This window comes from Squalius cephalus (assembly GCF_949319135.1).
Source record: "Squalius cephalus genome assembly, chromosome: 23".
Classification (NCBI taxonomy): Eukaryota; Metazoa; Chordata; class Actinopteri; order Cypriniformes; family Leuciscidae; genus Squalius; species Squalius cephalus.
Window position 1 is genome coordinate 16,830,968 of NC_137144.1, and position 112,211 is coordinate 16,943,178.

At 37.1% G+C, this 112,211-nt stretch overlaps 4 protein-coding genes across 11 annotated transcripts; 3 read left to right on the forward strand and 1 right to left on the reverse strand.

Annotated features, from left to right (window-relative positions):
- The first annotated feature begins 6,772 nt into the window (after window positions 1–6,772).
- cart2 (cocaine- and amphetamine-regulated transcript 2) lies at window positions 6,773–7,763 on the forward strand. Its single transcript, XM_079859830.1, has 3 exons — window positions 6,773–7,045; window positions 7,220–7,303; window positions 7,604–7,763. Exons 1-3 carry the CDS (start codon window positions 6,875–6,877, stop codon window positions 7,709–7,711), a joined length of 363 nt encoding a protein of 120 aa, XP_079715956.1. The 5' UTR covers window positions 6,773–6,874; the 3' UTR covers window positions 7,712–7,763.
- Window positions 7,764–13,398: 5,635 nt separating this feature from the next.
- map1ab (microtubule-associated protein 1Ab) lies at window positions 13,399–49,219 on the forward strand. 2 transcript variants are annotated; one of them, XM_079859080.1, is made up of 7 exons: window positions 13,399–13,689; window positions 16,728–16,829; window positions 35,146–35,228; window positions 35,408–35,545; window positions 35,634–46,362; window positions 46,727–46,956; window positions 47,541–49,219. In XM_079859080.1, the coding sequence occupies exons 1-7, from the start codon at window positions 13,458–13,460 to the stop codon at window positions 47,694–47,696; spliced, it is 11,670 nt and encodes a 3,889-aa protein (XP_079715206.1). In that variant the 5' UTR covers window positions 13,399–13,457; the 3' UTR covers window positions 47,697–49,219. The 2 variants fall into 2 exon arrangements, with proteins under 2 accessions (XP_079715206.1, XP_079715207.1); XM_079859081.1 differs by lacking the exons at window positions 13,399–13,689; window positions 16,728–16,829 and adding an exon at window positions 23,915–24,001.
- Window positions 49,220–59,705: 10,486 nt separating this feature from the next.
- Window positions 59,706–94,260, reverse strand: ppip5k1b (diphosphoinositol pentakisphosphate kinase 1b). Of its 7 annotated transcripts, XM_079859447.1 has the most exons (31): window positions 94,124–94,260; window positions 88,618–88,997; window positions 88,321–88,513; window positions 87,318–87,408; window positions 87,143–87,228; window positions 86,878–87,032; window positions 86,709–86,810; window positions 86,474–86,635; window positions 86,253–86,374; window positions 85,128–85,229; window positions 84,899–84,985; window positions 83,981–84,056; window positions 83,391–83,500; window positions 82,670–82,693; window positions 81,483–81,568; window positions 80,949–81,074; window positions 77,560–77,681; window positions 77,030–77,212; window positions 76,809–76,950; window positions 76,193–76,416; window positions 75,987–76,114; window positions 75,015–75,129; window positions 74,817–74,924; window positions 74,624–74,740; window positions 74,332–74,469; window positions 73,505–73,601; window positions 71,407–71,514; window positions 70,107–70,169; window positions 63,133–63,270; window positions 62,527–62,640; window positions 59,712–60,937 (listed from the first exon to the last, which is right to left on the reverse strand). In XM_079859447.1, exons 2-31 carry the CDS (start codon window positions 88,762–88,764, stop codon window positions 60,843–60,845), a joined length of 3,561 nt encoding a protein of 1,186 aa, XP_079715573.1. In that variant the 5' UTR covers window positions 88,765–88,997; window positions 94,124–94,260; the 3' UTR covers window positions 59,712–60,842. The 7 variants fall into 7 exon arrangements, with proteins under 7 accessions (XP_079715575.1, XP_079715573.1, XP_079715574.1 ...); XM_079859448.1 differs by lacking the exon at window positions 82,670–82,693; XM_079859450.1 differs by lacking the exon at window positions 71,407–71,514.
- Window positions 94,261–100,515: 6,255 nt separating this feature from the next.
- On the forward strand, window positions 100,516–110,447 carry acanb (aggrecan b). The gene is made up of 18 exons (XM_079859446.1): window positions 100,516–100,592; window positions 103,021–103,103; window positions 103,188–103,571; window positions 103,671–103,845; window positions 103,953–104,080; window positions 104,167–104,460; window positions 104,766–105,062; window positions 105,334–105,517; window positions 105,648–105,775; window positions 105,865–106,158; window positions 106,247–106,342; window positions 106,440–107,549; window positions 107,653–107,766; window positions 108,150–108,308; window positions 108,385–108,467; window positions 108,574–108,718; window positions 109,196–109,378; window positions 109,502–110,447. Exons 2-18 carry the CDS (start codon window positions 103,028–103,030, stop codon window positions 109,573–109,575), a joined length of 3,924 nt encoding a protein of 1,307 aa, XP_079715572.1. The 5' UTR covers window positions 100,516–100,592; window positions 103,021–103,027; the 3' UTR covers window positions 109,576–110,447.
- The last annotated feature ends 1,764 nt before the right edge of the window (window positions 110,448–112,211 follow it).

The window sequence follows — 112,211 nt, forward strand, 5'->3', positions numbered from 1 at the left end:
AATATGAAATGAATCCAAAAGGTTTCTGGAGTAAAAGCTATGATCTGCAAATCATTTTATTTAATGTACTTTGAATACAGAATGAACATTTTGATCTTTATGAATGGCACATGATCATTAATTTCATATGTTTTCAGTTTTTAAGAAAGATATCAAGCAGAGACTTATTATTTCCATCCATCCATCTTCCAAAACATTTGTCCTATAGGGTTGTGGGTTTATTTTATTTTATTTTTACCAAATCACTTGCCCTACTGTGGATTTATTTTTATTATTTTTAATTTTCTGATATCACACACATTTGAAAGGTTGGACTCCAAGATTTCTCCTTGTAACACCAAATATTTGAATGCTGTATAAGCATATTTAAAGCAAATATTTAAATATATGTCAAAATACTTAACTTAAAATAATTGATCGAGATCTAGTATAAACACATGCATATATGTGGCAAAATAAATATGCTTATTTCATATATCAAACTTAATGAATGGTGTGATTCAGGTAAATGAGGTGTAAGTACACAAAATGGTTTGAAGTTGGTTAAAAAACATATAGGGTTAATGCCCTTAAAGAAATATTAATACAAACCAATTGAACATGAAACTTTTGGGAATTCCTTGTCTTTTTGAGCAAAGTACAGGAAAATCAAGCAGTTTTCGTTGCCACTGTTGTTCTGTATTAGAGCGGATTACCCTCCCAACTATCAGCATTTTAATTGAGTATTGGGTTTTTTTCACACACCCACGTGTAAAACACTATAACAAGCAGCAGCTGTGCCCATGTGAACTTGTACATCCCGAGCACATGATGATATTCACTGGTGATATGGGAGTAGAGGATGAATCAAGAGGAGATAATGAGGCCCGGTCTCTCCCACACAGGAAAAGAGAGACCTCTACAGGGATTCATCTTCAAAGAATGGGTATGTGCTCTCGTTTTCAAACACACAAACTCATATCCTTGCATAGTTACTTGGGCCCTTGTAATTAAACACTTTCTTGCCTGAATACAACATTAAATTAAGCTTAAACTGAAAAAACAAACAGATTTTGAGCATGCATTCCACTTCAAGAGTCAAGGGCTGATATTTTACATAACGAGACTTTGCGCCATGCAGTTTAATACTTACAATATCTGCAGTATTTTGTAAGCTTCGCAGAGCTGATGATGTTACATGGCACCCATGACCAGCGCAGAAATCTCAGAGATCATTAAAAACGTGGCCTTTGAAGAGTTTCTCTATGATCTCCCTAAGTGTTATTTTTCTTTATTCTCCTCTTTAATCATGGCAGTCCTCCAAACACAAATTCCTGCCAAAGTAAATGTACATCATTTAGTAATGTCTGACAAAGCAGCTTATGAGAAAAGCTTCACTGAGGCTGCTCAAGTGATGCTCGCACCATTCTACTGACACGAAAAGTAACGCAAAACAAGATGACAAGTTAACTCCTAAGGCGCTGATAAAATCAAATTTGCTACCAGCCACTTGCATTGAGGCTGATCTGCCTGTCAGAATGAGGAATTGGGCAGATGTAGAAAACAGCTGTAAGTGACATGGCCTTTAAATTTAGGGGCCTGTAAGCACCAAGGGCTGTTCTGCCGCCCTGTCTCCTCAGGCCTGAGACATGAGAAACAGCTCTGCGGTGGCCAGTAAATACACACAACTGCTGCTAGCAAGCAAGAGAATTCAAGAAGCTTATGAGTGTTGCCTTGTGTCATTTGTCCTGTCTGTTAACATCTGCAATCTAGCAATGCAATTGACATTTGTGGTAACGAGTTTGGTTGTATAACACTTCAGATATACTATATAAAATATATATATATTTTTATAATTTAATATTTTTCTATAATTTAATTTAAAATATAAATACGTGATTTTTGATTCTATTTATGCAAGTCGTCTATATGTAATGTATAGTAGGTACTAACTATAGGTAACTCCAAGACTCAAGAAACTGGGCGCTGATCCTAATAATTTTTCCAACTTTCGCCCAATTTCCAATCTACCTTTTCTTTCAAAAATCCTGGAAAAAGTTGTTGCATCTCAGGTTCGAGCTCACCCTTTTTTTAAAAATAACCTGTTTGAAAAATTTCAGTCTGGTTTTCGTCCATTGCATACAGAGACTGCCATGGTAAAAGTTGTTAATGACCTGTTGATGGCAGCTGATTCTGGACTACTATACTTATCCTACTTGATCTGAGTGCGACCTTTGATACTATTTCCTATTAAGTTCTTCTAGATCGACTATTCTCTATAGGCATCGCTGGTGTCCCTCTCACCTGTATCTCTTCAGATCCTACTCTTCATCTGTTTCCACTGGTGTTCCTCAAGGCTCTGTTTTGGGCACTCTTTTATTAATCATTTACTTACTACCTCTTGGTTACATTTTTAGGAAATACTGTATTTGCTTTAATTGCTATGCGGACGACACCCAGCTCCAGTTGTCTTCTAAGTCCAGTTCTACTCTTCTTTCTTCTTCTCTTTTGGACTGTCAAGAGATTAAATACAGGTTTTCATGCAATTTTCTCAAGCTGAATACTGATAAAACGGAGGTTCTTCTTGTTGGCACTAAATCCAATTTGGAAAAAACCAACAGCTTTTCACTCTCCATTGATAATTCTACAATCTCCCCATCTACTCAGGTTAAGACTGAGTCTGGGTGTCGTCCTTGTCTTTTGAAAGACATGTGAACAATGTTATTCGGTCTGCATATTTCTACAGTACTTACGGAACATCAGCCATCTTCGTCCATTTCTCACATCCAATTCCACAGCCATCCTTGTACACGCTCTAGTCACTTCACGTATTGATTATCGCAACTCTCTCCTTTTTGGGTTACCTCACAAACTTCTTCATAAACTTCAGTTGGTCCAGAACTCAGCTGCCTGTATAATTGCTAGAACCTCCTCCATTGAGCATCTCTCCTTTTCTCTATCATTTACACTGGCTTCCTGTTAAATATCGAGTATCGTACAAGATTCAGCATCTCACTTTTAAAGCTCTTCACAATCTTGCACCCTCATATCTTTCCGATTTGCTTCATAAGCATATTCTTAGATCTTCTTCATCTGTTTCCCTTGTTGTACCGTCTGTTCGTTTATTCACCATAAGGTCCAGGGCGTTCAGCTGTGCTGCTCCTTCTCTTTGAAATTCTCTTTCACAATTTATAGTCAACGAGAAAGAAATTGTCTGACTACTTTTAAATCCCATCTTAAAACTTATCTATTTAAATTACCTTTCTCTGATTAATATTAAATTATGTAATATTAAAGAGCTTTTTTTTGTTGCCTTTTTTATGACTGTACGGTGTCCTTGAGTGTTATGAAAGGCACCTTTAAATAAAATGTATTATTATTATTACATTCACAATTGTGTCATTGTCTGAAATAAGCCAAAAAAAACAACCTTTAAAATCATCTGATGTTTTTTTTTTTTTTTTCTCTCTGACTGTTAGAAAGTGACATCCTATGCATTTTGAGACAGGAAGTTGAAAGTTGGGAATTTCGGTTAGAGGTTAATTTGATTCTTTCAGCAGGATGTAATTAGATGTTTAACACTATCAGGGTGCGCTTCACCTGATAAGTACCTTGTCTTGCTCATTTCTGAGGCCAGTTGTTTTGTGGTGTTGCCTAATGATCAATGGGCAAATCAATTGGCTGATTTTTTTCTCTCTCCCCCACAGGACTTAATTTTGACTGTCACATTGATAAACGAAACAGTGGAAGTGGAATGCCTGAAGTCTGTGTTTAAAACGGACACAATAGCCTACTGGCCAATTTGTTCACATTCAGTGACTGTCACTTTATGATAATCTTACATGATTGTGTTAAATGCACGATTAAGAAATAGTCCCGATTTTCCTTTCCGCAATAATGGATATGATGCACTAACGAATTAATAGCTTGTGAAACATTTAACATGCTTCGTTGAACTTCTTTATGACCGGGTTGATTCCAAACAACCTGTAATAACCACAATTGTAATTCCTGTCCTGTCTTTAATAAACAGCAGCAGGTTTGTCATATTGCAACAAAAGTATTACACTATAGGATGATAAGTAGGAAGTTAGCTAGTTGTTTAGGATAGGAACAAGCAAAGCGACCAGTCATAAACGGAACAGTGCTTACCTCATGAAATATTTACGCGCTATTTACAGTAACAGAAAAGTTCACGCGCTGTATTTCCTTCCAGCGTTTGAGGGGGGGGGAACCATTAAAGGAAAACGCGTAATTTGTAAGATGTCGTTTTTATAGTTTTACTAAAGTCTGTTTAGGATAAACTACATTAAGGATTGTGCCCAACTGACACGTAGTTAATCGGGTCGCGTGATATGTTCGTGAAATCAAGGATGAATCGCGAACATGCAAAAAGACTGATACTGTGAAACAGATATGGGTTAACTATTTTAAGTGTGAAAAACCAACGTGTACCCTACAAGTGTATAATTCTAACCAACCAATCCCTCTAATTTGTGGGGTAGTCCTAGCAGGTAATGGTTTAATTTAATCTTGATGCGACACTCACCCGTAGCCTATGGTGCAGGAAACCGTCCTCGATCAGGATTACTTACTTGGCTAAATCACGTTGTGCGTCACCTTTAACCTGCTGAACATAGCTCATTTATCGTTTATAAACTGTAACCATGAATTCAGATGTCTTTGCACTTTTCTCAATGCATAAATTACAGAGAGACTGATAGGCTAATCATGGGAAAAAGCATGGGATGTGTCAAACACTGCAGGGGTTATGGGACTGGGGATGAAGTTTGCGAGGTTGAGGCAAATGGGGTTTTTGGAAGACGTGCAGACGTGGGCAGACATAAGCGGATCCCAAGGAGACAAATGGGAATCAAATCATGCCCCATAGCGAAGACCGAATATGGCAGTGGAACAAGGGTAAGATTTTAAACCCCTTAACTCAACACTCACTGCAGTGCTAAAAATAGCTGAAGGTCTGTGCACTTGCTGTGAAAACACCCTGTTTCCAAGGCCTTGGGCAAATATCACTGGCAGATTTTTGATTTATGTGATTTTAACATCTGAATAGCTAGTTGATGGATGACGACCATCCTTTTGATGATAAACTGTCAATATTCCATGGTTGTCCGCTTTAATATGTGAAAGACCAAAAAATGGTCTTCAATGCCCATGAACTGGACAGTATACTTCTAGGTAAAGCTAGTTAAATGCTTGCCAGACTATAAGCATCCAGATAAGAGAGATACTGAATGTTGTGATATTTAGTGATATTGAAACCATACATGTGCACGCAAATTTCTGATTCTTCAAAATAAGCTTGTCTGGTGGATATATTTTTAATGGGAGTTCAGGAACATGTTATGAAAATGGTTTTCATTCACCCATAACCTCTATTTCCGATCCAGTCCTGTTTGGAAAGAAGAACGAGTTTGCTCACCACTGTTTGATTTATGACCTCATTGACAGGGGTTATGGGCCAATTCTTTCCAGCTTATTATTATTATGGCATCCATTTTCATTTAGAAGGATGAGAATTTTGCAACAAAATTAAATATGGAAGTGAAGTTTCCCTGTGAACACACCCCAGTCTGTGTTTTTTAAAAGCTTTTTATGGACCCAGGAGATTTTGGTGTGTTTGCCATTGATCGGTTATTTTTTTATATGAATGTGGACTAAGTAGAGTGAGTCATATGCCTCACATCCATTGTCAAAGTGTCCTGTTGGGAAATTAAAAACCATCACCTTTGGATATAACGCTTGTACGGGTTAATCCCAGGCAAATATCTTACAGGAAACGTATTTTATTTCCACAAATGAATGTAACACCTTAACTATGAGATGTATTCTCCAAATTAATGTGAATGTTGTCAGGCAGAAATGATTTGATCTGCTGATACACAAATTGCCTATCAAATTCAACCGCAAAATAATTTCCTCTACATGTGACGTCACAGATGGGCAAAAATATTAGCCTATTACATCTACCCAAGTAAAAAGCCTTCCATTGGAAAACTATTTTTTTCTCCTTGAAATAAAAAAACCTTATTCACCTCCCAGTGAGGCTTAGACGAGTCTAGACGTGCTTGAGTAGTTGGGTGTCACTTTCAGAGTGCAGATGGCTCTTGGCTCCTTGCAATTAAACATATAAATGAGAGCATTATTCAGCTTTTCTCAAATCACTATTAAGCAAACTTCCTCTTCAAATGATCACTCTTCAAATATTAGAATGTTTTTGAAGTTCTCATTTGAAGTTACTGAGAAGTTTAGGCATTGAAATGCTAAATAAAGCAAATATCACAAATTTACTTTATGCAGCCACATAATTTCAAATAATAGTCATTAAAATATAGGGTGGTAGATAGATAGATAGATAGATAGATAGATAGATAGATAGATAGATAGATAGATAGATAGATAGATAGATAGATAGATAGATAGATAGATAGATAATACATTTGAATTGACATGTATATAAATATTCATACAAAGTCTTATGCAATCAGTCTTTAATAGCTATGCATGCCCAAAAATGTTCAAAAGCTGCGCTTATACAATCCTCAGCGCCTGCAGTATTTTCATCTGCTCCTCACCACTGAGTCAAAACACATAGACGGATGTGTCCTTAGTGAAGTTGAAAACATAACATTCCGGGGGCAACATTAACGCATTTGATGACTTGTCTCCAGCGCATTTACGCAATGAATGATCGCGCTTACGTGCGAACGAAATCAATGATAAAGGCGGGGCGACAACAGATCACATAAATGCATGCACTTTGGAGCACATAAAAGGGTGCAAGGCTGTTGAGATGGTTTATTTGCGCCAAAACTTTTAACAGAGACGTACAACGACGTTGCTCGCTCAAGTGCCAAAGCTCTCTCCATTCAGGACCATGGAGAGCTCCAGTCTGAGGACGCGCATGGCTGTGTGCGCGCTGCTGCTCTGCTTGTTGACCGGAGCCAGAGCGAACGAATCTGAGCCGGAGATAGAGGTGGAACTGGACACGAGAGCCATCAGAGACTTTTACCCCAAAGACCCAAACCTGACAAGTGAAAAGCAGCTTGTGAGTAATTCATCTTTTTATTGCGCAATAGAAAGCTTAACTTAGACAACATCGTCTATTTACACAAAAGTGCCACAACTTTTAATAGTTTTTTTTATGTGAAATATTATATTGCCATGTTTTTAAAGAGATTTGACTGAAGGGACTGAATAGAAACATGTTTTGTCAAACCAGCTCGGGGCTCTGCAAGAAGTTCTGGAAAAGCTGCAGACGAAACGAATTCCACCTTGGGAGAAGAAATTTGGTCAAGTTCCCATGGTATATTTCTATTATACATTTTAACATTGCGTATAAGTGCGTGTTGCTTGTGCTGGCGACATTGGTCATTGCGCAACATTGGTACTGTTGCATGGATATTGTCTTGGCTGTTTTTATATATGTTCATCATTTAATAAAACATCGATTTGCTTATCAATAAACAGTATTTGTTAGATGAAAATTCCTATTATTGTATGATCCACTACGTGTATCCAAGTCTTTACCGAGTGCGCTTTTACGCAGTGACTCAAATGCTGTTATGGCAAAAGTAACATGATCTCTCCTGTTTTCTCTTGCTAGTGTGATTTGGGGGAGCAGTGCGCGATCAGAAAAGGCTCGCGAATCGGAAAGATGTGCGATTGTCCGCGCGGAGCTCTCTGCAACTTTTTCTTGTTAAAGTGTTTGTGATGAAAAACACACATTCCGGAATGGATTGTCATGAGATTGAGGGAATCCATATGCATTATATATCATAAATAACTACAATTTTATTTATATTAATATTTTTTTAAGTGAAGAGACTGAAGACACTGACGCAAAGTTGTAAAGAAATTGTTCTTCAAATATTTGTGATGTAAACATGTGATACTGTCATATTTAATGTTAATCTGCTGTTTTGTGCATTAAAGTGCAAACTTGTTTTGTAAAATTGTATGTGGATCAGTTGCCTACTTCTACATTTGCATAATATGGAAAATGTGATTATGTTTTTGATAAAAAGACAATAAAAATTATTTTAAAGACCACTTTTTGCCATAAAACTTTAAAATATAGCCTATACTGATTTATAAAGGATTATTCAAATGATTGGGAAAGTTCTACGAAAGTAAAACTAAATAAATAAATAAAATAAAATAAATAAACTGAATGTGATCCATACACTCTGCACAATTAGTTGATATTTTTTACATTTTTGTTCAAATACTGGACAGCAGTGTTTTAGGATGGCAGCGTCCAGATAAGAATAGGATTAATAGAGTCTATTGCCCCTTTATAGCTGGACTCACCTCCAAAACATTAATGAGGTTTAGTTTCCATATTCCATATTCAGATTCTGTAAAATGAATGAATAATAAATAAATAAATAAATACGTACATACATATATATATATATATATATATATATATATATATATAGGCTACATACATACATACATACATACATATGCATACATAAGGCACATACATAAAAAAAATTCGCATTGTGTAAACAAATCAATTCTTCAACTTTTTCTACAGTATTTATTTTCATATTTGTTTCATATTATATTTAACTAGGCCAATAAAAGGATACAAAATGCAACTGCATGTCCACAGGAGAAGCATACAAATATGTAGGTAAGGAAAAAAACAATAGTTAGAAAATAATAATAGTGGATAATTTCCAAATAGCTTACAGCATAAAGTTGCACCAGCACTGTAAAAAAATTCTAACCTCTCCAAGTCAAAATTTTCTAGTGACTGGTCACATCTAAATTTTTAAATTGGCCCAAGTAAAATTCTTGTTGCAATAGTCTGTTAACATTGGCTCAATGAGAAATAATACGTCAGACTAATTGAAAAATTTAGATGTGACCAGTCACTAGAAATTTTTGACTTGGGGATGTAATTTTTTTTTCACAGTGAGGATAAGCATGTTGTCATTCAATCTGTTACAGACCTGAAAATACTTCTCTATCCTTTGCCTGTAAGTGCTTTATTTACCTCTTCTTTCTCTTTTTGGAATCAATTAGTTGCTACTTGCTCAAAACAAAAGCTAAACAATGTTCTGACCATGTTCAGACTTCTTTGCTTTTGCATAGCTGTCTCTACTAGCGAGGTCTTAGCATACAAGTCAGAGTCTGATTGTTGTGATCAAAGTCTTCAAAAGGAATCCATAATGTAGTTCAAAGCCAATGGGGGAACATAAGTTGATAAAAAAAAAGTTAAAAATGCTTGACTCTCGAGTTCAATATTCCCTCTGACTTGTTCAAATTATGTCAAAATTTAATGAACATGAATTGGCGTCTTCGCAGAAAGGAGCTGCAAATCAATATTTGAAGTGCCTTGCTTTGACTCAGCTGTCCAGAACTATTTCAGACAGACAATTTGATCTTATGGTTATTTGATAAGTTGTTATTCCCAACACAGGCTACATCCGTCCTCACCTTCTTTAAGGTGCTTATGTGTGCCTTAAGACTTATTGCTCGGCTTTGTCACTGATGCCACAAATGTATGCTGCTCCCAAGACCTCTTTTGCAGATCAATATTTCATCATTTTTGGAACGAAAAAAGGGTGTGATGTTGCCCCCTAGAGACATAAAAGAAAAGTTGGGCCAGGCTTGAAATGGCTTTGAAAAGCTGAATTACTTCTACCTTGTCCTTGAATGGATTTCTGCTGCTGTCAATGTGGAGGATTGAAAATGTTCATACCTGTAATCACTGGGTGATTGTGAGGTTAATTGAATGGCCACATAATCAAGACAGTAACCGCTAGGAGATTATGCTTCTTGTATGAAACTGACATTGGCAGAGCTCAGTTATTTGCTCAGTATTACTAAGATTCAATTTCAGAAAGAACAAATTTGGTCTAAGATCTAATATGGTTAGATAGCTCTGAGGAATTTTAGTGAAGCTTAACATAAGAAGTAGGCTATATTATATTAAAGAAGTATAAATATAATATAACATATATTTGACAATTTAAATGACTATATTTAAAGCTTGCCTTAGCTCGATTCAAAACAGTAAGCTTGTAATAATGTTTTTAATCCCAGTGGTACTGGTGGATTTCCGCGGGAAATTCGAGCATGTCTTTGCGTCATTACGTCACATCTATACACATAAAGAAGATGTCCCGGCTAGTAAGCTATATTGTGTGTGAGGATGTTGGAGGTGGAGATTTATAGCCTTTTCTCACAGCACTTGATATAATTAAACTTATCAATTTGATGGCGGATCCAGAAAGGTTCAAACGACAATCACCAGTGACAACTGGAGATTCACCCGTTGTAAAATGCAAAAGACTTCGGACTTCGGATCGGCTACAGAAAAAAAGAGTGCAACCGGGCCCATGCGAAAACATAGATAAACATCGGAAGGGCTTTAAAGGTAAAAATTAGATTATATTCCAGTTTTAAATATGCATCTGATTACAGATACGTGTGTTTGTATTTCAAAGAGAACCGGTTCTAAGGAGCATTAATTTGTTGGTATGACAATTAGAAATGGACAGAAATGGAAACTGAACTACAGGTAGCCCTAATACACATTAAATGTAGTCACGCAGTGCTGATGTTGTTAACATTAACAATTTGAGAACAAAGTATAATTTGCACAGTTTGGCGTGATATGATAAAGCAATGGTTAGATTTAATGTGTTTTAAATGCATTTTTCCCCTTAGTTGGTCAGAACAAAAGTGGATGTTACTTATTTGTTCAGATGACATTTTCTGGTGAAAATTCTTATGTTGGTCATACTTCCAAAAAATCTGTGATTGCGAATGACAGTATCCACACCGGCGCAGTGACTGACAGCCGCATATTCTCCTCAAAACATTGGATTCATCCGCGCTGTGCCGTGCCGAGGCACAACCCACATAAAGTAGATAATTCCGCGAATAACTGCAATTGCAGATTTCGAACAGAGATGGCGACAAAGAGGAAAAACTACGGACTACTGCTTTAAAAATACATTAATAAATATGATTCAAATATTTTAAATGATTATTTAATAATTTAATATTTTCATGAAACATACAATAAAATATAATAAATAAAATATATGTAAAATAATTATCTTTAAAATAAAACAAAATAAAATAATAAAGGATTCAACTGCATGTGCCACTGTGTTTAGGTGACACATTGTTATTGTTTAGGAATTCTTAGCAAATTTTGCACTTTTTCATTCCACTAATGTTGAGATTCAGGTTTGGACTTCAAGCGCAACCTTCAGATGGCTTGCTTTGCTAATTTCTGTCTGCTTGCATTCTGCGCCTTTTTCCAATAGCTTGCAGCTACAACAATTTAGAACTTAATATAAATTACATGTAAAATACATCAATAAATATTATAAAAAGTGAAATAAATCAATATAAATAATAACATATTTTACCATATTTAAATGTATTATTTTTATTTTTATTGGAACTTAATACAAATCATATGAAAATATGCAAATGAACATTATAAATAAAATAAAAATGAATCAGTTATTATTTATATTTTTATATTATATTTTATATTTCAAATACAAATTTCACTGATGTTGAGATTCTCCGATGTTGGACCTATAAGCACAAACTCCATGACTTACCTTGATCAAATCCTTCTGCTTGCATTCTGGGTGAGCCGTTCTAGTTACTATCCAATATGACAGATTGCAGCCAAAAATACCAGCATTACCTGATGGATCATAGAGTAGGACTGCAATGTCATCCTACCTGTCGTCTGGATTTCTGAGGTATTTGCTCTTCAGCTTATGTGAAAAACTGCCAGATCCATTTCAGCTCATCAGCTCAGCATCTAAGTTAGGGCAGTAGTGGCCAAACAGCTACATTTTGGACTTGTCAGTAAAGTGTCTACTTTAAATCCCAGAGGTGCTGAGGAGCTGAGGAATCAGACAACAATTATGGAGTCATTGAGGTTACAAAATTGTTGACGCACTGCTTTGTCCAAACAAAGCATTTATGTTTATTGTATCTGATATGTCTGTTCATTTGTAAATGCATTATAATAAATGACAAACAACAATTACTGTTATAAAACTATTCAGAAATGTGAGTACTGCACTTGTCTATTGAGTCCAGCAGAGTGCAGTATGGGCTCATTTCTATTAGACTAACAAACTGCTGACTCACTGGAAAATCCAGCCCAAGACCAGACAGGTGCTTCTGCATGCAAACTCACCTTCAGAGGGAAAGCCCAAGCTCTTATTTATTTATTTTCATCGCGTCTCCCTCCTTTTCTCTCTCTGTTTTATATCGTTAGTTGCCTTACACTGACATTTAGGAAATGTGTGATGTATGCAGCTTTAAGGATGAATGAAAAAATACATTTAGAGGTCATTCCTTACACCACTCGGACACACATGTGTCTATTCACTTTTCTGTGGTGTATTTTAATTTGTTTTTGTCATTTAATCCCAGCTAACCATATTTGGTTCCCAAGAACGTTCCGAGAACGTACGTTTTGGAACGTTTGTTTTTGGTTAGCCAAAGGTTTTGTGACAGAAATATATCTTCTTATAGGTTTGCAGAACGTTCCTCTAACCTTCCCGTAATGTTCATAGAACGTTCCCTTAACGTTCTAATAACCCCACTTCATCATATATAATTGTACATGCCATGCAGATCTCAAAGGATTAAAGTAAGTCAGTCTATTATTAGTATTATTTCACACATCACCGTCTTTTGACTGATAATATTAATAATTATGATAATAATAAAGGAAACGGACAATTTCACACAAAATTGTGTCAAAAATGCCAGTATCTGGGAGTATTCTGGTAAACATAATCGGTTATGGCTTAAGAAAGTAAACAGTAGAGAAAAACAAGGCATGTGTGTCAGTGCATCAGGCTAAAGTGACAGCATTTCTTCTGCTGTCTGTGTTTCTTATGATAATCAAACAACAAAGGACAAAGAAAAAAGCACTGAATAACTGAACTGAATAACTTTAGTTAATCTATGTTTAATTTATACAGTGAAGACTATCCAGTGTTATTTTACATTTGATTACTTTATTTAATGTCCTGAAAACTACTGTTATTGTTAAAGTTAATGTTATCTATAATATATATATATATATATATATATATATATATATATATATATATATATATATATATATATAATTACATTTCTGAATATATCAAAATACATTTTTATAAGAATCGAATTGCCTAATTATTTAAAATTTCATTGTTGAATGTTGAATTAACTAATTATATGTAAAACCATTGTCCATTGTAACACCAGGAATAATGAAACCTTATTAAACAACAGTTAAATTACAGATGAATATGACATTTTTTGGCGTCGAGCGTGACATCACACAGCTGCATGGTCTTTCGTCCAATCACAGGCAGGTAAACAGCGCCTGGTTTCGCCTGGTGTCAGCAGCAGCCCTCCCGGTCTTAACTCTGCAGACAGGGCAGGTGGCAGCAGTTGTCATGGAGATAACTGCGGGCCTGGCGTCGGCTCCAGGGGTTGTTTCCATGGAGATCCCGCCCCGAGGACGAGGTACGCTGGCAGCGGTGGAGGAGGACGAGGACCGCGAGCAGTTTCAGCATCCCCGCCGCCGCGGCCCGACCTCACGCCAGGGAAACTTTTACATGCTCATAGTGATCGGTGAGATCGCGACAGAGCATCAGCTGCACGCCGCCAGACAGCACATAGAGCGCGGTGAGCCTTATTGAAAGCATGCCTCTTCTGACAATAAATATGCCTTTATTAGAATATTTTTTTTCTCTCAGAATTTAAAACACGTTTAAATATGTACCCATGGAGAATTATGCCAGATAACGAGTATTTATCCTTGTATTTATATTAATTAATTATGGGATATTGTTTAAAATAAATCTTAGAAATGTCTTGCATACTTCATCTAACTTCATTTAACGCAAGTTTACAGCTAGGCTATAGACTGCATACTTCGCTGCGGTGGACGTGTTCATTTAATCATGGACGTTTCTTCAGTCCAATCGACGCTGCATATTTCCAAATCATTCCCAAAGATATAATTTGCTTAATTGAGCATAATTAAGGACAAATTACACATCTCTTGTCTTCTGTACTTCTTTTGAGCGATATAATATCCAATGAGACCATTATTGCATACTAGTAAGATCAGCACACTGCGGCGACCTCGCGTGACTGCACTGAGCACTGCGCCATGAATTGTGCATTTTTAGATGAAATTGATGAAGCTGCAGTTTTTAAGGTCGGAGATCTCATGATATTATTGCTGTTTCAAATGTTTTTTATTTACCAGTATATTTTTGGGCACGTGTTTAAACTTACTATAGGGCTGTGATTAATATGACAGCAGATGTTGTTTATCTTTTCAAGTATAGGCTAAACGAGTCAGTGAAAAGGTGCATTCAATAGAATCATCTTCATGAACATTTGTGACCCAGGACCACAAAACCAGTCACATGGGTCAATTATTGGAAAAGCTGAATATATAAGCTTTCCATTGATGTATGGTTTGTTAGGATAGGACAATATTTGGCCGAGATACAACTAATCTGGAATCTGAGGGTACAAAAAAATCTAAACATTGAGGAAATCGCCTTTAAAGTTGTCCATTTATGTTCACGACTGTGCTGCATTCACTCACAAAAATAAATGTTTTATATATTTACGGTAGGAAATGTACGAAATATCTTCATGGAACATGATCTTTACTTAATATCCTAATGATTTTTGGCATAATAGAAAAATCGATAATTTTGACCCAAACAATGTATTGTTGGCTATTGCCACAAATATACCTGTGCGACTTGTGACTGGTTTTGTGATCCAGGGTCACATTTAAGCTTGTGTATAATGAACAGTTTGAAAATTTTAGCCCTTTAGCTCTTGTTGTATGATATAGGCTAGATATAGAATTGTCAAAGCAACTGAAACACTGTATTATTGTAGAATTATTAAAACATATTTGTTTCCGACCAGGAATTTCCATAATTTTTGCATGATTTTCATCTCTGATTTATTCATCTGTAATTACATTCAAAGTGGCCCAAAATCACAAGTACTTTAAAATCAGCAAATTAATGTAACATTTCAATTTTAGTGTGTTGAATTATTTTCACTGTGCACATATCATGTAACTATAGTTTACAGAAAATACATTCAATTTAAAAGTACAAAGTTTTCATCATATGGCATCTATTGATTGCTGTTTTTTTTATTTTGTTTTATTGTAACTCCTTTGCTTTAGTACTCTAAAATATGTTTATCTGGCAACTTTTGTTGTCATAAAAATGTGGCTTTGCTAAATTACTAGCTGCTAGCTAGTACTACTAGCATTTCTTCCAATGAACATGAAGCTTAACTTTTGAGTGCAAAACCGCTCATAAGTCTATAAGTTATATAGACTAAAGTAACAAATCAGAGCTACCAGCTGCACAAACCTGAGGAACCTGTCTGTGGGCCTATTGGTTAGAGAGTCAGGATGGTAACCCGAAGGTTGCAGGTTCGATTCTCAATACTGACAGGAAATTATTGAGGTGCAAGGCACCTAACCCCCAATCGCTCCCTGGGCGCCACTGCAAAAATGCTCTGGGTTCACTACTCACTACTCCTAAAGTGTTTGTACTAACTTGGATGGTTTAAATGGCTGAGGACAAATTCCCAGTATGAGTTACAATACTTGGCCTTTACATGTCGAAAAGAAAAGAAACAACCAAATTCGAACACAATATTTAGGGTCAAATGGTAGACTTGTTACTCAGCACATTTACAATCGTGCGACATTCTCTAATGTTTGGACATTTAGAAACCTCCCATTCTTCCTGACAGACATTTAATAAGCAATTAGCAAATCGATGAGAATAAAATCAATACTGTAAGGGATGTTGTGTTTCTTTAGACTGTGTAAATCTTATTCTGAGAAAATAGAAGTATCCGTTCATCTCTGCGGTCATTACCTGTTTTAAATCCCAATGACACAGCATTTCTGAGGACAAACACTGCAGTGTTTGCAACATTTACACTTCATCTACAAAGCCAAATAGAATCTGAGGGAAACCGCCCTTCATCTGTATGAAGAAGAGATGAGGAAGGACACAGCCGAGGAGAGATAAGAGTCATAGAGTTCATTTCATTCCCTAATTCTCCAATTTACACTTTGAAGTTCAGCACAGTTGGAGCTTAAGAGACATCTGAACTTTTGGGATCTTATGTAATACTCAATGAATATTCTGAGCATAACACACTGAATCTCATGTGAAGAACTATATGGCAGATGTCTGAAAATACGGGGTTGAAATATCGAATTTAAACCTGAATACAAACAGAAGGTTTATTTGAACTGTAATCGATTAAGAAATAATTTAAATATTTGAATGATTAATATTACAAGTAGATTATTAATATTATAAATCTAATAAAAATTATTCATTTTTGAACTAACATTTTTACTCAAACTGTTATAATATATCATATTAAGTAATATAAAATATTAAGTAATGTAATAGTTTGTAATTAATAAAATGGAATGATATACATAAAAACATTTAAGGAAATCTATTTGAATTTTTCAACACAAATTGTTAGAATATAATATAATAATGAATTGTAAAAGAAAGAAGAAAGAAGGATGATATATGAAAGAAAGATGTCAAATGAGGGTGTGGATGAACATTGCGTACACATGTAGCTAATCTTTAAGTACTCTGCTCATATTGATCATGTCACATTTCTCTCTGTACCTGCAGGTATCCGATCCTGGGACATCAATGTGTCAGAATGTGACCTGGACCAACAACTACAGCTTTTCATAACCAGACATTCCGCCCAGTTCTCAGCCGAGGTCAGAGGTCAGTCCGACTGAAAGGGTGACATCTAGATCCTGCAGCAGTGTTGAATGCAAATGAAGTCAGAAGTATATATATGAAGATAAACTATAAAAATAGAAAGCTCAAAGCTAAATGAACAATTACATGGTTAAGACATACATTTCTTTTCGTTTATTAATGCCACACATAGCTTTGATTCACATGCTGCCAGCCCAAGGTCACACTGCAGTGTTGCTTACAGCAAGCTCACAGATAGCACGCACAACATGCAGCCAGTCAGCATGTGTGTTTGCACGGGTGCTGCCTGGCACAGTGCTAATCAAAGAGCTGTGTCAGGAGGAGAGGAGCTGCAGAGCCCTGCTTGACTGCTGCAGTGTGTGTGTGTGTGTGGGGTGGGACGGGGCTTGAGCTGAGGCACAATCGGTTTCGATATAAAAGTGATAAGAAAAGGCTAGCATGCTATTCATTTCCTAACTGCTGAGAAAGTGCTTTAGTAACCATTTTAAACCTTAAGCTGCTGTTGATGGGGTGAATTATACAGTACCTGGAGAATAATTCAGTGTAAATGGCTACATAATTTGGCAATCACGCGACTAACAGTGCTTTTGTTTTCCGAATATATAGGCACTTGACCGCAATCACATAATCACAGTCAGTTGAATAAATGATAATCAGAGTGTGCTGCAGGAATTATGTTTTTCTGTAGGCCAAAACCAGGAAACTAGTTTTAGCTCTTCCGGTTCCATCATCCTGAAGTGGATTTAATGGGTTTTATAGGGTGCTTTCACACCTGAGCGTTTGTTTCAGAACCTGGTGCGGTTTCTCCCTTGGCTGGGTTCGTTTAGGTATATGTGAACACGGCAATCGCGCTCGTATCCACACCAAAACAATCGCTTTGAGACTGCCTGAACGTGGTGGTCTCGGGGCGGTTCGCTTGAGGTGTGAGAGCAATCCGACCCAAAGGACCAACGAACCAATTCATAACGGGAAATGTACTATATAAATAGCAGTAGTGTCTGATTCTGTGAGTGAGCACATTAGTTATCACAGTTGAAAACCAAAAGAGCACCTCTTCATCTTAGAATGTTGTGTAATTGTGCTTCTCCGTGCAAGAATGCTGTCCCACTGAAGCCTTGATTTGTGCTCTAGCTGCATTATAACATTCGTATAGTGTGTGTGTGTGTCTTGACACTGTTAACCTCTAGACAGTGCTGGGAAATCCAGAGAGAGAGCGCGTTTGAATTTGCTGCAGTATTAATACAAATGTAGTGTATAATTTATCAGCGGGAATGACGGCTACATTCGTATAGTGTTTGCGTGTGTCATGACAGTTACAAATAAAGCCACAATAAGCTCATGGAGCGAACTTGTGAATCATCTTGATGGATGATGAAGAGGAAACGCTGACCAATAAGAGGACTTGCGTGAACACATTTTGGTACGGTTTAAAGGTTGCCTTGTGAAAGCGAACCAAACCAAGAAGAAAATGCAACATTGCAACAAATTAAGTCCCTGTTTCGGAACAAAACAAACGATCTATAGGTGTTAAAACGCACTTAGTTAAATGTCTGAAATAAGGTCTGTGGGGAACAAAAGCTCTAGATGTCAGAACTGTTGCGCTTCTCCTATAGCAACACACAACAGGGCTGTTTCATTCCTCCATTTCATTCAGAACCACAGTTGAGTATATGATTCAATGACTTGCTCATACAGACTTGTTTTGTTCCTGAATCAATCAGTGTTTGAACGAATCGCTTGAAAGAAAATGACTCACTCACAGTCACAAAGACAGTGTCTGCATTCGAAACTGCATACTTCACTACTATATATTAGGCGAAAAACAGTGTGCGACAAAAGAAGTATGCCCGAATTCATGGTACTCATAAAAAGTACTGGGATGACCTACTTCTTCCGAAATTCTGAAGTGTGGCCACGGGAGAGGATTTATGAATGGCAGTGAAGCGTAACTGACGCTGGTAGGTCACATGACAGATTACATTCATACTGCACACACTCATACTATATAGAACATACTTTTTTAGCGGTCGTGAAGTAAGAACTTGTTCAAAATAGGTACCTATTTTGAACAATAGGTACCCATAACAATTTGTTCCTGAAGAAATCAGTGTTTGAACAAATCGCTTGAAAGACTTGAGGAAAATGGGCATCCGATGACCCCTTAAAGCATTTTTTTTGTTCATTTTATTGCAAGTTCAGCAAAAATCATAAATCTAACGGTCTAGAATAGTACTAGCACACTTCTCCTTAATAAGCTACACTATCTGAGGTATGTCTAGCACAGTATGTGAATTATGCGCCGAAGTTTATTGCTTACTAGGGTTAGAACAAAAGAGCACCACTAATAAACTGCAACGCCAAAAAATGACCAAATGTGCTTGGGAGGTGGAGAGACGCCCCCTGACCCTGCTGAAGGACACGATGTGTGCTTCGATTAGATTGTGATGACTGGTCTGTGGGGTGATACAAGGTTAACAGCCACTAAAGGTTGATGTCTCAGATTGTGCTTTTCTGTGGCTCAAGGCCTGTCCGACATAAGGCTCCCGGGTTGATGGTTAAAATGAGTCCACAGTATTGATTGTACCCTATCATATTCAGCATGCACCTTAGCATAGATCAATTACATTCAAGCTAATGGGAATTCAGTGGCTGTCCTAGGGCACAAATAGATTTGTTTCTATTCCGATTGGTAACAAAATGGAAAATAAAGTATTGGCTAAATTAATTGCTTTGTCTAGGACTGATGGATATTTTGCTAAAAATGTTTGGCCAAATAAGCACTTGAAGTTGAATTAAGGATATACTGCATGTTCTCAGTCCTTTCCCGTCCTGTTCATAAATATAAAATGATGAACCATCTAATGGATATTGTAAGTAATGGAGAACAGATTATACATTATACACACGCACGCACACATACACACACACATATATATAAAACACATTTACATTTTTCAAATGTAAAAATTTGTTTAAAAAGTGAATTAACTGTCTATTCCTCGCAAAAACTTACTTTATATATTTATATATACATACACAAACACACACACACACACCCACACACCTTTGGTTTTAAGTGTCTGAGCTTGACCAGAGGATATTATGAAATTGTGTTATGCCTTTTTTTAATACTTTTTACAACACAAGCATATTCATATTTTAAAGGTTATAGAGTTTAAAAGGTGCTGCGTAACAGGACTGATCCCTTCAATGTCTGACAGAACCAAGGAAATGAGGCATCAACAGTCCTCCCAGATTATATAAAAGCGAAAACATCAGCAGGTACAACTTCAGTCCCTTCCGTCTCACAGCAGAAATGACCTCGATCAGTCAGAGCCACAGTGTCTTGAGGTTTAGCTTCTAAAACTGGCTGATGGGGAGGTTCAGGGCGAGGAAACGGCATGATCAGTGTTTTCATTTTTACTGAGTCACTCAACCTCCTCCTCTCTTCTACTATGTTTCCATGGTGACCTGCATCTTGGCATGAGCTAAGGTGAGCGCCGATGTGAGGAGCTAATGAGTGCACTTTGTCAGGAGAGAAGTACTACATGCACACAATGAAAGCAAAAACTCTTGTTCCTCTATTTATATAACGACACTATATGGATTTATGATATCTAACGTATTCTGAGAAATGACATAATGGCCTACAGTAAAATTAAAGTAATTGTTTTTACTGTGTTTTTTTTTAATGCCAGATTCTGCCATAATTGGTTTCTATTAAACTGTGACCATATCCCGCATTGACTGCTGACAGGCTTCATCCCCTCGAATATCCTATTATAGAGGCCAAATGAGACGTTTCAACCACCGTTATGCTCTACGAGTCAATGCTTAAGAAGACTGATTGTCTGCAGGCTGGAAAGTAATGGTCTGGAGAAGAATTTTCTGATATTTCTGGCCCGTCTTATTCGCAAGTTCCCCTCAGACTCGCTCACAACGTCTAGAATACCTGGAGAAAGCTGTCTGTTAGCTTTCCCATTCATCACAAAGGCATCACCCTCAACCTTGTCTATCTCTTCTACGAGTGCCCTGGTTAATAGCACCTAGCTGGCGCTACACCCAGAATCTGACCCAGACATTCCCTCTCATGGTGTCTGATTCTATTATCAGGGATTTCTTTGCTAGTTTGTATGTCTCCCGTGAGTCGGAAACCCTCAAAGCAATTATTTACCCAAACCCCAAACACTTTTAAAGAGTGTTATGCTTATGTTGTTCAATTTTGCATGCATAGACACAATCTCTACTTTCATGGTTTAAAAGAGGAAAAAAGGAGTCATTTTCTGTAATAGTGTCACTGTGAGTTCAACAAGGACCTCAATGTACAAGTTTATGGTCATTTGACTCTTCCTTTTCCTCACAGGATACACACAAAGGAAATTGGTACAGTAGAGCTGAAGCCTCTAGCAGGACCTATTTATAATACAAGCACTGAGCCATAATTATGAATTTCACTGATGCTGAGGGGGAAGTGAACGATCACATGACTTTCAGACAGACTGATAATTAAGGCCCTGAGCCAAAACTTCATACCTCTGAACATTTTTAAAGCACTTTTGAAGTAGGCTTATGTAAAGTCGGCTCAGGAAAGGAAACCAAAAAATAAAATAAAATAACAAATCACACACATACATTGAGGTAAATAAATTCAAATATTATCCGTCTCTGAAAATCAATTTATCCAGTTCTGGTCTGTTCAATATTTTGTAAGCGCCAGACAAACACAATCCCCCTCAGTTGTTTGAGCAATCTTCAGTGTGCTTTTGTTTTTCACTGATACAAAAGACCAGTGAGACGTTCGTGGCTCCGCACAGGCACTGAAATGAGGAACAAAACAAACACTCAAGCTGATTAGACAGATTTTGACTATGCAGTCGTAGGCCTTTTTTAAAAATATTTTATATTATGAATATTACCACAATCATGATTCAGAGGGGATTTCTTGTGAAAATAGTTACAGTGAGCTGGCCATAGAGAGGGCTGTCATACATTATGGATGAACAACAAACAGTAAGTGAAGTGAGCAGGTACTGGTACAATGAAAAAAAAAAAAATTTCTTTCTCAGAATTCCTGCTTTGTTACTAACCTTGACTTTGGAAATAATTGCTTGATTTGGTTCAAATAGAAATGTGGAAAATTCTTTCAGATTATATATTATAGGCTACTACATTACCTTTACAAATTTTTAAAAATATTACTACTTTGAGTTTTAAGATATTAATACTGTAAGGGGATTTACAGTCAAATACCCAGAACCGGAAATAATTCTGACTCATTTAAGGGGATTTACAATACTTTGATTCAGCAAGATGTCACGTATTGGGTGTTTGTAATGAGAGCACAAAGGAGGAGTACAAACAAACGGTCTTTAATTATAAATCCAAATGGAAACACGCTTGAGAATCACAAGGAGTAACAGTACAAACAACCACGCAAACTGAAACGACACAGAGGGTTTAAATACACAGACGAGTAATCAACAGAACTAAGAACAGGTGAGGAACTAATGAGGAACCATTGGAACAAACTAGCAGAACGAACTCAGGCAAATCAGAACAGAAAACAGAATGAAAAACAGAACTAGAACATAACACAAGGATGCATTAAATTGATTAGCATCTATAATGTTACACACAAAATAAATCATATTAGAAAGATTTCTGAAGGATCATGTGACACTGAAGACTGGACTAATGATGCTGAAAATTCAGCTTTGCATCACAATAAATTACATTTCACTATAAAGAATAATAACAGAAAACATTTATATTTTAATAATATTTCACAATATTACTGTTTTTACTGTATTTTGATCAAATAAATGCAGCCTCGGTTCAAAGTGACAAATATTAAAAAACGTACTGACCCCAAACTTTCGAACAATATACTATATTTAAGTTACTGACAATGTTTTTTCTTCTTCAAAAAGACATAATATAATAGTGTTTTGGAGCCATTCATTCATACAGTTTGTGCTGACATCCTAAAGAGTAGAGGCAGGCCAGACATGCATAATTGAGGCTGCTCAATAATTTATGATTTGGATACTGATAACACTGCAGATTCTGTTTGAGTCAAAGCACAAAACCATAGCATAAAACTTACCTGGCACTGATTTTAGCATACTTTGTCTTTATGATGCTTTTAATAAATCATTAGATTGATGCACTGGTTATGACAGTAAGTTTCCCAGTGCATTTTAAGGTGGAAAACAACATGATTCATTAATTAATTACAAAATAATGTGGATTGTTCCAAAGAAATTGAACAGAAGGGGCACAGAAAAAAAACACTGCACCAAAATTATTTATGAGTATTTACAAAGTGTAGGCCCAGATCCGGGCCACATCTGGTATGTGGATTCCACGCGTACCAGATGTGGGCCGGATCTGGGCCGACACTTTGTTGCTGTCTGGGGTGTTTTGGGGGTTAAAAACACCTTGACTGCTGCATTTTTTAGAACACTGTGTCATGTGAAATGCTGCAAAAGACACTAGATACAAGAGCAACGGTCAAACACATCTGTCTAGCGCATGTTGTTTACATAGAAAAACAAAGGAAAAGCAGGGCAATGGAAAGCAAAAACATGTCCTGTGTAAATGGACCCTTATTCTACATGGAGCAGGCCATCCCTCATGGATGCCACCATATGTACATCACATGACTGGGTGTGTGATGCAGCCATATTGTTATTTCAGGCTTTATAAAGAGCTTGCGTTAGGCCGGTGCAATGCAGCAGCCAGAACAAACCACCAATAAAACAAAGAAAATCAGTGAGACTGATCCCACAAATGCATGAAAATGAGCCAAACAAAAGATATTAAATATAATATAATATAACATAACATAATATAATATAATAAGACAAGTCCAGACCAGACAAGACATGAAAGGGTTACTTGTGGTGCATTGAAAGTATCACTAACTCCCCCTCCTCCCCTTCCCCCGCCTCCGCCTGCCCCTCTTCTTCAGACAGTAGCTGCATCTGTAGTTTAATCGGCGGGTGGCTGCAGCCAGAGTTGCTGCAACCATCCTGCTCTGCTCGAGAACCCAAATCTGCCAGCCTCACACACTCCCCGGCCCCTCCCACACACACAGCAGTGACTGCGCTCCTGAACACCCATCAGTCGCGAGACACACGACGCACTGTTAAAGTGGCCCGCATCAGCATACGGTATGTATCACTTTCTGTCATGCAGACTACCGAGACAGCGTTCTAGCATGCGATGCGGCGACTGGCTTGACTTTTACGCAGTGTCGCAGTGGCCGGGACAAAGAGTCTTGCGATGCGAGCTGCTACAAACAGTCTGTGACACTTTGCTTTATGAGACTGTGACGTCTTGGAGGGTGCGTATCCTTATTTGACCGCATATTTGGGTTCTTCTTGACATTATTGATGACTTTGGTCGGGTTATCGGGGCTTATGGCGCGCGCGTCGTGCGCATAATAATGCGTTTTTGAGGCGTTCAGTGACGGCGAAAGAATTAGGTAATTAAACACCCAGACAGTCGTTTAAATCTACCTGTAATTGCGACATATGTCTGGGACAGAGTGTACGATGAACATCTTCCTGTGCTTTATCTAACTAACTGGATTAAAATGTGATGGACGGAGCTCGCGCGGACAGACTAACTTTGTTGCTTTGAAGATCTGTTTTATTTGACTGTTTTAACAGGTTGTGAAATTGTGTGTATTTGACAGTTGCTATTTAAAGTTGTTTTAATTTGTATTATTTTGTGCTTGTGCAAAGTGAACACCTTTTCAGCATGACTCACGTATTGTGTTAAGATGCTAAACGTGTTAGTCTTTGTCTGTGAATAATATGCTCAAAAGTTTTAAAGCGTAATCTGAAATATTAATGTTAAAGTAGAGGAAATTATTTAAACGATTTCAGTTCATTAGCGATTCTTTTAGTACTTTTGCGGAAGAAATATTTGGACAAAAGAAATTTAATTTTTATTGCTGCAGTCAGATGATGAGATCGTTTCATAAAAAAAAAAAAAAAAAAAAAAAAACGAGTTCATTCAGTTCATTCCAAAAATAGCTAACCTACCACAGATTGCAATAAAACACGCAGTAAATGAACTGTTTTTGTCCCATTAGCCCTACTGTGTAACATAACACAACACCGTTATTAGTTTATGATGACATAATATCTAGTTATAAATACAAAACTTGCGGTTCTTTAATGAGTCATATGAATACATTAAAGAGTCGGCTCGTGAGAACCGCTGTATGTTTTGATTCACTAAAAAATCGAAGTCATTCGTTCTGGAATTGGACTACACTATTCACAGTATGTTTTGATTCACTAATGTGACTCAAATGTCATCAGTTCGGGAATTGAACTACACTGGATGTGATTTATGTTTTTGATTCAATAAAAAGAACCGACTCAAAAGACTCATTCGTTCGACAATTGGAATCAATTTAAAATCGAAATAATGCAACATATTGGCTCTATCTCAAAATCTAGTAAGTTGCCTTCCTAGACAGCATTCCACACACCTTATAATGCCCAAAAATACTTTCTAGGTAAGCGGCTCAGAAGGTTTTCATAACAGTCAATACACAGTCATCTCTAAAATCTTGATACATTCATAAACAATTATCGATCCTACCACCAAGCTGCCTACTTAGACAATGTTCCATTTGACTGTGATGACCATAAATATTTTCTAGCTTGTCAGAAGGTTTGAGACACAGCCTCTGATTTGTGTGCCGCTCCGTGACTCAGCGTTGCTGTCTGTGACTCTTTCTCTCTCTCCCTCTTTCTCTCTCGTTCTGTTTGCAATACGTTTGCACATCTAGCCGCTTAAGGACCATTCATGAAAAATAATGACTAAACTGATGAATCGTTCCGTGTTTGAATATCATTGTGCAGGCTAATTAAACTAACAAAATGACTCTTTGCCTCATTTGGCACAGCTAACATTTGAATCTACTGTGTTAATATATTCAACTGTTCTGCTCTTGATGAACTTATCTACATTATACAAGTACAAACAACATCAGGGAACTAAATTAGACCTGCTTGAACTAAAATAAATCTAATTGATACCATGAAGAGTTGATAGTCTAAATCATTCTTAGCTTTTGAGGAAATACTGGACTATTTTAAATACATTTGGTTGTCATTTCACGGTTCTGAAATGATTCAGTGCTTCCTTGGTTCTCTTTTCTGGCACAGCCGTCTGGGTGGGATTCTTACATAGAGAAACACCCACCGACATCAGTGGGTCTAACAGCATCAGCTGCTGAGTCATTGTTCCATTGCTACAGTTTGTAGCCTAAATCTAGTAGAGGTGCAGAGTGGACCTGCTTTTCTTTTCTTTATAATAGGAGATGGAAGTTCCTTCAGTATATAATCTTAATTAATTGAAATGTTTTGTGGCAGTGTGTTGGGTTATTAGGCTTAGGGAGATCCATCATTAAGCTTTCATGATATCATTGGTGTTAGGACACTGAAGGGCACATCCATCTGCCACAGAGTAAAAATGGGCCATTGAAGACTTTTAAGACAAGGGTGAATGTGTTGCAAGTGACTCATGCTCTGTTCCGTTTGACATTGGAAAATGCTGGGGGAAAAAGGAACAGCAATTTTAGACCTACTGATTACAGTTTCCATGGACAGCACAAATGGTCCAACCTAGAAAATATTAGCAATTCAACTTTGGACTTACTGGATAATCTTCCAGGATTTGGGAACGGTCAGTTGAGACAAACAAACTCTCAGTGGTGGATTACTCAGCGGAAAGGGACACGATCTAAGTGGCAAGGTGCCCGTTTGTGGATTCTGGCACTTTTAATTAAAAGACAATCTCTTAGACAGGCATGCAATTTTGTCCATATGTTTTCCCTCAAACATTTAACCGTAACCTTTGCTTTGCTGCCATCAAAATAAACCGTTCAATTCTTCAGTATTTATACTAAGTCAGCTCATTAGCCGATTTAAATGTATATCGGCAGATCTTTCTGTAACAGCTCATGGCACCTGGAACTTGCATTCAACGTAGAGGAAATCTGAACAGTCTTGATGAAAGTGCGGTTGACCAGCCATACACACAAGCGTAGACGTGTTGAATGTGCTGAAAACGAGATGTGATGCAACAAACCGTTGCTGTGAACTGCTCGCTGTCATGGCGAGGTGGTATGACGTAAGGCTGTCCCATTTGTCACCTTTTATTGGTCTTTTATTCATTCTTTTGAAGGCGTTCGTGTTGGTGGGTATGTGGGTGAGTGCCATTATCCCTGGGAGCTTGCAAATTTAGTGTGGGAGGTTCACCCTCTCTTTCCTATGTAGTGCTGCAGTGAGAATTCCTCCACTGCTGCTGAATCACTGTGGTCTAACTTGGCCAATTATTGGTGCGTGTTCTGGTTTAAGATCTTTTACCTTTTTATTTGCGAATCGTACAGATTGCCTTAGGAGATTTTCTGTTTAAATGGTGTTTCTTTGGCACAGTGCTTCGTGTGAAATGTAACTGCGGCAGGATGTTGGAAATGTGGAGCGATAGAATCTGTGTAAGCTGTGAGTTAAATATAAGCTTGAGCTCAGTAATAAATCTTGGATTTACCTAATGCATGGAAATGAGACTTTGACAGCCAGTATGTAAAGGGATACCGTACAGGGAGTCGGTCATTAACATAAAATAAAAACCCAGGCATTAGGAATTAATTTGGATCTATTATTTGATAATGACTGTCTGACTATACACTATTTGGTTTATTAGATTGCGGCTGACCAAATAAAGGAATACTGAATTATACCAAATTATTTTGTAGATTACTTCGGGAAAATCAACCTCCCTAGCAACGAGACAAAAGAGCAACAATATTAAAAAATACATTTAAATATTGTTATTATTATTAATCTCCATTCCAAGTTACTTTTACTATGGACTAGTTTGCTCAATTAGTCCATAACGTATTTAACAACAACATAGCATGTTGTCCGTGATGTTAAGGTTATAACTTACATAGTTATGAGTTCTTTATGTTTCTTATTAGTTCCTTCTTTGTTTTTCTGAACAATATTTGCACAGGTTTATGGTCATTTGCTACTGTTTTATGTAGTCAGTAGTAATAAGTAGTCCCAAGATAAGAGACCATGAGCGATACGAGGGACATAAAAGTAGCAGTGGCATGTTGCCACAATGGAAAATGGCCAAATATATACTTAAGTGCTCATGATACAAAAAATACTTTAGTGCTCAACACTCAAGTATTCCAAAGAGATGTGTATAAAAGAGATCAAATATGAAATAATTTTTGATTATTTTTTTGGAAATTGCTAATTGCTCACCACTATCATTTTAATCATTATCAACTTTTAGGTAGATGGGAAGTCATGGCTGAGGTTCAATGGACAGAATTTGACATGATTTGCAGTCACTACAACTGGGAAGATTTGTAATAGGATCTCTTCAAAAGGTTGGATAATGTTTAGTACAAAAAGATTTATAATAGGCCTAAATACAACATATCTGGTTCTGTTCATGTAACTTCTAAAAGCCTTGTTGTTAATAGTCATTTGAATACCTTACTCTAATATTAAATGAATTATGCATGAAACATTGCACATGATTTCCATTCAAATTACCTTATACTTTGACTTTAAAAATGAATATTCAAGATCTATTTACATACTATCAAATGTTATTATTAGACGTACTGTACGTAATTAAAAAAAGGTTGAAACCTCAACCTGTCAGTTAAATCATCAGTTAAAACTATAAATCATCTAGTTAAAGGACCAAGGAAACACTGACATTTCAGAGGAGATGCTGACTCATAGAACAAACCCATGTTCTCTCAGAAGATGTTTCATAAGCAAGCCTCTATATTGCAGTTTAAACCTGTTATTGACATCTGAGCATGTGTATTTTTCCATCACTTGCTGTATCATGACATTTTCCTTTATTTGAACTGCTAATGTGCTAGGTATATGTGCTTTACTCAATAAGGCCAATTATAAAAGATTGCTTTTATAAAAAGCACTTAATATTTTCTTAGGTCTAATGCTTAATTGTTCTTTTGTTTCTGCCTATTGGCCATATTATGTTTATAATGATAAGAAGTCTTTGTGGCACCAGGACGTTGTGGTAAAATGGCACAGAGTTGTTGAGTCTCGTCAGTGTTGAAAAACATCTAGCCCTTATTCAGAAGCACAAAGATGTGGCTTCAAATGCTAATGAACGGTCTGTGTGGTGGCATGATCTCATAGTTGGCTCAGGTTTAGGCTGGAGTTTTCTGGCCCCCCAGGAAACAGTGGTACAGCACCAACAATCTTCTCGTACCCTTTTCTTTCTTTAAAACTTGCTTCCTCCTTAGCCGACATCTTACATAATGTGCTCTTTTCACAATGCGCAAACTTAAAATCTATATCTAATGTATACTTAAATGTCTAATGTAATATGTGCAATATTGTTTTTATAATATCAAGATTATTTTGCATATGCTGCTTCAATTATGTTCCATTTGTGGACTGCCAACTTGTTGTGCACGTTATCAGATGTTACTATGTTTGAGTTCTGTGAACCAAAGAACTTTGTATGGTGCCAGTATAAAAGTTAATATCAGAAATCCATGCAAATAAGGCATAAAATCACAACATGCTGAGGCATTGTGCCGTTGCCACACCCTTTACCCAGGTGGCTGTCTGAGATTCAGTGACACATCCGCGATAAAAGAGGCTTTAATATGCTTAACAGCAGAATCATTCGGCATTGCCAAATCACAGGACTAGGATTACCAGAAGAAACTAGGGCACTCGCTTCTTGTGTAGATGCAACATGGAGCACCAAAGTGTTATATTGTTTTAGGGCTTTATAGAGTGTATGGAGCACTTTCATCATGTACAATTATATATTAACTATAGTTTATAATCATTTCTGATTATTACTTTAATGGTCTTTTTAAAGGCACAATATGTGAGATTTTTGGATGAAAATCACCAAAAATCACTAAAACAATGTTATATATTTTGTTGACTTGTGTACTTACATTATCCCAAATGTTTCCAACAATGTTTAAATCCAGAGAAATCAGCTATTTTAACTGATGTGTAACGGACAATGTCATTGCTTCGCCTGTCAATGATGACTTATCTGTGCTACCCTTGATTTCCGTAGAAAGCAAGGAAACGCCAAATACGCTTTAATGTGTTATAATATGCTTTAATATGCATTTTATTAGGCATATGAGTAGAAAACTAATCATTGTTATATAGCTCAACACAGTTAGTCTTCTTGTTTGAATCTCAATTTCTTGATTTACCGCTAGTAACGTACCATGCCTTACGTACCGTAACAGTAATATAGCATTTTCTCCACCATAAAATATATTTTAAAATTAATTGCATTTCATTTAGGAACACAAGTCATCCAGTTTTTATTAATATGAAATTCTAATATCGATCTAGCTTACTGCAGTGTGCAACAAGTGTCTCATACCAGCCACCGAGCTAATGGACAGATTAATGTTAACTTTCAACACACTCAAATGTATTTAGTACGATTGTTTTGACCAAGTAAAACAGGGCTGCGTTACACCACAATTTTAATTTGTCAGATAAAGTGACCTGTATGAGTAGTAAATTAAACATTTGCTGCTATTTCATTCGAATTAATTAAAATAGTGTGAATTTAAGTGACCAAATATAACAAAGTTCAAGTTCAGGGACGTAGGATGCAAACGTTAAACAACTTTAATCGTAACTTTAATCATAAGATATGCATAAACTACAAAACGTAAGGAGGGGCAGTGGCCGATAAGCATAATAAAAACAGCAACGGAAAATGTCCCGGTGTTCTCGGCCCTCCCCTGCTTCTTACTACAGTAACGTTAATAAAACTTTAATTTTAATTTAATTTTGTTTTGGTAGTCTTCTACAACAGTTTTACATGCACCAAAGGTCAAATAACACTTTAATTTTCCGTAATATACTCTAAACCCCTTCTTTCCGAGAGCCTACTCTGCTCTGATTGGCCAGATGGCCCAGTCTGTTGTGAGCGTGTGTTGGAAACAAAATGCCCATTACCATAACTGAATTTCAGCTCCGGAGGCTTCCTAAAGCTCAGCGACTGTACACACTGTAAAGACAGAAAGACAGCGTCGATTTTGCCATATCAATCCGAGCGCGAGTCCGATGATGAAACATTGGAAGAACTAGTTATTCAACCCCAACCTCCATCATAAGGACGACTTGAGCAGAACGTTTCTCAGTTTTAGGTAATAGTGGGTCCACAGCTGATTAGCCGAACGTGAGTTAACCAGTTAGCCGGAGACCTGCACAACATAAAACACAAAACTATGTATTTTGAACACCCGGTCAAAAATATATACATCAATAATTAATTATACTTACAGGTTGTGATTCTGAGGAGCAAGTTGGTCCAAATAAAATGGGTATTGTCCCATTTGTAATGGATAAGTATTTTGTAAATCCCATTTAGACCTCACATAGATTTGAGAATAAATCATCAAAAGGCTATACTGCTGTTGTATCGCAGTGGTAATGTTAACCACTGACTCTTCACATCCTCATCCTTTGAAGAAGTCTTTTGAGAGACAATAACTTTATTTATCGTCACTTTCGCTTCAGAACTTCACAGATCGTTTACATTGACAGACAGCTACATTACACATTGCATGAAAGGTAATATTCGAAAAAGCATAACAGGAGCACTTTAAAACATTAGCTCACCAATTAACATGATTTCTGCCTGAGTCCTGTTTTGTTTTCCATCGGCTGTGGAGGTGAAGACGATAATGATTCCATGCTCATTCATAGCGTCATCAAGCTTTTATGAAAAAACAACCTCTAGCGGCGAAATTTACACACTGTGCCTTTAAGTCTCCAATCATACTTCTCTCAACCAGTGGTGTGGACTAAGTCTGGATTGATGACACATTTATGGGATTACCATAAACCCTTTAAAAGTCACATTAATTCTCTCCGTGGTGAAAAGCTAGTTAGATAAAAACACCTGTGGTGCTTTATGCTTCATGAATGTACATGTCATATTTTAAATAAAAAGAAATGTCATAATATTGCTAACCTCTGTGTCATCTGTACATGAAATGGGAATTAAATGGCTTGTTCCACTGGGATAAATAGATTTAGCATCACTAATACAGTGCACCACAGTAAGACGTGCTGTTCAGAAGGTTATTTGCTCCCAAAAGCACATAGGATGGTGCCATGAGTGACTGTTTTAGATGCTCGGATGAGGCGATTCTGTTCCCAAACTTCCAGAGGCCTCAATCTCTTGGGTGACCATATCTAGAGCAAAATATCTGGAGCAGTGCGGATGCTTGGTCTGTCTTCTATCACAGCACTGTTTGAGCTTATTTTAACAGAGTGCTCTAATTTTTAGAGTTCATGAGCGGATATTTATACCAAGCGGGTCAGGTGAGGTAGGACTGGATCTCTACACTGAGATCTTAAAAAATGACTGTTTTATGGTGCTAATGCAATTAAGATGTTTCTGTAGTCAAACCTAAGTCATTAATTAATAATCAGCCATTATGAAGATGCTTGTACTTTAACAGATACACTGGATACCTTAACTTAGCCTTGGACTTAATGCTACATTCTTTCCCATTCTTTCGCGACTGTGGAAAAATGCCAAAGGGAGTCGTGGAAACTGGAAGCTGGCTGAACACACTGCTCTGCAAAACCATCTGTTTATTCAAAATGGCAAAGGAGTTTTGTGGTTTTTAAGCCTTACTCCTAAAAGTTGACAAAATTTAAATATGCCTTATTTGCATGGATTTCTGATATTAACTTTTATACTGGCACCATACAAGGTTCACAGAACTCAAACATAGTAACATCTGATAACTTGCACAACAAGTTGGCAGTCCACAAATGGAACATAAATGAAGCAGCATATGCAAAATAATTCAAATTCTTTCTAATTGCAGATTTGTAAAGATTCATCCACAAATATATATATTTTTTTGTATTTAAAAATGAAATTTAAACTTTTTTCTTCTCTAATTTTTTCAGCTAATTCTGATTGTCAAAAGTTCAAAAAAGTGTCATTTTTTTATCACCTACATTTGTTAATCATCTGAGTTTGCCTCCTCCTAAGATTTTCATCAAACAACAACAAAGAGTGCAACACACAATGTATTAATTACAAAAAGCCAATAGACCCATGTTGCTTTGGGCATTGTGCCAATCGGGAGGCATTGCAGTGCCTGAGACTTTCTCTTGTTTATTTGTACTACTTTGTCACTCTGCAGAGGGAAGCAGGGTCGGAGCTACTAGTTCGTCGTTTCCGTGGCAGCCTGTATTATTTGCATTCAGTTTGTCCTGGTGAGATCTGCCTCACCAGTCTTCACATATGTTGTACTTTCACTTCTGTACTTCCATCCCACACCATCTGGCTCATAGAAGCAATACTGGGCTTAGGCCAGCTTGGTCCAAACCCCAGTCGTGCTGCGTTCAGCAGCTCTTTAATTATCCCTCTAATTCCTCCATACACCCTGCTCTTATAACCCTCTTTACACAACTGAAAACACAGGATAAATGTGTTTGGACTGGACTCTTCAGACGATGTAAAGACTAATGTTGCATTTGTGATTTCTCCCTATTAGCTTAACATGGATATCCTCTTATCGTAACATACACTTAAAACCCTAAACCCCTTACTTCTGACTGTAATCCAAACATCCATGATGTCTCATTAACAGGACTCTTGCAGGACTGTCCTCGAAATGCATTGCACTAAAGGTTGTCTTTTAGCTGTGGTCATGCTATACTGTACACCTTGGAGTCCTTTTCTAAATCAATGAAGATTGATTTGAGTGATAGCTATGCCTTTCAGGGACATTCATTTTGATTAACATCAATCAATCATATAGCTGCTATCATTGACTTTCAAATGAACAAATCAGTGCATTGTTACCGGGACATGTATTTGGAGGATTCAGCTCTGGCTGCTGCATTTCAGTTATAAAAAAGCATTTAGCGCTTTCCCAAATACGTTTCCCATATCATTTAGATGAGTCTGTTTCCCTTTTTTCAGAATACTGGCATACAGTTTTGGTTACACTTTCCCAGTAACAAGTAACCTAAATTGGTTTGTCCTAAAGTTAGATTCAATCTAGTGAATTGATTCATCCTAAAGTGTGATTCATTAAGTTGAATCAGTTCATTTGGACAGTAAATGAACAGAATAAAAGAGAAAAGTGCAGCTTTGATGAAATTCTAAAAATGTATATCATTATATAGTAGGGCTGTCGCGGTGAAGGAATTTCCCTTGCGATAATTTTGAGCGGCTTCCTTCCTTACGAATATTAGGCAAATTAATCCGGTGTCGTAGGACTGCGCGCAACTGGATTTCATCCTCGGCATCTAAGCTTAATAAAGCCTGAACCTCGTTGTCAATCCATCGGTCATATTTTTTAAACTCCATTGTTGATTATAAACAACTCTTACTGCACGCACCGCAACAGACTTTTAAAAATGGTGGTTGAAATAAAATGCTGCATTGCATCAATCAATCAATCATTTATTTATTTATAGAGCACATTTAAGACACGACCGAAGTTGACCAAAGTGCTTTACAAGGAATAAAAGAGACACAAAAATAAAACCAATATACATACATAAATACCAGACAAGACAAAAAGGCACTCAATAGAATAAAAGAAAAATCCAGGAAGACAAACTACAGAGTGTTAAAAGCCAAGGTAAATAAATGAGTCTTGAGCTGAGATTTAAAGGTACAGATAGATGGAGCATGCCTAATAGAAGGAGGAAGGCTGTTCCACAGCTTCGGCCCAGCAGCGGCAAAAGCGCGATCACCACGTTTTTTAAGTTTAACTTTAGGGACTGTAAGACGGCCAAGGTCAGAAGATCTCAGGTTTCTGGATGGAGTGTACGGAGTCAAAAGATCCGTTAAGTATTGAGGAGCCAAATTATTCAGAGTTTTATAGACAAATAATAAAATTTTAAACTCAATCCTATACTTTACTGGTCCTATACTCAACCAATCAAAATGCTGTGTGAACTCAACCAATCACCATGTTCAGCACCTAAGGCCCACCCCCGAAAGTTCCTGTTTTTTTTTTTTTTTTTTTTAAGTACCACCTCGCGAGCAGTGACTTTCTGTGGGGGACATTTTTCCAGGAACTTCATTTAGACCCTGGTCCCTTCTGTCGAAACACACAGAGTACCACCCCAATGTCCCTAGTTCCTGTGGAAAGTTCCTGTGGTGGAAATGCAGCTATCGAGACTAGTCACAATGGAAATGTGTAACTTAATATCTGAATATAAATAAGAAAAAACATATTTCTTTCTTCCAGGACAAAGGACTCTGCACCACAAAAGTGATGTTCTTGAGACGGTTGTATTAGTAAACCCATCAGAAGATACTGTTATCTCTGAGGTAAGTTATTTAAAGAAAATCTCTGTTGGACAAGGTGCTGTATGTTTCTAATAAAGATTGATGAATAGGTTTGATGTTGGACTTAATAACCTTGTTTAAGCACAACCTTGCTACAAACAGACTGACTCTAATACACTAATGTGTTTTAAATGCCCTCTCTGTCTCTTAATATGTCCTAGATCCATTGTCTTATATCTGACCCAGCTGTGCATAAACTACTGGTCCTGAGTGGGCAGAGCTCTGACCAAGGTGACCTGGTTCTCCAAACCGGAGTGCTCAGTCATCAAACCTTCTCACATGTGTTTGCTGATCCTGGAGTAAGTTTAGATATATATATATAATTGTATTCAAATTGATAAAGCACAATATATCTTCACTCATTTTTTACTTGCTTTCCTCATGTAGGTCAGTAATTTGCTGGTTAAAGCCAGCTCTGGACAGCGGGGATCACTGACTGTGTCTTGTCGTGGTGAGGCAGGCTGGAACTCTCTGGGACAACAGCAACATATTAGGGAGTTGCTGAATTATAGGCTGAATCCAGAGCCCATACTCCCTAAAATGGAGGGGGTCACTGAGTTTACCGAATATATATCTGAGACTGTGGATGTACCGTCCCCATTTGACCTTCTTGAGCCTCCAACGTCTGGAGGATTCTTAAAGCTCTCAAAGCCTTGCTGCTACATCTTTCCTGGTGGACGGGGGGATTCTGCGCTTTTTGCAGTCAATGGTTTTAACATTCTGATTGATGGTGGCTCTGACAGAAGGTCATGCTTTTGGAAGCTTGTCAGACATTTAGATCGTATTGATTCTATCCTTCTCACCCATATTGGTGCTGATAATCTTCCTGGGATCAATGGACTCCTTCAAAGGAAGGTTGCAGAGCAGGAGGAAGAGCAGTCTCAAGGCTCAACTACCTACAGTGATTGGATGAAGAACCTGATATCGCCAGAGATCGGAGTCGTATTCTTCAATGTACCTGAGAAGCTTCGCACATCAGAATCGAATTTGAAAGTTAAGCGAAGTATTGAGGAAGCCTCTCTTACATTGCAATACCTCAGCAAGCTGGGAATTAAGTCTGAGCCTCTTTTTCGAGTGGTTAGTAATACCATTGAGCCAATTACACTTTTTCACAAGATGGGTGTAGGCAGGTTGGACATGTTTGTCCTGAACCCTGTGAAAGACAGTAAGGAAATGCAGTTCCTCATGCAGAAGTGGGCAGGTAACAGTAAGGCCAAGACAGGGATAGTGCTTCCCAATGGAAAAGAGGGAGAAATATCTGTACCTTATTTGACATCTATTGCTGCTCTCGTCGTATGGCTTCCTGCCAACCCCTCGGAGAAAATCGTAAGGGTTTTATTCCCTGGAAATGCACCTCAGAACAAAATCCTTGAAGGGCTTGAAAAGTTGAAGCACCTTGATTTCTTGCGGTATCCAGTAGCCACACAAAAAGACATAAATTCTGCTGTTTCACCTTCAGCTGTAAAACAAACAAAGCTAAAGCAAAGAACTGACAGCAAAGAAAGTCTCAAATCATCTCCCAAGACTCATGCACCAACTAAGCCTAAGAAAGAAACCGACGAGCATGAGGATGCATCCATAATCGAAACGAAGAGTGACTCTGTCAAAGAGAACAAGATTGAGAAAAAAGAAGAAAAGAAGCACACCAAGCCATTGAAACCGAAAACAGAAGTGACAGAAAAGAAAAAGTTATTGAAGGAGAAATCGCTGAAAAAACACCCAAAGGAAAGGTTGTCCAAAATGGATGAAAAGAAAGACAAAGAAAAGAGGGAAGTTAAGAAAGAAAAACGTGAAATTAAAAAAGATGATGGTTTGAAAAAAGATGAGAAAAAGTTTAAAGCCAAGGACACTTCAAAACCCGAGCTGAGGAAAATTACTAAACCTGACCTGAAACCTTTCACACCAGAGGTCAGAAAGACCCTCCACAAGGCCAAAACTCAAGGCAAATCCAAAACAACAAAGAGCAAACCTACAACTGCCAAGGCAGAGTGTGCAGAGATTGAGGCAGAACCAGTGGCTGAAAAGATCAAGCATGATAAACAGGAGAATGGGACAGGAGAAGCTATATTTTCTCCATCTACTCTTAAAGATTTAACAAAAGACTTTGATAAAATGAGACCTACTGAAGCGACAGATCACTCTGAAGCCCCTAAAAGTGCCCTTACTGTCTCCAGATTACCAGGTGAAAGAGACGATGAAACTTCAAATGCTGCTGAGGAACAAGAACAAGATCATGTTACAGAAACCGATATTGTGGAACAGAAAACTACAGAGAAAGAAGTAGCCCTATCAGCAGAAATCAAAGAAGTGCCATCAGCAGAAGTAAAAGAACAACAGGATGAGCCCCAAACATCAGAATTAGAGAAATTTGAGGATGAGGGTGCTGCAATTGAAGATGAAGATGAGGAGGAGGTTGAGATAAAGCCTGTTAAGAAGACAGAGGAAGAGGAGGAGGAGGAGGAAGACATGGGAATAGGAGATGAAGAAGACGAAGAGGGAGCAAAGGAATCCAAAGACTTGGAGGGAGTGGACAGAAAACATGAAGTTGAGGAAATGGAGAAGCAAAAACAAGCAGAGGTAAAAAAGATTGACGTCGAAGAGGAGCAGCTTGAAGAAGAGGATGTTATTGAAAAAGCTGAGTTAGAGGAGGCAGAGGATTTGGATGCCATTGCAGATGAAGAAATAAAAGATCTCTCTGCTGAGAAAATCAAGGAAGAAGAGGATGCATACTTGTCAAATGTTGGAGGTGTCACAGCTGGCATTACCTCTACAGCCCAAGGAGCTGCTGCAGCAGAAAACTTATCATATATCCAGGATGAAACCATACCAGGTTACTCTGAGACTGAGCAAACCATCTCAGATGAGGAGATCCACGAAGAAGCAGAGGACAGGATACCACACCTTCAATATGAGGTTGGTAGCTATGATGTCTCTGTCCCAGACCAACCAGGCTCCTTTGATGCCATCCCTGGAATGAGAGAAATACAAGCAGCTGCAATGGGCAATGGGACAGGCAAAGTATTGATGGGTGTACAGGAGCCAGCTATTTCCATCTACACCAGCATACTCGCAGCTCCATTAGCTGAAGAGGAACATGTTTCTTCAGCAACATCCATAACAGAGTATGACAAACTGTCTTCTTTACCCACTTCCGTTGCGGAAGATCAGTCAGTGGCATCAGTCACAGCACCTCAGACTGAAGACACTGGAAAAAGCTCCCTGGTCTTGGACACCGTTCAACCGGTTACTCAGACTGAGGCCACCCAAGAAAAAGAGTACCTACATTCCGCTGGAACCATCTCACCAACATCCTCCTTAGAGGAGGACAAGTGCTTCAAATCATCTCCCTCTGATGAATCTCCTCCACTTCCCTTAGAAGGTAAAACCGAGGGAATTGAGTTGGCTGCTCATTACGATGATGAAGAGGAGGATGAATATGAAGATCAAACACCAAATGTTGACATTTCACTTGGAAAGTTACAAGAAGGATATGCCTCACCTGATAAACTTGAACACAAGGAGAAAGAAATGGACAAACCCAAAAGTCTTGTGCCTTTAGTTCCTGATACTTCATCTGATGAAAAATTCTCACCTCCTGAGATGGAGAAGGCATCAGTGTCACCTCCAAGGGAGGATTCCTCTTTTGAAGTACAAACAATACTCTCTTCCCCATTGCACAGTGATTCTAAGCTTCCTGTTTCTGAAGCTAGTGTTTTTCCAGAGGTGGAAGACCGGTGTATTAGCCCTGATGACAGCACTGTGAAAATGGCTACTCCTACACATTCTGGACCACCTAGTGCATCTCACTCTCCCTTCAGAATGTCACCTGTGGAAAGGAAAGATAAAATGCTCCTTAAAGAGACCCTTCAAGAACAAGGAGTGCCACTTAGCCCCACTGAAATTAAATTTGAAAAGGAGAGTGAGAAACAAAAATCTGACATTTTAGATGAGAAGGAAATACCTAATGCAGAGGAGGAAGAAAAAAAGATAATCCAGGAAGCAACCTCTGCACCATCTCCACTTGTTGAGGACTTCTTAGCTAAAAAAGAAAGTATATCAATTCTACCATCAAAAGAAATTAGTGATACAAAGGTAATGCCTGATCCAAGTGTTGAAAAGAAGGGCGAAGTTCAAGAGGACTTAAAAGAGAGCAGTAAGGCTGTAATTCTTGAGGATAAAGATAGCAAGTTATCTGATGATCATGACGTTGAGGAAACTTCTGATTTAAAATCATCCACAGACAAAGAAGAGAAAAGAGAGAAGGAGAAAGAAAAGGATGGTAAGAGAGATGATGCTGAAGAAAAGCATAAGGAGAAAGACCAATTATTAAAGTATGCAGAGGCAGATAAAGGTGATGTAATATCAGAACCTGAAAAGGCAGCATTGCCGTCTAAAGAGGATTTTGATAAGAAAAATGCAAATGAAGAAGAGTTTCAAGATAAGAGTTCTCCAGCAGTTCTGGAAAGGTCGGAGATAGAGAAACAGGAGAAACAAGAAACTCAATCAGAGAAAGACCAAATTTCTTCTAACTTGGTAAAAGAATCCAAAGAGAAAGATCTGACTGATGCATCTGGTCAGTTTTTAGAAAGCCCAGACATCAAAGCAGAAACATCAACATCTCATACAGAGACACAGGACACTGTAGAGACAGATATGACAACTAAACCGGAAAAGACCTCTGAGCAGAAATCAGAGTCACTTGATATTATACCTGAACATGTGGCTTCAGAGGAAACTGATTCATTCATCTGTATAGCCCTGTTTAAGGAAGACACGGATGGCCTCAAATCTCAAATACAACAGTTAAGTGAAAAAACAGATGTTGCCTTACCTGAAAAGGCAGCATTGCCGCCTAAAGAGGATTATGAAAAGAAAAATGAGAATGAAGAAGAGTTTCAAGATAAGAGCCCTCCAGCAGTTCTGGAAAGGTCAGAGATAGAGAAACAGGAGAAACAAGAAATTCAATCAGAGAAAGACCAAATTTCTTCTAACTTGGTAAAAGAATCCAAAGAGAAAGATCTGACTGATGCATCTGGTCAGTTTTTAGAAAGCCCAGACATCAAAGCAGAACCATCAACATCTCACATAGAGACGCAGGACACTGTAGAGACAGATATGACAACTAAACCTGAAAAGACCTCTGAGCAGAAATCAGAGTCACTTGATATCATACCTGAACATGTGGCTTCAGAGGAAACTGACTCATTCATCTGTATAGCCCTGTTTAAGGAAGACACAGATGGCCTCAAATCTCAAATACAACAGTTAAGTGAAAAAACAGATGTTGCCTTAAAAGATGAAGAAAAGGTGGAAAGTAAAAGTGAGGCTGGGCTGACATATGAGAAAAAGATTTCAGCTGCCAAAGAACATGAAGAATCTAAGGATACAAATAAAGAGGAAGTAAAATCTGTGACACAAGAGCAAATTTCCCTCTCAAAGCCAGATTTTCAATCTATAGAGATGCATGCAGAAGTGTCTGCTAAAGATGAACAAAAATCTAAAGGAAAGTCTGTGCAAGAGATGGAACCTCATATATTAGGGGCAACTCAAAGTGAGACTGAAATTACTAGTAAACAAGATGAAGACTTGAAGGAGAAACTATTGAAAGAAACTCAAACCACACAACATTTAGAAAAAGCAGATGTATCCTCCAAAAAAGAGCCTCAAATTTCACATACCATCATTTCACAGGACACAGATGATATGCACCAAACTAGCCAAGATATGGAAAAAACTGTAGAAGACACTAAATCCAAAACACAAATATCCATTTCAGACAAAATGGATTCCTCACTAATATTAGACCAAGAATCTAAAGATGAACCAGCATTGATCCAAGGTCAAGTCTTGCTGTCTGAATCTGAGAAATTAGATTTGTCTGCTAAAGATGAACAGGATTGCAAAAACAAAGAGGTTGTGAAGCTAACTCTCAAAATGGACGAAGAACCTACAGAATGTCAGACTTATGAAAAAGAAGATAAGCTTACCATCTCTAAATCTGATTTTGAATCTGTAGTGAAGAGCGACTCCCAGGCAATAAGAGAATCAGAGAAAGAAGTTTTGCAAGCTAAAGAGGATGAAATAAGCAAAGGCGTATTTGTCAAATCTGAACAACCAGTTGAGTTTGAAGACATATCCTCAAAACCATATGAATCTAAAGATAAGTATGTGGAGCATACTCAGCTTCAGATATCTACGGATCAATCACTATCTGATAGTACCGATATGGGTGCTAAGAAGGACCAACAGTATGAAGAAAAACACACAGAAGATACCGTAACTGAAGTATCTCAAACAAGTATGGTGACAGATGCACCATCAGACACAAAACAAAAACTTAAGGCCATATCTGTGGTAGAAGAAAAGACAGAACAGATTACATCAGAATCTAAATCTGTGGTTTCAAAATCAGAACACGGTACTGTAGACCTTCCCATTGTAGAAGATAAAACAATTGATTCAAAGGTTAGCAAAGAGTCTGAGGAGCAATTCATGAAAGAAGATGTGTCAAAATTGGTGTCCGATGAATTAGACACAAAAATTGACTTGGGAGCCAAACAGAAATCTCTGGATAAATCTTCAGAACAGATGTTTGAGACCTCAGATCTCACCTGTAAAGAGAAATTGGAATTGAAAGATGAACCTAAAGAAGATATCAAACAAGACGCATCATTACATGAAACACATACATTTCTTTCATCAGACATTGGATTCAAATTAAACTTGGATTATAAAGAAAAATGCATTGAAGAAACCTCAACTGTAGACAAAACAAAAGACATCAAGTCAACCTTTGAATCTACATTTCCAACCAAATTTTCAGATGAAGATGAAAGTACTGAGGAGGATGAAGGAGATGCTGTTTGTATGGGAGGTGCTGGTTCAAGACCATTATCAGTGGAACCATGGAATTTAGAGGAACCAAAGGCAAGCAGTTCTGCACAACCACCTGAGTCAAGTATGAAAAAAGAGGAAATTGTGGCCCATTTAGAAGAGAAAGAGTTAACTAGAGATTCAAGTGGCTCATCAACTAAACCAGAGGAGTGCAAGGTTGATACAACATCACTTTCACCTACTGCAGAAACAAGTAAAAAAACGGTCACAGAGACTCTTACTGAGAGCAAACCAATGAGTATCACACTGCCTAGCTTCGACAATCAAGGCAGTGTTGAGGATAGTCAACATCAAACATTGATCTCTGAAAAGGAAGCCACAAAACTTCAGAAGGAGGATGAGAGGGAAAGGGAAGGAGAACGAGAAGCTGCCTCTCCAGGGTTAGAGTCACATTCTGATTTTCAAAAGACGGACAGTGCTGATGAGAAATGTGCTGAAAAGGCTGATAGTGAGAGAATAAAATCTGATGACAAGATGATGTATGAAGTGGAAAAAGAAAGCTATGAAGCTTCTAAATATGAGCCTTATGAAAAGCCCATTTCAAAAGGCACTGAGCGAGAAAGAGAGGAAGAGGACCAGTACCCTAGTCTGGATAGAGATTTAGATGGCAATAGAAAAAGTCAGGCCTCGTTGCTTGGAGCTACATGTTCAGAAGAGGAACAAAGGGATGATGAGCCAGTGTCTTTTAGCAAGGTTGATTACCAGACTTCAAGTATTCACAGCAGCCACAGTGCCTACTCAGAGCAAGACAATAAGGAGCAATACCAAGAGGAAGAATTGGTTAGAGAAGAGAGACCAGATCTTTTTGTTGACAATAGTTTTAAATATGACAGCAAAGCCATTTCGGTAGCAGGTTCAAGCTCATTTGCCTCTAGTGATTTGCAAGACAAATCAGAGAAATTGGAGAGAGAAGAAAAGGAGAAGGAGAAAGAGGTCACACATTTTCCTCCTCAAGGAAAAGATGATGAGAGTCATGTTAAATTGTTGGATAAAGAACCATGTACATCTGCTTCCTGCCTTTCAAAACCTGATATGCAAGAGAAAGACCATAAAACAGATGAAATATTGGCAACGTCTCAATCAGAGGACTTGGACAAGACCAAAACCCACGTGACTGAAGCTTCCCCTCCACAAGGCCCTCTCACATCATCAGAAGATCAAAGTCTTCAGAGTCAAACAACTTCATCAACATCTGCCTTCGATGAGAACAAAATGGAGAGTCCAATATCAAGTCATGGTAACAAAGATAAAAACAAACTGGATTCAGCTGAAAGCAAAGGTGACACATTTTCTTCTGGTCGGTACTCACCACCTGAAAAAGACATGCTTCCTGCCAGGTTATCGGCTGAAGATCCCAGCACCGCCACTCCTGGTTCTTCAGGGCAGTCTATGAAAGTTGATGACAATGTTCTTGCAGTTGAGTGCACTGGCAAAACAGATTCTCTTTCCAGCAAGACATTGATTGTGAGTGCAGAGACAGAGGAATGCTTAGTCAGAAGCCAAAAAATATTTGCAGAAGAAGAGGATGACTATGAGGATGAGGAAGAGGAAGAGGACGAGGAAAATGCAAGTGACTTGGATGTTGAAAAGGGTGCCAGAGAGATGTCTGAGAAAGAGTCTAAAGCAGCATTTGATACCACGACTACATCTAAACCACTCGAAACAAAACAAGAAGACACTACTGGTTCCTTAGCTTTTGGAGCAACTGCAAAAGTTCTACAGACAGACATGGTTGGTGACTCATACACAGAAAAAATGTCCCCCACAGCAAAGCCATCATCAGTACATGGAGAGCATCATGATGTAATCAGCAAGGAGCGTGAACAGTCCAAGAAAGAAGATACTAGTTCAGTCCTATCTGACAAACCCAAATCCAGCGATGACAAACATGAACCACAGAAAACTTCTGATAAAAAGCATGAAGTGTCTGAATCCCTAGCTGTTGCTCAAGCAGCCATGACTGATACAACTTACTCATCATCTTCATCCTTTAGTTACTCTTCTTCAACCTCTGCCTCATATTCAACTGGTCAACACCTTGGAGAAGGGCTAGAACCACAGATTACTATTCCTAGTGTCCAACTAAGGTCAGATGGAGACAGTATATCATTTGAGTACTCATCCCTGAAAGAGGAAGAGTCACCCGTTATGGATTTGCCTTGTTTAAAAAAAGATGAATATATGGAAGTCTCAGATCGAATGACACCTGCTACAACAACAGCTGAGTCAATATCCAGTCTTGCCAGGTTTTCTCCTCTAAGTCCCCTGGAGGAATCCAAATCATTTCTTCAGGATCAAACATCATCGGCAGAGGAAAAGTCAGAGGAAGATATGTCGAGCATTAAATCTGACAGGGATCTAGTCTCTGATCCTAAACATGGAGCAGAAACACATTCTTCAAAACTGCCAGAATCAGCAACTTCTGAGCATACAACTCACCCAACTGAGCTGGCATCTCCCACATCCCTCAAGTTCGACATTGTACCTTTGGCAAAGGCTGACTCTGCAGACAAACACTCACAAGAAAAATCCTCTGATGATGAGCCTGAGGATAACAAAAGCAATTTTGAGGAAGGAACCTTGCCATGCAGAATTGAGTGTGAAATATCTTCAGCTTCTGAAAAATTAAGCACAGCGTCTGTACCAGAGCAACATACTAATGTAATACCCTCAACCACAACATTACATTCATTTGATCTGCACAGCACAGATGGACCAACAGAGATTACAAGTTCTCAGAAGGTGCCAGTCACAGCTTGTGGGACTCTCAGTACTAGCACATTAAGTGAACAATATATGAAGCAAGAAGGGGCAGAGAAGTCTGAGGAAATTAAAGACTTGGCTGAGAAAGTACAGGAAAGGGTTGAAATTGAAGAAGCAAAAGTGAGCAAGATGGAATATGAAGAGAAGAGTAAGACAGATGAGAAAGAAGAAGTAAAACATAAAGCAATGGAGGAAGAACAGATACATTCTGAAAAGGAGGTTGAAGTGAGGTCAGAAAAGATGGGAGAGATCCTAGATTGTGGCAAGAAGTCAGAGCAAAAGAGCGAAAGTGAAGGGAAACCTGAAGAGTCAAAAGTAAAGAAAGAGGTAGAACAAACTGAAATGTTTGTAGAAAAGGAATGTAAGGAAAAAACCCTTGCGTCCACAATGCAGCATGAAGATGTTGTATGTCTAAAGGCTCCGCCTGGCTATGTGGAAGATGTTTATGAAGGTATAGAGGAGGAAGAGGGGGCTGAAGAGGAGAAAGTGAAGTATGATTCAAAAGAACATCCACCAACTCCACCATCAGGAGCACAGGCTTGTTACCCTGAGGTCTCCAAGAAGTCAGATGAAGGATTTACTCGACCCTCTGATCTCGGTATGGAGGCCACATCCTCCCATTCACCTTCGCTTTTCAAACACCGTAAAGGAGATATCTCGCCGTCCTTTATTAATCCAAGCCCACATGGGTTATCAAGTGAGGAGGAAGAGGAAGATGCCAGAAGTGATCATTCAAGAGATGATGAGCGTGAGCAGCACTCTGTCAAAAGGAGATCCCACAAGCAGCAGCATAGTCATCCCCACAGTCGCCAAGAGGAAAGCAAGGAGGGATCGCACAGCATCCCGAGCAGTACAGCAACAGGGCACAGCATTATGCTAGCAGGGGAGGAAACTCCTCCTACATCTTTGAGCGAGTCACTCCCATCTCAGTCTGACTCAGATGTTCCTCCAGAGACTGAAGAATGTCCATCAATTACAGCAGAAGGAAACCTTGACTCTGATGAAGATGCAGAACATCTACCAGTAGACAAAATGTCTGCAGCTGGCAGCAGTGGAGGAAGCCATCATTCCTCCTCCCCGAGGAGTCATGATCCCCCTCCCATGCCAGTGAAAGACCCTCTTCCTCACCCACCACACCCTGATGTGTGCATGGTGGACCCAGAGGCCCTTCTTAATGGCCAGACCCACACAGAACGCCCAGTGAAGAAAGACCTTAAAACTAGAGGCTTGAGGAAGACACTGGGAAAATCTGCATCGCCGTCACGTAAAGGAGATGCAAAAGGCAGGAGATCTACTACCCCTGTGAAGCAGACATCCAAAGACTCCTCACCTCATGCTCTTAAAAGAAAAGATTCAGAGAAGACTTTTCGCTTGTCCAAAATGTCTGAGACACAGGGATCGAGGGGTGACATATACAACCCAGGAAGAGGATTGGTCAATGGTGTTAAGAGTAATGCAGGTACAACTATCAGGACGCATGATACATTAGATTTTATTCATTTATCTGTCGAAATTGAATATTTAGCTGGCATTTTTACATTTAAATTACCTTTGCTGTCATGTAACACTCACTTAAAGTAATGTTCAAAAATACTATTTTATAATACTGTTAAGTGCAAATCTCAAAATTAATGTTTTTCATACTGTAATGTTGTGATGCCTAAATTCACTTTAAGTATTTAATGCATTGTTTTTAATTTATTTAGACAAACTAGTACAGCTATTTTTTATAATGTCCATTTATTGTTTATCGAACATAACATAAAAATAAATATCAGTATAAGCCAGACAATTATCTAATAACCAATGTTAAAAATGTTTAGGCTCCAACCTGAAATCCAGCACTGGGACTCCACCTGGACCATCCATCTATGTCGACCTAGCTTACATTCCCAACCACTGCAGTGCTAAAAATGTTGATCAAGAGTTCTTCAAGCGAGTGCGAGCAGCATACTACGTCGTCAGTGGAAATGATCCAGGCAGTGGTGAACCCAGTCGTGCAGTTCTAGATGCACTCCTAGAAGGGAAAGCGCAATGGGGCACTAATCTCCAGGTACCATTTGACTTTACACTAAAAACTAAAAGTCATGGAACAAAGTTGGTGCGTCTGTTGTAGTAATTCTCCAAAATAGCAGTTTCTAAACTGTTATCTGGGGACACAAGGAGTGTTAGGGAGTACGCAAAAAAATTGACTCAAAATATTAATTAAATATGTTTAATGTAAGGATTTATGTGAAAATTGACATTACTATTTTCTATTACTGTTTTCTAAACTGTTTTTTAGAATATAATATTTTTATAATATTTTATTTTATCCTATATTTTTATTTCTATATTTTTTATTTTCAATATCCTTTACTGTACTAGTTTTAAAAATAAAACTAGTTGGAAAAAAATCTATTTAGTTTTGTGAAGAAGAAAAAAAAGTTTTAGCTTTAGTACAAGATAAAAGCCAATTGTTTAACAAGTTTTTTTTGTCTCACAGTAAAAATGGGATTTTATGCATGAAATTACATTGCATGTATTTATATTTTAGGAGAGGAGGTCGCTCAAAATGTTTGAAATAAGGTCTTACTTGCAAGCAGAACCACCATCTTTTATAGTTAATCTGACAATGACAATCTTCTTCTCATTCAGGTCACTTTAATCCCTACACATGACACAGAGGTAACTCGGGACTGGTATCAGCAGACCCATGAGAAACAGCAGGACCTGAATATAATGGTCTTGGCCAGCAGCAGCACAGTGGTCATGCAAGATGAATCTTTCCCTGCCTGCAAAATAGAATTTTGAATTGTTTTTCTTTTTAAAGCTTGCCATTCATTCTTCATTCATTTCTAATCTTTTAGGCTTAGATGAGTTACTCCACCCACAGCCTTCCGTCCGCTAATATTTATAGTTGATATTCTAATCCTCAAAATGCAACAAAATCCTAGTGCTGTCAAAGGACTTTAATGTAAGCTTTGGTCCTGAATCTATTGTACATTTTTGATTGCTTCTGCGAGGCTTTGGCAGAAAACTGAATGTTCACTAGCTAGCTGCTATGAAATAGTAATATAATGTTCAACGTAGGCTGAAGTTGCATTGCAAATTGAGTTTACTTATATTCTTTAACACAACTTAAAGAGACCAAGATTTTGTCCTGCCTGGAATTCGAATTTCGAAGCACAAAAAATGCCCGCTCTAAGTTGGTCAATGCACCATCTAATTAATGTTCTGCATCATTTATCATCAATCTTAGCTACATATAGACACAGTTGCCTGGGAAAAAATACTCTAAAACATAAGGTCACATGGCCTTAGAGCAAATAACTTCAAGAACAGACTCAAAACAGTTTTGTCTTGTGAGCTACTATTACAATGAGGCTAGACACAGTCTCTCCATGAGATCACATACCAGCATATAGAGTGAAGAAAGAAATAACTGTACTCTAAATTGCTAATCCAAAGAGGTTTTGTGCCAAATCTCAGTTCTTCTTTGAAATGGTGATTTAAAAACAAAAATCAACCATAATCCAAGATTTATGTCCTTTAGTTAACAAGAGATGGATCATTCTTTATTCAAACATGCAATCCAAAATAGTTTTATCTCAATTATGTGATAGTAGTGAAGACTGTACATGCTTATACATGCTTTTAAGAGCAAGGCAAAGTAGATGGCATCTTTACAAACTACCAATTCACTGATATGACAGATCTTGGTTGAATAGGCTCTGATATGAAAATATGACTGGTTATAGAAGGTTATAGAAAGAATAACAGTTGTTTTTATTTGGCATTGTGGCTACCTTCCTAAAGCATGATACTCTTCAGATTAAACTTTGTAGGTATATCAATCTAGGGATCCGTTCAGGGGTTCTGTTGGGGTCCACCTTTCTCTTCAAAAACTGACTAATAACGAGCATCTCGCATCCCATCTGTCCATTATTTGAGTAGACCACCATTAGAGTCAGATGGAAATTGTATTTTATTGTCAATTACATGATGGTCTGTTGCTTGAGTGATTTTGTTATGATAATTTTATATAAAATCATCAAAGTATGATTGAAATTTAAATGTGGCCACTTTAGGATCAACTTCATCTGTTTTATATTTTAATGTGGAGGATCCAGACTTGTAACTTTCTGAATGTTTTGTTTGTGTTAGGCTGATATACAGTACTTGACCAGATTTTGTTTTTCCCCAAGCTGAGATTCCCTGACCCACAAGCACTTTAGGTTTAACTGGTTTAAAAGGAAACTAGCTGTGGAAATGACACTATATATCAAAATGTAGCAATAGAGACATTTGTTATAGAGAGACTAATAAATAGAATTAAATAGATTTCATGGTTGTTGTGAGAGCAGACAGTGAGGGTAACCCTCGTGTGCCTTTTGCGTGTTGTTTGACAGAGAAAATGCTGAGTCATTACACAGACGTTTGGTTTATATATATATATATATATATATATATATATATATATATATATATATATACATATATATATATATATAAAACAATACTCCTATGTATTGTATTATCTGGAATTAGAAATTCTTTATAGCCTTACTTCAAGTTAACGCTAATATAGTTATTACAGTTCAGTTTTGATTTAATGACAAGTAGAGTATTATAAAAGCAGCAGGTGTTTATAATGATAACATTGTTGCACCAAGTACGATTGCACTTTTCTAAAATGAAGTAAGTTTGGTAGATAGGAATCATGTAAATAATGAAGTAATATTAATTTATTTGAAAAAGTCAATTTTGTCTGACGAAGTGGACAGGAACTACTGTAGCTATTATTACCTAAGTTATTTCCACCGTTGGGCCGAACGGTTATAAGAACGGTAGGGAACAGTTCCAATTATATTTCCACTTGAGCTTGGTTCAGCACAGCATGATTACAAACCGTTCTTGGCGTGAAATTCTCAGCAAGGTTGGTGCTACGTGCGTGTAATGATGTGGCCACTCAGGATTGGTCACTTGTCTGTTGCTTGGCTGCCAGCTAGCCAAGCACGCTATTTGAGCAAGGTTAACGCAAGTTAATAATAAAATTAAAATCTGATCATCCTCCTATTTAACTCTCATACCATACCAAGGCAAGGACTAACGCATTTGTATTACATTCCAAAGAGCTCCGTTATCAGCCCCGCAGTGGAAAATGAAACCATATCCGTACCGGCTGGGCCGGATCGGCACGGAATGGAACGGTTAAGCAACGAGAACGGTTTGACCTGACAGTGGAAAAGCGGATAGACTATATTAAACTGTATGAAGGTCAGTAATTGAAAACAGAGCTAGTATTAATAAATGAATTGGCGTTTTTATGGAGCTTATCTCTTTTAATTATGGTCAAATATTAATTCAACCTAACCTGAAGTTACACCTTACAAAGAATGCAGGAAGAATGCATTAGCAGTCTGTCATTGGGTAATGCTTTTGGAACTGAAATAGACTTGATTTGAGAAAGCTGCCCTACATCTTCAATTATGAGCTGTTTCTTTAATAGCAAAACATCAAGGCCTCATTGGTAAATGCACAATTGTTTTGTCCTTGAAAGTAGCCTTGCTTTCGAGGCAGCAGTGCCATCATCTATCATTTTCCAAAACAAGCTCTGAAACACTGCATCCCTTACCTTAATCCAGTATATTTACAAGGAGTGGATCTGTTTTTCGTCTGTCTAGATTTTTTTTTTAAATGTAAAAGTCAGTATTTAGCATTGCAGTGTTATTTGAATATAGATTAAGTTCACTCAGAGAAATTGTCTTTAAGATGGTCAAAGTGACAGGGTCTTTGTGTACTTTTACTAACAGAACGCACAGGTTACCAGTGGTGGTCAAAGAACTTACCCCTAGGGCCTCTAAAAGACAGCCTTGAAGATTAAACTAGTTTATTGGTTTAATATATATACAGTCTAAAACCCAATCTCACCGGTGTACACAAATAAAACCCACACTGAGACCAAAATCTTTTTTTTCTTCTTTTGCTAGAAGGATTATGTTAAAATAGGCTGAATATGTACTGTACGTCCTATGGTCTGGATATATTTTCATATTTGAAAATGTTTTATTTCAAATAACTGGCCTTAGTAACAAGTACTATATGGTCTTGTTGATTAGCTGTGATTTCTTTACACAAAAATAGTTTTGTGTTAAAGATGAATGCACTAACTTTAAATAATATTTTTGAATGTAAAAGTTGCTTTGCTGGATGCTGCTTGAACAAAACAAAGAACTAGCAAAATATGCACATGGAACAGTGAACCTCAGAAAATGGGTCACCGAAAGAATCGTGGTTATAATCATGAATGACTCATGACAAAATGTTACATGTTCAGCTGTTGCTGATTTTAGTAAAAATACAGAACTCTCTTAAAAATAAGATTCAACAACTTTGGTTTGCAGAGGGCTACCAACTACACACTGAAAACTGAATATACTACAGATGTAAGGTTTCCTCCTTTACAATGACTTAAAATGCCAAACCAGAAATCAAAACAAATGGCATAACCTGTACATATAAATCAATATAGCTGACATGGTCATTTATGTGAAACGCTTTCTTTTCAGGAAGTTCTATGGTTATTGTAATTCTAATTTCCTAAAGGTAAAAAAAGACTGCAAAGTTAAAGTACCTCTACAAATCTCTATTAGTTCAATTTCATTCCACATCATCATGTGATGGATTCATTTGGCCATATGTCATGCATACGTATCCATCTTTGCATGTGACCTTATTAGTTATACTCCTGAATGTAATCGTTTAATGATCAGAATTAAAACAAAACTATTTTAAGAAGATATATTTGAAGCTAATTGTCTTTATGGTACTGAAATATGCATATATTAATGGGCTTGGCTTCTGTTTACCCTAAGATGTTGTCGAGAAGATGCTGTGATATTTCCTCGTTCTTTGGCGCTATATGAATCTTAGTTCTCTTCTTCTTTAGTGCAATATTCAACATTTTGTCTTTAAAATCTCAATGCAAAAGTAGATTTCTGCTGATTTGCTGTAAAGGGAACCATCCTGGTGATCATCAATAAAAAACATAAAAATTTGGAAAAGTCTTTCTGTGTGGTTCGTTTTGTTGTTTTATGTTCCACTGACACTTAACTTGTCAGACTGTTGACTAAAAAACACTGCATGAAAAGAGGTGTATATGGACCACTATAACCACCGCAGAATTTTGGACAAATTTGGGAGTATTACTGACCAGATATGGGAAATACCACGGGTCCGTGCCGAAATGATACTAATTCGGATGTATATTATTGAGGTATTCTTCCATGCAACAGCCATTTGTTGCCATGGCAAGAAATCCCCTTAAAGCTGGGTTCACACTGTACGATTTGGCTGTTTGAGTCAAATGTTTAGAATCCTAATAGGTTCCTCTGATCCTAGGACAAAATCTGAAGTCTTGGATCACTAGTTTGACGTTCGCCGACAGCCGATTAATGACCGTTGCGATCAAATTTGACCTCCAACGAAATTCTGCCAGTGTCAGAAGATTTGACGCACAGTCCTGGTTTGTGGCTTCTCCTACGATGATCCCACATGTAATGCAGATCGCAGTCACCGAACTTGTCACGGATTGATGATGTAAAACTTTTTTAACGCGTCTTGACTGTTGTACAGTCTGACATGAATGACAACTGAGATCCTACAGTGTGGCATCGGTATTCATGTTCGTACATCCCTGTACAATCCCTGCAGATTCCATTCCTCACTGTAGCTCCTGCATGCATCCACATTAACAACATCTTCCTACATTGAGCTCCACCATTTCTGTCCTTCACAATGCTCTTTCTGTGTTTGTCTCGGTTGACCTCGTCTCCTGAAACTGCAAAATAACAGTAATGTAACCATCGAAAACACTCACTACAAATTAATAACAGCATACCTATTTAAAAAGTTACATCAAGTGTTTTATCAATTTCTAAACTTACTGTTGTCTCTCTTTTGCCTTTTTTGACTGTTTCAGCTGGGCCTTACTGGGATGAAACTATGAAAACTTCTTCCTCATAGCCTCATTATAAATATATAAGGGAGACAGGATACATAAGACATTAAATATATGGTTAGTAAAGAGAAAATATTGAATTGGATAGATAAAAAACAATATAAAAAATTGATATTAAAAGATTGCAACAACCTTCTAAATGTTACTTTTTATATATGACCCTAGGAAACTGGAAAAGAGGAACCAATATCTGAGCATATATATATAGTTTTACATTAAATAAATTAGTTTTACATAATATAGTTAATCAGTCTTACTTGGTTTGTGCTTGATGTTGAAGTGGATTCTTCTCAGAACTGTGCAGGCTTATAATGCTTCAGTCTGTAGCTTTGGCTGAAACGGTTCCTCGAGAAGTCTGCCTGGCAGTGTTGCCAGGTTTCGCTAGAGAATTAAGCAACCTGGTCTCAAACAACAAGCCCAAAATATGCAAACTGATCCGGCAATTAAAAAACAAAAGCAAAAAACTAAGTGACCCCTGGTTTTGGGGGGGTGGGGTTGCAGAGGGCACCATCCGCGGTGCCTTCAACTGACGGATGCATAGAACAGATAAACGCTTTCTCTCGTGCATTCAAGTGGGCAATTAAAGCAATCTGTGAAAAAATGTAGCATATCTATAAATGTTTTTAGTGAAAAAGAAATGACTGGCTTCTTTGATGTTATTGACAAATTATCAGAACAAAATAACTTTAATTACTTATTTAAAAATAACAATTTCACTCTGGAATGATTGCAAGGAATTTTGTTCCAGTTTTCTGTTATGTTCTGCCAAAATGTTTGTTTTCATTCCTTGTTTCAAGGACCAAATGACATGGCACTGCAAACTGTATTCTGTATTCTAAACCTTAGGGGAACATTATTTTAAAGTTAAGGGATTATTAAAATTAAGTTAGAATAACGTTAGGGGAACGTTAAAGTAACCTTATTCTAAAGTTAGGGGAACGTTACAGTAACGTTACAATATTGTTAGGGGGACATTATTTTAAAGTTAAGGGATTATTAAAATTAAGTTAGAATAACGTTAGGGGAACATTAAAGTAACCTTATTCTAAAGTTAGGGGAACGTAACAGTAACGTTACAATATTGTTAGGGGGACATTATTTTAATGTTAGGGGAACATTAGAATAATGTTAACGTTAAAATAGCGTTAGGGGAACATTAAAGTAACATTAGGGGAAATGTAAAATTACGTTATAGCACCATCAAAATAACGTTACAGCAACGTTAAAATAACATAAGGGGAACATTAAAATAAAGTTAGAATAATGTTAAAGTAACATTAGAATAATGTTAGGGTAATGTTAAAGCAACGTTAAAATAACATTAAAATAACGTTAGGGAAACGTTAAAATAACGTTAGAATAGCGACGAGAACTTGCACTGTAAGTTGAGTTGATTCAGCCGCGTTTTAATATGCCTCTGGACATAGAGCTTTCTAGATGGATGCTGAGGGTTTTTAGATCGGGTAGAATCTGCTATCTCTGACCTAGTTTGTCTGCTGACTTGTAACAATACGCTGTGTTTTCCGCCAGCTGGCAAACACTGCAGTGTGTCGAAATACCATTGGGTGAATTGGCAGTGGGCGGGATCACACAGACCAAAACAAAAACAGACGTTCACTTCCGACATGGAACGCATTATTTCAAAGTAGAATAACTGGCTGTAGCATTGAACTTAGAAGGTTTCCTAAACATCTGCAAACATGGTATTTTCGTGTTTTAGTACAGTCAAAAAGTTTCATACAGCACCTTCAAGGATTAAAAACGATGAATTAGCCGATACCAGTAACGTACTTTAACGCTTTTAACATTCATCTAAGGTATGAATCGAAAATGTTTTCTGAGGAAATCTGGTGTTTCTGTCGAAATATGTACTGAATCAGTCTGCTGCCTTCACGTGCTATCGTAAATTTAGGCCCAAGTAGCAGCTAAATTGGAACATGAACTACTGGTGCCTTCACGTGCTATGGTAATTATGGTAAATACCAAAAGCCGACGTGGAAAATGCACATGAACATCCCCTCTTGTGGTATTTTCCACTGGGCAGCTCGTAGAATATTTTGATGCACGAGTTGCCGAGATGAGATAACCTTTGACCTTTTCAAAATGGCGGAGAGCAACGTAAGAGTCGTGAATACTGTTAGCAGATAGTTTTTGTAGCCTATACAATGTTGTGTCATTAACAATTGTAATATAATGCGTTAACACTCAATTTTCAAATTTGCCGCAATTTCCTTGGTTCATATTTAATCATTTTATGTCGTTTTTTTAAAAAAAATTTTTTATTAATTATGTTTTAATCATCAGAAAGCACCACGTTTTTTTTTTTTTTTGTAAAGATAAAAAAGATACTCTACTGACACAGACCTTGCGGGTACTACATTACGACAACAAAAGCACTTGAACACAACACACTGGTAGTCTGGTACCAGTTCACAAGTGGAAAATATCATCTTTTCCATAGCACATGAAGGCACTAGGCAGCATACGCCCTCTCAAGTCGTATTTGGGTCAATGACGTGACGCCTAAATTTTCTGTCCGATTGCATTTTTTCAGGCAAAAATGGGTTTAAATGCCTAAAAAGATACTGTATATTTATAGTACCTCTCCCATGTATGTACTCACTTTAACTTTTAAAAAACCTTTACTTATTTGTTATTTTTTTTGTTATTTAAAGTGTCAAAACATCATGTGGTGCGACCGTCCGGCCATAACTTCTGTTTTGAAAACGTCTTTGAAATTACTCTGAATTTATTCAAATTTATTTTCTGCACTATTTGGCATGATTTCCAAAATGTTTTGTAATCCTTTAAAAAAATTCAAAGCATTTGTATTTATATTTCCATCATAATATACAAACAAACTTTGTCCGATGATGTCCATTTTATGAAATATCATGTGGTGCGACCATCAAGGAACTACCATTTTGGGACTTATATGTTGAAAACTATTCAAACACAGGAAGTTACATCATAAACCAATTTATAAAGGACCCATGGAAGCAGCAAGCAGGTTTGTAATTCTCTCAAATTGGAAAAAAAATAAACCTTTGTAATGGTTGGTATGTAGTTGCCACATTTGGATGTCATGTGGTATGACCTCAAAAAAAAATTAATATTAAAGTTATTTCTACAAATATATAGTTTTATTATAAATTTCATAGTGACCTTTTTTGGCAAGCTAGCTTGTTTTGTTTAGGTGGCCAATTTTGTGCCTGTAAATTATGATTGAATTTGAAAATATCATGTGGTGCGACCAAATATCATGTGGTGCGACCACTGCAGACTGTTTTCCATGATAGATATATGTCCTAGATTGGCAGTTTTATGCTTTTATATTCAATTGACGGTTTATATTAAAAAAAGTACTTTACTTTAGTATCATTTGGAATAGATTTTTATGCAATTTGGGATCTTTTTTTTATAGATTTCAGACAGTTTGTGTTTACTCTTTGTACAATATGAGAAAAATGCACACAAAAAAATTAGAGCATGTAATTTCAGTTTAGTAATAATGCATTTATTAGTAGTGTATTTATTATTGCCTATTTATTTATTTAAAACTATTTTAATGTATTTTACCAGATGCCACTGCCAAGCAAAAAAAATTCTAACCCTGCAGCAAGAGCAGAGTACCTTGATAGGAGAAGAGTGAAATATTATTACAGTTTAAAATATCTGTTTTCTATGTGAATATATAGTAAACTGTAATTTATTCCTATGATCAAAGCTGAATTTTCAGCATCGTTACTCCAGTTTTCAGTGTCACATGATCCTTCAGAAATAATTCTAATATGTAACCCTAGACCACAAAACCACTCAATGGGTCAATGTCACATGGGTAAATTTTTTGCAATTGAGATTTATACATCATATGAAAGCTGAATAAATAAGCTTTTCATTGATGTATGATTTGTTAAGATAGAACAATATTTGGCCGATACAACTGAAAATCTGGAATCTGAGGGTGCTACAAAATCGAAACATTGAGAAAATCGCCTTTAAAGTTGTCCATTTATGTTTGCGATATTGCTATATTCACTCACAAAAATAAATGTTTATAAATTTATGGTAGGACATTTACAAAATATAAAACATGATCTTTATTTAATATCCTAATGATTTTTTGGAATAAAAGAAAAATCGATAATTTTGACCCATACAATAGCCAATATTGTTGGCTATTGCCACAAATACCCTGTGCGACTTGTGACTGGTTTTGTGATCCAGGGTCACTAATGATTTGCTGCTCAAGAAACATTTCTGATTATTATCAATGTTCATATTTTTTGGGGAAACTGTGATACATTTTATATGTCAGGATTATTTGATGAATATAAAGTTCAAAAGAACAGCATTTATTTGAAATAGAATCTTTCGGAACATTATAGCCTGCGCCTGAATGTGACACTGAATGTGTCCTTGATTAATAAAGTATTAATTACTTAAAAAAACTATTGACCCCAAATGTTACCTGTATACAATACTTTTATGAAATAATTTATATCTATAACATTATTATTTGTTAGAAAGAAATTCTAAGTCAAGTTAAATTAAATAGTGCACTTGTGTTTGTGAAGTGATTTTTATTTATAAAAGTGAGTTTATAAAATGTTTATGTTCAGGAAAATTCTGTGAAATTTGTATAAAATCTGGTTTAAATAAATTTTGTATAAAATGTATTGTTCATTGATCTCTTTAAATAGATTTTTAACTATATAAGGTTTTCGTGTCATTTGGAGCGACCACTTATCATGTGGTGCGACCAATAAAAGCTATCACTGTATTAAATTTAAAATAAAATATCTTATTTCTGTGGCTGAAATATGAATCACTGATACAGTATGCTTTAGTAAATTATATTTTTAAAACATTTCTATCAGTTTTATGCGATTTACAGGAAAAATAAGTCTGTTAACTGCATTTTAGAAGGCGACTGAAATTGCAGAACAAAAATATGAGATCATTATATACAAAAACTCAAAAGAAATTTAAATACTCTATTTTTAAAAACTTTAATTACTGAGAAGTAAAAAAAAAAAAAAAATACATTTATGTTAAGGAAATTAATTAATTTTAAGATAAATCACGGTCGCCCCACATGACATTTTTTAAGCCTATGGACAATTCATCTAGATGAAAAAAACACTAAAATCACTTAATTTAAATTTTTTATTTGAATTTATATGTACACAACATTCTTAATGATTGAACAATTGCAATATATATTGTTAATTTTCGTATTTTAAAATTGGCCTGTTGAAAATCCTTATACGTCATTGACCCATTTACCACTGGGAACTTGATCATTTTGATACTCAAGTTACCCAGAGCCTGAAGTAGGGGTTGCACGACTACTGATTTCTGCTAGTCGATTTCTTATCAAAACATTACTCGAGTTACTCGACTACTCGTGGTTCATGCTACTGTAAATGAAAAGACATGAAATAGCTAGATCTTATCAATAAACATTATTAATTCATAGCCTAATGCAATAATTACATAAGTAAACTCTCAAAACATTATAATTATGACATTTCATTTTTAAATTTTCATGTAACAGTCTAAAGCCAAATAAATAGCGATCTTGCCTTTCATTTCAGACGGGGCCGTTCACATCGCGTCTTTTTCGCACTCAAGTTCGTCATTTCAAATGTAGGCGCGCGCTCATAATGGAGCAACGTGGTGCGCTAGTTTTTCCAGGCGGGTTTTTCCTTCTCATCTCCAGAAATATATCTAGTAGTAAAGCTAATGCAAGGGCTAGAAATCAATTAATCCTTTGCTGATACTTCTTCGTCGTAGTCATCATGGAGAGCGCAGTTCACGGTCGCATAGCAACGACAGACGCCATGGGAGCGCAAGCGCTTGTAGGAGACAGCGGCACGGCCGCGCTTTCCACACGTTTTTAGACGCAATATGTGAACGGCCTCTTGCAGAGTTGGCCAATTACAATATTTTTGTCATCCTTGATGAAATACTTCCACACATCTGACGTGTGGTGTCTGTTGGTGACGTTCGCCATTTTTAATTCATTTATGGTTAATGGACGCTCGAGTAGTCGATTGTTTCCGACAGCGTCGACTAGTGGTTGAAGTAGTCGATCTATCGACTACTCGACTAGTCTATGCAAGCCCTAGCCTGAAGTTACCGAGTTGGACGGGCCATAAACTTTAAACATGGCGTTGGGGAGAACGACAAACTTAGCTGCTGCTATTCTTTATTAGTTTGTCGATGTCAAAAGAACAGGACGCTACAATCATTTTGGATTTAATAAGATTTTCCAAAAAATAAAGAATAAAGGTGTCCTCCATGATTCATGTTCTTTCCGACAACAAAGCACATCAACGCGACGAGCTCGTAATCACGAACAAAATTTCCGATAACACCTGAAGCAGCATTCAACAGTTTCTCCTCCTCTCTCTTTATGACATTACCTCATACTAGTATACTAACTCAACATCCTCGCAGCCCTTCCTAAATCTCTTGGCAGGAGCTGAAGTGGTTGTAAGCCTCTCTGTCTCCGGGAACCGGCCGATGACACACTTCTTAATTCACGAGCTCGGCTCAGAGTCGCGGAGTACTGGACTCGAGCTGTTGCTATGACGATGTCTTTTATATTACCAGCCGTTACCCAGCAGACCAGATTTTAGGGCAGAGAAGTGGGAGCAATTTATGATGTCTTTCAAACCTTATTAATGGCTTCGATAAGCTGTCAGAATTTATATCACACATAAATTGTTAAATGAATTATGCAGTATGCAATTCAAACTAGGCAAAGTCAATACGCATGCTATAAATCACTTCAAAGACCCGATTCTGAATTTTATTTCACCATTCCACACCATCAGGTCCCTCTGGGAAAATATACGCTGGACGTTTAGCATATGTGCACCCACATGAATGAAAATGAGCTAACAGCACAGTATGACTTCATCTTTAGCTCGCAGGTTGCCTGGGATGACTTCACACACACTTTACTTTGCAGTCGCACAGTTGAAGTCAATAAGCAGATGAGAATCCGTCCCTATAGCAACACAGCAGCACAGCTGAGGGCAAAGCATGAGTCATCGTTATTGTTTTGCTTCACTCTCTTTGAGACACACCACAGATTGAATTTTAAAAACGCATTAGGTCTGAGAGACCAACAAATCATTTCAAGGTACAAGTCAGTGGTTCGGTAAACTCTGAAGCACCCGTGCCTTTCATTCATAAAACATAATACCACACACAAATACACATTACAGCAATTTTATTAAGTAATACAATTCTCTAAAATTAAATATACTTATTTAAACTTTACAGCGTAAACACACCAGCAGATTGCAAACAGCTGAACATTCTCAAAAGTCTATTGCAGCTCATTGGGCACACATTTATTCATTCCCAAACAATACCTTTTGCATTTCATAGAATAAAAATACAGCAATTTTCTTTTAAATCGGAAAATATGATCAAATATCTAAAAAAAAAAATCATAAAATAATTGTAAAATACACAAATCAAAGAACAGTGGTAGAATTCAATTTTCTCGACTGGATTGGATTAAATATTCATATTTCGTGTGGTCTTGTTGGTCTATATGCTCCTTTGGGTATTTATTCGAGTTGCATTATTCTGTGCCATGTAATTACATTGGTGTGGGGTGACAAAAAAAGAAGCACAGACAATTACTATTGTCTGTAAAGTCTCTGTCTCTCTGCCACTGAATCTGGGACCATAATTACCATCTGACTCCAACGGAAGAGCTAATTACTGGATCCAGAGCTGTATTTGCTGACAGATCAAACTATCAGCTGATGAATCTCGGCCAAAGTTGCTCTGTATTGTTCAGGCAGAAGTGCAGATAGTACGATATTAGCAGCTTACAAGTTATAACTAGGACCATATCAATCTTAAAGCCGATCTCTCTGCAAAACTGATCAAAAGTGTTTCCAAGACATCTACTCATTGTTGAATCCAAAGTTGGACGAAGACTCTGCTACAGATGGGGACGATGGCCCGGCACTGGATACCGTACTGGAAGGGTCACCGGTGTCTGCACACACAAACATACACAGAGTTAGAGGTCCATTGCATGAAAGGGATTTTCAATAAACATCTTAACCGTCACTCTTACCTATAAGTGTTTATACTAAGCAGTTCACAATAGTTTCTAGCTAAACACGGCAATGGAGATGCAGTTACGAAATCTCCCACAATAAACTGAACATATCAGACCACTCACTTTTAAACAAGTTTATCAGACGACTGTTTCTGTTTCTATGAGTGTACACACACTGCCGGCGTCCTACATTAATATCCTTTAAATGTATTCGTGTCGTATCATATTTATTAATTTTAATACATTTTTCTTTTGAATAAAATTACATCTAATTTTAATCAAAAAACATTTTAGTGAATGAATGTGCAAAATTCGAACAAAACATTAAAACATATTTATACACTTCTATTGGAAAGTTTGGGGTTGTGCTCTTATGCTCATATTTGATAAAAAATACAGTAAAAACAGTACAAAATAAATAAAAAGTAGAGTTTATCCTTTTTGCAATTCCACTTGGTACTCATTATAGATTATAGGTTTTCATTATAGAATATTAACATGCTTTAATGTAAAAAAACAACATTTTTTGCCATATACTGTATTTTATTGCAGCTCCTCTATTCCCAGTCTGTCCGAAACACCCTGATTTCTACAAAGCCCCTCCTTCTGAATAGCTCTGATTGGCCAGCTGACCCAGTGCATTGTGATTGGCCAAACACCTCAAGCATGCGTCGGAAATGTAACGATCCTCACCTTAATTCAAACACATCGACAAAACTACAATTCAATGAAGCCTTGTCTTCTCTATTTGCAGTATTATGCAAATATTTCACATTGTGACTTGGACGTTTGAGGTTATAATATCTGGACTTGGATCGAAGCGTTTGTGAGCTTTGGAAATTTGCAATCTTATACATGCACAAACAGATACATTACACACCAAAGCAAAAAAGAAAACATTAAAAAGCATCATATGACCCCTTTAAAGCACACTCAAAATGAATCTTTAAAAAAAAACATTTAGACAAACCAGAACCTGCTGGCAGATTCTAAGTATTCGTCTCATCAATCATCATTCACATGACCACATTTATATAACCGATATCCTGCTGTAGTGCCCTACATACAAATCTTCATGGAACAAATGTTATGTAACCAAAAACAGAACAATTACACTATTAATCTAAGAGATACATTTGTCTTCCAGCATGTTCCTGGACCTGCTTTCACAAACAATGATATTATAGTAAATGGGTTACAAAGAGGCAGACATAGCAGTGACTAACGCAACCTAGATTTTTACTGAAAGCTGCTGCTAAAGCCCAGACTGAACATAAATCACTAAACTCTCCGGGGAAACTCTGCAGCATTAAAAGCCAACAGTAATCATCTAAATGGTGGAGTTATAAAATAGAATAAACTGGATGACTTATCTACTTTTTGCAGAAAATACGGGGTTTCACATTTCGTCTACATTGAAAATCCCCTCAAAGTTCCTTCCCCTACTAAAAAACATCCTGTGGAGGACCGTTATGAGATGGCGGTACGTTGATATACATCATGGTAAAGTGAGGTATACTCACACCAGATGGGTTTTGCAGCCGGTTGGTTCAGCTGGACTGGGGTGGACACTGGGGTCTCCTGACTATCAACATCTATGGATGGTTGGGAGTGTGACTCAAACATGGCAGACAGAGCTAAAGAGAAAAGAAAAGGATATGTGATTTGTACACTACCGGTCAAGAAACATGTCTTATTATTATGTAACATATAATATCCCTTTTGATCAATTTAATGCATCTTTGTCAGGGGTGCCATAACAGGGGGAAGGTTAGGGTTCAAACTCTTGAATGGTATTCTATCGTAGTTTCCACAAAAATATTAAGCAGCACAACTATTTTCACCATTGATACTACTAAGAAATGTTGGTCCACTTTACAATAAGGTCTCATTTGTTGACATAAGAGACTTCTTTCAAAAATATTTTAAAAAATCTTAATTATTCCAAACATTTGACTGCAAGTGCATATAGCTAAATGTAAAGGCCCATTTAAGATGTTTCAATGTGTTTGGTGTCCATTCAGTGTAAATTAATTATAGTTTATGTAAAAGTGATCAACATTCTCGTTTAAATTAGATTTGATGATTACCAAGTGTAATAATAAACATGAATGTATCAGTCCACTTACATTTGAGCCTCTTGAATTGTGCCTGACTCCCGTTCTTGCACAGCGCCGTGAGGAACTCGTCCACCTGCTTGAGGGACAGTGAGTTGTGCAGTGTCTCCAGTGGATAGATGGAGGGCACCAGGGAGCAACCTTCAAACCCTGCAGCAGATTCCAAATTCAGTGGCAGCCATCATTACAGATATCCCACAAACACTCTTTGAGCTCTTGTACACGAGACAATCAAGCCAACCTCATGTGGCCTACAAGCACTTTATGGCCACACAAACTCAACCCAACACCATTCAGTCATTGGGTATCCAGAACTGTTTTTAGGGGACAATTGCAGCCCAAAATCTCAAAGATGGAACAACAGCACCATGATGCAACTGAAATTGCATTCTACCATGTTGTTGGCTTTGGACAATGGACACATTAGAATCTTCTAAATTAATTTGAGGGAAATTAAAACAAGTTCTAGAACTTTGGTCTTCTAAGAAAGTGTTTGGCATCTCGTATGCGGAAAGAACTAGAATGGACTGCTGGAGACTAATAAACCAATTAGGGGCTTTACATGTTTAACTAACCAAAAAATGGTTTAAAGGACACTAATACAGTAGATTGAAACGAGTTTAATTACTTCTTTGCATGCTAATGTGTTTAGGTTAGCAGTAACGTAACTAGATGATGATAAAGAAAACGCTTAATATTTAAGTGGCACTTTTTCCCAGTTTAATTATGCCAAAAAAGAACATACTCAACCTAGAGACAGTTTAATTCAGCACTTCATATGATAAAGGAGATTTGCATATTGTTATCTCTTAAACTGGGTGCACTATAATTCTTGTCTGTCCTTTACAATGGTTGGTTATCAGACTGAACGGTGTCCTCCAGTGAACTGTTAACTTGAGAACTTCAGCAAGCGGATCATTCAGTCAGTGAGTTGAATTTGTGAACGAATCAGTCCCGATTTATGAGCGAATCATTTTGTGTTCAGGAATCAATTGTGTCAGGCTGATTTGTTTTGCATAGCAAATCTAGTCATGCTGTTTGTACACACGCATATGGCAACATCTACAAGCAAAAAAAAACAGTTTGACTACTCTGCTATTTTTACTCCAGACGAACCAGAACACTATGAATCTTCAATTAAAATACAAAACCTTAGAATGATTAACATGTATAAGCAAATAAGTGATGCACATTCCTGTTCCTTACACATGTTGCATATTATTTATATTAACTGCTTTCTATTTGAATACAGTTTAAAATGTAATTTATTCCTGTTATGCAAAGCTGAATTTTCAGCAGCCATTATATATAATAATAATAACCATTATTATATAGATATACACATATATATAGATAGATAGATAGATAGATAGAGAGAGAGAGAGAGAGAGAGAGAGAGAGAGAGAGAGAGAGAGAGAGAGCATTAAAACCTTATAATTGTATAAATAATAAATGTGCTATTTTATGAGCAGGATTAATAAAAAAAGGCAAAATTTCATATTGAACATCAGTGTTGAATCATAATTCATGTTTTACCACTTCATAAATGCAAAACAGCACTGAAGGCATTTACATTACGTTTACCAATTTCAGGCCTCTTGTGCCTAATTCTTTTTTCTGTTTTTAATTAAGTACTCCAAAAAAATGTGTAAAAAGGTGCAAGATGGCTTCATAAGAGCATTATACTTACTCTATGCAGACGTCAACATAAGCAAGCGGTCTTCACATTCATCGAGCCATATGTACATGCATGCGGTAAGAAAAGAGGAACAGAGGTTATGAGGTGTTATACAGCAGAAAGAAAGGCCACTGAGTGAAGAAAAGCAAGAAGTCTGATAAAAGAGCAGAGTAGATACAGCTTATGCTATGGCATAAGCTGAAGCCTCACACTTTGCTGCACGTTTACATAAAAAATGGACTATTAAGACCAGAAGCGGGGGAATGACTGAGCAAATGACTAAAGGGCTGACCAGAGAGGCATTCTGGGGGTTTGTGGCCAGCACAGAGCAGGTGGGAGGAGCAGTGGTGTAGGTGGTCAGCAGAGAGCCCAGCTAACAGCTTTATCACCTGATGCTCATCTAAGAGCGCTGAGGGAGAGAAAGATGAAAGACTGAAAGGATGCAAGCGGTGAAGGTTAACAACAAATGTCTGGAGAGAGGAACTCTGGGAAGGTAGAGGAGAGGTGGGAAGGTAAAGAATCATGTTAGTTTTGAATAGTACTTTTAATTTGTCACTTGTATTTCTAAAAGCAAAAAAAATGATTAGTAAATAAATATATACTTTTATTTATTTATACTATAAAAAAGTCCAGGCATGGGAATTCTGGGAAGTTAGAAGAGAAGAGTGAAGGTAAAGAATAGTGTTCATTTTTGAAAGTATTATTAATTTCTCATTAATGAAGGAATAAATTAATAAATAAACAAACAAAAAAGATAGTTTTCTCATATTTTTTTCCCATCTCCATGTCCCATTAGGGGCACCGTAGGAAGGTAAAGAGTACCGTTTATTTTTTTTTAATGTTATAAGTAAATAAAGTGATATTGTAATTTTAATAAAATGGCAAAGACATGAATTTTGAGAAGGAAGAGGAGAAGAGAGAAGGTAAAGAATAATGTCAGTATTATTAATTTGTAATACTTGAAGGAATAAAGAAAGAAAAAACACTTTAAAAACAGGAATTCTGGGAAGATGGAAATTTGAAGGTAGAGATAGTTTGAAAGTACCATTATTTTCAGACAGACAGATAGATAGATAGATAGATAGATAGATAGATAGATAGATAGATAGATAGATAGATAGATAGATAGATAGATAGATAGATAGATGGATAGATGGAAAGTAGAAAAGTAACATTAATTTCAACAATAATTATAAATAAATTCAACGTTTCAATTGAATAAAATCTTTAAAAATGTTAATTTTATAAGTAATTATTGAAGATGGGGAGTCAGATTCATACGCAGAATAATTGATGGTAACAGGAGGAAGAGGAGGGAGAGTGGGAGGGAGAGGGATGAGGTAAGCAAAGATGTGGCAGAGATGGAGGAGGGATGGTGTGGGCCGTAGGGAAGCGAAGGCTTCGGGGATTGAGGAGGGAACTAAACACAGCAGGTTGAGAGGGAACAAAAGGATGACAGTTGGAGGAGGAAGAGAGAGGAAGGAGAGGCACTGGAATGAGAATCCACTGCCTTAACCCCTGCTGAGATGTTTTTATAGGAGTGACTCAGCAACGTATAATTGATGACCAGAAATAAATGTTTTTTGTTTTGTCAGGACCTATTTTCAGAGGCAGTCCGAGTGCAATTAATGTCCATGTAAGAAGCAAAGCCTCCGAACACAGCTCTCCGCATTATCAACAAATGTTCAACTTATGCCATTTCTATTTGAATGAAACATTTGAATATGTTTCACATAGCATGCAAAAACTCCTGAAGTTTGTTGTACTTCCAAAATCAGCTGCAACAAGCAGCGATAATCTTGACCTGAAGCAATTTTCCACGCACTTCTGTTCTATGAAAGCTCATTTTACACAACATGCATATAATACAAACTATTGCCTCTGTATTATCTACCGGATATACTTCATCTGTTTTTAGACTGAAAAACAGTCCAAATACATTATATAATATTTCCAATTAAAGATAATCACTATTATTTACATAAATAATAATGAAATTACAGTAATTTGTAATAAAAACTGGCATTAACAGTGCAAAATGCTAATGATCACAAATTACAATTATTAAGAATTATATAAATAATAATATATAAATTACATCAATAGTGCAAAATGCTATTGATGTCAAATTACAAAAAAATACTAATAATTATTAGGGCTGTCAAACGATTAATCGCGATTAATCGCATCCAAAATAAAAGTTTGTTTTTACATAATATATGTGTGTGTACGGTGTATAATTATTTTCTATATATAAATACACACACATGCATGTATATATTTAAGAAATATTGGCATGTATATACTGTGTATATATATTTATATTATATATAATTTATATTATATATAAATATTTTATATATAAATAACACATTTTTCTTAAATATATATGCATGTGTGTATATTTATATATAGAAAATAATTATACTCCATACACACACATATATTATGTAAACACAAACTTTTATTTTGGATGCGATTAATCGCGATTAATTGTTTGACAGCCCTAATAATTATATAAATAGTAATTTAATAAATTACTAAATTAAATTAAGTGACATCAACAGTGCCAAATGGTACCTAAATGACAATTTATCACATAAATACTATAAATTACAAAATTAATAATAAATAAAAAATTACAAAATTAATAATAAATTAAATAACAATAAATAAATAAAATAAAAGTGCAAAATTCTATTGATGTCAAATATAATAATTATAGGTATAGTCTTTGTAACACTATAATTATACATTGAAGTATTGAGTAATATTAAGTAACTACGTGTACTTACTATAGGGTTAGGATTTGGTTTGGTTTAGGGTCAGTTGCATGTAATTATGCTTAATTTGTAGTTATTACAATAGCTAATACATGTAACATATGTAACAATGGCAGTGTAAAATAAAGTGTTACCTAATTATATAAATAGTAATTCAATAAAATTACACAACTGATAATAAATAAAATGACTGACATCAAAAATGCAACACGCTTAGGTAGTCGAAAGCTCACAATTTCGCATTGAAGTCACAGAAATTCTGGATCCTGGGTGACTGTGCTTTATTTCTCAGGTTAGCAGGCCGCATCTGATTGTGTTTATTTAGGTATTTTACTGACTTGATCCCCTGCTTAAATGGGCCAGCCCTAGATTTTTCTCACATTAAATCGGACAGTAGGCCAACAGGTTCAACTGCATCATCCATTACAGCCTGCAACTCTACTATAAATCACAATTCAAAACCTAGTCCTAATGCACTGCTAACACTATATCAGTGGAAAAACTGGATTTTTCATTTGTGCTGACAGCATGTCAATAGACAATCTTCCTCAGTCTTGTCAAATATGTTAAAAGACTGGAAAAATCACTGACACGTGTTGATAGGGAACACACGGCTGGCCTCTCTGGGCTTTTAGATTTGTGGCCAAAACGTGTTTCCCTCAAGCAGTGTTAAACTGTCACATGAAATGAGCAGTGTGTACTGTGTTGAGAAAAATACTTCAAATTTAACCTCACCAAAACCCAACTGAACTAGATTCCCTACAGAGACACAAACATTCAAAAATGACAGAGAAAAAGTCTAAAAAAAAGTCTAGTGCTAAACATTTGCTACATTTTATAAGGGCTCAGTCCATCAGCAACAGACTTGTTTGATGAGCAAACTTGGAATGAGTACAATGATCATCTTAAACATATTGTATCTCAAAAGGCAAAACTAAGCAAACATCAAATGCTTGTAAACACTAACTGAAGCTTTGACACATAAATGGCAGCTTCTTCTTGACAAGATTCAAACAATCAATAAGAAAGAACATGCAAATATAATGGCCCACATACAACATTCTGGTTTGTTAAAAAAACCATCTTCATAAATGTCATTGCAATCAAGATAATGAATCAAGTAAAAAAAATAAAATAAAAGATGTTAACCCTCACCCCCATTAGCAAGTATGATCATCATGCAAAGTTATTTGATCACTGTATCCAAATTACAATAAATATATTTGAACACTGCAACCAAAAAAAAAAACTTTTTGTCTTGTTTTACAGTTAAAATTATAAATATCCTTAAAATGAGTTTTCAGAGAATACTGTATATCAGAGTTCTCAAACCGGTTCCACGGAGGGCCTAGTGTATGCAGGTTTTTGGTCTTTCCCTTCAATTAGTGCCCAATTAAGACCTAGACTACCAGGTGAGGGGAGATCTTAACCAATTAGTGACCTACTCAATCAGTTTGGTTCAAGGTAAAAGAGAAAACCTGCATACACTAGGCCCTCCGTGGAACCGGTTTGAGACCACTGCTGTATATTGTTTTTAAGCATAAATTAAAATAAGAAAAAACAACAATGTATATTCTCTGAAAATGTATTAATATATTCAATATCTCAAATTAAACAAATTTTAAGAATGTTTTGATATTTTAAAGATATTACGCCCTTTTCAAAGTCTTGTTTATGTTTTTGGGGTCTACTAGAATAGGTGTCATTCTTGAATGTTCAAAAACACCTTATTTTTCACATATTTTACATTGTTGCATCATCCCAGTCTGTCAGAAACGCTGTTTGGTTTCGGTCTCTATGAAGCCCCTCCTTCCGAAAAGCGCAATGTGCTCTGATTGGTCGGCTGGATCAGTGTGTTGTGATTGGTCAACTGCTTAAAGCTTGTTTTGGAAATGTCACGCATCTTTTACCATTACCACGAGTTTCAACAAACTACTAAATGCGACTCAACCAGGCCCCCCCCCCTTTTTGCGTATGCCTTGGGCAGCAATTTATTTAAATGAGGAATATTGTGACTCGAACCAACAATCGAGGCAACATTGCGCACTGATTGACCTTTTTCATACTCAAACAGCAACGTTACACACTAAAGAAAGTTGAAAAAGTAAAGAAGCATAATAGGTCTTCTTTAATTGTAAGATTTTTTTTTTTTTTTGCAATTAAGATTTTTGCACTTAAAGTAATGCATAAGTTATGTGATCATTAAAGCAGTAATGGTGGTGAAAGGGTTAACCATTTCTAAATTAAGTGGATCAACATGAAATGTGGTCACACAAACAACAATATATCGAGAGATATATTCGGTACACAACCCATGCATCTAGCCAATCAGAAGGAGGAATGATTTAAGCTGGGTGTGTCTTGTGAATTCAAAGGAAAAGGGTGAAGAAAAGCCTCCCTAATTTATGAAAAGAATTAAACAAAAATCACAAACGATGCTAAATTACGAACGCTATGTTGAAAGCAACGGCAGAGGACATGCAGGAGAGTGTCAACAAAAAAAAAAACATGGACTCCAAACATACCATTAGTCGGATGCCTGGCATACGACACAGAAAATCTCTTTACTGGCGGCATAGAGAGCAGCTCTGAGGAGATAAAAGAGGCATTCGGCATTACTCGTGTCACTGTGCTCCTCTTGAGCTTTTGGTCTTAATCAAAACTACCAGATTTTTTGTATCCTCCCACCATCAAGCTCTCTGTCCCTCATAAAATCTTCTATAACAAGCAGGTAAAAGTATCAGTGGGGCCCAGATGTTGCCCTTCAATGTAGGGATTGAGAAACTCAAAAACAACAGATGGTCACAACAAACTATCCAGCATTCTCTGTGCTACAATGTCCTTTTGGATGCAGCATGACATGGCAGTATTTTGAGCGTTATTTCAAATGTCTTAGACGAGGTAAATCTCAGAGACACAGCAACACCCTGTGGACAAAACTGTTAATGCTGCTACCAAGGAGTGAGGGGTGAAAATTCATAAAAATAAATAAATCATTTAAAAAAAAAAAAACATACATATATACATATTTATATATAATTAATGTCAATAAATAAATCAAAATATTATATTAATAGTTAATTTCAGATAATGTATTTGATACTGACGAAATTAGGGAAAATGCATTCCTTTCCGATGTATGCAGGACATTAGAGTGCAATTTCCAATAACTGTTTACAAAATAATCATAATATCCAGAATTATTCAATTAATCATTAATGATTGTGGTAAACGCGTTTGGTGTTTGTTTTACCATGGATATGATCTATCGCAATCCATTAAAACACATTCCCAGAAGTGTCAGAGGATACTAAAATGTGTCCTTTTGCATTAAACAGATGACACATTTGTGCAATTTAGCAAATTACTGAACAAATGTTTGTTTACGTGCACATGCAGCATGCAAATAAACAGTTTGGAGTTAGCAAAGGTGACACGAAAAATAACCATATTATTCAGTTACTGTGGAAACCTATTTCTCTAAGCGAGACCTTGATAAACAGCAAGACGCAAATGGTTTAGGAACAGCTCCTGCTGTGTGTAATGACTTGATTTGGGATGTTTTGAAAGGCTAGAATAAAATTTCAAATATATTTTGAATGAATTATGCTGAAACACAGTCACTAGGAAGGACACAGTGTACAAGAAATGGTCTTAAAAGGAATGTTGAAAGCTAATCAACAATTTTTGCTGCATTAAGTGAGAGTCTATTAAGTAAACGGGAATTATTTAGAAGAATTGTAAGCTGGGACGTTTGTGATGATAGGAATCTTCAGGTCTTCTGGTCACATTATAACCCTGTATGTGTGTGTGTTTGGGACATACCAGCTTGAGAAGACAGATTCCTGAGCGAGGAGGGCTTTTTGCGGGGAGCTCGTGCTAGGTCTCTCAGGTTGGGGAAGGAGGCACTGAAGAGGCCCGCACACTGGGAGCCTGCGAGTGGGATGGAGACCGTGGGGTGGAACGTGGGGTGGAAGGGGGTAGGAAGGTGGTTAGTAGTGGTTAGTTTTCACAAGTGAACATGCAGCTTCTCATTTAAAGAAGTTAAAGGGATAGTTCACCCAAAAAGATGAAATGATCTGTTCTATAGTTACTAGGGGTGTAACAGTACAGAGAAGTCCAGTTCGGTACAACAGGAAAAAGCAACAAATCCCCAATGCTAGGTCTCTTTTTATTTATTTTGAACTGACAGTAGAGCAAATTACAGTTTGTTACACCTAGCAGCATTTAGTCCCCCTGAAGTAGTTGGTACAGTACAGCCTCCTTTACCCCCCGGTTTCACAGACAAGGTTTAAGCCTAGTCTCAGACTAAAATGCATGTTTGAGTAGTTTCAACCGAAAGCAACTCGCACTGATATATCTTAAAATATGTCAATGCCATTGCTTTGTCTCAAGATGCACACCAGTAATGTTTTTTTCAAAGGCAAGTTTATAAAAGCTACTTAAATGCCCTAATTGAACTAAGGCCTAATCCTGGCTTAATCTAAACCCTGTCTGTGAAACCGGGCCTTAGTGTATTAAGCACTAAGCAGTAAACAGAATGCACTCTTGCATAGGTCTTTTTTTTTTGTAGGGCTGATAAAAAAAACCAAAAGGTATTTGGTCTCAATCAGCTACAAAACTGAAAAGCATCTTGTGTTATAAAAGTTTAAAATAAACAGAATACATTAAATAAACAGTACATTAAAATTCTATTTAATATTTTTAGGGCATAAAAATTAAAAAACATCAGGGTGATACAACTATTAAAACAAAAACTCATTAAAAGGAATAAGTTATTGTCAAGCAAATGTAGTTTAGCATAATTGTTTTAAAGTATTAAAATATGGATATAAATCTTATAAATAATTTTATTTTATATATTTTTTTATATTTAAATAAGTATTTATTAATAATTTGTTTATAATATTTTGAATGTTATTATAAATGTTTAAATATTATTCATATTTGAACAAATTAAATTGGTATGGAGAAACACGTATTGGGGGAAAAAACGTGTCGCACAATCCCCTATTAAAATATTAAATATGAATTAATAATTTGTATAAAATATTTACTCTAAAATAATTTAAAACTTTTGAAAATAATGATTACTAAAAAATATAGTAATTTTTGTATTACTTTTTACTTGATGGTTAAACCACAAGTAAATTATTAAGTACTTCAATTTGAACTTCTTGAAAATCATATAGATAAGTTTTACAAAACCATTTGAAATCAAAATGAGCAGAAATATCTTTGCACAAGCATTGTAAACTAGATTATTTTCTTCTTGGCACTCTTATGTGTCATTGACCCATTTTGACATTCATTTTTGGTTGAACCATCCTTTAAGCTTATTTCCAGGTGCACAGAAGACCTTTGCAAACAAAACCCAGTTAAACTGCTGGGAACATAAATATATTGCCAGTGCAGGAGGGTGAAACTGATAAAATGTAATTCGAGTAGGTATGTGTCTCTAAAAGTTCAAAAGGACATCTCTACCTTCGGGCAGCACTGATAAAACTGCATTTGTTTAAAAGCCTACATGTAAGACATGCCAGATGCAACATGCACTTAGATATAAAATAGTGACTTGCAAATCATGCCGTAAGTCTTTAGTAAGGTGCAACCAAACCTGGGAAACAGTGTGCACTGTTGCCTTGTAAAAGTTCTTTGAAGATAGATATAGTATAGACAAGAATAGCAGAGAGAGTCCTGCCATTAGCCATATTTAGACCACTACTGGCAGCATGGACACATTTCCGACACAGTGGGCATGGCAGGGTCCTTGAACGGTGTCATTGGTGATACACAGAAACAAGCACATTTAACGGTCGACTACACCATGTCACTTCTGAGAAGTTGAAAGGTTTCTCCAATTAAACTGATGACAGGAGAAATATTCAACATGAAAACAACACAAATGAAACGTAATTCTCACCTAGCCCGCTGGGTTTGATCTCAGGGGACTGACGAGAAGACGACGGCAAGATACGATACGCCAGTCCACGAGAAGAAGTGTTGCTCTCTGAAAGAGCCTGCAAAGAGAGGAAAACAAAGGCATATGGACACACATTTAAATAAATTACATTTATGTAAATTCAGCTTGTTCTTTTTTTTTTTTTTTTTAGTTAGACCAGGGGGTTTCAAATTTTGATACCAAGAATCCCCATATAATCCGACTATATATACAGGGCCGTCGCAAGGGGGGAAATCATTCTAATATGATGATCTGGTGCTCAAGAAACATTTCTTATTAATATATAATCAATGTTGAAAACAGTTGTGCTGCTTAACTTTTTTGTGGAAACAGTCCACAAAAATATATAACAGCATTTATTTAAAATATAAATCTTTTTTTGACATTATAAATGTTCTTACTGTCACTTTAGATCAATTTAAGGTATCCTTGCTGAATAAAAGTATTAATATCTTTTTTTTTAAACTCTTAATGACATCAAACTTTTGAACAACAGTTTGAAAAAATCTACAATTTTATGATCATTTTTTTTTATAATTAACAAATAATTAAATAATTGTTTCCAAAGTTAAATAATTGCATTTTATATTGTTAAGACAAATTATTAAAATATTATCTAAAACATTTAACTTTTAAAGCCCTAAAATACTTATTTTTTTCACAGACCCCTTAAATGCGAGGTCTCTGGAACCAAATTTTAATAAAAGTATTTTTTATCATGTCAGCAGTTGTTCATCAAATAAAGAAAAGTAAAGCTTAGTAGCAGAGCTCATAGGACAGTACTGTACCTCCATAGATCCAGCCTTGCGGTTGCGTATAAGTGGCGACTTCCTCTGAATATTGATTGGCTCATTCAGTACGGCTCTGTCGGGCTCATCTTGGGAAAGGTCTTCAAGACTGCCTTGGTTTGTCTGCTTCTCGTGGTTCTATTACATATGAAATGGGAAAGATGGAAGTGGTCCAGCACATTAGTATTGTCAATATTTCTTAATACAGTTGTATATAAAATCCAAGGTTTAGCAGAGTAATATGGTCCAAAATAAATATACATAATCCTTAAGCCGAGTGAAACACACAGACCTCTGAGGAGGCGGGCCGGAAGCCGAAACCCATTGGTGCATTATCCTCATCCTTGCACCCCTTAACCCCTGGGCTAAAGTGCAACTCCACATGAAAACGTTCCTCTGAGGAAGGGTCCTACAGATACAAATGTCAGCAAATAAAGCAAGAATAGAAATTGGGCACAAACGGCTGATGTGGCCACATCTCGTACCTTGTTATTGTCCTCATACAGCATAATAACAATCTGTGTCATATAGTTGAGTTCAGTCACAGCGCTGAGGTAGTCCATAGCCTGCTTCCACTGTTCATCTTTTTGTTCCTAAACAGACACAGATGAGATAAAACAGTAGTAACTGGCATTATACATGATGCTGGGAGTAATGTGTGTGTCTGATGATCGCTCACTCACGTCTAACAGGCCTCCGTAGCGGAAGATGCTAAGCAGGGAGTGTACGTGGCTCTCGCTGGTGAAATAGAGTCGGGTTCGAACGTGCCGACCCGGAGACATCACTCCCCGCGAGTACCTGAACCACCAAAAGGGATGAAATACACAATCTGATCACTCACAGGTTCTATAGGTCACGGCTGAGTCTTCAGAGCTTCTACAACAATGTGAGGTCATACAATAAACAAAAACTGAAAACATCAGGAGTACATTTTAAATGTACTAAGTACGTCAATATTAGGACCAGCAATGTCAAAAGTCGGCACTAAATGTACAACAATTGTATCGTCTCGTATCTACCACTGTATATAATTGCATTAATATTAATCAACAATATAAACCTGTAAATAAATAAAAAAAAATTTTCTACATTTTGGATAACTAGGTCTGGTTTGAAATACAATCAAATCAAAATAAAATAACTGACTAAAAAGCTGTAAATATCAATTTCAACAATAATGAAAATAATATATTTATTTATACATTTTTCTAAATGTTGGAAAATTTGTTTGATTTTGCTGAAGCCTGAAATATTTTTACATCTTTAAAAAAAATGTTACATATTATTGTCCATAAAAACAAAATGTTATTTTTGTTCACAAAAAAACTGCACTATTTTACCATTTTAGTGAACGTAAAATGGACATTTAATAAATATGGCATGACGAACATCAAAACATGAAACAAGCAAAAACTGTGCAAGTGAACACTGTTTGCATCAGACAACGCAGTCGCAAACCCCTCCTCTTACACAGCATTGTGGATAATATTAGCCCTGAAAGCATGCATGGATGCCTACTTTCAAAATTCACAGGAAAAAATACCCCAAAGTGAAATGTACTAATAATAATTTGGCACACTAAACAGAATGTATAATGAGATTTAGCCTTCACACTGTCAGAAAGTTTGGCGTTGTGCCCCAGTACAGAGACTCACAGTGGATGGAGCTTGTTGACGGCCTCGTCCTCATGAGTCCTCTGAAGATCCAGCTGAATCTTCTTGACCAGAGGCAGACAATAGGCACTAGCGATGTCTAGCTTCTCCGCTTTAGTGATTCCATACTCCTGAAAGACAGTGTGCGTGCAGGTAACAACGAGATGAAAGTTAAATAAACAAACACTGTTGTATATCGATTCCTCTACCTGGGGGATGATGATGTCCGCGAGTGCTCTGGACAGACGGAAAAGCTCCAGCGTGTCCTCCAAACTCAGAGTACTGTTGTGCTGGGTGTCATATTTCACACAGTCGTAAATGTCCGGGATCTTACTGATGTCATAACGGCAATTTTTCATGCGGAAGTCACGCTCCAGTTTGGACCAGCGCTGCAGCATGAGCTCCAGAGTCTCGCTGTGGTACAGCTGCAGGTCTGTGAATATCACAGACATTTAAGGGATAGTTCACCCAAAAAGGAAAATTCTGTCATCATTTACTCATCCTCAAGTCGTTCCAAACCTGTATGAATTACTTTCTTCTGCTGGAACGAATATTTTGAAGAATGTTGGTAACCAACTCTTTGTTTACCCATATTCTTTCAAATATCTTCTTTTGTGTTCAGCAGAAGAAATAAATTCATACAGGTTTGGAACGACTTGAGGGTGAGTAAATGATGACAGAATTTTCATTTTACATTGATAATTATAATTTAATATTAAATTGTTTAACATTTGATTATTTAATATTTTGAATATTTACAGTCGAGCAATAACAAAACTGTAACACTTAGGATGCACATTCAAGACTTCTTATAAGAGCTCCAACCTGCAGATTTGGGGTCTTCCAGCCTTTTACAGATCTGGCAAGTAAGGCTTTTAATGAGGGTGTGAACCTGGTCACAAGTCTTGACTGGATTGACAATTACCCTCATGGAGTTTACCAAAGATGGGCTGCCTGTTGGAGCCAACTTAAAGAGACAGGACACATTTAGAGCTAGTATGGAGATAATGAGCTATTTTTAAATAAGCAGTTGGGACTTTCTTCACCTTGTTGTAGTCCTCCTCACTGAAGTCTTTGTTCTTCTGCATGATCTCATGTAATCGAGCTTTGACTCTCTGCTGACAGTCAGTGAGAGAGTCGCTGTCACTGTCCAGCAGTCCGTTCATGTTGGCACTCTTCACCATTTGAACGAGGATTGGAGTCAACTCTCCTTCCAGTGCTAACAGACCCTGAACACAGCCAGACATAAAAATGTATTGTAAATTAATGTGAAATGACCAGTAGGGGCCAGAAAGTCTGAGATGACATAAAAACTCTGAGATTAAAACTTGTATTTAAACCTGGAAATAGTGAGAAAAAAAGTAAGATGCACCTAATGATAATTTATATACAATATAAAATTATAATAAAGTTTTAAAAAAGTATTAAAGTGCATTTTGTTTATTAAAGAAAAGAAAAGATTAAAAGAAAACAAAAATAAATAAATAAAAAGCAACATAAAAAGCAGTTTACATCAATCCCATCTAAAAGCATTATGTAATACCAACATATCCCTGCAGACAAAACCCAAGCAAACCTTTGCGAATGCCGCTGCAGTCATCTGCACACGACCTTCATCAGAGGCGTAGATTTTGAGGTCATGGCGATAAGTGCTGTGCAAACGGAGAAGGCCACAACCGGGGAAGCCGGCATAGTCGCCTGCAAAAGCACAGAGAAGCAATCCTTGAAATAACAATGATCACAAGAACAAAACCCCAGACGTATGTGCATATCCTGGAAAAGAAAAGGGTCTGAAGAGACACACAAATTCATAATACAGAACCAATGTTTAAAAACCTACAGTACGTCGTACAGTATAAAGTGATGTAGCCTACAATAAACTGGCTGAAGATTTTCTCCACAAAACTCAAAATCTCATTTCATGCATTTCAATAAATCCACACTATTGAAAGCAACTGGCAATATGGGTTTAGGTGCTTCCCACTCAAGTAGCAAACAGAACTCCAATTTAAGATTCCAGAATGTCCATTTGCGAGAACAGAAGAGCCTCCTGAAACAAACTATCTGACAGTTAGATTCATTTTTGAGGCCATTCACACAGGATGCTTTCTTGCCGTCCATCCATGTTGTTGTTTTTTTGAGTCATATAAAAATATTCAGTCACTACGCTAAGAGCATTACATTTTTAACACATTTTAAGGAGCACAATGTGCTCTGTCCTGTGTGTATGCAGCCTTAAATAGCCCATTTCCGCCACATTGGATATAAAAATCATGCTTTGGTAAATCATAAAGGAATCATACCAAATCAAGGTAAATCATACTAAATCCTAATGAGATAAAAAGTCAAAATTGTGACGAAAATAATGTTTTATGTCTTTATATCTCATAAATTCAAGTTTTTTACAAAATTATGACCTAAATTTTGACTGTCACAATTATAGCATATAACAATTCAAATTTTCGTCACAATTTCAAACGTGTGTCATAATGATGCCTTTTTATCTCATTATTTTGACTTTTATCTCATAAATATGACATAATTATGATTTGCCAAGACATGTTTTTTCTTACGTGGCAGAAACAGGCTTACATAGAAAAGAGAATTTAAACTATTTGAAAAACCTATTTCTACCCAAGTGCTGACAAAAAGCAAACAACTGTTTTTTGCATGGGATTTAGGAGATAAACCTGAAATTGATGCTACCACATACTACCACTTAAGTCATAGATTGTTCAAATAATAAAACAGTAGTCTAAGAAAAGGTTGTACGGATATCACCAAACAAATTATGGGGAAAAAGTTGTGTAGACTTCAGATTTCTAATCATGCTGGAAAAAAAAAAAAAAAAAAAAAACGGGCTAAGCTCTCAAGAACTATGATGTTTTATCTGAGTATGTCCGAGTACAACCAATGTCCATATCATGGAATCTTCCACACAATCAGTGGCAAAAGCAAAGCATGGAATGTTACTGTGATCGGATTAGTTAAATGAGATAGATGTCAATGAATTAAAATGATAAATGGGGCAAACAATGCATTAACCCAATATCAAGACCACACACAAATCCAAACGCTCTTCTTACCACAGTCAATAGGGGACTCACAGCCAAGAGACCTGCAGCTGTCTAGTTATCAATTGAAGGTAAAGAACAGCATATTAACCAGTAGTGCAAGATACTGCTGACTCAGGCTACGTTCACACTGCAAGCCTAATGCTAAATTCCAATGTATTGCTCAGATCCGATTTATTTGGTGTAGCGGTTCACATTGTTGTTTCAAATGTGTCCAATATCAGATTCCAGTGTGAAGAGATCATCGTCCTGGACTGACCTGCATGCGCAAAAGAAGAATAAAAAAGATGACATGCAGCATGATGTCATACAGAAGAGGACATTAAAGTCCATACACGGAGGACATTAAGTACGTTTATTTATAGCGTGATCTGCCGCAGAACCCAGCAAATGTATGCGCAGGCCATATAAAAAACTAAGAGAAAAAAAGAGAGCAGAGTTTTTAAACACATGATACGAGCCGTCATGTTTTGCTTGTATATCGAGCGGTCACTGTAAATGCTTATACTGACAGATCACTGTCCTTCACTGACTACCTTTCGAAACAATATTGATAACTTTGAGTACGTAAAATCTTTGAAGTGACTCCCATGAGCGCAGAATTGTGATGAATGTTGCTCTAAACATAGAGACATAAAAAAAAAGTTGAATGAATTCCGATATGCCTATTTAAACTGAGGACGCATTGCAAAACATCTGACCTGTCTCAGATTTAGGACCACGTATGGAAGTGGCCCAAAATCGGAATTGAAAAGATCAGATTCCATGTGGTTTGTGCTGTTCACACTGTTATGACAAAAACAGATCTGGGCCACATTTACCTGCAGTCTGAACGCAGCCTCAGTGAAATTAGAAAAAATGGTTTGACCTTGTTAGTCTGTGAACTCTCACATTTAATGAGTTACATCCAGTTAGGTGCAGTGTGCAAATATGGACTCGAATTTGAGGTCCGAGGAAAGTAACTGAACTTCACAGGCAAGAATCCACAGCTAAGAGCTATTTTGTGTTGCTGTACTAAAAGTTAAAGGTGTTACTTGAGGTAAAGAAAGTATTCATTCCTCGTCGAGTCCTGCCCTTACATGCTTTTGTTCGCCAAGCCCACTGAACAAACAGGTTAAAGCAGGTTTACTGTCTGACACAATATCTTGCCATGGTATCTCATTTATCATGATCTCCTGCAAAGGGAGCACAGAGCTCCCAAAACAACTGCTCCTGCAAACAACTTGGACTGGATTAAAGAAAATCTTAAAATCTTAATTCTTGGTTAGTAACATCATAGATTTCAAGATCAAGCGTCACATTAGTTCTGGCAGGTCACTTCAGTCAAGCTTGCATCAGCTGACTCTCAGCTGATCCATGTCTACCTATAGGAATACAACACCCATCACAGCATCCATATATTAGGCACCATTCAGTATTATCAGGAGCTTTATCGCGTTGCTCAGGAGCCAACTGGTTTTCTGATATTACTCTTTAAATCAGACTGTCATTTATCTTGTTGTATGTTGCTACTTAAATGTATTGTCATTAAGAACGTTAATGATCTCTGTAATACATTCATGCTGGTTCTGTTCTGTTTACCCTAAGGGGGTTATCGCTGCGCTCCCTGCTCTTGTCCATGCTAGGCTGCATGGATGGGAGGAAAGTTCTTGCCCAGAACAGAACCATACCGCCAAACCAAACTGTTTGTTAATAATATTTTAACAGTAGTGGTTCTGACAGAAAAGCATATAGACACTTAAGTAGCACTAAAATATGTCTGAATGTCATTGTATTAAATATATCAAACCAAGTGGTTTTCTTACTGTTAAGTGTGACTTCATTTTCAAAATAGTATTTGTATCCTGTTTATTAGTAAAGCTTTCTGGCTGATGCAGGCGTAGTGTTATACCTTGTCCTCCAGGGTACATGCAGCGGAAGGCTCGTCCCAGCTCCTCAGCCTGAACTCTACCTGCTGGGGTCAGCTCACCACCCCACTTCAGCACCAGCAGTAGAGATGGACCCTCCTTCAGAGAGTCTGCCATAGGTTCAGAGGTCAAACGTTATACAACAGCAAGGTAACATATATTAAAGGGATACTCCACTTTTTTTGGAAATAGGTTCATTTTACAACTCCCCCAGAGTTAAACAGTTGAGTTTTACCGTTTTCGAATCCATTCAGCCGGGTTTCTGATATTTAGAAGAATATCAGTAACCAGACAGTTTCTGGTCTCATTGACTTCCATAGTATATTTTTTTTCCTACTATGGAAGTCAATGAGACCAGAAACTGTCTGGTTACTGATAGTCTTCTAAATATCAGAAACTCGGCTGAATGGATTCGAAAACGGTAAAACTCAACTGTTTAACTCTGGGGGAGTTGTAAAATGAGCCTATTTCCAAAAAAAGTGGAGTATCCCTTTAAAACGCATGTATTAAACACTCACCTTCCTCCTCACTGGATGCTTTGGGCTGTCCATTTGGCAGGTAAGTCAGCTGCACCTTCCTGTTGATGCCAGAGAAATGGCCATACCTGAAAGACAATACATGGGGCAGGGGGACATGAACATACCAGCCCCTCTTTATAAGCATTCTCCCACTGAACAACACAGACAGCACACATCAGACATAGCACTGGGCTCAAACCGCTAGCAGGTGCTCTGTGCCCCCATGTTTCTGGAAACATGTATCTGAGTGACCTTCCCAAGCTGGCAGGGGTTAATCTGTGTCATACCAGGGCTGTCTCTACAGGAATGACAGGCTTTGGGAGGAATAAAACGTGGCTTCTGCAACAGTGCCACGTTTTTTAAGTTACACAATACAGCAGAGAGTGGAGAATTCTGGATGGTTGGTCTCTAGTATACAATTTAATTATATATATTCATATGCATCAATATACTACTGTTCAAAAGTTTGGGGTCCACAAGAAAGAAATTATATTAAAAGAAATTAATACTTTTATCCAGAAAGAATACATTGAAATGATCAAATGTGCCCATACAGTTGTCTGGATATAGGCAATATTTTTTTGCAACCTCAGATTCAAGATTTTCAAATAGTTGTCTCTTGGCCAAATATTGTCCTATCCTAACAAACCATACATCAATGGAAAGCTTATTTATTCAACTCTCAGATGATGTATAAATCTCAATGTCAGAAAATTGACCCTTGTGACTGGTTTTGTGATCCAGGATCACATATGATACAACTTGGTCTAAACCTGGTCTAAAGGTGTTCTTTTTAATCTCATTGGCCAGAAACCAACTCTGGAGTGAATTTGCCACCATTTGCTCCACTGCATTACATTTAATCATACCAAAGCAAAGCACTTCCCCAAGCACCTGTTTCCTAGTTAATCTATGACCCTGAACAACCGATAATGTGTTGATTAGGTCCCTCATTTGAGTTCAGTGAGAGGAGGTAGGAGGAAGTGAGGGATCGTCAGGGATTAGAAACACTTTCAAAATGGCATGCAGATGCCACACAGAATTGCAAAAGAGATTCATCTCCAAGGTACTGTCAATTTTTGGAGCCCTCATTAAAGTGTCAGTAATTTGGACAAGATCTCAGGTTAATGAGGGTTAGGATCCACGTTGCCTGATTCTAAAGAGACAGGGGATATGAGGGTGCGCACTGATTATCATTCAGACTGGATTCCCTATGGAGAGACCGGCCAGGACACAAAGAGGGACACAGAGAGAGGAGAAGAGAGAGAAAAGGAATGAAGTTAAGAAACTCATCCATATGAGGACAACTAAGGAAGCAAATGAGTCAAGGTCACACTACAGTCAGTTACATACAGTCAGCTGTTCATGAAATATCAAATTATTTTCCAGACATAAGAATCCACGAAGCTCAAGACTAAAAGACAGAATAGCAATGCAAGTTTAACAACAAAATTAAGTCTGACTAGGTTTGCACGTAATTATATTCTATTCAAAAGATCTCTGCAAAGCAAATTCATTTAAACTTCTTCACTTGTTACCAGCCCCTACTTTATATAACATTTTTTAATTCAAAAGTAAACAATTCTTCCTTTCATTCTTTTCTATTTACCTAAACTGATAAAACCGTGTATAAAATATGCAAACATTTGTGCAGATTCTGCATGGAAACTGATGTAAATGTACTGTACTGATGACTATGTTTGGAAATTATTAAATATTTGGCCAGACCTTGTGCAAGAGAAGTGGGAATCTTCAGAGGAGTAAATAGAAGACAGAAGGAATCCAACATGTTTTAGAAATGGATCGAGAGGAGATGATGTTGTGTGTACAGTAGCTTTCCACCATCTCACAAAGTTGGAAACGGAGGGTTGGGTAAATCAGTATTATACTTTTGAACAGTTTACTCACATCTCCAGAACCGTCTTCAGCTGTTCTAGTTTGGATTTCTTCTCCTCGATTTCACAATCATTATGTAGGACCAGTTCTGCCAACAGCTGACGAGCAATATCCAGCACTTCCTGTAAAACATCACAGTTGAAAAATGTTAAAATCAAAGTTTTAAACTCAATACGTGCCTATATGGGAAGTCAGAGTAATTGATAAAGTACAGCAGAATTATTTTGGCAAACAGTTGTTACTACCCGGACGGCTGGGTTCTGGATGTATTACAGTTTCTTAATGGATTGTTATGATAGGATCAAATAGGCCTAGACCTAAATCAATTGACCACATGGTAAATTTTCACACAAAACCCAACAGCAGATGCACATGTGCATGACACCCCAATGAGTCTCATGGCTGCAGCATTCCAGACATAACAACACTACATCTCTCTTAAAAAAAGCCAGCTCAATCACTGATTCAGTGGTGCAAATTTCAGGCCTTAAAGAAAATAAATCATAAGGCTGCAGGCAAGCCTGTTCTGAAACAAACATTGTGTAAAATTGCTTGCACTTGTCATAGAAATAAATTAAATGTGTAGATCAAAACAGACCCACCTGGAGCTGTTTTGGTTTCTTCAGCTTGAGTTTTCCGGACTTATAGCCACCGTATTTTTCGAACAATTCAAAAAACCTAAGAGAAATGGGATCGGTCATATCCAGAAAATAAAATTCTTCAATCATAGATATATCTTTGATCCATTCACAACAAGGACGATAACTATGATAACAATAAAGATATATATATATATATATATATGTTTTTGTATTATAAAAAACATTGAGCAATCAGAATTCATCATGCTTTAAAGGTGAACTAAGTAACTTTTTTACCTTAACCGATTAACGCTTCGGAGTCATTGGAATAGTTATATGACTTTTTTCGGGTTGAATGGTGGTCGTTTCGCACCCCCAAGCGCCTGTAAGCCGGAAAACCACCCTTGCAACTCAGAGTCAGGAAGTATCGCGTGATATCAGGTCTCGCGATGTAACGAATTGCTTTATGGCAAAAAAATCTGCTAAAATTCTGTCATTATTGCGCTCCCTCACGCTGTTTTAACGTTTAAGACGTTTTAAAGAATGTCCCATCTGCTTTGATGTCGTTGATCTACTAGCCTGTGGTATCTGAGAGACGCCAACAAGTTTTTCGATAGTGTTGTCAAATATCTATTCCGAAGCTGTAGGGGGAGCTCTATAGAGAAACCTGCGAGCAAAAAGCGTGAATACAGCAAAGAAATTCCCAAAACTGCATAGCCCTGCTTTAAAGAGCTTGAGTATTTAAAGTGGTAGACCACAAAAGAGAATATAATAAATATTATAATAAACAGAACGTTACTGTGCGTTGGTGTGGATGCTAATATAGTTATCGTTATAATTATAGTTCTTGGTGTGAACAGGCTTTTAAGCACTCAGAACAAGAGTGAAAACTGTATTTAGTTGTGGTGTGAAAGCAGCCTATTAGAATCTGTCACTTACAAGGCGTTCCTGACCTCCATCTTCATCTTCTGTTTGGGCGTACGGTCACCATGACGAATTACAGCAATAACACAACGAAGCTCCATCCTTCAGACAAGAGATGGCATATCCCATTTTAAAAGCAATGGCACTCATAGTAAGCGTATAATTCTACCTAATTGGTTTTAATAATCCAGACTTCACAAACGGGAAAGAGAAATATATCCTTAGGACAAGAGTGGCAACCCACATGGTTCCTGAGGTAGTCGGGACAATAGGGATGTCCTCTGCTTCCATGGGGATGGACCAGGGAATGTGAAACTGAGGAGCCAGCTCTCGCATCACCATGTTCCTGAGGAAAATGCATCAAATATGAGCTAAAAATAACCAGAAATGATCTTATAAGATAGGAATGAGTACATCTCAGCTGAACAACGACACTATTCCTTTCTTTAGAGCTGCTTATAGCTGAATTAACCTTATTGCACTATTATTAAACTAGACTGAATTTAGTTAACAATTTAGAATAAATAAACTAAATTGAGCTGAATTATGACACTACTGTCTTCTTTAGAGCTGCTTAAAGGGATAGTTCACCAAAAAATGAAAATTGTGTCATCATTTACTCACCCTCAAGTTGTTCCAAACCTGTATGAATGTCTTTGTTCTGCTGAACATAACAGATATTTTGAAGAATGTTGGTAACCAAACAGATCTCGGGCCCCATTGACTATCACAGTAGGAAAATAAAATACTATGGAAGTCAATGGGGCCCGAGATCTGCTTGGTTACCCACATTCTTCCAAATATCTTCATTTGTGTTCAGCAGAATAAAGACATTCATACAGGTTTGGAACAACTTGAGGGTGAGTAAATGATGACAGAATTTTCATACTTGGGTGAACTATCCCTTAAACAGCTGAAACGTGTTCGATTCATAACTGAAGAACTTTTCAACATTAATACTGTTATTTTCTTGTTACCGTGAAGCTGCTTTGAAACAATCAGTATATAGCGCTATAGTATATACATAAAGTATAAAGCTGGCCTTAACTTCCAGCCTGCCAAGTATTTAGCTGGTTTAGATATGAGCTGAGCATATCTAGCATACCCCCCCCCCCCCCCCCCAAATCCAGTCAACAGACCAGCCTTACCATGCTGGGAGACCAGCAAACAAGTTTAGACTGGTTTAAGATGTTTTTTCAGCAGAGATGCCTTTTAAATTCAAAGCTTAGTTCAGAAAAAGAAATGTTTGTTTGATGATCATGTGTTGGGCGAAAAGGCGATTTTTTTTTTATATTATGCGGTTACATAGTTGGAAAATTAGATTTTCGAGTTACCACAGACAAGAAGGCAGCAACAGGGCTTCACCTACCCCAGAACTTTGGCACAATCATCATAGTACTTCATGGAGTTCTTTACAAAGCTGAAGCCATTAACGTCACAAACAAAAGAGTGGCCATTTGCTCGGAGGAGGTCAAAACCACACACTGTTTGCTGGGTTGGAAAGACGTTATGAAACAAAAAACTCATTCATTATCATTCTTAACCTTTAGCTACTGACAAAACACTGTGTTTTTCTTTTGCGAGGCTTACCTTAAATGCAAGACACACTTTTCTGGCCACGAGCTTCTCCATTGCGGTTAGCATCACAGGATAGCGGATCTCCTTCCCCTCACTGTCTCTCTCTACTTTCCCATCCAGAGCAGGAGACTTACGGGCCTCGGCGTGAGCGTAATCAGGCCCGACTGTGTAAACCTACAACATCCATCAGGAATAAACAAAACTATCCAGCCACCACATGATGTTTAGACATGAGAAACTTACCTACCTTAACATCTGTGCCATCTGTTGGCATGAACTCCTCGTAGATGTAAGATCCAGTCTTACGAACGGTACTTTCAGGAGAATACACACTGCTCCGACTGCCAATCTACAGAAGACGGCATGAGCTCCAGATCAAACAAATCTAAAGTTATTAAAAGTTAGCAGTTGTGTACCTTTCTAAAGAGACGCTGGCTGCCCCCACCGGCCGAGGTTGGGTAATAGATGTAGACATTGTGGTCCTCGGCGGAGACAGGCTTCTCCACAAAAGGTTTATGAAACACTTCCCCGTTCACTTCCACATGGTCCTCGCTCTCCACCAGGTTACACTCTGATGTTGCAAAGTCAAAATGACAGCATATGGGTTTGGAACAACATGACAGTGAATATATTAAGGTGATGTATGTATATAAAATGATGACAAAGGTAAATAACCTTTACCCTCTGGCCTGTCGGGGTCCCTGTTCAACACTGCATAGCGTGGAAGGTCAATGCCTTCTTCCTGTAGAATCCTGTAAACTTCCCTCCTAAAGCCATGAGTATATAGTTATGTCTCAGTCAACTCTCCAAACGGGGTTTGCTTGTCAAGATTATTTCAGAGGAAGATTTACCACACCTGTCTTGAATGAAATACTGCATGTTGAGGTCATTGATAAGGAGGGGGTTTCTTAGTTTGGCATAACCCACTGCTTTGTCAAGGGGAAATCCTTCAAGATGAGAAAAAAAATTGCTATTTTAATGTTGCATGGTATAACAAGACTATCTATGGCAAGAGCTATTTTCAGTCACTGCATTCTTTTCCTCCTGGTTATTTTCTTTTTTCCTTTGTATTCCAAAGGACAACATATACTGCGCATTTGTGGTCTGCTCTCCTGATTTAATTTATGATATATCCCATTAATAATTCGGACCTCTTGTTTTTCTCCCCAAATCCTCACGTCTCTTTCCAGGTTTGTTTCCTGTTGCCAGCTAAAGCCTGTTCAAAAAGTCACTAAATGTCGCTAGATAAAGTCATACGCAAATTAGCATATCCATGACGTCATCACACGTCGCATTTGCATTCTGTCTAGTGTCAGCCCTTTTCACTGGTTTGCTTCTTTGCGCTCACATTATGTATTTAAATACAGACAAATTCCAAATAAAACTTTTCATCTATTTATTTATCAGTTTCTGTTGTCAGATAATAGGACGAATATGAATTTGTGACTGAAACATAGCCCATTAAGACTATGTTAACCAGCAGTCACTTCCAAGCTGATGCTCTGCAGTAAAATCCTAATTTATAATCGAGACGCTGTCTGACAAATGCATCCTTGAAGAATAAAAGTATATATATAAAAAAAAAAAAATTACTGACCCCAAACTTTTCAAACTAAATTATACAGTTAACAGTTGCGCCATAATTTCACTTCCCTCATTTGACACACAAACCAATTTTAAAATCCAGGGCTCAAAGAGTTTCCAATTGGTAAAGTGACTTCATGATGTACTTATTATATCTAATAAATACAATCATTGTGACGTGTTTTAAAGGCAGCATTAATAATACAAGACAATATGGCACATCAAGACTTCAAGAGAGTACAAGTGCAAGTGAAACTGTGTGTGATGTCAGATACCTTTGGAATGGAAGGAAATGAGGCAGTCACACAACGGCCACTTCTCCACCGGTTCATTGAGTATAACCTCCTCTGAAAAAATGACCACGGTGATGTACTCAAATTTACAGAGCCTCTCCATAATCTCAGTCATTGGTTTGGAATTTGATTTCTTCATCATGGAGCAGATCCCCACCACGATCTGACGCTCTGCCTAATAAAAGAAGACATCACATGATCATCACAATTCAACAATGCTTATATCCATGAAAAGATCCCATGAATAGGAATATCATTGATCCCTAGGCAATTCCGTACCTGATCCTCCTCCTCATCTTCTCCATAAGGCCCTGAGATGTTCCTCATGTCTTTGTCATCCAGTTCTCTGCTTTCACCATCCTCACTTCCAATCAGGAACTGGGGGAGTCCGCTGTTGGACATCCCCTGTCCGCTTGACTTTGACATTTCTGTCGAGTCTCTGTCAAACAGTCAAATTCCCAGCACACCATCTTGTGCTGAAGCTCAGTGGTGGAAACATTAGATGAGGTGTGTAATTCAGTTGGATGAGGCTCCAGAAGTGTCTTCAATGATGGTGTGTTTAATCCTTACAGATTTGGTGTCATCCTTCCAAAGCCAGGAATATTTTGAATTTATGTGAATTTATTAATTTCTCTCACAAAATCTCTTCCTGCTCTTACCTGCAATAAAGTAAGATCCAACACACACTATAAGTTCATATATTTATGCACAACTGTTCAAAAATTTAGAGTCAGTAAGATTGCTTTTGAAATAAATAATTTTAATACTTCAAGTTAAAAGTTACAAAAGATCGATTTCAAATAAATGCTGTTCTTTTGAACTTTCTATTCTACTTTCTATTCTATTCATTTACAATATACAACAAATGTTAAATTATACAACATTTAATTCATACAACGGGTATATGCAGAAATTAAAAATTACTATTCTTTATTATTTCATGTTAACTATTGCATTAACTGCATGTAACCTTTACCACATTTTCTTGAATATGTATTCATTTTGCAGATGTTTGATCTAAAATGACATTGAAAGAGTGAGTAAAACAATGACCTGGTTTCACAGACAAGGCTTAGGCTAGATTAAGCCAGGATAAGGCCTTGAGACATTTAAGTAGATTTTATAAACATCCCAAAGAAAAAAAAAACATTACTGGTGTGCATCTTGAGACAAAACAAGTTGCTTTCAGTTTAAACATGCATTTTAGACTGGAACTAGCTTAAGCCTTGTCTGTGAAACCGGCCATGGATGTTTTAATTTTTAGGAAAAAATGCGAGTGAAAAAAAACTTGCCACCAGAATTCTAGGAAGTCAGTGCATTGCTACGTGTCTTGTCCCTAGTGCATATGGAATAATAAAAGTAATGTTTGGCTTAGCAAGTGCCACTAATAATGCTAATAAAAACTCTTAAGTAGTTAAACTAAACAAGTCTTACAGTTACACTTAGCCTACAATATCCAAAGCGATGCATCGCTTCCCAGTATGCTGACTGCAAGGAAAAGAATGCACTGTTGGATACATATGCTGTTTCATATCATATTTCCTTACCATGCTGATACACGCCACGCTAGCTATCCCTCTAAACAAACAGTGCGGCAGTTCAATCCAAACTATCCTTGGGCTGGTTTTACACAATGTACAACCTCCCATCAAGCCATCCAGATATGAATTTAATGTGTTCCTCTGTCATATTTTGCGCTTTTTAAGAATACTACAAACTTCAAATACCAAACACTTTGCATGTGACTTAGGGCCCAATAATAGCCACAGGCCCCTGGCAGAGGTGAATCTGGGGGAGGGGTGAGACTTGGATCAAATGCTGAGGCCTGTGGCTTCCAAAGATAACTCATCGCGCTGTGGACGTGTTGACAGGGAACATTAAGTTGAGAGGAAGCCGTCTACAGTGACCCAGGGTCAAGCAAAACACACACAGAGATAAATAAACTCATAAATAGATGTTACTATCACTTACAGCTAAAGCAACAAAGGAACAAGAGTCCACTATCCTTACAAGATAATATGAAGACATAGGCCTAAGCCTTTTGAAAAAAATGTGAACACCTTAACGGACACAACGTTGATCAGAAACCAAAACGAGATAATAATAAATGCTTGCAAAAACACCCTTGGATAATGTAACACTTCTGTTGTGCAATCTAGATTTCGTGTTATGCAAACATGTCAAAGTAAGTAAGTGTTTAAGTGCATGTTGAATACCACATACTATGTAAATGTCTACTATGTTTATTCATTTTTCATCCTTAAGTGTACAGGTTTCATTATGTTTACATCTCTACGGTCTTTGAAGCATAGACAGTAAAAGAAATGGACACAGCGACCCCATTGGAACTCAATTGAGACAAGTGAAGCCCATTTTTAGCGATTTTTAGCACTTCCTTTCCTGACGCGCAGACTCAAACCGAGCAAAGCGTTACACGGACCACGTGAGCAACCCGTCTGTCTTCTAGTAGCTGTGCCAAGAGAAATCTGAATCATTCCCTTCCGAATCTTGCAGAGACGGAGATCGTGAGTAGGAGGTGTCCATGAGCTAGGAGCAGGAGCAACTTTTGCTAGGTATTCTGATTAATTATATTGTCATTTTGCCTCCACGTCCCCCGCGAGCTTCTCCTCCTGTCCATACGGTAATCTCTCTACTGTGCGACAGAGAGTCGCTTGGTTATGACGCAATCGTTAGCCTACTTTTACAAAAACTGCTTCTACGGGGCCATAACATAAGCTACAAGGTAATGGAGCATTTTATACATTGTCGTGTTTCTTTAGAAATAAATAATGGACAAATGGAGTCTTCAAACGCCTCAGATGTAAAGTTATTCGCTGTCAAAGTGACGCCAAAATGAATGGGAGTCAATGGGATGCTAACTGCAGGTGAAGTTCTGCTACAAGATGGTGGCACCGGCTTCAACTTCCGGTCGACTTCCTTCCCGCCTGCTTTGAAGGCATTTCTGGAATTGCAAAAAATGCTTCTAAACACACCCCTATCAGCTATTGGTCAGACAATCAGATAGCTCCGCCCCAAAAACGTGTCATTGGTTGAGTTGATGTTGCTGTGTCGGGCTGGTCTGAAATTTTGGTGGCATTTACTGCCTCTTTCGTTGTTCCAAACCTGCATGCATTTCTTTATTGCGTGTAACATAAAATTAAGATATTTTGAAAAATTATTTGTCAATAGGGGCCAAACTAAAGATGAAACAGTATGTAAATTTCATATTACGATTATTGTGACCAAAATGATCACACAAGAAAAAGACAAACAGGTTTGGAACAAAATAACCATGATGACGAAATGGTGACAGAATTTTCATTTTGGGGTGAACTGTCTCTTTAAGGCATCTGTTGTTTCCAAACCAGAGTAACTCAGTCAAAGCCACTGGAAGGCAAGCCTGCAACCTTCAGCCAAAAAAGCATAACAGCTAAAGTTAATGCTCCGGATTTTCCTTTGTGAAGAAATAGCTTATCATTTAGGCTAATGAATCGACAGCCTGTTCGCTAATCTTCAACATGTTTTACACTAAACAATCCTTTCGTTGGGAACTAATACGTCAATTTTACCTTGATAAAAATGTTATTTTATGAGAGAAGGCAAAGTAGGGAATGAAGCGACAGGTAGATCTCATTTACAGCATTACCACCAGCAAATGTGTAGTAGTATTTAATAATAGGCATTATGTAATATTGAGTGATATTGCATTATACTGTCTGAAGAAAATAAACAATATCGATGTTTTCTTTCTTTGTATTTTTGGGTTTTACCAATTATAAAAAGACTCGAATGACTGCCATGCACTATGATGCTGATATAATGCATTTTAATAAAAAAAAAAGAGAAAATGAATAATTTATTAATAAATATTGTATTCTATTGCATTTTAATGAAAAAATAAATAAAATAATGACGTGTTCTCTCTATGGTTTCCAGATTTCAAGAAATAAATTAACTTGAATTGTAATGATGTATGACTGCTGTGTAAGTCTAATGATGATAAAGTTTTTTAATTAATAAAGTTAAACAATATATAAAGATTTTAATAAATAAATGTATTCTATAGCTTACTAGCGAAACAACACCAAATATAGAACATTTATTCACAAGACGAACGCAAAACTCTGAACGCTAGCCATTATATGATAGGCTGAGGTGCCTCACGTCATCCAAATTAGCCATTACGCTTTTTCCAATGGTAAGAGCCACAGACCCTCTCATCTCCCAATAAAGACAATTTCTGACCCAGTGCCAATTTCCGTCTTCCGTCATAGGAAACAAATCAGAGGCCAGAACATTTTAAGATGCCAATGTGATCCTCTGATGATGAATCTAGCAGTCCAGTAGACACTTGCAGAGAGAGCCAATGACCTTTGAGATCATATCCCGTAAATTGCTTTTATTATGACTGGTTATAATGGTTATTTCTGTCATAAATTATTTATCATTTAGATATAGAAGATAAAAGCAGCACTGCAAAAACGTGACTATATGATTTATTCATCTAAATATAACCAAGTCATTTTCTTGGAGGAAAAAAAAAAATTATTTAAAGTTATGAATATTTTGGTTTGCATTTTTGTTGACAAATATAACAAATGTTAAAGAGTTTAACAGACCCCAAACAGCATTTTTTTTTTTTACATTTTGAAAAATGCAATTTATCTATTTACTTAATAAAGTTATGAATGTTTGCATTTGTTCTTGATGCAAATGAAGTGCATGTATTAAAGTGAATGCTTTACTGGAATTATTAATAATTGCGCAACTTATTAATAATGTAGTAAAAATTGAGAAACAAGCTAATTTGCTTGGAGTTGCAGAAATGAAGAGTGCTAAATTGCCCAACTGGTCCAAAATGGTATATAATTAACTAGCAAGTTAACCATTACCAGTCTATGGTAAGAATCCCAGCTATCCTATAATGCTACTAGAAAAAAAGAAAGAAAAAAAATTAAACATGCTGGGGGTAGGATCAAACTATGAACATGTGGTAAATCACAACAGCCCATTCATTCCATCCAAAAATGAACATTTTTTTTCATCGTTTACTCACCCTCCTGTCATTCCAAACCCATATGACTTTCTTCTCTGAATCACGATACGAAAAAAGAGCAACTTTGACAATATCCTATATCCCACAGAAGACAGGAAGCAATTCTCATTTTTGGATGAACTATTAATTTAAGTGTTTCTTTGGCCATTAACTGAGATTTGTTACCATTTTCAGGACACTTTTCAGTCTCCCAGGCATGCAACTGGCACATACACTACTAATCTCACAAATTAAACAACCACAATAAATAAGCATGCCATGCAAAAGCACAGCATGATCAACATAGTGTGGAGACTGAGATCTGCAGCTGTCACACTGATGGCTGCATTTTAACACTGCCAGTTAAAAGTAGTCACAAGAGGCCAGGGAACACGGAGCCCGAATGCCATGCTGTGATGGACCAATGAGGAAAAGAAGTCGAAGCACATTGCACCACATAACTGACAGCTCTTATGCATCTGTTTCTGTGCAATAAAACATAATGACGAGTAAAAAGACAAGATATAAGACAAAAGTGAGTTATGCACACTGAATTAGCAAAACAGAATATGAACACAACATCCTCCTCTCATCGCATCGAATGAAAAGTCAAACAAGTGTTGCAGCGCTCCATCACTCAACCGACTTCATATAAACTCAAGCAGCAGAATATGTCTACAAACATAAACTTTAGTAACAATAAACATAAACGACTGCAGCATGTAATGGTCTATACTGAAGGATACTCACTTGCTTGTAAGAGGAACTCGGTCGCGGACAGTGTTTGACTTCCTCGTCTGCTGTCAATGTGAAACTAGCTTCGCAGCGTGAATTTACCTTCAGAAAACATTTGACAGAAAAGCGCCGTCTTTCGTGCTCCGGGACACGGACACTTCACACGGATGACTGCCTCCTACAGGCCGGGCGAAACAACAGCCTTTGTTTAACCCCTATCCTTTAACCTTGTAAGGCCTGACAGGAAATAATACCAAAAAAGTATGACCTACTAATCAGACATGTAGTTTTTTCAGCAAAGTTTTGATGATGTTGATCATTTAGAGGCCTTTTTATGTTTTAAATCACACTGATACTCAAGTCTCACCCTTAAACTTACCATTTCTACAAATGCTTACTACAATAAAACAGGGCTACTATTAGTCACCATTGTACAATATGTTAATTACAACCATATATGGTTGCTGAAGTCTATTGCAGATATAGATATTCATGTTCACTGACCGATCCAATATGGCGGACGGCTTACGTATAGCGGCCCATTGAAACGGACCCTTATGAGGATCTATGTATATATCTATGCTTATAATTATCATGATTCCTACCATGTTATCATATGCAAAAACATTAAATTAGCTATAGCAAACATATAGCTGTTCAGTTTGTAGTCATAAAACCCACTAGAAATAGCTGAGGGAACCAATGGTGAATTGACCTTAAACAAAAAGGGTTACACTATATTTTAAGGTGACGTAGTTACATTGTACTTACTCTAGTAAGTACTGAGTAATATTAATTAACTGCATGTACTTAGAGTAACGGTTAGGGTTAGGGTTTGGTTTAGGGTTAGTTACATGTAATTATGCATAATTTACTGTTATTACTATAGTAAGTACATGTACATGTAACTACACCTTAAAATATAGTGTTACCACAAAAAGAATTAGGTTTCATTCTATTCCCAGGTTGTATTTTGAATGGCAATTTTTAAATATCTGTTACAAAATCCAAAGCAGTTTGAATTTAGCTTAAAGACATATGTCTTAATGTCTTATTTTAATTTAATTTAACATATTCAGCTACTGTACATGCTGGGACATGAGAGTCTTTTTATGTTCTGAAGAATTACAGAGTATCAATGTTCATTCAAATTAATAGGAAACACACACACACACACACACACACACACACACACACACACACACACAGCCCTACTGCTTGAGATCATGATTCCCAGACTAAGAGAGCTCTGGCTCCACTGAGGTGAACTGAGTCCAGACAATGTTCTGATGCCATAGATACGTGTCTCTGATGGAAAAATATGAAATGAAATGGTCATTGAAACACAGACAGGTATTTATAGTGCTTTTCACATTAGATATTGTTCCAAAAAATATATAGGATAATTGAGTCTAAATTAGAGGGGGGAAAAGAGGATGCAATTATTGTTTGTTTGTTTTAAAGAATGAAACTAAATTATTATAAAAAATCGAATAATTATAAAACCATTTAAAATAGTAATACTATAAAAAACGAATTATTAAAATTAATTAATTAATTAATTGTGTAAACATTAGATTACATTACATGCTGTTAGTATAAATTTCCAAAAGCCAAACGTTATCTGCATATTATTCATAACAATACAATTAAATTATTATAAAATTGTAAAAACAACAACAACAAAAATATTAAATTCATTATTTAACTGAACCCTAAACAGCTAGCTTAGGTAATAAATTTACTTTAAAAAAAATACAATATTTAAACTTCATACTTTAAAATGAAAATGTAATGTAGAAGTAGGCCTATATGACTCTGTACACCAATAATTATTATATTAATGGCATTGCAATGTAAGAATCAAAGTTTGCAAATTACTGTAGTATGCTACTGTAAATATAAATGCCCATTAGCCATTTTTACTGTCTATATATTATTTCTAATAATTAAATCAAATAAGAAATTAAATAAATATGAAACAAATAAATAATAATAATAAATCAATTAAATTATTTGTGTAAATCCCAAGCAATTAGCTTAGGAAATCATTTTAATCTTAAATATTCTGACTTCATGCATAAATGTCACTTTAATTAATATATATTAATACATTCGTTTAAAAAATAACCTCTCTGTAACCCGTCAGTTGGCCACTGAAAGCTCATATACATCAGTAGGGGTCCGTTGCTGTGACATCTCCATAATACCTCCATTCATTTAAACGAAACCCAGTAAAAAGACTGCTTTCCCCCCCTTAACGGACGCCGAAAAGCTGTGTCAATACCCTGTTGAGCTGGCGAAATGGGAAGCGAGTCAATGCGAGCTTGTTCAAATCCAGGCCCTGCATCAAATTGGGGTGAGTGATGAGAGTTTGGGTCAAAGAGGACAATCAGGTGTGTGTGACTCACTACAGCATGTACGATCACAATTGATCACATGTCAATCAGTTCACCATATAAATAAGGGGTGTTTCCAATCAACACACACATAATAATGAATCATTTAAAATATAATCTTTTTTTTTTTTAGCTTGAGATGTCAGAACACTGATGACTAATCAACCATTATAAGGTTTCTAAACGTTTCAAAAATGTTCAGGACATTTTCAGGGCAGCCAAATTAAGACATGAAGCAGACATCAAGTATATTTTTGCACTATGAATCCTCTGTTTCCGTTATTCATTCGCCAGGAGCTAAATGCGAATATAAGCTAATAACTGCATTGGTACATGTCCAAAGAACAAGAATTAGTCATAAAGAGATCACACAAATAGGTTTGGTGGTTGGTCGAGCTTATTACCGTGACATGATTTAAAACATTGTATCTCTTCATTTTATGACCAGTTTAGAGGCTAACACTTTACCTCGTACACGGTGTCCTTTATGCCAGCGTTTCTCAAAAACAGTACTGGACCCTCATCATATTTCAAACGATCCTCAAGGAACATCTAGAACAAAATATGCTCATTAATGTAAGCAATTTCTTTTACGTAATTACTCATATGACATATTCATAAAATGTACAGCCCCACTGCAATTACATCAGGGACAACTAGGGGCCCAAAGACCCCTGATTTTATGATTTAGTAAATTACATTAGTATTAAAATGAGCTACATGTATGATGCTACACAATTAGAACAGATGTAGAAGTTCTAAGCCATATTTCAGTGTTTTGTGAACAAAATGTTTCTATGATGACCCTCATCCCAAACAAAAACTGAAGCATCAGCAGTCCTTGACAGGCCTGAAATTTGTCACCTCAAAGAAAACGGAAGAAATCCATCCCTTCCGCATGTTGGTCTGCAAAATTCACTCTGATGAATATGTGTTTCTCGCTTTCGTTTTAGAGAGCAAACATGCCGATTTGTGATCAGGGCTCCTACTGTCAACAATAAAATATTGTGTCATGATGGTCGGAATGACATCTTTTAAAGCTTTTTCACAAAAATATTAGGGCTGTCAAACGATTAATCACGATTAATCGCATCCAAAATAAAAGTTTGTTTTTACATAATATATGTGTGTGTACGGTGTATAATTATTTTCTATATATAAATACACACACATGCATGTATATATTTAAGAAATATTTGCATGTATATACTGTGTATATATATTTATATTATATATAATTTATATTATATATAAATATTTTATATATAAATAACACATTTTTCTTAAATATATATGCATGTGTGTGTATTTATATATAGAAAATAATTATACTCCATACACACACATATATTATGTAAACACAAACTTTTATTTTGGATGCGATTAATCGCGATTAATCGTTTGACAGCCCTAAAAAATATTAAGTACAACTGTTTTCAACATTGATAATAATACGCAAATGTTTTTTGAGCAGCAAATCAGCATAGACTGATTTCTGAAGGATCATGTGACACTGAAGACAAGTTTAATGATGCTGGAAATTCAGCTTTACCATCACATAAATAATTGTAAATGAATCATTTAATTGCAAGAATAATTCATTCTATAGAATAAACTGTGATACAATTTATAAAATAATAAAAAATAATAGTTATCCAACTCCAAATTACAGTACACATTCAAGAGCATTTAAACCTGCAGTACAACACATATACTGATATTGCAATTTTTAGATGATGTCACCACTTTACCTGTTCATAACTGTTAACTAGTCTCCAAGGGTGTGTGAAATCCTGTCCCTAATGAACTCCCCCACCCTCCACCCCATCAAACTTCACTAAACTACAACAGTTATAAACTAAGCACGTTATAAGGGTCAACTTTTCACCCCTAAGCCCAGACAATACCTGCAATTCACTGACTTATGGAATATATTTAGAAATAAACCTGAGCGGTCACTCGTGAGACCTCTAAGGTTGTTAGATTGGTAAAGTAGCTACACAGAGCAACAATGTGCTAGTATGAGAATCAACAAGCACAGTTTGTGTGACCAGACACAATATGTTTTCATTTGACCCCTCCGGGGTTTTCCAGGTAATTAAGTTTTTATTTTACACACATGGTTTATAGTTCACACATGTGAATAAATTGCAGGTTTTGTATATGTTGCATGTAATGAGGTGTACCAGGGCATTGCAGGTCCCTTCTTAGGACATTATAGATGTGGCTGTAGAAAGTACCTGTGGGAAATGTTTCTTATGGCAGTTTGTAGAAGTCTGAAGAAAATATTCAAAGTGTATCCAAGCAATTATTACGTAACTTCTACTCTGCTCTGTTAAATGTCTGAAATGTTGGCCGTTGTAGAGTTTTCTCTAACATAGCCAGTCTTATCACACTGCCTGTGACAGGGTTCATGGGTTTAAAACAATATCATTTCCCATTTCTGACCATATATAACCTAAGTATGGGTGCTGGATTCAGTCACTTTGTTTTATTGAATTTATGCGCCATAGCGAGCAAGTTCAGTTGCAGTAACCAAGATAATCAACTTGGTTGGGTATGTGAAGAATATAAAATGCCTATTGGCCAAAGGAAGTTTCTTCCCATATAAGGATACGAGAGTATATCACACTTCAAAAACTTGCAGAAAAAGTTGGTGAGTCAGCACTTTAAAGTTTGAACTGTGAAATTCCAGCACCATCAGACGCAGACTGATATTTGGTTGAGAGATTCTTGCAAGCTTTTTGCAGTTTCCCTAAATATACCACTCCAAAGGCCCGCAATAGAGCTATAAAACCTGTACTACACAGGAAACTGAAGCTTAAACATATATTTCCACAGTAGAGTCATCATATTCACGCCCACCTGATGATGAAGAGAGACTCATAAACTGTTGACAAATAAGACAAATATTAGTGGTTATCTTAAATACTGGTATGAAACTTTATGATGGTTATGTGGAAACTGGGGTTCATTGGAACCATTTTCATTCATTGTTGATTATGTCTGATGAAACGAACATTTTCTTGAGTTATTTTTAATAATTTTTACTGTCAATACAAATGATGAACCCCCCTCTCATACCTATTCAGCGCTGGGTCAATGTGACCCAATGTTTGGTAGTCTGTGCCAAACCGGTTAAAACTGGATAAATTTGTCAATGGTCATTTTGTTTTCAGAAAACATCCTGAGTGGAAACTTCCAGAATTAAGTTAAAGGTTGTATTACAGTGTTTTCCTATCAAATTACACTTCCTAAAGTATTTTCCTATTATTGTACTATTGACTTGTCATTGAATAAAAAATATTTTATAGGATTTTTCCCTGTCCTATATTATACATAACATTGTTTTTAGAGTGCATTTTTATTATTTAAAATGAAAAACGTTCAATATCAGGTTGATTGACCCGGCACTATGTTATAACCCAGAGAATGGGTTAATGTATAAAACCCAACAAGCTGGGTCAAAATAACCCAGCATGTGTTCTGTCCAATATTTCACCAGCATTTGGGTTGCCAACTAACCCAGAAATGGTTGTTTTAAACCTAAGCCTTTTTAAAGTGTAAGTGCAAATGAAAATTAAATTAAATTAAAATGAAAAACCCAGACACACTCAATGTCAATAAATATTTACTTAATTTTGTTATAACTGTTATATCCTATCTTTGAGAGATTTTGAACTTTTAATTTTTTAATCAATGATTGTGGGTAAACACATTTTTTGTGAAAACATCCTATTATGGCCCAGAAGTGAATCCTGTGCCAATCAAATCCTCTAGCCAATCAACCGCAGTCTCCCCTAAAGTTGTGATTTGAAAATTTAACATGCCACTCAGGGGCACTCAATAGTCCCCACTCCCACTTTTCTGCCTCCTTCTACCATTTTCTGTCTCTCTCTCCAACTCACTTTGCTAAACTTGTGCCCAATTTGAATTAGAGCCCTTTCTGCTCCTGACTCACACAGGGAAGGCAAGCAGTCCAAAAACACCGGAATTTAGAAATTTCCCAACAGATTAATGCAAGAGACAAAGACACAGCAAAGAACAACTAAGACAACTAAGCAAGAAGGGACAATACTAGTTTGGTAAGTTTTTAAAAAATTATTTATAGTTGTTAATATTGATATAGCTTAAAGTTTATACAGTAAATGCATTATTTGATATATGTATGCACAGCAATATTTTTATTTATTATGTATGTATTTGTCTATTAAGTTTTATTGATTACTTCTCAAATTCCATTATTTTATTAATGTTCAAATTTCAAGCATGTGATTAGAATGATAAAATTCAGTATTCAAATTAAAATTAAATGATATGGCTATATCTATTAAATTTTCTTAATATATATTAATATCTAACCAGCATCTACTTTTTCATTAATTTCGTTGAAGTAATTACATTGAGGTTTGGATTTTGGGGTGCAATGCCCTATGTATCTTTTTTATACAATTTCAAGGTAACATGGTTGTTGCGGTTTTATAATTTGCATTTTAAAGATTAGATATTATTTCTAACTTTTCATATTGCATGTAAAATTCTCCTGATAAGGCTGGGCAAGGTGTGTCGTAGGTGAAGCTACCTTTCTAAATTGATTGCAAGTGTGCATAATAGTTGTAATCTATGACCAAACGCATGCCGATAGCTTTTACTGTATGTAGTATGTTCATGTATGAACATGACATACTTTCACTGTACCGTATTACAGTACTAGGCTTGCTTACCTGCCACTGTGTGTGTTGAATGTGGACAGTGTTCTGGTTCTGTGGCTCTCTTGGGGGTTTGGTGATTTAGGGCCTCCTGTGGAATACAGTGGAGTGTTTACATTGGCTTTAACGCAGGCCTGGGTCCATGAGCGCAGACCACAGCAGGAACAGAACTCTGCTTATTGGCCTGTGCCTGATGGGAAGAGAACATACCACACTGGCTGAATGGAGATACTGTGGAAGTCCTCTCTCCACCTCTGCTTGACAAGACAAGAATATAACTGTAGACATGAAGTGGCATTTGAAAGGCACATGTGACTGGTCATTTTAAGGAAGCCAGCCCAGGACACAGTTGACTTTTTTAAGACTAGAGTTGGAGCTAGCCAGTAAGCAGATATACTTATAAAGAAGTCATTTGTAATTAAAAGAATTCATATTAATAAAATGCGGTTGTTTTTATACATCCTGACTTGAAACAGTCCATTTTGGTTGTAAAAAAGAAGTGTCATCATTCGTTCACTGTGGGACGTTATTTATTCCTCTGGAATAGAATGTAAACTTGTCCTCATGACAGAGGAGATCCTCCATGACTCACCTCAGACAGCTGAGTTAACATATTTCCGTCTATCAAGCAGATGTTGAATGTAGCGCTTCTCACCTCACGCAACCTATTTGTGTGTGTGTGTGTGTGTGTGTATGTGGTTCGAAAAACATATTTTCAATGCAGAATCTATTGGAAATAGAATAAATAAATTAACATATAAAAAAAACGACCAAGCTATACCGACTACAGATTTTTGTCTCTCAGTGCAATATAAACCAGTGAAAGCATGTTCGAGGTCTCATTTACTTGTATAGGAAGTGGTCTTTTGTTCTTAGTTCTAGTCCAGTAAAACAGAAGTAAGGCATTAGAGGTGGGAGATAAAAAGCTGCTTCAGGGCCGTGCCAGGATGGAGGTCTCCTACAGTCACTCAGTGCATTTAAAACAGCTTGATTCAGAAAACCTGAGCAACAGCCAAGAGGGAAAATTTAGGCAAAGTGGTAAATGATACACTGTGCTCATTATCAAATTTAACTGTAGCATTTATATATCATACAAGAAAATATTGTTTGTTTTTTTCCCAGGCAGATTTGACAGTAGCCATTGATTAAAATTCAACTTACCAAGCTCAGAACACTTCCTGTTGCACAAACAGTGAACTATTCTTCTTTAGAGAGAGACAGAGTGAGACAGAGGGAGAAAGAGTGTATGTGTGAACATTTAAATGGAAGAGTGAATTAATGACGTCATGTTTCCAATCTATTCCAAATTTCCACCCAGAGTACAGTAGCTCAGTCAGGCCGTGTAAAGACTCGGAAACAGAGAAACTCCCTTTGAAATGACTTGAGTGATTTGCTCAGTTCATTGTGCCCTGGATACATGCTCTGAAAAAATGAGCAAAACTTGTACCTTTAGGGGTACAACATCTTGTCACTGGGACAGTATCTTTAAAGAAACATCTGTCTACCTTATCTACCCCTAAAGGGTAGTAGTATCTTAAGCCAAGGTACATAATACTAATGTGCACCTTCTAGGGTTATAAGAAACAAAGTTGTGTCTTTAAGGGTACTGCCCCATAGACAAGCTGTTGTACCCCTAAAAGTACTATACATGTTTTGATCATTTTTTTTCCTGACTGTGTATCTTGTTCTGGCTGTTGAGGCTTTTATTCAATGCATCACTGTTGAATTTGAATATTAGCCAAATGTGCATGGTGCCGTATGAATTCATGAAAAAAAAACCTACTCTTTTTCTGTATTTTTTAAGGTGAATCATGTCTCTGACTTGGCTTCTGCTGTATGCATGCATCCATGCCATTTATGGCATGATATTTTTCGGAGACATGGCTGGTAGGTGAATGTTTGGTGCATTTTGGATGGCTACGTATTATTTATTTTAAGTGAATCAGAATTTCAAAAGGTTATGTTGTACAGATCAGGACAGCACCCTCAGTGTGAGCATCCCTGTGGAACAGCCACTGCACCCCCTACTTGGCGGGAGCATGGTCATACCCTGCTACTTTCAGGACAACACTGTCCAGGACCCTGGTGCCCCAACCATCGCCCCACTGTCCCACCGTATTAAGTGGAGCTACATCTACAAGGGCAGAATATCCCTTATTCTGGTTGCCACTGGTGGCTTGGTGCAGGTTCAGACCGACTACTTGGACCGGGTTCATATGGTAAACTACCCCATGGTGCCAACTGATGCTACCATTGAGATCTCAGAACTCCGCTCCAGTGACTCTGGCACCTACCGGTGTGAAGTCATGCAGGGGATTGAAGATAACTATGATTCAGTGGGAATGCAAGTTCAAGGTAATGCACTTTCAAACTTCTCAGGCAAAATAAAGGACATTTATCAAATATATAAATAACAGAAAGTGACAATTAAAAAAATGGGTCAAATTTTTACAGGTATTGTGTTTCACTACCGAGCAATTTCTACCCGATATACATTGACATTTGATATGGCAAAAGCAGCCTGCATCCAGAACAGTGCTGTTATTGCAACTCCCGCACAGTTGCAAGCTGCCTATGATGATGGGTACCATCAATGTGATGCCGGCTGGCTTTCAGATCAAACTGTGAGGTAATGTGAAAAGGTCAATATCTAATAACTATATAAATAAAAACTATACGCGTCAATAGACAATCAATACAAAGGAACTATAGAAAAATCTCATTCATTCTCCATAGGTATCCTATTCATGAGCCAAGGGAGCCTTGCTATGGAGACAAAGAAAATTTTCCAGGGGTACGAACATACGGAGTCCGAGACATCAATGAGACCTATGATGTGTACTGTTTTGCAGAAAAAATGTCAGGTACCTCAGGCAGTGTTTCCAAAATGTAATGTATCTAGTTGGTGCGTTTTCGCTGTTTTACTATATGGATTCTCCTCGTCATCCAGGCAAGGTTTTCTACTCCATGTCTGTGGAGAAGTTCACCTTTGCAGAGGCTGAAGATCAGTGTGCCAAGTTGGGAGCCCAATTAGCCACCACGGGGCAACTGTACCTGGCATGGAAGACTGGCATGGATGTGTGCAATGCTGGCTGGCTGGCAGACAGGAGTGTGCGGTACCCCATTAACATAGCTCGACCCCAGTGTGGTGGGGGGCTTTTGGGAGTGCGAACGGTTTACCTGTTTCCAAATCAGACTGGTTATCCATACCCAGACTCACGCTATGATGCAATCTGTTATGAAGGTAAGAACAGAGAATGTATTTCATATTTTAGCTTATTGCATTTTTTGTTTGTTATCATTTAAAAGCATTTACACATTCCAGATGAATCATATCATAAAATCAATAAAGGAATTTAAACAATATTATATAGAAACTCAAAAATGAAACAAATATTATTAACTCACCATTGTTTTATTCCAAAGCTTGTACATATTGTTCCATGCAGTTGCAAAGAATAGGCAAAGATAGAGCATCCAAGCAGATCCAAGTCCTGATATGACTCAAAAGAGTGTAAATTCTCACAAACATTGTCAATTATTTTTCAGAAGACGCAAATAAAGTTTTAACAAAGACCTCACCATTTCCTGAAATATACACTATCACCGATTCCATGTTCAGTGTGGCTACAGTCACCTCAAGCCCATCAGACTATACTGAAGACGTGACCACAGAAGGGGAGGTCCGTGGGCAACTGGTTACAGATGAGCCTCTTAACACCACAAGCATAGAAAGTCTCCTACCACTACCTTACAACATAACTGAGGTTGAGGAGGATGCCGTCAAAGTGGCCAAAGCTCTGCCTCATCTGGGATATGAGATTGCCAAGGACAAAGTCACAGCTGGTAAGTAAACTAAACTGGATCCAATGTGTGAGATAGCCACATAACGTTAGCACTGTAAATGCCAATGCATCACACACACCATTGAAGGACCTTATACCAACATAACATGAAATTATTGAGCTAAAACAAATATTTGCATGCACAAAATTACAGGTGCCTCGACTGATTTCCAATGCATTTCCTAATACCATGAGTAAACAGCAGAGTTTTGCAACTCCTTACTTAAATAGTTCCCAAATATCAAATATGTCCAAAACTTTCCTCACCCTAGAAACGAAGGGAGTGGTATTCCATTATCGCGCTGACTCGAGGCGTTATGCTTACACCTTTGAGGAAGCACAAGTGGCATGTCAGAAGCTAGGAGCAGTCATAGCCACCCCTGAGCTCCTTCAGGCTGCTTATGAAACTGGCCTTCATCAATACAGTGCAGGCTGGCTACAGGACCAAACTGTCAGGTGAACATATTTTTTACAAAGTACTGCCCTATGTGCCAACTCCATTTGTTTCTGCTGAATTAGCTAAAATCTTGGCTCACATACTGGCATGTTGACAGACACCATATATAGTATTCTACATTGTGTTTAGGTATCCAATCGTGTATCCTCGAAAGAAGTTATCTGGAGATCAGGAGGACACCCCTGGTGTACGCTCATACAATGTTAGGCCTGCACATGAGCGTTATGATGTGTACTGTTACATGGACCAAATAAAGGGTGAGTACAAGTTTATTCATGACAATACAATTGACATATATTGTATATTTAATCGTCTATAATCTTGCTGTTTGGGCTTTATCCCTTAGGGGAGATCTTCCATGTTAGTTCACTAGCAGGCTTCACCTACTACGAAGCTGTTGCACATTGCAGAAAACTGGGTTCTACTCTAGCCTCAACTGCAGAACTATATGCAGCATGGAATCAGGGTTTCCACAAGTGCAGTCCTGGCTGGCTGGCTGATCGCAGTGTCCGCTATCCTGTCCGCAACCCAGGCTTCGGTTGTGGTGAAAACAAGACCAGAGTCCACACTATTTATGCTGAACCAAACCAAACAGGCTTCCCAAACCCATACTCCAGATATGATGCATACTGCTTCAAAGGTATAACAGCTTTTAAGCCTGCATGTACGCGTTTCCATTGAAAGACAAGACTGGGTGTTGATCTTGGAGATTCTTATTTATTTTTCAGCAAATCTGTCTTTGCTCCTTGATGAGGATATGTTGAATGCTACAAGGATGGAGAAGGATCTTAACATGACAGACATAACAGAGCTGCTGAGACCTGGTATCAAATATATTTGATTTCTCCACTTCCTACTGCTAATTTACGCTGCATTATTGTCATATTTAGGCATGCTTACTTTCAGTAATATGTGTTACAGTTCGTCCAATTGTCCCTCCCTTGATTGTGGACCTGTCTGGATCTGGATCAGGCTCAGCATCAGGTGATCCTGATTCCAGTTCCGGAATCATGTCAGGGAGTGGCATACCCAGTGGGAGCATATCAGGTTCTGGCCAAAGTGGTGAGGGATCAGGTCACCTTGTGAGGTTTCAAGAAGGTGCAGATACACTGATATGGCAGACTTCTGCCTCAGGCAGTGCTTCGGAGGCTAAAGAAGGTAGTGGCAGTGGTAGTGGTGCTATCATTACTTCAGAAATAGAATCAGGGGACCAAGAATCTGGAGAGGAGTCTGGTCTCTTCCAAGAACAAAGTGGAGCTAGTGGCCTTCCATCGGGACTCAGCAGTGGAATTAGCGGTTCAGGAACAAGTGGATTCTTCAGTGGTGGGGAATCGAGTGGGTCAGGTGTGTCATTTATAGACACAGAAATGATTGATCTGACCTCAAGACCGTCTGGAGAACAGGAATTGTCTGGTATTAACCCATTTGACTTGACTGATGTTAGTGGTTCAGGCTTTCCCTCTGGATCTGGCTCTGCAATCGACATTGGATCTGGCTTTGAATCTGGTTCTGCCTCTGGATTTGGATTTGGCTCTGCTTCTGGCTTTGGGTCTGGTTCTGCCTCTGGATTTGGATCTGGATTTGGATCTGGCTCTGGCTCTGCCTCCGAAACCTCAAGTTATCCCAGTCATCCCTCAGGTGAGGTGTCTGGCCACATTCAGAAACAAGATGAAGAGATTGTCATTCTAATAGACAATGAGGTCATTGAGTTGACATTTAGTTCTACCACTGGACCAGAACAAGGTCGTGGATCAGTGGAGATAAGTGGAGAGGGCAGTAGTCCAGCACAATATGTTGAGGAGATCTCCATATCTCTTTCTAATAGAACTTTATATGAAGATTACTGGAATCCCAATGAAGCAGATGATCTCCTACCAGAAAGAAATGAGCAACTTAATGTCACCACACAGGTGTTTGATGTGTCTGATCAGTCACCTCTGAACACCACAACACCCACCACTGTATTCACCACTTCACCTTCAGCTTCACAACAAACGTCAAAAGCTATGGAAGAGTTATCTGTTACTGATGGTAATTACTGAACAAAAATATCCTTTTGTTGTTATTTAACTAGTGTACAACAACCTTCATATTAACATTTGGAAATTAAGGTGAATATATCTATCTTTGGCAGCTTCTGCTAACCACTGTGATCCAAACCCCTGTGGTCAAGGTTTATGCTCTCTACAAGATGGCATTGCAGTATGTCTGTGTCATCCAGGATTTAGTGGGGAAAACTGCTCCACACGTAAGTTAAAAGACCACAAACATACCATCATGTTATGTAACGCATCTGTTGTGACCGAAGGAAGGTTTTAATCATCCATCTCTATTTCCTTTGTTTTGCTCTCTTTTTACTTCTTACACATACATTTACTACTTCCAACACATCTTACATGAAATTATAAATCCTAGGGCGTTCATGTTTATGATGATGACTTATTAGGGTATTTTACAGGAACACATTTTGCCTAGTGAAGTACACAGATATAACCCTGTGCAGTGTATAGAGAGCAGTAAAAACTGCACAGGGACCCTGTGAGTTGGAGCGCAGCCTGTCAGTCTGGCGTAACTAGCCACCCCTTAAAGAACATAAAAGAATTTCATATAGTTTTTATTATGTGTTGTCAGCGATACAGGGATGTGCTGAGGGGTGGATGGAGTTTATGGGCAGCTGTTACATCCATTTTGATGAGAGTGAGACCTGGACCAGTGCTGAGCAGCACTGTCAAGAGCTAAACTCTCACCTGGTTAGCATATCCTCCCAACAAGAACAAGAGTTTGTAAGAAGTGAGTTGAATTTAATTTCTTATAAAAGATAAGTACCTGCTTTTTGAAAGCACTTATAGATTTCTAAACCCACTAGCTCAAGCTCACGACTATCAATGGATTGGACTAAATGACAGGGATGAACAAAATCAGTTTCGCTGGACAGATGGAAGTCCTTTGGTGAGACTAACTTTCTCAAAGTTTTTTTTTTCAGAATTGAGTGACATCTATGATCTGAAGCATCTGCAGTATGTCATTGTTTCAACTAGTGCTACTTTCTCTGCAGGAATATGAAAACTGGAGACCCAACCAGCCAGATAATTACTTCAGCACAGGAGAAGACTGTGTTGTAATGATATGGCATGAGGATGGCCAGTGGAATGATGTACCTTGCAACTATCATCTTCCTTTTACCTGCAAGAGCGGGCCTGGTAAGAAGAGGTGATAGACATTAACTTCAGCACCAAGTCAGTCCCACCTAATCAGCTATGTGAGCTCATTAAATAGCTACATCACAATAGCTATTTAATGACATTACAGTCATTGTGTTATGTTTATTACCAATGGATATTGTGAATGCAAGGGAACTACACTCTCAGAGAAAAAGGTACAAAAGTTGTCACTGGGACAGTACCCTTCAAAAGGGTTCTAATATGTACCATTTAGGTACTAATATGTACACTTTTGGAACTAATATGTACACTTTTGGTACCAATATGTACCTTTGAGGGACCAATATGTACCTTTGAGGGACTAATATGCACTCTTTAGGTACAAAGGTGTACCTTTTGAAAAGGTACCGCCACAGTGACAGCTTTTGTACCTTTTTTTCTGAGAGTGTACTATTCCTTGTTTTAATAGGAAGGGAAAAGTATTTTTGCTATTTTGTTTTACTCTTTTTACTGTAGTCACATGTTCAACACCTCCTGAAGTGAAGAATGCCAGGATGTTAGGCAACAGGAAAGATCGCTACCCTGTTAACTCCATAATTCGATACCAGTGTGACAGCGGATTCACACAGCGTCACCTTTCTGTAGTGCACTGCTTACCTGATGGTCAGTGGGAGGAGCCTCAAGTGGAATGCATAGGAGGTTAGTATATGCCACACACGCTTGAAGAAAAAGTTAAGGTTAGTATGTTATGTTTTATGGAGTCAAATTCCAACTCAAAAGTCAACAACATTTTTGTGTCCATGTTATTACCTACTTCAACAGGCAAAACAAACGACAGGCTACGGAAAAGATTCCTCAAGGAAGTCCATAGAGGGACGTGGAAGAAGGTCCTCTAAACAGGACAAAAAACACACACTTTAATAAATCCAGAGGACTGTTATCATCTGTACAGAAGCCTTATTTACTCAAAAGAAAATCTCAATGACAAGGGAATAACCTTATGTAGTGACAAACTTTATTTAGCCTGTCTGGCTGATTGGTTTACAAGTTCTACTTATAGCTCTGTTTTGGGGAGAGAAAAAGATATCTGTGTTCATACTCATTTAAATTTATTTGGCATTTTAGGATTGTATTTCTCCTGCTTTTTACCCTAACCCATAAATGCTAGGTCACAAGAGATGATCTAATCTATAAAGAATAGATTGAATTGCACAGAGTGCCATTTATAAAACCTTAAAAAACAGGAATTTTCTTTACAATTAATGCATTTTCCCCCAGGCCACAAAGTGACACTATTGCTTACTTGTGTGAGCATTTTCCCATTATGTGTGATTTGTGGCTGTTCAGAATTAAATACTAGCTTACTACTTTCTGAATATGGAACAGTATACTATATACTGCCTACAATTTTTTTTTTTTAAGTAAGTGAAATAGTAGGCATTGAATCGTCACATGACCGATTACTTTGCATATGAGAAGCATCAATACAATTTGCATACAAGTAGTATAGCAATATCCAATTCCAAACATAGCCTCTAGAACTGTTCATTGCTGCATCCCCAATTTGCATACACCCATTACATACTTAAAGAATGTACTTCGCTAGAAACACAATAACAGTATTGGGATCTTTTTTATTGTTTAGTATTGTTGCATATTGTTTGCATTTGAATGTAAGCATTAGGATGAAGCTACACAATTACCTTAGCTTAACTTTTAGGTTCATACATTTACATGTGGCAGGATTTGCCTTGCATTCCTTGTTTTTGTTATTTAAAAAGAGGACACAAGGGTTGTGAACAATATTAGTCCAAAAATAACGCACAGATGCACTTCAGAAATCTGCCAGAAATAGTGTACCATCCAGGCACCGTTGGCATACTATTTTCAACATATTATGATTTGAAATGCAAAACAACTTTATCTGCCATACTATTTAGGGTAGACAGTGTGGTGATTGGGACAAAGTCCAAAAGCATCTATGTATTAGGATGCACAATGGTAACATTGTCTGTGTACCCCTGGATAATACTTAAGTTCAGAACAAAACAAAAGGCTTTAATGACCACAGCTGGAAACAATTACATTTAAGTGCATTAGTATTTCCAATTCTTCCAATTAAGATGTGTCTTTTTTATTTGTTTTGTTGTTTGTTGTAGTATAAATGTTTAAATATCTAGTTGTATCTCAGTGAAACTGTGAAAGAGACATTCCCCGGCTTCTTCTAGGTGTGATTCTTGGTCAGCTTGCAAATGTTTACTCAGACTAGAAAGATATAATATCCTGTCTACATTAGCTGTAATGATAAAATTATTTTTGTGACCTTTCTGTCACAAGAAGTGAATGGCTGCTTGTGGCACTTATTCCATGTTGTGCAATGCATTAGCTTTTACTTAATTTATTAATTCACAAGTTCAAATGATTTGTCTTGGCCTTCATAACAGACTTGAGCTCTAATATAAATGAAATTTATTAGATATCAAACAACCTAATTTATGTCTCTAGAGACAAGCATCCATATTCAAATGAGCATAAAGCATCAGAAAACAAGACAAGAATTTTGAAATGGCCTAAAAACGTTAAAAAGTTAATGATCAAACAAAGCATATTAATCCAACACACAAAGTGTGCCTCACAACATTTGATTGACAGAGTCAATCGTTTCCAATACAGTGAGTGAAGACACTGGAATTGCTCTCTGTTCCCAGCAATATCCATCTCTCATTTTGCACTCTGTCACTGTCATCTCAATGCTGAGCTCATATCTGTCCTTGTACCCCTGAAATAAACAGACTAAACGAGTGTGAATAAAGGTGTTTTTCTTTTAATACCAATGGAAACTAATGGAACACAAAAACCGAGTGGCAAAAATAATGGCCGTTTTCAAACAGCTTTTCCAAACATTCCATTCGTCTGTCATTGGTCAGCCAAACAGATAATCCCGCCCCAAATTCCTGCCATTGGTTGAGCTGTTGCCCGGCTGATCAAGTTGCTCAAACAGAGCCACACTGTGTTCAGACTTTTTTTGGGAAATAAAACTACCAATAACTTATAGTATTTTCTGCATATTAAACTGGGATGGAAAATATTTTAACATAAAAATACTTACTAACATTTAAGTTGTTGAAACTGAAATTAAATGATTATTTTGTCCTAATGTCTTAATGTTTACTCTATACAGGGTTCCCACACCATGAACAATGCATTTCCATAACTTTTCCATGACATTTCCAATCATTCATGATTACTATTCTTTGGATACTGAAAAAAACATGGCCAATATAAATACAATTTTTTCAATACAAAATAATTGTATTTATTTATTACATTTTCAGGACTATTTTCTTGTTGTTGACATTTTGTTATATTTTCAGATTAGCAGTGGGAACCCTGAATTATGTACACAGTGGCAACAAATTTGGACCCTACATTTAAAAATGTCTAAATTGCATTGTGTTCGAAAATATAAAATCAAGTGGCACCTGTAACAAATGATAACAAATTCACCTCAAAGCCATTTTTATTATTACAT

Excerpts from the sequence above, each read along its gene's own strand:
- cart2 (XM_079859830.1), top strand. The coding sequence starts at position 6,875 with ATGGAGAGCTCCAGTCTGAGGACGCGCATGGCTGTGTGCGCGCTGCTG. Across the intron at positions 7,046-7,219 it reads TGACAAGTGAAAAGCAGCTT|CTCGGGGCTCTGCAAGAAGT; the intron begins GTGAGTAATTCA and ends TTGTCAAACCAG. Across the intron at positions 7,304-7,603 it reads AATTTGGTCAAGTTCCCATG|TGTGATTTGGGGGAGCAGTG; the intron begins GTATATTTCTAT and ends TTCTCTTGCTAG.
- map1ab (XM_079859080.1), top strand. The coding sequence starts at position 13,458 with ATGGAGATAACTGCGGGCCTGGCGTCGGCTCCAGGGGTTGTTTCCATG. Across the intron at positions 35,546-35,633 it reads ATGTGTTTGCTGATCCTGGA|GTCAGTAATTTGCTGGTTAA; the intron begins GTAAGTTTAGAT and ends TTCCTCATGTAG. Across the intron at positions 46,957-47,540 it reads AATGGGGCACTAATCTCCAG|GTCACTTTAATCCCTACACA; the intron begins GTACCATTTGAC and ends CTTCTCATTCAG.
- acanb (XM_079859446.1), top strand. The coding sequence starts at position 103,028 with ATGTCTCTGACTTGGCTTCTGCTGTATGCATGCATCCATGCCATTTAT. Across the intron at positions 105,518-105,647 it reads CTACAGGACCAAACTGTCAG|GTATCCAATCGTGTATCCTC; the intron begins GTGAACATATTT and ends CATTGTGTTTAG. Across the intron at positions 107,550-107,652 it reads AGAGTTATCTGTTACTGATG|CTTCTGCTAACCACTGTGAT; the intron begins GTAATTACTGAA and ends TATCTTTGGCAG.
- ppip5k1b (XM_079859447.1), bottom strand. The coding sequence starts at position 88,764 with ATGTCAAAGTCAAGCGGACAGGGGATGTCCAACAGCGGACTCCCCCAG. Across the intron at positions 86,811-86,877 it reads GCCAGCGTCTCTTTAGAAAG|ATTGGCAGTCGGAGCAGTGT; the intron begins GTACACAACTGC and ends CGTCTTCTGTAG. Across the intron at positions 70,170-71,406 it reads GAATCTGTCTTCTCAAGCTG|AGCTGCTCTCTATGCCGCCA; the intron begins GTATGTCCCAAA and ends TTATCTCCTCAG.